Raw genomic sequence first — 138644 nt, 5'->3', positions numbered from 1 at the left:
AGAATTTTGAGCTTCAGCAGAATAGAGGGAGAAATGGGCAAGGAAATCCCATAAGGACCAAGAGAGTCCTAATGGAAGGGGAGGAATAATGAAAGCTGGATAAAGAGCCACATTGTAGCATCAAGGAGAAAAAAAAGTCCAAAAATTAGAGATAAGAGACTAGGGATGGTGACACTAGGAAGGACCAGAACTGGCAGCCAATAAATAGAATAAATGGATGTATCAGCCAAGACCTGGCTAATGTGGAAATGTGGAAGAGCCAAGCAAAGGGAGGAGAAAGGTAAGAGAAATTTGGGGGGAAAGGTGAGGCAAATTTAGGGAGAAGAGGCACAAAAGCCTGTGCATCCAATAATGGTGAGAAAGGGGGAAATCCCAAGTTTCTGATGACTGTGGGCATCATAACACAGAGTGACACAAAGGGATGAGGGGAATCAGGTGCTGGGCACAGGGAAAGCCACCAGGCTCTGGATTAACCAGGAACTCTGGGAATTGTTGATTGGATTACTTGGAATTACTGATGGAATTTGTCATCTCAGCACTCAACAGCTGCCAAAAAGCTCCTCAGTTGGGAGCTGGCAATAAAGGAGTGTTGAGGTGAGGGAAATCTCATCTGAGGAGAAGAGAGGAGGGAGATATCAGCACCAGGCTGACGTCTGTCCTGTCATTAGTGATTAAACATTAATAGCATCAGAGAATCAGTCATATCAGAGAACCCCAGCCTGCTCTGGGCTGGGAGGGAGCTTGAAGCCCATCCCTGTGTGGGCAGGGACATTTCCACTCCAACAGGTTGTTCCAAGCCCTGTCCAAGCTGATCTTGGCTCCCCACCCCCACTGGGATGAAGGCATCACCTACAGAGCACAAGTGGAGAAAGGGAATGAACTTTTTAATGAGTGGAATGGATTTAGGTATAAGATATAGAATGGATTTAGGTATAAGATATATAATGGATTTAGATAGAAGTGGATAATGGATTTAGAGACAAGAAGGGTGTGTGAGGTAACACAAGCCTGATGGTTTGGTGAAAATAAGGGAATCAACATGATCTCTCCTTATAATACAAGTTACCCAATTTTCATTTACCCAATCAGCTCATTTTTCAGGAGCTGAGGTGCTGCAGAATGGCAGAACCACAGAATGGTTTGGGTTGGAAGGGACCCCAAGGATCATTTGGTTCCAGCCCCTGGCAGGGACATCTCCATGATCAGCACCAGCAGTTTGTCCTGCTCCTGCACAGGACGGAACCTGCAGGGCTGGGTTCATGGTTACACTCCATGGTCCCAGAGGGCTTTTCCAGCCTCAGCAATTCCCTGATTCTGTGATTCCCACAGCCTGGTGAAATCCCTGCTGTGCTCTGAGCCACAGCTCCAGCCCCCAGAGACAGCTGCAGACACAGCCCTCAGTGCTTGGGTTCTGAGAGCAAAATTGGATCCCCACTCCTGAGTCATGAGTTCTTTTATTTTCCACCCTTCCCACATTATCCTGATCCAACCCAACCATTCTGTTTATTTTCATGTGTGCCCCCCACCCCTTCTTCCCCAGGGACACAACCTCTGTCCAGCCAACCCCAGAAATCACCAATCTCAGATGAATGCTTTGTGCCCTCCCTGATCCCCCTTTTTCCCTCTGCAGTGCTCCACTAAACAAACCTGGGGTGTCCCTGGGGGCAGAGCATTTGTGGGAAGGTCTCCTGCCCCCCTGAGCCTGGCAGTGTTCCAGCAGGATCTCGGTTCTCATCCTGTTCCCAAACAAAATCCACACCTCCTTCTCTGCAGGAGCTGCTCCAAGCTGCTCTGCTGGGGCTGAGGAGCTGCCACATCAGTTTTAAAGGAGAATAGGAAGTCCTTTCTTTATCTGGAGAAATAAGTGCAGGTTTAGAAGAAGCCCCTGCAGTGTTTGAGTCGGGAAATCCCAATTTCCTGACTCCAAGGCAGCAGGAAGAGCCTCAGGGAGGGACTCTCCCTTTGGAATTTGCTCTGGATGCATTTTGTCCTGAGGAAGTCAAAACAGTGGATGTAAGGAAGCCTCTTCTACACCCTCACAGTTTTCCTGTCAAATGAAGTAGGAATTTATGCACCTCATGATGATTTTCTAAAATCAATTCTGGATTTAGGCTCCAAACTGCAGGGCTGAGGATACAGATTTGGTGCACTCAGAGTCTCGGTGGAACTTGCTGAGGTGAGGGCTCCATATATAAAAATGGAGAAAATAAACAGTTACAAACAGGAGGGGAAATTGTGACATCTCTGATATGGACTCACATTACCATGACAGACCTGGGGGTGCTCAGGTGGAGAAAAAGAGGCTCAGGGGGCCCTTGTGGCTCTGCACAGCTCCTGACAGGAGGGGACAGCCCCAGGCTGGGCCAGGGCAGGGTCAGGTTGGATGTGGGGGTCCCAGCTGTGGGTTCCTCTGGGTCTGGACTGAAGGCACTGCAGACAGCAGTTCATGTTCACACTCAGGTGTTTATTATTTCTTATCAGTGAAACAGTCTCACTGCTGTGAGTTCTGCAGCTTTTCATTACAAGGCACAGAATGGCCAACAATCTCTTGGTACAAGGGCTTTTCAGACTAAACTATCCAATTAAGAGCTGACACCCAGATTATTTTCCCTTTTACCCCAATAACTGATCCCACAGAGCTGCAGTGCAGACTTTTCTGCCCAATGACAAAATGCCACCCAAACCCATGGAGAAGGAGGAAGAAGAAGCATGAAGAAGAAACCCAGGACAGCACCCTGTGCCCTCCACCTTGCTCCCATCCACAACACACTAAAAATCCCAAACCCTCAATTTCTCACCCAGTGATCCACCTGCACTGCTCTCTATAATCCATTTCACACTTTTGTGGATCCCAGTCTATCCTGAACTCTGGGAAACTTTCTCCATGGATGAGGGTCAGAGTCAGCGCTGCCCTGGGGGTCAGGGCACCCAGAGCAGACACAGAAATATTCCCAGAGCCCTGGGTTTCCACAGTGGGACATCAAGGGAATTTCTTCATGGACAGTGTGGTCAGGAAGAGGAAGGGGCTGCCCAGGGCAGTGGTGGGGTCCCCATCCCTGGAGGTGTCCAAGGAAGGACTGGCAGTGACACTCAGTGCTCTGGCTGGGTGACAAGACAGGGATCAGGCACAGGTGGGACTCAGTGATCCTGGAGGGCTTTGGCAACCCAAATAGTTCTGTGATTCTGGGACTACAAATTGGTTTTATGTGATATTTTTGGGGTACCCAGGACGAAGGAGGAATTGAGACTGACTCCATGTTCTTAGAAGGCTAATTTATTAATGATCTTATATTACATTAAAGAATACTATACTAAAACTATCCTAAAGAATAGAGAGAAGATACTTACAGAAGGCTTAACAAGATATGAATTAAAACTCATGACTCTCCAGAGTCCCAACACAGCTTGACCCTGATTGGTCATTAAGTAAAAACAATTCACAAGTTGGATAAACAATCTCCAAACCACATTCCAACACAGGAGAAGCAAATCAGATCATTATTGTTTTCATTCTTCTCTGAGGCTTCTCAGCTTCCCAGGAGCAAAATCATGGGTGGAGGGATTTTTCAGAAAATATGACAGTGACAGTTTTAAGTTGAGGACGTTGTTAAAAGATATCTTTTATTCAGGGAAGCTGCAGACATGAAATGCCTTATATGGGGAAAAAGCAAGGAGGCAAGAAGGGTCTCCTAAAACAAAATCCACCCCAAAACCCAGAAATAACAAACAAAACAAACAAATAAACAGAGAAAAAATCCAAATTATTCCAAGTTTTTTATTGCCTGTACAGCATATAAACTTGGCCAGGTAATTTCTCCACATCCTTGCCACTAATAAATAAAACAACAGGCAAAGCTTTCATTTCAGTGTGATTCTAGCACTGCACTTTAGAATTCCTTTCTCTCAAAGAGAGTTTAAAGAACCCTGATATCCAGCCAGTGAAGAAGTGTTCCTGTGCTCCTCCACACCCATTTCCCAAATCAACAACAATCAGGACAAGGAGCAGGCTGGTGTCTGCTGCCAGAGGCTTCCAGGAGTTCAGCTCCTGTTGCAGTTCTGCTACAAACTCAGAGGTGTCACCTGCAGGCAGAGGGAAGGGAAAGGGATCCAGCCCACTGGGAGTGAGGGCTGAGAAAGGGAATAACCCAGTGGTGCTGTGAGTAGGGGAGGCCAAATCACAGGCAGGTATTAATGATTAGACACCACTTATTGGACATTCAATATTAGCCATGAAAACTCTGCAGGGGATGCTGAGTTTCACCCAGTGTGTTCAAACCCAGGCAAAACAGTGGGAAATGGAACCCAGGGCATTTCCATTCCAGTGTCACCCAACTCCTGCAGCCCTGGAGCCTCTCAGAGGCATCCCAGCCTCCCTCTGGCAGATCTGCTCTGCTGGTGGCACCTGAATCCAGGTGCTGCAGGACTGCAGGAGCATCCCCAGGAGCTGCAGCTGCAGCTGGGCTGCAGTGGGAGATGGAGCCCAGGAATATTGATTGGTGAAAGCTCATGATCTTGCCACAGGAATGCACAGACTTCCCAGCTGGACTTGGGTGTGTTTCCCACCTTCTCAGAAGCAGCCAGCACAGGCAGCGTTGGCACAGATCTCACACAGGTCATCCTGAGCAGCCAGGCCTGTCCAGGAAAAAGGGGATTTTCAGTTGGGTGCCAGGAGGGCAGAGCCACCTGCCAAAGCATTTGGAGACTGCTTTGCATTCCTGCTTCATCATTTGAAAGGTCCTTGTAGGCAGAACTGCTCTAAGTAAAATCAGCTCGTGCTAAAATCTGACTGAAGGGATGAAAGCAAACCTGGATTCCTTGGGAAGCTGTGGGAACATGAGGAAACAAGAGGGCAACAGGATGGGGCAGCATTTTATCCTGAATTGTCCCTTGTACTGCATAGATAACTGCAACAGAATAACTTAAAAAAGAAAACACTGCAGCAGCAGCTCATGGCAGAGGGACTTTGGACAAGGAGGAATGGCTTGAGCTAGAGAAGGGTAAATTTAGATGAGATATTGGGAGGAAAATCCTCCCTGGGAGGGTGGGCAGGCCTGGCACAGGGTGCCCCTGGATCCCTGGCAGTGCCCAAGGCCAGGCTGGACAGGGCTGGGAGCAGCCTGGGATAGTGGGAGGTGTCCCTGCCATGGCAGGGGTGGGATGGGATGAGGTTTTGGACGAATTTTTCCCTGGTCACAGCACTGGGATGTGCCCAGGGAACAGCTCAGCTCAGGAATTTTCCTCAGGTGGCTCATGGAGCCCAACCTTTGCAGGAGCAAGGGCAGCACAAAGGCAGCACAAACCCCCCCAGCTGCCCTGGGAGGGACACAGAAGCATCCCCTGGCTTTGCCTCCTGCTGTTGGGATGTTTAAGGTTGAAAATCGTGGTAAAAACTAAAACCACAAAACATGAAGGACATACTCAGCCTCCTGAAAATCATGGGTGCATCTTCCCTCTTGCACACTGGCCTGAACTCCTCAGGGAGGTGTTTGTCCTGGCAGGGGGAATGGCTGGCCATGGGCACCATCATGCGAGGGTTGACGTGCCTGCTGCCATCCATGAGCTCCTTCAGCTTCTTCACGGACTCCAGGGGGAATTTCAAGTCTCCATCCTGTGAAAAAGAAGTGTCAGGAAGCCAGGCCTTTTGCAAATCCATTCCATTTCAACCAAGAGCTCTCCCAAAAAGTCCAGCAGAGGGAAGAGATGGTGTTGAAAGAAAGCCAAGATAAAACCTGAATGAAGGCAGTGGGCAGAGGGAAAATTCAGTCCTGGCTCACCCCCATGAGACAGACCCATAAAATCTGGGATAGGAAAATCCAGGCTGGGAATCTTCAGCCTAAAAAGAGAGAGCTGGGAAATATCACAGAATCCTGGAGTGGGTTGGAAGGGACCTTAAAGCTCTTCTCATTCCCCCCCTGCCATGGGCAGGGACACCTCTCACTAAACCTGGCTGCTCCCAGCTCCATCCAGCACCTCCAGGGATGTGTGACAGATCTATAAAATCCTGGCTGCAATGGGGAGAAATTGGGATTTATTTGGTTCCCTGTTTCTCCTAACACAGCAGTGGAAATGTCAAGGGTTGGCTGTGAGCTGCCAGGGTGAGACCTGACAAAAGCAGCTCCTCTTCCACACCCCACATTGCTGAGGGATTAAACCCTTCACCCCAAGGCATTGTGGAAAGTTTCCATTAATTTAGAACCACAGAACCTCTTTTCCTGGAAGGGACCCACAGGGATCAATGGCTCCAGCTCCTGGCCCTGCAATGCCCAACAATCCCCCCCTGGGCCCACTTAAAACTTGCTCAAACAATCTGTGAAAAACAAGTTTTTGGAAGCATAAATACAACACTTCTGACTCAAAGTTCACACCAGAAACTTAAGGAAGCTGGGACAGGACTGAGAAATTACTCTATGTTTTAATTGCTTCTCCCTGCTCATCAGTTTAGGGTCATTCCCTCAGTCTCAAGAGATTTCCCCTTTTTGAGCTCATAAATTTAAGCTGCAGGTGCTGCAGCTGTTTAACCAAGTGCACAAAGGCTGTACCCATCTGCAGATAATCAGAGTTCAGCCTAGAAAACAAATAAGCATTTTCAAACTGACTTAAATCTGCTGTTTTAACGTGGTTTCATGGCCAACAGGGAGTCAGTAAGGTGATGTGGGATGTTCCAACCCCATGGCAGGGTTTGGGATGAGATGAAATTTAATGTCCCTTCCAACCCAAACCATCCTGGGAGTCTGTAAAAGCTCCTCACCCAAAGAAATGAAATGCAGGGACTCTGATACAGCACAAGACCAAATATCAGAATTCCACATCCCTGTGAGTGCAGTGGGGAAGGGTGTGAGATGAGTGGGGAAGGGATTTGATTCTGGCTGGGGTTTTGGGGGTTTTTTACAGTGTCTCATTATTTTGGTGTTCCAGGTTTATAAAACCCAACCAGACAGACTTTGGATGTGGATTTACTACATCAAAATCTCTTCTCTTGCAATCAGTTTATGATCTCACTCAGGGTCATTTATCAGTTGACCTCAAGGATCTTGGAGATCTTTTCTAATCTTAATGATCTATAAAAGTTAATCAGGCACTGGCATCAGCAGCCCATGGGAGTGGTGGAGTCACCATCCCTGGAAGTGCTCCCAAAACATGTGGATGTGACACCAGGGGACAAGGTGGATCTCTCTGTGCTGGAGGAACAATTGGATTTAACAATCCTAAAGGGATTTTCCAACCTAAACAACTTTCTGATTCTGTGATCAGCCCATGAAAAATTCCCTTTTCCTGTGAAGGCAGCTGCAGATTCAGCTGTTGGTCACACGACTGAGGAGCAGCAAATCCCACAGAACTGAAAGAAGTTTGGATTTCCACAGGCACAGTTTCAGAGAAACCAGGAACTGGGGAGAAACCCTGACACCTGCAGGTCCTGGGGACAGAAAAGAACAAAGGAACAGCAAAACAGAGACAAAACCACCTCAAGTAAGAAAGATGTGTTAGAGAGGGGTAAATTTGATGTACTCTGGGACAAGGAAAGGGAATCTCAGGACCAATTTCAGGGAAGAAGAGTGCAAGGCAACTTTGTGCAGTGAAGAATCAAAGAATCAGTCAGACCTCAAGATGAAAGGAGTGCAGAGCACTCAGAGTTCACTGCAAGGACAGTGGGTAAAACACAGATTTAATGATTAATGAGAGGAGAACTCCAGCTCAAACTCCAGACATGCACTTCCTTCTCTCTTACATAACCCAGAAGCAGCCATTCTCATTTATAAATATTTTTTTATGGCCACAAGTGGAAAAGGGGGATGTTTTTCACTGGGTAGGAAAACACTCTGGAGACTGTAAATGTTGAAGAATGGTTTGAGAGAAACAATAGGTTAAACCTGCAACCTCTGGATTTCTTTGTCATCCAAAGGACACCCTCACCCCTTCCGCCTTGTATGGGGTGTCATGGTTTGACACTCCAAAAACTCCCAAAGAAACTCAAAAAACTTCCTTTTCAAACCAGGAGTTTGATACATGGAGCATCAGCCATGGGTGCTCTGGACTTGGAAGATTCCACAGAGGCTCCTTTAATCACTTCTCTGCCTGTTCATATTGAATTGGATCCAGCTCAGCTCTTCTTTGCCCTTTTGTTACAGGCTCCAGCCCATAAACTCACAGATCATTTCCACAGAGAACTTCCTGCCCAGAACCAGGTGGCACAAGACAATTCCTCCTGGGTTCACACCTTGTTGGCATCACTCTCTCAAGTCAGCACCTTCACTGCACGTGGCTTTAGGTCTAGGAGGAAATTCTGGGCGTGGAACACCTCAGTCCCTGGGGGATTCCAGAGCAGGGAAGGTGAATAAAACAGCAGCAGCATTTTGGTGATACCTGAAGGGTTTTACAGAAGGAAAACCCAGAGCATGGGGAGATACAGGTGGAAATCAAGGCAGAGCAAAAATTCAAAGCAAAAATTCAGATCCGTTAATTCAGCTCAAGATTCCTGCTGCAACCAGAAGTTTAAAAAAACATCATCACTTTGTTGAACTTGTAATAATGACAAATGAAAGAGAAAAAACTCACCTGAACATAGACTGCCTGGGAGATGTGCACCAGGACAAGGACTGCCAGGACTGCCCAGGAAAGAAAGCTTTTCATGGTGCCTGCAAAGCCAAGCCTCCCCTGGACTGCACAGATTTTATTTCCTCTGCTTTTGGCCCTTTTTGTGTCTCTCAGGCTTCCCCTCTTCTCCTGAGCTGTGACTGCCCAGCAGTCAGGGTTTATAAAGACTTCCTGCAGCATGGTGCTGGTAATCCATTAATCCAGATTTTCTATGGCCATGTCATAAAGCCTGAGGGGACTCTCAGTTATCTGCTCAGCTGGTCAGTCACACCCAGGCACATCCTGCCCTTTATGAGTCGCTCCCACTTTGAGGTGCTGGCCCTGACACAGGCAGGCAAAGCATTGCAAAGTGCAATAAATAAATAAACGGTGGGGGCTGAGCTCAGGAAACACCTGAAGCTGCCCAGAATTCTGGCCACTTTCTGCAGAACTGGGAGGAAAAAAAGAAGTGTGGAAGAAAATAGAAAAAAACTGTTCCAGTCAGTTTTCTGTCCTGGGAGTGCCAGGAATGAGGAGTGTAATCACAGGATCATGGAATTGTTAAAGTTGGAGAAGCCCTCCAAGATTGTGGATGTGACACCAGGGGACAAGGTGGATCTCTCTGTGCTGGAGGAACAGTTGGATTTAATAATCTTAAAGGGGTTTTCCAGCCTAAACTTTCTGATTCTGTGAAGCCCTCTAAGATTGTTGAGTCCAGCCACCAGTCCAGGCTGCTCACCATTAACCTTGTCCCCAAATGCCACATCCACCCCTTCTTTGAACATTTCCAGGGATGGTGACTTCACCACTGGCCTGGGCAGCCCCTTTCAGTGCCTGACCCCCCTTTCCACAGAGAGATTTTCCCAACATCCAACCTAAAGCTCCCCTGGCACAACTTGAGGCCATGTGGCATTCACATTTTCTGGAAAAATCCCTTTGCTTTGGATTTTTCTGCTGAGAAGCCTCAGAGAAAAAGGAAAACAATAAGTATCTGATTTGCTTCTCCTGTGTTTTGCTCATGTGGAATGTGTTTGGGGATTGTTCACCCACAGGTGATTGTTCCATTGGGTTCTGCTGTGAGTTGTTTTCACTCTTTGGCCAATTGGGGCCAAACTGTGTCAAGACTCTGAAAAGAGTCCCAAGTTTTCATTATTATCCTTTTAGCCTTCTGTAAGTATCCTTTCTGTATTCTTTAGTATAGTTTAGTATTCTTTAATATAATATAGCATCATAAAATAATAAATCAGCCTTCTGAGAACATGGAGTCAGATTCATCATTCCTTCCTTTGTCTGTGGGGCATTCCCAAACACATCAAGGCCATTTCCCTGCTCCTGTCCTTTGTGATCCCACTCCTGCCAGGGCTTTGGAGAGAGCTGAGCACACCAGGAGAACAAAGCTCCTGATCCCAGCAGAACAGGAGAGGGCAATAGGCACCCTCTGAGCACCTTCCTCAGGCTCAGCAGGGTTTTATGCCCCAGAGGCTCCAGTTCTTGCTGTAACCCAAATTATTGTTCAAGTTACAGTGGAAATCATCTTCCTGTTTTGTGTGAAATTCCAGAAGCCAAAGCAGCCAGATCAGGGGGCTTGGAGGGAGGGAATGGGACTTTTCTGATTCAGCAGGACCCAGAATCACTGTGGAATTGAAGCTGAGCTGACAGTGCAGAGTGTCAGCTGAAAGACTTTGCCTCTCTCCTCCCCACCTGCCTACATACACAAAACTTGAACTGGAATGATCTTTATTCCAACAAAGCAATGATCTTTATTCCAACAAAACAAAGATCTTTATTCCAACAAAACAAGCCTCTTTCCTTTCCTGCAATGATTTCTCTGCTTTCTGCTGCCCTGGCCCACAGCAGCTCAGACCTCTCTGCCTTAATCACTTTAATGTGGGTCAAGGGTGGAACAGCAAAGGGCAGAGCAAAAATCTCCTCTGAGAATTTTTCATTTCCCACATGCTTGGGAATTTTTACAACCATTTTCTTCTCCAAAACCTGGTTTACCCTCAAATTGTCAAGCCCTGAGTACAGCTGGGTGGAAACTAAACAACAGATTAAGGAGGCACTGAGAGAACCAGAGAATTGTGGAGATTGAAAATGGACAAGATTATCAAACCCAGCCCTGGAGAGAGCCCAGAGAGGCAAATTTGGAGAGCACTGAGCCAGCAGAGGCACCTGAGCTGTGGTCAGGGGTTGTGTGCCCAGTGAGGGAGGGGTCCCAGGGTCCTGCCCTGCTCAGGGACACAGGGCTGGAGCACACCCTGCCCTGCTGGCAGGAGACACCTCCAGAGGATGGGGCCACGCTGGGCAGGGGGTCCTGGGGAATCTCTCCAGGTCCTACAGGTGAGCTGGGGTGGGAGGGATGGGGATGGAGGGAGAGCAGGGATCCCTGGAGCCAGGGCAGGAATTTGGGGTCACTGCAAAGGGCCAGGGCAGGGCCCTGCTGGGAGATGGCAGCACAGCTGGAGCAGGGCTGGGAGAGGTAAAGAGAGGGGAAAGAGGATGGGAGAGCAAGGAAGAGTGAAGAGGGTAAGAGAGAGAGTAAAAGAGAGCAAAGTTCCCCTTACAATACCATAAATCTTCTGTGCTGAATATTCTAATTTTCACTAACCAATCTGGTACAATACACAAATCCTACAGCATTTACATACAGGCTGTAAGAATCATTACATTGCCATGCTGTGTTCCATTTTAAACCCCAAAAACTCCTCTTTGTGCCCCTTCTGCCCAGCCAGCAGGGTCTGCTCTGCCCCTTGGAGCTGCCTGCAAGCAGAGGGTGTTGTTCCATCCAAAGGGGATTGCCTTCAGCCAGCCACACCATTATTTTCCAGGTGTTCAGTAACTGAGGCATCTCAAATCTTGCTTTCATTTCTATCTCACTTACAGTTTCCATATTCTCAAAATCTTTTGCCAGGCAATCATGTTTATAAGGCTTTGCTGTGTCATCTTCCCCAACAAGTTGACACTGAAGTTAGCACAGCCCACGTTCAGGACCTTGTCTTTGGCCACCTTGGTGTTCCTGGGGGTCCCATGGGGCTGTTCTGGAACCTGCCCAGGTACCCCTGCCAGTGCTCAGGAACACACAATCACAGACTGATTATTGCAGGTGCTTTTATTGGAGAGCTCTGGGTGTCAGGGGTGCACAGAGCCACATCTGACCCACCACAGGTTTGGGATGAGCATGTTTTATATTCTATCATAATGTAACTTACATATTAATTTTTAAACTGACATTGTTCTATTGTATACATGGATTTCATCCAAGCATGGATTTCTCATGATCCCCCTCTAACCCCTAACATGGTTTCTCATGATTCTTTAAACAATAATTGTATCTAATCACATCTAACAGTTATATCATTTATCACATGATCTAGCAAACACAAGGCCTAACATACCTTTAACATTTCCCAGGGCCTACTAAGCCCAGCTTTCTTTCTAACTGCCTGAATTTTTCTATGATTTTAAAATCCTTTACCATCCCCCCTGCATTGCATCCTGTCTCCCAGGGGTACCACACCTGCACTGCTCAGCTCAGGGCATCTCCCAGTGCTCTGAGGATGCCCTGGACCCCACTGTGCTGTGACAGAGACACCACAAAGCCCTGCTCCCAGTGTGGATCCATCCCAAGGGATCCCCCTTTGTCTCTGAGCTCCATCAAGGCCCTTCCCCACCCCTGTGTGCTGCCATCCACCCAACTCCCAACGCCCCGAGCAATCCGCCCATGAAATCTGAATTATTCCAGCCTAGAGGGGAGGCTGTTGTGGCTTTGCTGGGCCCCTTTGCTCCCCAGTGTCACAGGGCAGAAATCTGAATTATTCCAGCCTAGAGGGGAGGCTGTTGTGGCTTTGCTGTGCCCCTTTGCTCCCCAGTGTCACAGGGCAGAAATCTGAATTATTCCAGCCTAGAGGGGAGGGTGTTGTGGTTGTGCTGTGCCCCTTTGCTCCCCAGTGTCACAGGGCAGGTCTGGCTGGGGTCACCACCCCACCCCACCCCACATCCAGCCCCACTCCTCCCCGGGCTCGTGGAGCTCCAGCTGCCCCACCAGGCTCGGGGGGAGCAGGGACTGTTCAGCTGGGGGCACAGGGAGGATGCTTGCCCCAGTCCCAGGCTCTTTCCCTGCTGTGCTGAGCCAGTTCCCACCCCGAGGTGAGGCCCCTCTGTCTCTGCACTGCAGTGTGTGCCCTGCAGGACCTGGGTGGTTCCCAGGGATGTTGGCTCCCCCCCAGTGAAGCTTTGTGTTATTTGTACATTTTAGCAAACAAAGGCCCCAATATTCACGGGCTGCAAGTTGCATTAATCTCCTCATCCCTGCTTGTCCCTGCCTGCAGCTCCAGGAGCCCAGTGATGGCACCAAGGGGACGGGCAGGAATGGATGCCCAGGGAATTCCAGCTGGACATGAGGCAGGATTTGCTGTGCAGAGATGGAGCAGAGGGTGGAGGGTCCCTCCCTGGGGATATTCCTGACCCATCCAGGCACAATCCTGTACCACGTGCTCTGGGGTGGCCCTGCTAGAGCAGATGAGCCCCTGGGGTCCCTTCCAACCTCGCCTGCCCTGGGGCTCTGTGCCTGGAGCTGTCCACGTGCCCCAGTCCCAGCTGGGTCACCAAACGCTGTTGTCCCAGCCAGGGGCTCCATCCCTGGTGTGGGGCAGCCATTCACACTCCAGGGAGATGGCTTTGGAGGTCTTTATTCCTTGTTCCACGGTGCCATGTGGCTGTCCCCATGTCACAGTGCTGGTCTGGTCTTCTCGTGGACCGTCAGCTTCTTCACCAGGGTCAGGTTGGATCCATCAGCTGTTGAGGATTCAGGAGGTGCAGGGAGGAGGACAGAGACCTTGTGCTCACCAGGTCTGCTCCTGCAGGTTCTGCAGACACCCCTGCCCTGCTAACCCAGCCCCACCTGCCCAAGACCTGGGAGAGGCCAGGCCAGAGAGCAGAGGAAAAACCCCCCTGTGTCCCCTGTGCCTCGTCCTGCCTGGGGCTGTCACTGGGGCTGTCACTGGGGCTGTCACCTGGGGCTGTCACCTGGGGCTGGCTGGCTCAGGGACAGCTCCAGGACCCCCCCCCCAGCTGGTGGCACAGGCAGTGCTGCCCAGGGGAGGGATGTGCTGCCCAGCAATGCCCACAGAGGGGATGCCCCCAGCCCTGCTCACCCAGGGAGTTGTCCTGGGACCATTTCCGCAGCTGGTTGATCTGCAGGGCCTTCAGGCACTGCTCCCTGGACACTTTGTAGGGCTTCAGGTTGAGCAGGACCTGCTTGGCTCGTGGGGTCCTGCAAGGCAGGGACAGTTCCCCTCTCAGTCCCTGCCTGGATCCTGCTGTGTCCCCTGGGCCCCTTCAGCAGGAGGGACACCGGGACCAGGGGGTGTCAGGGGGTGTCCAAGGGGCCAAACCCTGCCCAGGGCTCAGGGCTGCACTCCCTTGGCCCCACAGGGGTCCCTCCCAGGCTGACTGCCACACTCCCACCTTGGCTGTAGGGTTCTCCTGCGAGGGGATGGTGCCTTCTCCTCCTGTGTCCCCTCTGGGGACAAAGCAGCGGCCACTCCTGCCACAGCAGCCGCTCTCTCCTTCCTGAGCCTCTCAAGTCCTCCAGGAGAGAATGCAGCTGCCTTCTTCAGACCCCTCTGCTCTGCCAGGGCTGGGGGCTGTCCATGGAGCAAAGGGAAGGCAGCTCAGACATTTTGGCAGCAATAGGAGTCCCATCCTCCAGCCCACCACCCAAGGGACAGTTTGGACCCCTCCTCTCTCCCCCAGAGCTCTTGGCAGTGACCCTCTGCTTCCTGAAGGAGTCTGGCCACCACAGAGGTTCTGTTCAGAGAAAGATTCCTGGCAGCACAGCACAGAAGGGTGAAGTCCTTCCTAGGACTGAATGTGGGGCCCAAAAGACACCCCAGAATGGACAGATCCAAAGGGATCCTCCCAAGATCCAAAGGGATCCTCCCAGCAGCCTCCCTGCAGCAAGCCATCCATCCACATCACGTACCTGGGCACCTTTCCCCTGCGTGGTGGGAGCTGCCAGCCCAGCCCTGGGCTCTTCCATCTCCTTGGTGGCTCTGCCCTTCTTCACAGAGTTCTCAGCTGGAGGCAGCAAGCTGCAAACACCCACACAAGTGTTTTGTCTGAGAACAGAGAGAGCCTCTTCCCTGGTGTTTTTTCCAGGCTCTCCAAAGCACTGCTGCCCTCTTGCCATGCCTTGGGAAGGGCCAAGGCGTGGGGAATGTGTCCCTGGCTGCTCTCCATAAATACAGGCAGCATGGCCAAAGGTGACAGCTCCTCACACCTGTCCAGAGTGTGCAAACCCAGCACACAAGAATATTTCTGTGTCTGCTCTGGGGTGCCCTGACCCCCAGGGCAGCACTGACTCTGACCCTCATCCATGGAGAAAGTTTCCCAGACTTCAGGATAGACTGGAATCCACAAAAGTGTGAAATGGATTATAGAGAGCAGTGCAGGTGGATCACTGGGTGAGAAATTGAGAGTTTGGGGTTTTTAGGGTGTTGTGGATGGGAGCAAGGTGGAGGGCACAGGGGGCTGTCCTGGGTTTCTTCTTCATGCTTCTTCTTCCTCCTTCTCCATGGGTTTGGGTGGTATTTTGTCATTGGGCAGAAAAGTCTGCACTGCAGCTCTGTGGGATCAGTCATTGGGGTAAAAGGGAAAATAATCTGGGTGTCAGCTCTCAATTGGATAGTTTAGTCTGAAAAGCCCTTGTACCAAGAGACTGTTGGCCATTTCTGAGTTGCTTTTCAAGTGCGCTGAGCCTGGTGTGGACAGCGTGCAAAACTTGAGATAAGATAACAATAAACAAGAACCTGAAGACCCAAAGAATCCAGTGGGTCTCTCTTTCCATGACAGGGGAGTCCCCTGGGAGGGCCCAGCCTGGGTGCCAGGAGTCAGGGAATCATCAACAGGAGCATGGAGCTCCCCAGCTCTCCCAGGCTCTCACCTCCCTCTCTGCCCTCCTCCATCAGCCTTCTTCTTTTCTCTCCCCGTCTCTTTCACATCGTGCACCCGACCTGGAGGAAGGTGAGAACAAAGAAGGAGCTGGTTGGGAAGGTTCCCTGAAGGAGAAAGAGAGGAAGCTCCTCTCAACAGCATCTCCAGAATGCTTTGAGAGATCTCCCAGCCCTCCTGCCCCAGCCCAGTCCCCTTCCCTGTGAGCTGTGCAGCTCCATGCTCCTGTCCCACCGCCTCCTTGGGACCCCATTCAGGGGAGGAGGGACCTGCTGGGACAATTCCCTGGCCGGAGACAGGATTGCCTGTGGCATGGAGGGTGTCAGGGAACATACCCGGTGGTGTTTGGTGCTTGCTGCTGGTGCTGCTTGCTGTGACAGTGTCTGTCAGGAAAGCACTCACAGGATGGGGCTGAGCCTTCCCATCTGCCTGCACAAAGCTGCAAAGAGGGGGGACACCAGCTGGAATGAGGCAGCAGAGTCCATGGCAGCCATGGGAGGAAGCTGTTCCCAGGTTACCAGTTTCCCAAAGGAAATATTGTCACAGACATGTTTGATGAAAAATCCTTTCCTTAGGGATTTTCCTCCTGAGAAGCTGAGAGGCCTCAGGAACAAAATGCAAACAATGATTATCTGCTGCTGTGGGATGCAACAGGTGGAGCTGGGATTGGTCTCATGGGGTTGTTTCTAATTAATGGCCAAGCACAGTCCAGCTGTCCAGACTGTCTCAGTCACAAATGTTTGTTATTGATTCCTTTTCTATTCTCAGCCAGCCTTCTGATGAAATCCCTCCTTCTATTCTTTTACTATAGCTTTAATATAAAATATATAATAAAATAATGAATCAAGCCTTCTGAAACATGGAATCAAGATTCTTTTCTCTCCCCTCATCCTGGGACCCCTGTGAACACCATCACAAATCATAACACTGGAGCAGGGGCAGGAGAGTCTCCCTGCCCAGGGCTCCTCTCAGCTCTGGGATCCCACCTGGCAGAGAGGCTTTCCAGAGAAAACCAACCCGCAGTGACTGAGAGCATCCCAGGCTCTGGGGCTTGTTGGATCTCAGTCTCTCTCCAAGGAAAAGGAAGGAGCTGCTGGAGCTGTCTGCCCCAGGGCCCCCAGCTGTGCCTCCAGGGTCTTTCCCTCTCAGGGAAGGTAAATCAGGCCCTCTTCTCAGGGAATCCGCCTGAAGACGCTCCCCAAAGAAGCCAGAATGGCCATGGACCATTTCAATTCCACCTCTAAAATTAAATACACCCAAGGATTCCTCCTGCATGGGAGAAGCCAGGACCAAAAGGTGCTGCTGTTCATCCCCCCACCACGCACAGAAACCATTGCACTCACTGTGGCAGCACAAAGACACCTCCAGGAGGAATCTGGGAAACGTCCTTTTCCGGGTGGGCTACGGATAACAGCTTCAGATTTGGAGTCTGCAACGGGGACAGAGACATGGCAGGACCCACCTGCTGTTCACAAGGCACAAAAACCCCCTTCCACTCCCAGCCCCAGCTCTCTCTCCACCACCCTGTGCCCCTACACTGTCCCAAATCCACAAGCATCTCCACCAGCTCAGCATTTTGGGATAACAAGGCCACACCAGCAGCATCTCCATGGGAGCCAAACTCATGGCTAATTCCCAGGGAGAGGCGAGCAGGCTCAGCTCCCAGGAGCACGGAGAGCTGCCCAGGGGCAGGGCTGTGTCCCCAGGAGGGGGAGGGCACACCAGGCAGGTGCCAGACTCACCTGGAGCAGACCCTCTGCCAGGCACTGTGACCGAGCCACCTCTCGGAGCAAGCCCTGGCAGAAGCTCATGGCCACGTGCTTGCCCCGGCAGAGCAGCACCCCGATGTCCTTGAACACAAAGTCAAAGTTCTTCCCACTGGCCAGGGCCCACTCACAGATCTTCATGGTGGCCTGGACACAGGTGAGGATGGTGCCCTTGGGCTTCTGCAGGCGCAGGGCCACCTCGGCACAGACCAGCTCGTCAGCCTTGGAGAGCCCTGTGGGGAAAGCCCCAGCACAGAGTCACTCACTCAGCCCTTCTGGGGGGCCTTGAGAGCCCACCAGCCCCCTGCAGCAGGCACAGGGCTGCAGGAGCCCCGTGGAGGATGGAGGCTTAGAGAAAAGAAAATGCCAGATCACAGTAACCAAGCCAGGGTCTCTCCAGTCCTCCAGACCTGTGACCCCATAGGCCATCCCCTAACCCTTACAGCTGGTCAGTTCCTGAGCCCCTCTACCCCTATATCAGGGGCTGCTTTAGCCCATTCTGGCAGAAAAGCTGTCACTGGCACCCTTCACAGACCCCTCAATGAACCATTGCTGTGGAACCACGAGGCTGCCCTCTCTCTCTCTCTCTCTCTCTCTCTGCCAAGATACTGCCAAGCCAAAGCACCTTTAGCAAGCAAAGAGCTGAAACTGTAAGAGATCACTAAGAGATCACTGTAAGAGATCTAAGAGATCACTGAGAGCTGATATCACTGAGAGCTGATATCACTGAGAGCTGATATCACTGAGAGCTGACATCACTGAGAGCTGACATCACTGAGAGCTGATATCACTGAGAGCTGACATCACTGATCTTGCTCGGGTGGCTGATAGCAGCGTGGGTTTGCAGACACCCAGCCTCCAGAAGGTTGGAGCATCTGGTCCAAGCCTCCTCTCCCTGGGGCACACTCCTGCCTCTCCCTGGGGCACACTGACCCTGCAGGTACCCAGCTATCCAGCCAGAAGCAGCCCCCGTGGATTTTCAACCCCCCTCCCACCACAGGGACCCTTCAGCCAGCAGCAAATGTCTGCTCCTGTGCCAGGAGCTCCAGTCCCTGCACTGCCAGCTCAGCCACCACGCTCCAGCTCCACAGAACCTCTCAGGGGCTGCAGGAGCAGCAGGAATGGAATGTTGGTTCCTGCCTTCCCAAGGTGGAGGATCATCGAGGTGGTGGGGATCATCAGTCCCTTGGGTGCCAGGAGATCCTCAGAAGCACCTCCAGGAGCAGCCAGCACACCATGGGCACCCAGGGAGCCCTGGAGGGGCTGGAGGGGCCCATCCATGTCCCAAGGGAGCAGAGGAATGAAGGGCTCATCTTACCAGGCACAGGGCTTTGCCCATGGAGGAGATTCTTCCCCACCAGAAGGGGCTTGTTCAGCTCAAACTCCGGAGTGTCTGCCATGAAACCTTCCCCTTCTCCATGCCAGATGGGTTTTTTCATAATGTGGACAGTGCCCAGGCCCATCAGCCCAACTCTCTGGAAGCAAAAGCAAGCAGTCAGAGGGCAAAGGGTGGGTGAGCTGTGGCCTTTCCCTCCCTGCAGCTCCCAGGGCTGAGATGGAGCCCCCAGGAGAGCTTTGGGGGAGAGCCTTTCACTCCAAACTGCTCCCCACTCCCTCCTCCCCAGGACCTGCAAGAGAAACTCCCAGAGCCTGGGAAGGTCCATGGAGTGCAGGAAGGCCCAGGATGGCTGGAAAAGAGGGTGTCCCTCCTTTCCAGCCATCCTGGGGAAGACTCCAAAGAGGAAATCCAATGTTCTACTCAAGCACCGCTTGACCTCTCGCCCGCGCTCACAATGGGTCTCTGACTAAAATGCAGGGTCTGCCTGGGACACTTCTTCTGCCCCCCAGGCTGGTGAGGGCCAGACAGGATGGGGAAGGATCAGGAAACCCCCATGGTCTGGGGAAGCCAGCCCCACCTTCTTCAGCAGCAGGTCCTGGCGATAGCACTCAGACACACAGTCCCAAATTTTGATGATTTCTGTCGGAAGAAGAGAAGGAGCCGTGCTGAAGCTGTGAAGTTCATCATCCTGCCTTCACCTTCCCAGTGCCAGATCCCCTCCTGCAGAGGGACCCTCTCCCTGGGCAGAGCCACCAGCACACTGCCACCCCCCGGGGCAGGAGGATGCCAGGCTTTACCATCCTTGTGGAAGTACACCAGATCCGGAGACAGCGCAAGGAAGAAGCCAGAGAAAAGCTGTGTCGTGGCTGCAGCTCCTCCTGCCCGGCCTCTTTCTCTCTTCTTGTCCATCCCACCATGGCCCTAGGATGGGAGGCCTGGTGGGACAGTGGGGCACCCCAGCTGGGCTGCTCTCTGACTCTCAGGGCAGGGTTACGGTTCCACGGAGGCAGAATGTCCCATTGTGACCTCACATGTGCCATCAAGGGCTGCAGAGCCCCACACTGACACCCCCCTGGCTTCACCCCACGGGGGAAGGAGGCTGCACCCCTCATTTTGAGGGGCTGCCCCCACCCAGGCACTGCCCTTCCCGAGGAGTCTCCCACAGCCACTGCTGAGGGCTGGAAAATCGGATGGAAATTGATTTAGAATGATTTACACAGATCCTTTCACACTGATAGCTGCTGTGTGAGTTGGGGATTTGGCAGAAAACAGAATCACAGAATGATGAGGTTGGAAGAGACCTCCAAGATCATCGAGTCCAACCCATGCCCTGACACCTCAACCAGACTACAGCACCAAGTGCCATGGCCAGGCTTTTTTTAAACACTTCCAGAGATGGTGATTTCCCCCACCTCCCTGGGAAGAGCAGTCCAGTAATTAAACATCCTTTCAGTGAAAAATTTCTTCCTCATATCCAACCTGTACCTTCCCTGACATGGCTTGAAGTCTGTCTCCTCTGGTTCTGTCAGTTCCTGCCCAGTTCCTCTCCCCCACCTGTGTACAACCTCCCTTGAGGAATGGAATGAAAGGATCCTAGACGAACCACCCAAAGAGCTTTCCAAAGAAGCCTAGGAGAACTTCCCCAAAAAAACCTCAACCTCCCTTCAGGAAGGTGTGGAGAGCAATGAGGTCATCCTGAGGGATCAGAGGGGCTGGGAGCAGCAGGGCTGAATTCCTGCCAGGAGCCAGTTCCACTTGGCAGGTCTGGTGACATCCAGTGGGAACTGTCACAAACAGAGATTCCCCAGCAGTGCAGGTTATTGGAGCAGCAGGTTACAAACTCTCATTAAACTGAGAGGGATGAATGCACTGGACCCACAAAAGCTGCACAGGATGGATGTTCCCAGGAATTCTCTGATGCATCTGGAGGCACAAATCTTCACTTAGGGGTGTCCATGCTTTGGGGAGGAGGGGAAAATGAGGGATATCAGGAGTCACAAGGAGAGAGATTACAAAGGCTCTGGGTCTTGGCAAGGGCAGAACAGAACACAGCACCTGAGCAGCATTCCCTCTTCCACCTGGCAGACTCCAAGGGTAGGGATGATGTGGCCTCTGCCTGATAACCCATCACCCCCTCAGCAGGTGATCACACCCAGGCCCTCCCATCTCTCCAAATCCCATGGACATCCCTGATCTCAGGCTGTGAGCCTCATCCCTGCACAGAACTGCAGCACAGGAGATCTCCAAGGCTTTTTGTTTGCAGGGCCAGGAGATGACAGGCTTCAGCCACCAGCAACTTCCCATCCTGGCCAGAATCCAACTTATCCAAAACATTTGGAAACAGTTTTCAAAACTCCAGCAGCAATGGTGCTGTTCCACCCGGGCCCTGACTCAGGCAGGGAGTGTTCCAAGGCTGCCAGGAATGCCTGATTTGCCTTTGCTCCTCACTTTGGACAGGCAGCTGCTGCTCCTGCTGCACTCAGGAGCTCCTGGGATGGTCAGGACCTGACCATGATTTTATTCTGCTTCTCAGGAGCTCCTGCAGAGCAGGGGGAGGAGGATGCACCACAATAGGTTATTGCAGAAACAGCCACAGGGCTGGTGATGGATGCACAAAGAGTCCACGTCTCAGGACTCCAGCTGCTCACAGTGACCCCAAGATGTGTCACAAAGTCTCTTTTCCCAGCCCAGCAGTTGAAGAAGGAGTCAAAACTCCTCAGTTCTCATTCTCAAGGTTGTTTGTTGTTCCTTATCTATAAAATTCTTCCTCCAGTCCAGCTGAGGTCCGTTCAGCAGGACAGACAGAGGCACTCTGCCTGCCCCCAGGGTGGTGTTGTTATCTTTTTATACTAAAAACTACGTGTACAATATTTACAGTTACTTCCCAATACCCATCACCTGTGTTAGACAGTGAGCTTCTACATTAAACCAATCCAAGCAGAAAATGGAGGCCAAGAAGAAGAAGAAGGAGAAAGGCTGGACACACCCAGATTCCTCCATCTCACCTCCTGAACCCCCATTCTAAAAATCCCCAAAAATCTATTCTGCACCCCATGACAAGCTAATTATTATTCTGCATAGACTTTCATGGCTTGCAGATCCTCATATAAGGTTGGTAATTTTTTCCATGGGTCATAATCAAAGTCACAGGGATCCTGGGCTCTGTGCCAGGGTCTCTGAGCCCCCTGGCAGGGGTTCAACCATCCAGGACAGCCAGAGGGATGTCCTGAATTCCAGCATCCATGCAGTGCAGTCCTGGTGGGGTTCACCAAGAGCAGGGTGCACTGGGTGTGATGCATGGGGTAAGTGATCCCAGTCACCTGGATCCACTGTTACCAGCTCAGGGATCCAGTTACCCCACAGCAGATCCATCCCTATGCTGGGCATAAGGAAAACCAACCTGGAGCACAGCCCAGAGAGCCCCAAGGATGCCAGCACAGGCACAGCTTCACCTCCTGTGCCAAACCACTCACCCAGTGGTGGATTCACCCTGGGACATTCCCTCTGGGCAGGATGAAGGGCACAACAACATCAATCTGTCCCTCCAAGCTCCTCTCACCCCCTGGCAAGTACAAAACTGGGGCACATTTCATACCTTACTGCCACCACATTTCTCTGCACAGAGAAAAGCAAGGCACAGCTTCCCCAGGATATTCTGGGATTCACATTCTCTGAAGCTCAGAGAAAAGAATTCTTATCTCATTTACTGCTCCTGTGTTGTTCACAAGTGGAATGGATCATGGAAGATTGTTTACCTGAAGGGAATTGGTAATTGGATTCTGGTGGGAGTGTTTTGATTGATCAATTGGATCCAGGTGTGATGGTCAGGAGATGCTGGGCACTGGAGTGCAGTGGAGTGCTTGGCAGATTCACTTTAGATGTAATATATTATAGAATAATATAGTATAATAAAGTAATTAATTAGCCTTCTGATAAGATGGAGTTCTCCTCATGATTTCTCCCAGATGTTGGGCAAAAATATCACCAATACCTTATTAACCATGAGAGGAATGGTGGATTTGTCTTTCCAAACCAGCTGTGGGTCTGCTGGCAGATAAAAACAGCACTGGGAGATAAATAATGGGAAGGATTCCACTGATTGATGAATGGAAAGAGATATTTGCTTTTATAAATAAACTTTAGGTTTGCTGATAAATGAAATGAGACATTGAAAGAAACAACAGGGAAGAAAAACCCCTAAATTTCATAAGAATTAAAAATGAAAAGGGAGGGTTGTACATTAGAGGGAAATCTTTGGGATCAGGCATTCTGGGAAGTCTGAACCTCTCAAGTACCTCAGAAATGGGGAGAGAAGGGAAATGTGGCTGGGAAATTGGGATAAAAAGGAGGCTGCATCCTCCAAAAATCTGAGAGCCCCCAGGGGAATGCCCCATGGCCTCTCCATTTATTGGAATAAAGCCAAAGGACTCCTCTGTCTCCTTTTTGGACACAAATCTCTGGTGTTTGTGGGTGAATTTTCCCAACAATCACGACTGTGCCAAGTGCTGTGGGCAGGATCATGGTGAGCCCTGCTGCCCTCTGTGCTCCCAGGGTGCAGAACATTCCTTGGGGGCAGTTGTTGGGCCCTGCCCTGCCCCACATTCCTCACCAACACCAACCCCAGGGCTTCCCTCAGTTCTGTACCTGCTCCATGGCCCCTGGCACAGCTGGAGCTTTGCATTTCCTTCCCTGTTTTGTGCTTCCCACCTGAGTGCTGGGGTTGTTTTGACCCCTGGAGGGTTGTGGCTCATTTTGCAGTGTGGGCACAGAGCTGCTGTGATGTGAGGGAGAACTGATGGAGCTGTTCCAAGGCACCTCTGAGGTGGGATAACCCAGGCTCTTGGGTTAACACATCCCTTGGAAAGGATGAAAGGGCACTGAATGATTGCTGTGTACACACACACACACACACACACACACATACATATTTTTATATATATCACATTTATTTTAACACTTTGGTTGCAATGGAAGTCACCTAGGTAGCAATTTTGGTTATTTCCTTTAGAAATATACCAATATAAAAGTATAAAAATAACACTTTAGAAAATACAGGAGGAAAAGAAAGAAAAAAAAAAAAAAAGAAAGGGTCAGAGTGGAGAGTGGAGAGGTTCTGTGCACCCCAAAAGGCTCCTGGGGGGCTCTGGGGAGCCCAGGCAGGCACAGCCAGGGGCAGCACTGGGGTCTGGGCATGGCACAGAACAAACCAAGGGGTGGGGACACCCCAGAATGGACACCAGGGCTCGGGGTACCCTCTAAGAGGGAGCACCCTGAGGGGTCCAGAGCTCCCTGAAACACACAGGGAGAGCCCAGGGAGCACAGAAAGGCCCAGGGAGATGCCCAGCCAGGCTCTGTTCCCACCTGCTCTGCAGTTCTGAGCCTGCTGCTTCCCTCTTGGCATCCTCAGACTCTCTGCACTCCCTGTTTTGCATGGCCTGATCCCTCTCACTCAACATCCTCAGACACCATTTATTCCAAAGGCTTTTCCCTTCCCTTCCCTTGAAATTTCCTTTCCTTGAAATTTCCTTTCCTTTCCTTGAAATTTCCTTTCCCCTTTCCTTTCCTTTCCTTTCCTTTCCTTTCCTTTCCTTTCCTTTCCTTTCCTTTCCTTTCCTTTCCTTTCCTTTCCTTTCCTTTCCTTTCCTTTCCTTTCCTTTCCTTTCCTTTCCTTTCCTTTCCTTTTTCCTTTTTCCTTTTTCCTTTTTCCTTTTTCCTTTCCTTTTTCCTTTTTCCTTTCCTTTTTCCTTTCCTTTTTCCTTTTTCCTTTCCTTTTTCCTTTCCTTTTTCCTTTTTCCTTTCCTTTTTCCTTTTTCCTTTTTCCTTTCCTTTTTCCTTTTTCCTTTCCTTTTTCCTTTTTCCTTTCCTTTTTCCTTTCCTTTTTCCTTTCCTTTCCTCATATCCCTCCTTTCTTCTGCCCCTATTCCATTTCCCTTTGCCCTCCCATCTCCCTCTATCTCATTTCTGACCCCTCTGCCCATCACATCCTGCCCCTAGAGCTCCTCTTTTCCCCCATCTTCCTTCCCTACCCATTCCCATCCTCTCCCCAGTGCTCAGAGATCCTGCTCACCTCTGCACAGAGCACAGGGAATGCTGAGAGTGTGGAAAAAGGGCACTGACAGTGTGGGGGCATGGGGTAAAAGGGAACTTCTGTAAGTTTTATTTACAAAATTTATAGATTTGGGGATATTTATAGACAGGGGATTAGGGTTGAGGGAAGACTCCCTTCACCCCCACCCCTCTACCACTGTACAGAGTTTATTTACAAATTCCAGCCTGCAGTGGATCTGGGATCACACACACATTTACAGGTGGGCAAGTTAAAAAAAATAACAAACAAAAAGCTGTGGAATCCTTTAGTTGGAGCATATCCCAGCAATCATGGGCTCAGTCCATTTGGCAATTCCCTTTGCAGGCTCTGCTGTCCATGGCCCCAGGAGCCCAAATCCTGCAGTTCAGGTGAGGCTGCCCCAGCACTCCCAGCTCAGAAGCTCTGGGAGCCAAGGCTGTGGCTCTGCTCCTGCAGAGGGGAGGCAGAGGGAGCTGTGCTGTCCCCAGGAGAGGCCACGTTCAGGTACCCAATCTCTGAAGGCTGTGAGGGGGACAGGCAGAAGGAGGAATCCTGGCTCTCAGCCTCCCCCTCCGCCTTGGTGCTCTGTGGGGCCTTCAGGGCACCCAGGGGCTCCGGGAGATCTCGGGCTGGGAAGCTGGAAATAAATTTTCTGTCATTCTGTGGAGTCTGAGTGACCCTTCCCCAACCCCTCTGAGCAGCACAGAACGATGCTGATGCTCTTCTCTTGGAGCAAGGAAGGGGCACCCTCAGCCAGCCCAGAACCTGCTTGGACCATCCTGCACCCCCAGAGCTGCATCCCCAGAGCTGCAGGGCTCCCCTCACCTGGTTTGGCACGGATTGGAATGGAGGAACACATCCCAGAGTGATGTGGGACACAGCTCTGGCCACACTAGGACTCCAAGTCTCACCACCTCTTGTATAAAGACTCCTCCCAAGCCCCTGAGCAGCAAGATTCCTAAATCCCACAGTGTTGCCCAAAATATTCTGAAAATTGGACTTCTCCATCCCATCATCTGACAGGTTTCAATACCATTTTAATACTATTTTCCCTAAAATTGGGCTTCTCCATCCCATCAGCTGACTGGCTCCAATACCATTTTGAACACCATTTTAATACTGTTTTCCCTAAAATTTGACCAAAAACGAACAAAAAAGGCCTCTGGGAGGTGAAAGCACAAGGTGGAGCAGCCAAAATGCTGCAGAGGCTCCTCCCTGGCTCCCCTCCCTCCCTCCCTCCCTCCCTCCCTCCCTGCCCCCAGGGTACCTGGCTCGAGGAGCTGGCAGCCCCTTGCTCTGGGGGTGGCGTTCAGAGCCAGCAGAAAGCTTCAAGTCCTGCAAGGAGGAACAGAGACTTTGAAAGGAGAGGGTACAGGTCAGAGCCTGAATTCCAACCATTCCTGCTCTTCCAAGCTCTCCCCCAGCTTCACTGAGGGTCCTCTCCACCAAGTGCAGCCCCATGCAGGTGCTAATCAGGGGTCTGGTTGTCCTTTGGGTGTAAATTTATTCTAAAAAACCCAAACCAAGCCCCCCACCAAGGCCAGGTGAGCCCCAAACAGCCCTTTCCTCCTCAACAGCTCATTCCCAACCTACCTGGGTTCTCTCCTAATTAAAAGTCCCAAGAAACTCCTAAATCCCCCTGGTTGATTGGAAAACTCTTTGATTCCCTGGATTTTCTCCATTTCTCCTGCCAAACTTTCATTTGGCTCAGGAATTATTGCTCAGCTTGGCCTGGCAGGAGGAATATTCCCAATCTTCTCCTTTCCTAGAGCAGCTTTACAGCTGAGGCCTTTGAACAGCTCCAGATGTGCCAGGTGACATTCCTGTCCCTGTGGAGGGGGATCCCAGGGGCAGCAGCTCAGGATGAGCAGGGGCTGAGTGAATGGAGCCCTCAGCTGCTCACAGAGCCTCTCCTCACCACATCTGTATGGAGCCCTCACCACATCTGTATGGAGCCCTCAGCTCCTCACATCTGCATGGAGCCCTCAGCTACTCACAGAGCCTCTCCTCACCACATCTGTAAGGAGCCCCCAGCTCCTCACCACATCTGCATGGAGGCCTCAGCTCCTCACCACATCTGCATGGAGCCACCACATCTGTATGGAGCCCTCAGCTCCTCCCAGAGCCTCTCCTCACCACATGTGTATGGAGCCTTCAGCTCCTCACCACATCTGTATGGAGCCTTCAGCTCCTCACCACATCTGTATGGAGCCTTCAGCTGCTTACCACATCTGTATGGAACCCTCAGCTCCTCACCACATCTGTATGGAGTCCTCAGCTCCTCACCACATCTGTATGGAGTCCTCAGCTCCTCACCACATCTGTATGGAGTCCTCAGCTCCTCACCACATCTGTATGGAGTCCTCAGCTCCTCACTACAACTGCATGGAGCCTTCAGCTCCTCCCAAAACCTCCCCTCACCACATCTGTATGGAGCCCTCAGCTCCTCCCCACATCTGCATGGAGCCCCCAGCTCCTCCCAGAGCCTCTCCTCACCACATCTGCATGGAGCCCTCAGCTCCTCACCACATCTGTATGGAGCCCCCAGCTCCTCACCACATCTGTATGGAGCCCTCAAGCTCCTCACCACATCTGTATGGAGCCCTCAAGCTCCTCACCACATCTGTATGGAGCCCCCAGCTCCTCCCAGAGCCTCTCCTCACCACATCTGTCACCACCTACTGCACAGGAGCCCTTTCCATCTCACGGGGTGGATCCAGCTCTCCCCCAGCCCCTGAGGTGCTGTGATCCTGCTGCTCCCAGCCCTGCTGGGGTCTCACCTCCGTGCTGGGAGCGGGGCTGCTCCTGGCCAGGCGCTGGGAGGAGCCCACAAGGCTGGAGAGCTGCAGCTTGTCCTGCAGCCGGGCGTTCTCCTCCTCCAGGGTCTTCCCTCTGAGCATGGCACAAAGCACAAGTTATTTTCCTTCCAAGCCATGCTCCATTTTCAAAGGGGATTCTTCTATTCCAGCCTCAGAGCTGTTGCTCTCCACAGCCTCAATGGCCAGGTCTTGGATGGGAAAATCCCATCCTAATTACAGCCCTGATTACAGCCCTGATTACAGCACCCATGGCTGGGGCACATCCAGACTTTCCTCTGGAATTCTTAAGAGAAAGAGTCACAAAAGCAGGAAAAGGGAGAATGGACATCAGCAGGGCCTACCTGCTCTGCAGGGAGGGAATCCCAGACCTCAGGCTCCAAGGGGACTCCTCCTGGTCTGATATTTTTTGGAGGAGCCGTCGCCTCTCCTGGAGTAATTTTTCATTCTCAGCAGTGATCTGGGCAATCAGCACCTTGCCCTTAGGGTGGTGGAGAAGGAAAGAACAATCACCAGTTACTCTTGATTCTTCTCTGTCCTCTGCACACCCCAGGGCTTTCCAAGGCACCACCATCAAGGGTGCCAGCTCCTAAAAGCCTGGAGTTACCAGCCCTGCAAGTGCTCAAGAACCACGTGGATGTGGCCCCTGGCGACATGGTTTAGTGGATCATCTCTTGAAGATCCTCACCTTAAAGGTCTTCACCAACCTCAATGACTCTGCAATGCCCTGTTTGATGTAAAACACCCCAAAAAGAGCTCTGGGGTCACTTCCCAGCAGGAATTGCTGAGGCAAAGGAACATGGAGCCCAGCCAGTGTCAGACTGGGATTTGAGGATGTGGCTTCCCCCAAGGGCAATCCTGAGCCAGGAATTTCCTTTTGGCTTTTTGTTACTACAGGCTGGTGCCTCTGATCCCTTCCTGCAAGGAGGGACTTTGGAGAAAGGCCTGGAGTGCCAGGACAAGGGGGATGGCTTCCCACTGCCAGAGGGCAGGGTTAGATGGGACATTGGAAGGAAATCCTTCCCTGGGAGGGTGGGCAGGCCCTGGCACAGGCTGCCCCTGGATCCCTGGCAGTCCAAGGCCAGGTTGGACAGGGCTTGGAGCAGCCTGGGACAGTGGAAGGTGTCCCTGCCATGGCAGGGGTGGGATGAGATGAGCTTTAATGTCCCTTACAGCTCACACCATTCCCTGAATCCATGATCACTTTCACAGGATCACCAGGTTGGAAGAGACCCTAAAATCGAGTCCAGCCTAGCCCTAACACCTCAGCTAAACTCTGGCACCCAGTGCCACATCCAGGCTTTGTTAAACACACCCAGGGATGGGGACTCCACCACCTCCCTGGGCAGAACATTCCAGAACTTTATCACTCTTTCTGTAAAAACCTTTTCCCTGCTATCCAGCCTGTATTTTCCTGGAAGCAGCTTGAGGCTGTGTCCTCTGGTTCTGTCAGTGCTGCCTGGAGAAAGAGCCCAGCCCCAGCTGGCTACAAACACCTTTCAGGGAGCTGTACAGAGTGATGAGGTCACCTCTGAGTCTCCTTTTCTCCAGGCTGAACACCCCCAGCTCCCCCAGTGGTTCCTCACAGGGTTTGTGTTCCCAGCCCCTCTCCAGCCTCATTTCCTCCTCTGGATATGCTCAAGCATCTCAATGTCCTTCCTCAACTGAGGGGCCACAACTGGACCCAGCACTCGAGGTGCCCAGGGCAGAATGAGCTCCCTGCTCCTGCTGGCCACACCATTCCTGACCCAGGCCAGGAGCCACCAGGGAATACTTTTGGAAGCAGCGATGCCCCTGCAGCCTCCCCTTGCAGGAGAAGCCCTGGATGTGTCCTCTCACCTTTTCCACTTGGAGTTTTGACTCGCTGAGCTCATTTTCCAGCTGTTTGATCCTGCTGTCCCTCTGTTTCACCTCGTGGATGAAAGTCTCCTTGGCCCTGCGGATCTTGTCCTTGTGCCTGAGCTGCATCTCGTTGTATTTCCTGGGCAAACAGGGACAGCCATCAGGCTGGGAAAGGCACTTGGGCTGGGTCTCTGCTATAGGAACTCCCTCCAGCCAGGGCTAGTAAGTTCTGAGAAGTCTAAAACACACCCAAGGAGAGCAGGAGGGCTGGGAGAGCTGGGGGTGCTCACCTGGAGAGGAGAAGGCTCCAGGGAGAGCTGGGGGTGCTCACCTGGAGAGGAGAAGGCTCCAGGGAGAGCTCAGACACCCTTGCAGGGCCTGAAGGGACTCCAAGAGAGCTGCAGAGGGACTGGGGATGGAGGGACAGGACACAGGGAATGGCTCCCACTGCCAGAGGGCAGGGCTGGATGGGACACTGGAAGGAAATCCTTCCCTGGCAGGGTGGGCAGGCCCTGGCACAGGGTGCCCAGAGCAGCTGGGGCTGCCCCTGGATCCCTGGCAGTGCCCAGGGCCAGGCTGGATGGGGCTGGGAGCACCTGGGACAGTGGGAGGTGTCCCTGCCATGGCAGGGGGTGGAATGGGATGAGCTTTAAGGTGCCTTCCCAGTCAAACCTGTCTGGAATCCCCTGACAGCAGACATGGGGGGTGAGCTCACTGCACAGGGGCTAGTGGATTTAGTGCTAAAAACCTGAATATTGGACAGGAAAATCCACAGGACAGACAAATCCAATAGCAGGCCCAGGCAGGTTTTTGTGCATTACCTGACATAGAGATCCTTCTGATTCAGGAGTCTGACACCTTCCTCATACAGGGCTTTGTTCTCCTCCTTCAGCAGCACCAGCTGCTCTGAGAGCTTCTGATTCTCCTTCTGGCACTGCACATGCTGGGAAAGGGCAGGTTTTACCTTGGGGGTGTGTGGCCCCAGCTGGAGGGGCCCCTCTGCCTCCCCTCTGCCTGGGGTCCAAAGCTTCTCCCTCAGCAATCCCAGGGGTTCCCACCACAGCCAATATCCAGCCAGCCCCCCAGAGCAATAGTTGCTTTTTGGAGTTAAGTCTTATAAGTTCTTAGAGGTCTATAATTCACTCAAGATAGCTTAGTTACTTTTGGAGGCATAAAATTAGCAGGATGGCTTCTGTTGCAGTGTTGGAAACAAACAGGTTTAATAAAAGGCAAAATAACAGAGAAAAACCCAGCCAGGTGTAAGAAGTTTTTGCTCTTGGTAAAACACCTCAGAAAAGTGATTAGTTTCTTGGTTCCCTTCTTTTTCTAGTAAATTGCCCAGGCAAGACTTTTTAGCTCTTGTCCAATTAGCTATCTTTAAGTTTGAGATGAAGTCCTCAAGGTCTTATAAGGTGTCTTTTCCACCTAATCAAAGAAAGAAACCTCTTTCTTTTTTGAGGAGAGGAGATAATTTTGCCACTCCATTACCAAAGAGCACACTCCTCTACCCCAGAGCCCTCCCTTCCCCCCCTAACAAGCAGTGGGGTTTTATTGCAGAGAGAGGCAATGAACCCTCCCAGACAATGGACTCTGACAAATTTCCAAGCAAAACCTCCAAGTTCTGCAAGATAAATGGAAGGCAGAAACCACCAAGCCTTCCAGTGCCCTCAGAGCTGCATCCCAAGAAATCAGCTGGCAATGGGACACTGCAGTGAGATCTGCAAGGGCTCAGCCCCTGAGCACACGTCCCCAATTCCAGCAGCTCCCAGGTGCTACCATGACATTTCATGAAAAATCCCTTTGCCAGGATTTTTTTCTCCTGAGAAGTTGGGAAGCTCCAGCTTCTCCATGTTTTGCTCCTCTGGAATGTGATTTGTATATTTTTTTACCCAGCATGTGAATTGCTTTAATTTAATGGCCAATCACAGCCAGCTGTGTCAGACTCTGAGTCTGTCACGGGTTTTTATTATTCATTCTTGTTGAGCCTTCTGATGTCTCCTTTCTCTTTCTTTGGTATAGTTTTATCATATCATATATAGTATATTGCAATATAATGCAATATAATGCAATATAATATAATATAATGCAATATAATATAATATAATGCAATATAATGCAATATAATGCAATATAATGCAATATAATATAATATAATGCAATATAGTATAGTATATTATAGTATAGTATATTATAGTATAGTATAATATAGTATAGTATAGTATAATATAATATAGTATAGTATAATATAGTATAGTATAGTATAATATAGTATAGTATAGTATAGTATAATATAGTATAGTATAGTACAGTATAATATAGTATAGTAGAGTATAATATAATGCAATATAATATAATATAATGCAATATAATATAATATAATGCAATATAATATAATATAATATAATATAATATAATATAATATAATATAATATAATATAATATAATATAATATAATATAATATAATATAATATAATATAATATAATATAATATAATATAATATAATATAATGCAATATAATGCAATATAATGCAATATAATGCAATATAATGCAATATAATGCAATATAATGCAATATAATGCAATATAATGCAATATAATGCAATACCAGCCTTCTGAGAACTTGAAGTCAAATTCTCATCTCTCACCTTGACTTGGGGACCCAACATCACCCCAACTCCCAGGAGCAGATTCCAGCTCCTGGTGGTCCTGTTGCCCCTTGTATGATGAAGAACCCCCTCAGTGCCACTCACCTCACCAGCATCCAGCTTCTTCTCCTCCTCCAGGCCCTGCAGGGTCTTGGTCTGGAGCTCCACGTGCATCTTGGCCAGCGACGCCTCCGTCTCCCGGGAATGCCGGAGGTGCTGCCGCAGCTCCTCCACCTGCTGCTCCAGGAGCCTCCTGGAAACACCACGGGGGGACACTGAGAGCTGCAGGGCTGCTCCAGATTGCCAGGCAAGATGTGTTCTATCCCCATCTGGATGGCAGGTGTCTTTTGCCACGGGGGCAGTTTTCCTTACCTCTCTCTGAGTGATCACACCCACTCCTCCCTCTGGGCAGACACCTGCTGATAACAGGCTCTGGAATGTCCCTGCATGGCTGATAAGAGCTACAGCATCCCACTGGGAGCTGTGAGCCCAGAGGGAGGAGCCAAGCATTCCTACCTGGATATAATCTGAGATTCTGGAACACCAGCACAGCTTCTCCACTGGATTTCCCAGAGGAACAGCAGCTGCCTCTGCCCCTGGATCTTCAGAGGCAGACTGCACCTTCTCCAGGATCCCTGCTCCAGCAGAACCACCCCTGGCACTGCAGGAGGGCTGAGCCACAATTCCAATGGCCCTGCTGCAGCACCCTGACCCACAGGCTGTGTTCTGGCTCTGGCAGTGTTGGTTTGGTTCACTGCATTTATTTATCCTTGTTATTTTCTTCCCTATTTAAGAACTGTTATTCCTGCTCCCATAATTTTTGTTGCCTGAGAGCCCCTTAATTTAAAATCTATAGCAATTTGGAGGGTTGGGGAGGGTTTACATTCTCCATTCCAGGGGAGGCTCCTGCCTTCCTTAGCAGACACCTGTCTTTCCAAACCAAGACAGGGGGATGTGCCTCCTGCCCCCAAGGTGTCTGTCTGTCACCAAACACCCCCTTTGCTCTTCCTGCCCCAGCTGGCATGGAGAGGACAAAGGACACAGCACATCCCAGCTGTGTCAGGTCCCAGTGACACAGAAAGGGGGGTGATACACTGGGATCATTCCCAGCTGCACAGGGAAGGGGGCTCTGGGCATCACTGCACTGACAGGAGGGGCCATGGCCCTTCCAAGGCAGATGAAACCTCCAATAATCATTTAAACCTCAGGAAGGGGGAATCCCTGGAGAACCCCAGGGATAAGTCAGGTCCAAAGGGAAGACAGGAGGTCAAAGCAGTGGTTTGGGTCTCCCTGAACCCTCCCAGGGCAGACAGGAGCTGCTGGAGGGCTGGCACAGCCCCTGCACAGCACAGAGACCTTTTCAGCTGCTCCTCATGAAGTTCCTGCTGCACTCGAGCTTCCTTCTCCCGAGCTTCCTTCAGCTCCTCTTCCAGAAGCTTCTTGTCAGAAACACGGGCCTCTGCCAGCAGCAGCTGGTGCTGGGAATCCTTCAGCTTCTGCTGCAGTTTTGAGACCTTGGATTAAAATGGACACAGATTAAACTTTCTGAATGTACAGGCCAGTGTCTGGATCAGATCCCTCTGATTCCCCAGTGGCTGAGGCATGGGAAGGAAAGATTTCCTTGTTTTGACTCCAAGTCCATTAAAAGCAAAAGCTTTGCACTGGCTACCAGATTTTGGACCAAACACTATGTCATGAACTCCCAACAATCTTTTTCCAACCCAATCTGATCCTGCTCACATCAAAAGAGAATCCAGTGATTTCTGCAGGAGCATGGCAGAATCAGTGCTATGGAAAACACAAGGTTTGGAATTTTCCAGCCAGTAAACAGTAGGAAATCTTCTCAGCAAGAACAAGATCAAGGTTCCCTGTGCCTGTCAGCCCCACTATCAGTATTTCAGAGATATTGGGTTACCAGACATGGCTTCTATTGCCTTGATTATGCTCCCACTAATTACAGGCTTTTTTCCTACAATATTAAGCCGAGGGATCATGAAAAGGAATTTGGGGAAGCAAACCTGCCTGCTTTCTGCACTAGAGCTGCACAGAACTGTCAAACTTGCACTCACCTTCTTTTGTGCTTCTCCTGCTCTGGATTTCTCCTGGGCCAGCCTCTCCTGGAGGCTGCTCCTAAGCTTATCAGCCTGGGAGCACTTGGAGAGCTCCAGTTCCAGCTCCTTGACTTTCTGCTGGCTCCTGTCCCACTGTGCTGAGAGGGAGGAACATGTTTCTGTGGTCTCTGAGAGTTTGGCTCGGGCCTGCTTCAGCTCAGCTTTGACCTGAGATCCCAGAGAAGAAATCAGATTTATATTTCAGCATACATCAGCTGGAATGGCTTGGCTAGGGAAGGTGGAACAGGAATCCAGAAAGAGGAATCACAGAGGAAGTAAAGCATGTTTTATCTGGATGCAGTGAAATTTGTCAGAGAATCCCAGGGCACTTTTGGTAGGAAGGGCCCTTATGGATCACCTGGTTCCACCCCCCCATCATGGGCAGGGACACCTTCCACTATCCCACATTGCTCCAAGCCCCATCCAACCTGGCCAGGAACATTTCTGAGGATGAGGCAGCCACAGCTTCTCTGGGCACGCTGTGCCAGGGCCTCACCACTGTCACAGGAAGGATTTCCTGCCAACAGCCTGTGTAACACTGCCCTCTGGCAGTGGGAGCCATTTCCTGTGTCCTGTCCCTCCAGCCCTTGTCCCCAGTCCCTCTCCAGCTGCCCTGGAGCTCCTTCAGGCCCTGGCAGGGGCTCTGAGCTCTCCCCGGAGCCTTCTCCTCTCCAAGTGAGCACCCCCAGAGATGGGAGATGGGCTCCAGCCCTCGTGGCCATAATTCCCACAGAGCTGAGGCAGAGCACACTGGGGAGCCTGGCTCTGTCCCTACCTTGGTGCATTCCTGCTGGAGCAGCAGATTTTGCCTCTGGAGGTCAGCATTCTTCTCCCTCTCATACCTGAGCTCCCTCTCGGCGGAGCTGCACAGGTTCTGCACTCGCCGCAGGTCCTGGCGCAGCTGCTGCAGCTTCTCCTCCTGCTGCTGGAACCTCTCCTCAGACAGACCCTGCAGGAGCAGCACAAGGGACACAGAAATTAACTTCCAAGCAGGATAAAGGTGATTCAGGAAGGCAGAAGCCAGTAGGATTTCAGGGCATTTGGCAGGAAGATGTGCAAAGCCTGGCATTTCTCTGTCCCTGCAGGGCTTGTGGATGTGGCACTTGGGGACATGGTTTGTGGTGAGCATGCACTGCTGGGTTAATAGTTGGACTTGATGATCTCAGAGGCCTTTTCCAAGCTCAATGTTCAATGATTCTCTCCATCACCTCAGAGAAGCCAATACAGCTCCTGAGGCTGTGGGGGAAGAGGTGAGAACCAGGGTGAGGGAACAAATCCATCCAAGCAAAGCAAAGCCACCAGGTCACTTTGGATTCTTGTACCTGAGTCTCACTCAGGCATCCAAGCAGGAGTGACACAGCCAGCCCAGCTCCCAGAGGGATCAGGAGCAGGAGAAAGGTGAGTCCTGGCAGCAGGACAGGAACACAACAGGACCAAGCCAGGGCACTGGGAGGTGTCACCCACGGTCTGCGATGGCTCTTGGGAGGTAACTGATCTCCTGAGCTCCCTCACCTTCCCAGCACACACACCAAAGCCTGGGTTGGACCAAAGCCTTTCCCTCCAGCATCACTTTCAGCCATCCCTTGATCTGCATTCCTGCTCTGCATCTTCACCTTCTGCTCTTGGAAGCAGACAGAATTCACTGAAGACCAAATCTGCCTTCTCAGATAATCCCCAGGTAACTCCCCCAAGCTGGAAAAAGTCCTGATCCAGCACTGTGGGATCTGGCAGTGTCAGGCATCCTGGAGGTCCATGGGCTCCATTGGTTTTTGTGGTGTTTGTGGTGTTTCCCCCCTGTGGTGCCTCTATCAGGATCCCTCCCCACATCCCCTGCACTCCTTGTGTCCTGCTCTGCTCCTCCTGGGTGATTTGCTGCCTCTTAGATACAACTGGACTCCAATTCTCTCCTCATTCCCACCTGGCCATACATACAGACCACCCTGTCCTCTTTTCTCTCCCAAATCTTTGCACAGAAGCTGAGCTCCTCCTCAGTCTCCCCATCCTGAGTTCTTCCAGCATTTCCTCCCTGTTTGGCAGGGACACCTGCACCTCCCTTTCCCTTTCAGCTCACAAGGTGAGAAAGGTGAACAAAATTCCATTGAAATAACTTATTTCTGCTGTGTGTAATCAGTTCAGCTTATCCAAGTCCCCACCACATCCAAAAACACAACACCAGGAAATGAACACATCCCTAATTTCCAACCATCACTCACACCCCAGCGCTGACTTCCAGCCCGCTTTAATTACGTTTTGCCACTCAATTAATGACAAAAAGCAGGATGCAGATGGCAAAGCTGCCCATACCTGTTTAAGGCTCCCCTCTAAACTGCCTGCAGAGCTCTGCCATGGGAGAAACCTGCTCTCCCTCTGCTCCAAGCCTGGGGTCATCCTCCTCATGTCTCCACAGGGGCCCTGCTCCCAGGCACTCCGGATCTCACATCTGAGCTGGGCAATTTCTTCCAGCAGCAGCCGTTTCTCTTCACTGCTCTCCCTGAGCTGCTTTTCCAGCTCCTCCTTCTTCTTGTTGCTCTCTAGCAATTCAGAGCTTGAAGGAGAAATAGCAAAGGAGAGAGATAACTACACAAATCCAGGGAGAACACCCTTAAAAGGGAAAAACTTGGGAGATGAAAGTCCAGTGAAACACTCCAGCACTTGGGGAGGCTCCAGAGGGGGCTCAGTCCTGTGAGCAGCAGTTCTGGGCAAGGGTCAGTCTCCCTGGGACACTTCCCACAAAACCACGTGTGTCCAAAGGCTCAGCTCTCCCCTGGAAGAGGTTACAGGCTGGCTGAGGAATCCTCACAAAGGCACAGGAGCTGCTCTGGACTCAGAGTCACAGGGAAGCACTGCAACAGGGGCTCAGGTGTCCCAGTCCAGCTGCCTGACTGATCTTCACTCAAACTCCATTTTCTCCATCCAAGATCAAAGCTGTGGCTCCCCCACCCCTGGAAGTGTCCAAGGCCAGGTTGGATGGGGCTTGGAACAACCTGGGATAGTGGAAGCTGTCCCTGTCCATGGCAGAGGGTGGAATGGGATGAGCTTGAAGATCTCTTCCTCCCCAGAACAGTCTGGAATTCTGTGATTCCATGTCCTGGATGTTCCAGGTTGTCCAGGCTGGAATGACCATCCCTGGAAGTGTTTGAAACACCTGTGGATGTGGCACTTGGGGACATGTGTTGAGTGAACATGGCAGTGTTGGGAAAAAGTTGGACTCAATGACCTTGGAGGGTTTTTCCAGCCTGAATGATTCCATGATTCCTTGCTGCCTTCTCCTGGTTGTGCTTTATCCCAGTACCAGTAATGCAGGTCACTGTAACCATACTGCATTTAATCCCAGCTTTTATTTACTAAGGACAGATGAGCACCTGAGCCCAGATGCTCCAGCTCCAAATTTGTCCTGCTCCACTCAAAAGGGGGAGTGGGACCAACACCTGCTGACCCCTCCCCTCCAAAGACACCCAAATTCCAGGGACTACTCCTATCTCCAGTGGGACTAGGACTACCAGCTGCTGCCTGCAGTGATCCTGAGGAGCCCAAACCCACAACAGGAGATTTTTGAGACTCCTTTAGTCCACCTTCAAGGAAAGAATCCTCCTCCCTAAGGGCAACTCTCATTTAGGCTGCTCAGAATCTGGAAAAGCTGCAGAAAAAAGCTTTAATCCTGGCTGATCCTGACTAAGGAAAGCCACCAAAATCAGAGATGCTGACCCAAGGACAACATGAAGATGCCAAGCCCATTTTTGCCAGAAGCAGCCCCATGGGGAGTTGGAAAAGGCTCAAAACTTAATTCAGCAAAGACAAGGAGCAGAAAATACCCCAGGCTTTGTTAAGGTTTACCAGAGCACTTCTTGTTCTTCCCTCAGGTTTTTGATCTGTTCTTCCAAAAACACTACTTTAGCCATCTGCTCCTCATAGGTCTTTGCATCTGCACAGGGATCTTCCTGTTTCTGCTCCACTTTGGGACTCTGCTCTCTGTCTTGCAGGATTTCAGAGGCCTGTAAGGTCAGAAAACACCAGGACTTGGATTTCCTTTGCTCTGATGGAAATCTTTGGAGCCATACAAGGCAATCTGGGGACTCCAGCAAGACATGGCTTGTGATTCTGTGGCTAAATGATTGCACTTCTTCCTCCTCAAAGACATGTGTGAGTCCTTTCTCCTGCATGGAAAGCAGCTGTGTCTCAACTACCATCAATCTTTATTTGATTTCATCCTACTGTGGCACAACTGCAGCTCCCAGGGATTTACAGCATGTGCCAAAGCTCTTTACAAAAGCAGCAGCTCTTGGCAAAGCAGGAAGGGCACAAAGTGTGGGTTCAGGGGGCTGTCACAGAGGTGCTCCCACCTCCCTGGGGATGGCTTCTCCACTGCCAATGTCACCCTGAAACACCAGGTACCAGCACACCCTCAACATGAGACTTGAGGAGGAGATGCCAAGGAAATAAAAGGGGCAGAAATCAGGAATGCATCAGGACAGAAGAACTCACAGCTGAATCACAACTGGAGTCTGCCCAGAGTCAGATCTGCTGCTCACCTGGGATGGACCCAAATCCCTCAGACACAAACACCATTATCCTCACTAAACACCAACTTTGATTGCTAAAGCTTTTAAATGAACAGCTTTCAATCCCAGGTATTTCAACCCCAAGGCATCTTATCTACACCAGGACAAATTTGCTCATATTTGAGCCACACACCCCAGCAGCTCCTGCCTGCATCAGGTACCAAAGAGCTGGGAATTCTTTCCAGGTCTCACCTCTGGCTCTAGCACAGCACTGTCTTTGTGTAGCTTCTCATGGGATAACTCCACAAGATCCCTGCTGGCTGATGCTCTCTGCAGACTTGGGAAGGTGTTTATGTGGCCTGTGAGCTCTGAGTGGGAGTCAGGCAAACCCTGCAGAGGTAACAACAGAGTCAGTGGTTGGAACACACCCCAAGGGACAAGCTCAGGAAAACATTTCTCCTCCTAATTGTCCAAAAGTCTCTTAAAAACAAGGAGATATTTCCAGGTGACAGAACCCAATGATTTCATGCAAATCTTGTTTCCAGCACCATTGGGAAATGATTCACTGCAGAGCAGCTGCTCCATCCAAGGGGAATGAGCCCATGTGGGAGGCCAGGAATTCACCAAATCCATGCAAAGGTCTCTGTGCTAAAGGCTGCTCCAGTCTAACACAGGGCTCTGGATTCCATCTCCTCCTGATCCCTCTGATGAGAAAACAATCCCTCCTTCAGGGAGACCACTGGATGAATTCCAGCCAGACCTTCAGGGATGGATGATTTGGATTCAAAGATCCCTGGATCATGAGCAGGCTGAACTGCTGGGAGGCAAAGGCTCCAAAAGGACTCTTCCCATTTTGCCCACCATTCCCCAGACCAGACAATTCCTTTCCATGTTGTACTGATGGACTGACCCAGCCTCTTCCTCCCAGCTGGGCTGTTTTCATCCCAAGCTTTGATCCCGAGTTTCAGGGTGGATTTCTGGCCTCTAGATGCCACTGTTCCTCCAGCAGTGCCTGAGTATGTGCAGCTCTGCCAACAGCTCAGGACTTCCATGGCTTTGCACTTGGATTCAAGGAAGTGACAGGACTCACAAACTGATCTAAGGCCTCTCAGAGTGATAAAAAATGGGATTTGTCATGGCTGTGCCCCCATTGCCAGCCTCCCATTGCCAGCTCCCTTTGTCCAGGCCACAGATCTCTCAAGCTCCTGAATTTTTACCCTAATTTTCAGTGCTTGTCCTGGCAGCCCTTGGACAATTCTGCTGGCACCACTCACTGTCTCTCCTCTGTGGCCCAGCTGGAATACAAGAGTTCCAGCAACATTCCCAGCAGGGAAACCTCCAGGAGTTGATTTAGCACCTAAATTGGTTCAAGCCAAGTGTGCCAAGGCCCTTGGGGAAATCCCAGCAGTGCTGGGATCCCAGCAGGATGTTCATTTTTCAATTAAATCAATGCCTGAGTCTAAAAACTCCCACTCTGCCCTCTGAGAGGCTACAAAGTTGGAATTACTGATTTGGTATTAGAGTCACTGAAAGGAAATTCTGGAGTTAGAGATGATGCCATGAGAGCAGCTGGATTGAAAACCCTCCACCAAAGATTTGAAGGTGGCTGGGCAGGAGAAATGCACCAAGAGATGCCAGGCAATGAGCCTGGGGAGCAGCTGGGGATGTTTCATGGGGCATCCAAAGGCAGCTGGCTCCTGCAGGGAGTCCCACCACAGGGGCTGGACATACCTGGCTGCCCAGAACCTTCTCAGCCTTCAAATCTTCCCTCAGCAGCTCCAGCTCAGATGCCAGTTGCTTTCTCCTTTCTCTCCTCTCTCCCAGCTGACTTCCCAACTTGTTTATTGTTTCCTGACAGCTTTCCAACATCTGGAACAAGAAAAGTTCTGAGTCACTCCCACAATATTGTTGAAGCAGATTGCAGGATATGTGTCTTCTAGGAAACAAGGAGAGGAGAAGAACAGTCCTCAAATGTTTCCAGTGGAATTCCTACACCTCTTACCCAGGGCTCACAGAGCCTCCACTGACCCAAAACACCTTGGGGAGCTCCTCTCCCATCTCTGTCTGGCTGACACACCAGGCAGATCCAAATTTTGGGCTGGCAAGGAACAAATGGACAGGAAAGTTAACCCAGAACGTGATGGGAATCAGGTTTAAATGCACCTGCACATCCCCTGGTTTCACTAAACCCTAAACAAGAAAACTTGACACTCATGGGGGGACAGCAAACTCCTCAGCTGGCAGAGCTGAAGGCAAGGGAGGGGAGAGTTTTCATGGAGATCACATTGGCTGCTTTCCTCCAGTGATCCCATGAGGAGCTACAGATCCTCAGGAGAGGGTGGCAAAGAGCATCCCCAGGAAAGAGACACTTCAGATGCTCATTTAAGATGGTGATTTAACACATTTCTGAACAGAACAGTTCATTTCCCAAGGAAAAGCTCTCACCTCCTGCATCTCCTGAGCTCCAGATGTCACCTGCTCGTTCCCATTCGTTTCACTTTTGTTCTTCTGCACCTCAAACAACTCTGTTTCCAAACTGGTGATCTGAACATGGACAAATCTCAAGTTAAAACCAATCCAGGACTCACAACTAAATGCAGAACTACTCCTGAAGTGCTCCTTGTGCTGCTGTTATGATAAGGCCCATGCTGGAAGCAAGGAGCAGGAGGGGATGTGCATGGCCAGCTCCAGCTCATCCCTCATCCTGCTGCTTCCAAGGAGGAAGGAGCCATCTGGTCTCAAGCCAGAAAAAGATGGAATTCTGCTCCACAAAAGGAGTGGAACGACCCAGGCATGTGGGTTCCACACATTGTGGTGCTCCCCCAGCATGGAGGAGCCCAAGACAGCCCAGTTTAGGTGCTGGGTCATCCTTGTTCCCTGTGCTCAGAGCGCTGATCTCACCCAAGCAGATGTTCAGACTCACCCTGCTCCCTTCACTGCTCACAGGAAATTTTCAGTCCCTCCTGAAGGGCTCCTATTGGGATTTTGGGAGAGCAAAGCACTGCTCTCTGTAACCACTGACTTTTGCTCCTCCTGGCACCTCTGGGCAGGTGGGAGTTTGGGCAAGGTCTCACTCTGCACCTGGATCACCCCCCAAGCTCTTGGGGGGAAGTTTTTGCTCCTGAAGTTATAAAGGGCTCAAAGGAGCTCTGAGCAGCCCAGAGAAGGATCAGCCCAGAGGAGCAGCTCAGCTTCTCGTCCCCACTAGGGATCCCACAGACCCCTTTCCAAAATCCAAGTCTTGGCTCTGGCAGCCTCCCTCCCCTTAGGCTTGGAATCCAGTCTGGGCTTATTTCTGAACCCCTGGCTGGACTGTCTAACTGCCTGAGCCTGGCTCTCCTGAAACGAGCTGGGACACTAGAGGGAGGTGAAATCCAGCTCCACAGAACCCCAGACTGGTGCTGGAGATCCCAGAATCCCAGGATGGGTTGGGTTGGAAGGGATCTTAAAGCTCATCCTGTTCCATGGGTAGGGACACCTTCCTCTGTCCCAGGTTGCTCCAAGTTCAACCTGGCCCTGGGGAGGTTGTCCAGAGAATCTGTGGCTGCCTCACCCTCACAGACAAGAAATTCTTCCTCATTTGTAATCCCAAAGCCAAAGAAGTACCAAATCCCTGCCAATCCCATTCCCACAGCAGCTCCTCAAAGCCCCTGAGCTTTGCTCTCCCTGATGAGTTCCTGGCTCTGCTGGAGCTCCCAGAAGGGAATGGTCTCCAACACACAGGAAAGCTGCTGCAACACTGCTTTTTAAATCAAAGATATGAGCTCACCAATGTGTGAAGAGGTATTAAAAGTGGGGTAAAACACCCAGACCTCTCACAGAAGAACTAAAGGACAACAAGCCCCTCTCCTTCTGCATGACTGGACGATAATTTGAGGTTCAGCAAGACTTTGGAGCTCCAAAAGGGATCTCAAATGCAAAACACACCTCCCCTCCTCACCCCCAGGCAGCCTTTGGTCAGAAGTTGATATCCAGCAATGCATTTCTTTAGTCTCCATCCAAGCCATTAACTTTTAAGTACTTAATTTGTGCTCCCAAATCCCGTGCCAGCAGCAGAACAATCCTCACTGTGTCTCCCACTGTCCTGATCCTGAGTCACAGTCTGACCAGCCAAGGCTTCTGCAGCTGTGCCAGGACCAAAAACCCTCCCAAGTCCTTCCCAGCCAGGGCAGGACTGGAAAACACCCAGCAGCTCTGCCTTGCCCAGGCTCCAGCCCCCTCCCTCCTCATCTCCAGGGCTCTTTGAGCCCCCTGGGAATGCAGGACACAGCAAGCTCCAGCCTAGCAGATGGATCTACCCAGGGGTTAAAACCTCCCTCCTCATCCATCCCTCCTCTGCTCCCTGGCCCTGCATCCCTCAAAATGGATCTCTGCTGTGGGGGTCCCAGCTGTGGGTTCCTCTGGTCTGGACTGAAGGCACTGCAGACAGCAGTTCATGTTCACACTCAGGCGTTTATTATTTCTTATCAGTCAAACAGTCTCACTGCTGCGAGTTCTGCAGCTTTTCATTACAAGGCACAGAATGGCCAACAGTCTCTTGGTACAAGGGCTTTTCAGACTGAACTATCCAATTAAGAGCTGACACCCAGATTATTTTCCCTTTTAACCCAATAACTGATCCCACAGAGCTGCAGTGCAGACTTTTCTGCCCAATGACAAAATGCCACCCAAACCCATGGAGAAGGAGGAAGAAGAAGCATGAAGAGGAAACCCAGGACAGCGCCCTGTGCCCTCCACCTTGCTCCCATCCACAACACCCTAAAAATCCCAAACCCTCAATTTCTCACCCAGTGATCCACCTGCACTGCTCTCTATAATCTATTTCACACTTTTGTGGATTCCAGTCTATCCTGAAGTGTGGGAAACTTTCTCCATGGATGAGGGTCAGAGTCAGTGCTGCCCTGGGGGCCAGGGCCCCCCCAGAACAGGCACAGAAATATTCCTGTGCCCTGGGCTTCCACACTTTTCCAGCTGCAGCAGCTGCCAAGCCTCTGCAGATAAAATGCCTCCCATCTCCTTGGCTCCCAAGCACGGCATTCCCAGGGATCTGTGTGACAACCCACAGAGCAAAGCAGGGATTTTCCAAACTGCAAACACATCGTGTTTGATTTGTGGAGGGCTGGTCCAACCAAGGGGGAAGAGTTTTGTGTGAGGTGCACAAGTCCAGGTTAACCCAAAGCACTGCCATGGGGACAGACAGACAGACAGACAGACAGACAGACCCTTTTCCATCCCAGAGCTGGCCCATGGCTCCTCCAAGACAGGAGACAAACATGGTGCCACTGGCACCCTCACTGAGGTATTTGAACTCGCCTTTGGCCAGTTTTTAGAGGCTTTTCCAGAAGCTACTGACTGGGAATCCACATCTCTTCCTCTAACAGTCCAGCCTGGAGCTGTGTATCCATGTGGGATAGCTGGCACATCTCCAACACAATGTTTTAACCCAACACCAGGGTCAGGACACATCATTCCACACTGAAAACTGGAGTGGGGGCTAAAACCTCACCTCAGAAATCCTCTAGGGACACTCTGGACTGGTGCAGCTGCCAGTCAGGAAAGATGGATCAACCCAGGTCTACTGCAGAGAGAATTTCCAGCACAGACAGAAGGCAAGACCCTCAGCAAGGGAGAGCTCCTGGCCAGGCAGCAGAGCCTCAGCCCATGGCAAGGACCTGCTCAGCCAGCCTTTGTGGGGAGGATCCCACCAACCCACCTGGCCAGACCAAGGCCTGATTTCCTCTGCTCTCTCTGGCTGTGAGCTCTCCAGCTGCTCCCTCTGTGAGGGATCAGGTGTCCTGGCAGTGATGCTCCACACAGAATTCTCCCTGGGGAAGCAGTGTAGTGCCAGGGCTCCTCACATTTGAGCAGGAACAGCTGCAGGTAACCCTGGGGTGAGGGTACCCAAAATGAAGTAGGAGCCAGGTTAGGGAGATGCTGCTGAGGTCACATCTTGATCAAGATTGAGCAGAGCTTCTCAGGATGGATCTCAGAGCTCTCCCAAGAGAGGTGACCAGCACCACCACGAGATGGGAAGAGTTCAGCTGTGTGCTCAGAGGGATGCTCCCAGGCACTGTGGATCCTGGCCCTTCACACCCAGCACCATCTGACACATCTCCAAGATCCTGTCCCTGGGGAAAAGCCACAGTGCAACCTTCTGCCACCAGGACACTTAACTGCTGATATTTCCTGGGATCAAGAAGCATCAGTGTCCCAGACAGTGGGGTCAGATGGGATTTGGGCAGGAACTGTTCCCTGGGAGGGTGGGCAGGCCCTGGCACAGGGTGCCCAGAGCAGCCCTGGCTGCCCCTGGATCCCTGGAGTGTCCAAGGCCAGGCTGGACAGGGCTGGGAGCAGCCTGGGATAGAGCAAGGTGTCCCTGCCATGGCAGGGCTTTAAGGTCCCTTCCCAATCAAACCAGGCTGGGATTCTGTGAGGGGGAACAGGAGATGGAAAACACAGCACTGCCAGAGTGGGAATCTGCACTTCCAACCCAGGGTAATTCACTCCCTGCTGGTACATTTTCCTCCCCCCTCTCTCCCAAACTAGCAGATTTTTCTTGTCAAACCAAACACAGCAGAGTGCAGGCCAGCTCCAACATCATTCTATTTTTCCAATCAAGAGAGAAAATCAGATGGAATGAAAGAAACCCAAACCTTGTCTCTCCTATTCCTTACTCACTTTCTGCTGCAGTCCCTCCACCTTGCTCTCCAGCTGCTGCTTCTCCTGCTTGCTTTGGATCTGTGTCTCTCCCAGGATTGATTCCAGCTTCTTGTTGTGCTCAACCAAACCCTCTTGTTCCTGCTCCAGTTTTTGCAGCTTGTGAAGGAGCTGGGAATTCCTGCCCTCAATGCTCTCCGTGGCTTCCCGGCACCTGCACACCAAAACCCAGCATCACCAGGGCTGCAACTGCATCCCACCTGCTCCAGGGAGGAAAAGCCAAGGCTTTCCTCACCCTCTCCTGCTGATTTCCAGTCTCCCACCCAGCATGTCCTTATTTAGATGGGAATTAGGGGTGATGGTGAAGGTCTGGGGTGAAACAGGTCAGGCACGAGGCTGCCAACAGCAGAGAGGCCACAGCAAATTCAGCTGCTTGAGGTGGAGAACAGGCTTGGGAATCTGAAGGGAAAAGGGTCAGAGGGCTTTTTGAAGAGGATCAGCTCCCCTTTCCTCCCTGAACCTGCCAGCTGAGGTGCAGCACCTCCTGAGCAGGTACTGGGAGAACAAAGCATTGAATTCCCTTAGAAATCCCTGTTTCCATATTTCTGGTTGAAAGGCAGGTGTTCTGCTGCACTCCTGGAGAGCAACCAAATCCAAAGAAAACTTCCCAGCACTAAAACAGGTTTAAAAACAAGGTTTTTAAACAACAGGATTTTTAAACAACAAGGTTTTTTGTTTGGGTTTTTTTTTTTGTCTGTGGAGAGCCACAAAAGCTCAACTCTCTTCTTTTAGGAAAGCAACAAACTGGAGGAAGTATCAGCATTTAACTGGAAGTGACTCCTCAGGACTGCATCTCCTCCAAATTTTCCCATTTGGGAGCAGAAGAACAAAGTCCTAAAGAGTATTTAAAACAATTCAATAATCATTTATCCTGCAAGAAAGAGCACAGAGACACAGCACCAGGAACCAGAGGAAGTACAAGGGGTGAAGGATTTCTACACCTCTCACCTTTTGTGGAGAGTTTCAACACCCTGATCTCCATGTTCCTGATATGGGGCAGCTCTGCTGGCACCAGGGTCTCCCTCAGCTCCTACTTCTTCCTGTGTGCCCTGTGCCTGAGAGAAAATCAACATTAGCACAGAGCTAGGATTGAGATCCCAGAATCCCAGGATGGATTGGGTTGGAGAGACCTAAAAGCCCATCCTGCTCCATGAGCAGGGACACCTTCCTCTATCCCAGGCTGCTCCAAGCCATGCCTTGGACACTTCCAGGGATCCAGGGGCAGCCACAGCTGCTCTGGGCACCCTGTGCCAGGGCCTGCCCACCCTCAGAGCCAGGAATTCCCAGTTCCCAATCTCCCATCCAGCCCAGCCATTCCCTGTGTCCTGTTCCTCCATCCCTCATCCCCAGTCCCTCTCCAGCTCTCCTGGAGCCCCTTCAGGCTCTGCCAGGGACTCTGAGCTCTCCCTGCAGCCTTTTCCAGGTGAAACCCCCAGCTTGGCCCCAGAGCAGAGGGGCTCCATCCCTCAGAGCCCCTCCCTGGCCTCCTCACCCAGCTCCAGGAGCTCCACACCTTTCCCGTGCGAGCACAGAGCAACTCCAAGGCCAAGAAATCAAACACCTGAGCCACACCAGCTCCATCCCTCGGCCCTGGGAGCCCCCAGAACAGTTCTCACAGACAGCTAGGGTCTGGGGTGCAGAGGGGCCCCCATGTTTTTCTGGAATGACAAAGAGGGGACACCTGCAGTGAGGCTGCTCCAGGTCCCGCTGGCGGCTCCGGCCTCTCGCCGCGCTGGTACTCGCAGATCTCCTCCTTGAGCTGCTCCACCTGCAACACAAAACAGCTGCTCTGAGCTCTGCTGAACATTCCTCTCTCACATTTGGTGTTCATGAGTTACTGTTCCCTGTCCTGAGGGACTGGCTGAGATGCTGTGGGTGCTCCAGCTGCTGAGTGGCCACAGATAAGGAGCAGCGAAAGTGGGGATGCTGCTGCTCCAACCCATTCAAGGATGATTTTCCTGGATTTATTTCACTTCCTCACCTGTCAGATTCCAACTGTTATTTCTGAGGACACTTTTCAGTGTCTTCCATCCAGGGGATCAATGGAATTCCATTACCAGCATTCCATTCCATTACTCTTCACCCCACAGTCACAGCTCATCCCAGACCAACTGCCCAGCCTGCTCCTCCTCTACCCTTCATAACCCACAGGCAAGAAAATACCTTTCAGGACCCCAAGCTGCTGTAGTTGGCAATAAAGAATATTTTCTACTTCTGTAAATTAAAAATTGGGAGGTTCCCAACTTCTGTGCCAGCAGTTAAACCCCAATCCTAAGGAATAAAGGGAATTTCCTATCAGCTTAACATGTGGCTGGAACTGATCTCAATCTGGCTACATTTTTACCTCTTCAGTGATCAAAATATATTACATGGATCTGTATGGGTTTTGTCTATATAGACCTATATATATATATCTTTTTAATATTTTATTTCTACTTTTTAATAAGCATACACTTATAAAACATACACTACATACACTTATATATCCAGAATGACTGAAAGGAGCAATGTCCTACAACAAGGAAAACATCATTTGGAATAAAAAAATAAGTAAACAGAGGGATTTGAACTAAGTTATGGTTTTTTGCAGTTCCAGAAAGATACTGTGCTGTATATACAAGGCTTCAGGTGACAGACATTGAAAAACCAGCAACTTCTTTAAATGCAAGGAACAAAACTAAAAAAAAAAAACCTGTGCTATAAAAAATACTCTAAAATTCTGAACACCTCAAATGGGAACAAACTCCATTCAAGATATTATCTGATAAATGTTATTTGAAAAGTATCTTCTCAGAGATACTTGTATTAATTTAGCAATACTCATTTGACATGAGAGAAGTGCAAGACAGCCAAGAGCTCCCAGGGCTGGGATGGCAGAGGCAGGCTCTCAAAGGCTGATATAAGGAAATCAGGAGATAAGAACAGCAGTAGATTTTGTGCCCAATTATATATTTTAATAGGAGGCAGCCTCTTCTATCCCTTCCCTGTTGGCAACCTCATTAAGGAATTATCTGGTTGATAGTTCCTTAATTGCTCCTTAATTCTAGGTGGCATTTAGAGAATCCTGGCTGTATAACACCAAGTATTTAACTACTAGCAATGTAAAAAGTCATCCCATTAAGAGAACCCACAGAAAATAAGCAAATCAATCAATGTGGCTGAGTTAAAAACCAAAGGGGCTGAGAGGAATCAAAAATGAGCATAAACTTCAAATGGATTTCTAACCAGCTGGTGGGGGGTTTAGGCTAAGCTTAGGTAAACCGAACTCTTTAATCCAGTCCAGGGAAAGGCACACGTGTTCCTAATTCTATTTACACACTTGAGTGGGGTAAACACTGATCAGCAGGGAGCTGATCCCTCTCCATGGGCACAGGAAAATATGTCCCAAAGCCTTCAAGCCACCACTCAGTTGGAGTCCCTCAGACTCCTCCTGCACTAAAGGAAGTTCCCAGAGCTGCATTCTGCCTAATTCCCGAATTTCACTGCTCCATGAACCCTGCCACAGCCCAACTGCAGCTCTGGACAGACTGGGCATAGACAGCGAGGGGAAAGGGCAGGGCAGCCTTGGGAGCAGGGATGACTTTGAGGAGCCAGCCCAGGATTGCTGGCTTGGCTTGGTGGATCCTCACCAGCTCCAGGAACGCTTTCCTCTCCAGGTCGAGCGTCTGGACGCGTGCGCGCAGTGCCAGGATCTCCTTGTCCAGCCGGCTGTTGTGCTCCATGGCCCTCTGGAGCTCAGCCCTGTCTGGAGACAGCAGCACCAGGAATGAGCTGGGCCTGCCAGGCCCTGCCTGCCCCACGCTCCAAGAATGGATTCCAGGCTGATCCCACACGTGGCAAAGGTGGGAGGCAGCATGGACATGTCCCACATCCACTGGGAACACATCCCACATCCACTGGGAATAAATGGGAACACATCCCACATCCACATGGGAGCACAACCCACATCCCCTGGAAACACATCCCATATCCACTGGGAACACAACCCACATCCACTGGGAATACATGCCATATCCACTGGGAATACATGCCATATCCACTGGGAATACATGCCATATCCACTGGGAATACATGGGAACACATCTTACATCCACATGGGAACACATCCCACATCCACTGGGAATAAATGGGAACACATCCCACATCCACATGGGAGCACAACCCACATCCCCTGGAAACACATCCCATATCCACTGGGAATACATGAGAACACATTTTACATCCACATGGGAACACAACCCACATCCACTGGGAACACATCCCATATCCACTGGGAACACATCCTATACCCCCTGGAAGCACATCCCATATCCACTGGGAATACATGGGAACACATCTGACATCCACATGGGAACACATCCCATATCCACTGGGAATACATGGGAGTACAGCCTACATCTACTGGGAATACATCCTGCATCCACTGGGAATACATGGGAATACATCTTACATCCACATGGGAACACATCCTATATCTCCTGGAAGCACATCCCACATCCACTGGGAATACATGGGAATACATTTTGCATCCACACGGGAACACATCCCACATCCACTGGGAATACATGGGAATACATTTTACATCCACTGGGAATACATCCCACACCCACTGGGAATATGTAGCCACATTTCTCTTCACAGAGAAAAGCAAGGCACAATTCTTCCCAAGAATATTTCTGGGTTTCACATTCTCTGAACCTCAGAGAAAGGAAACACAGTTCTCATCATTTGCTGTGCCTGTGTTTGTGCCACAGTAGAATGCAATATGGAGATTGTTTACCCACAGTGATGGTGTTTTGTTTCCTTGGCCTGTCAGGGCCAGGTGTGTGTGTGTGTGTCAGGACTGTGGGCTGACAGTCACGAGATTCAGAGCAGTGTGTGCAGAGTTGAGTGCTTGGCAGATTCAGTTTAGATGTAATGTAACATAGTGTAATATACTATAGAATAATAGAGTGTAATAAAGTAATTAATTAGCCTTCTGATACCAATGGAGTCCTCCTCATCATTCCTCCCTGCCACGGGGGTCGTCCTGTTTCAGTAAGAATACATCCTGCATCCACTGGGAGCAGATCTGCATGGAACACATCCCACATCCACGTGGGAACAGCACATCCATCCCACATCCATGCCCTCTCCCTCCCACAGCAAAGGCTGATGTCCCTGGAGATCCAGGTTCAACAGCAGTCCCTCCATCATTATTCCAAGGATTCAGTTTCACTCTGGATCACAGAGGTAAACCTCATTTAAATCACTCACCTCACCTAATATGGGTTTCACTTTCTCTTTAGAAAATCTCAACATTTTCACCATAAAATCCATCATTGCCACGAGCAGGAACACAATCCCAGCCAATGTATCCCTGTTGTCTTGCACATTAAAATTTAATGGAATGGCTACAACAATTTTTCTATGGATCAATGGATCAATGAATAAATTAATCCCAACACCAATTAATGCATATTCCAAATAGTTTCAGGGCAGAAATAGGAAGAGGTGTTTGCATTAGGAACACGTGTTGAGGACACACTGGTATCCCCCTGCCTTGGGGAGACAATTTTCCTTAGAGAAAAGGCAAGAAATATTATTCCCTTTTCAGCTTAACACTGGGCACAGGAAATTTAAGTTTAAATTTGACTTCAATTCAGGCCAAAAAAAAAAATCTACTTTTTTGGTTCCACCTTGGAAAAAGCAACAAAAACAAGGATTTTCAGTTGTGTCATTTAAAATAAAAAGCAAAGAACATCTCCACAGAATGACAGAATGGGTTGTGTCGGAAGAGGACCTTGAAGATTATCTCATTCCAACCCCCATATTCCACCAGAATGGAAATTTTACTCAAAAACCTGTTGACCACTACACAATTTATTATAAAATCATAATAAAATGATGATTAAAAGATTGATGAAAGGACAATAAAATTCCAGCTCTTTTCCTCTTGCAAAAATCCTGACCACCCCCTATTTTCCCATTCCTCCTCCTGTTTTTCCCCCTCAGGATCAGCCTTTAGGGCTGATTCCACAAGGACAACAGGGTTTGGATGTGGCAGCCAAGCTCTGCTTTGGAAAAATCCCACAACATTCCTTATGCACTTTGTTAAATCCCATTTAAAGCCTTTCCTCACCAAAATCCCACTAACTGGGCTCAAACTGGTCAGGAATTCTTCCCTCCAGCACACACACAAGTTACCACTGAACCAAAAAATGCTGTTTAAGGGGGGTTTACTAAAGATGAGAGACCCCAGTCCAGGTTTTTAGTAGCAAATCAATTAATTCCCAGAGGAGTATGCTCAGAGCTCAGGAGGAGAAGCCATGCAGAGACACAGAACCAGGGAAGCCACTGGGACCTTGTCACCCCCATTCTGCACACACAGAGACAAACCCAGAGACAAAACAAGCATTAAACCCTTACTCACATTTTGTGGAGCCTTGTGTTCATCCAGCACCTCATCAAGCACAGATTTCCCTGCAGTGCAGCACACAATCCCTGGGAGCCCCAGGCTGGAGCCTGCCCTGCTCCAGAGTCAGCACTGGAGCTGCCACATCACTGATCCCATCCCTGGGGAATGGGATCGATCCCCAGCCAGCAGGAGTGGCCACCAGAGCAGCACTTACCTGCTCCACTCTGCTCTTTGCTTTGTGCATCCAGCCCTTCTGCCACCCTCTGGATCTCTTCCTGGGACACCACCAGCCTCTGTGGGGCCTCCTCCAGATCTCCCACATCTCCTGCAGGCAGTGCTTGCTCCCCCTCCAGCTCTCCCCTGCAGAACTGAAGCACAAGGGTTAATGTGCCAAAGGAAATGAGGAACCCTGTGCTGAAGTGACCAAGACAGAGATGGTTCTCACCCCCTCCACACTGGTCCCATTGGAAAATGTGTATTTCCTCATCTCCAGTGCCAGTTCTGGGACAAACCAAAGGCAGGAGATGCCCACCAGACAGCCCTGCCCTGACATGTGAGGTGTTCCCTTCATGAAGGGATTATTCCCCACCCAGGCTGGGCACAGTGTGAGGATGGGGCTGTGACACTGCTTGGGCTCTGGGCTTTTTACTCTAAACCCAGTAAAAACCCTCCCAGTCTGCTTAAGGACAGACCTGAAATGAGGGAGAGCATTTCTATATGGACTTCAGAAGGCATTTCCATATGGATTTCAGAAGGCATTTCCATATGGACTTCAGAAGGCATTTCCATATGGACTTCAGAAGGCATTTCCATATGGATTTCTCAGAGCTGAGCACACAGACAGGCAGGTTTGTATCCTGCCTTTCTGCTTTCCCGGGGATGCAATAAAACAATCAATTCTGCTTGAGCAGTCTGGTTAAAAGCTGAATTCATCCCTGTACCAGACAGGAACGTGTCCAGCCCTTGATTCCAAGAGTGGAACAGGCCAGCTGGGAACAAGCAAGGCCACACATTCCAGTAAACAGAGTAAGAGGAGCAATTAACACCTTAACCTGTAACACTAATGGATCTGCAAAACAAGTGGGATGCTCCCGGGAACAATGGAGTGTTTAATCAACAGTTTCTGCTCCAAAGGCACAGACAGGAATGACATCACTGGGGAGAGTAATCAGTCCTGTCAGGGAGACAGTTTTCCGGGAAAACTCCAATGTGTCCCTCACCTGATTAAACAGAAAGGAACAAGAGAAGGGGCCCTGACCTCTATTTGAGGTCTTGCTCCCTCCTCACAGCTTGGGACCTCAGCTCCTGGAATCCCAGAGCATTCCTGGACTCCAGTTCCACAGAGACACGGCCATAAGTCATGAGTAGGTGGAAGGTGATGGCCTTGCAACCATAGAATCAGAATATCCTGAGCTGGAAGGGACCCACAGGGGCCATCCAGTCCAGCCCCTGGCCCTGCACAGACACCCCAACAATCCCAGCCTGTCCAAACCCTCTGGAGCTCTGGCAGCTCCGGGGCTGGGACCATTCCCTGGGGAGCCTGGGCAGTGCCAGCACCCTCTGGGGAAGAGCCTTTCCTGATCTCCAACCCAAACCCCCCCTGGCCCAGCTCCAGCTGCTCCCTCAGATCCTCACAAAGAGCAGAGATCAGAGCTGCAGCCCCCAGTGAGATCTGTCCTCAGCCTACTCTGCTCCAGCTGAACCCAAAGTCATTCTTACCCAGTGAAGATCCTTACACCAAACACATCACAAACTCCCCAACACAGGATGAGAAATAACCCATTTCACTGACCCTGTGCAGATGTGGGAGTAAATCAAGTGCAAAGGGTGAGAATTAAGAAAGGCACTGACTTAGAATCCTGGAATCCCAGACTGGTTTTGGGCTGGAAGTGATCTTAAAGCTCATCCCATTCTACACCCTACCATGGGCAGGGACACCTTCCTCTATCCCAAGCTGCTTCAAGCCCAGCCTGACCTCAAACACTTCCAGAGAAGGGGCAGCCACAGCTTCTCTGGGCAACCTGTGCCCTCACAGCCAGGAATTCCTTCTCAATATCCAATCTAGACATATTCTGCCAGTTTGAAAGCATTCCCCCTCATCCTGGCATCCCAGACTCTCACAAATACTCTCACCCCATCCTTCTTGTAATTCTTCCAAGTATTTCAGACCCAAGACCCCACAGCGACCTCAGAGAAAGGATAAACCGTTTTCATTCCAGAAATATCCCAAAAATATTCCTTTCCCACAGCTGGCAGGCAGCCAGAGCCAGGGAGCAGGAGGTACCTGGAGCCCATCAGTGCTGCTGTGGGATCCCAGCTGCTGGGCTGCCACTTCCAGCCTCGCCAGCAGCGCCGCCCGCTCCACCAGCAGATACGCCACCTGCTCACTGGCAGCAGTGCAGGAGATCTGGGACAAACCTTCCTGCTCCAGCATCTCCTCCACCTCCTTCAGCTGGCTTTCTGCAAGGCAAGGCAAGACAAGGCTTGTGTAAGTCTCTGTCCAAAGTTTCCCTCATCTGCCTCACGATTGTCATGAAAGGGACAGAGATTGGGGAGCACTGAAGAAAAGGACCCTGTCTGAAATTCTGCTCCTGTTGAAATTAGTCACTTGCCAAGGACCCCAAGGCCTGAGCACATTGCTGAGCTCTTGTTCACAGGTGTGTTTGCTGTATGCTACACTGAGCCCAGTGAAAGGAAAAGAGGGGCACACTGCCCTTTTTGCAACAATGGCCCTGGGATTTCCCCACCTCTGGGCTTGGCTGGACTTCTCCTGAGGTAGTTTGGGTGGTCCCCACAGAAGATCCAAAATAAAAAAAAACCCTGCCCTCGGAAAAATTACAAGATTAATTACAAGAAAAAATATCCCTATTCAGTAAGTTCTCCTAGAAAGGATTTTTAAAGTTGGAAAACACCTCTGAGATCAAGTCCAAAGTTAAAACACTTTCTGAGCTGTCCAACAGAAATTAACACAAACAGTAACATTCTCAAATCCATTCAAATCACTCTTTTCCTGCTCAGGGATCTAGAGTTGGAGAGCAGAGGCTCAGCAGAGCAAATATTCCTCAGACACAGGACATGGAGAGCCCTGGCCAAGCCTGTCCCTCACTCTCATGTGTGGATGCCACGGGACAGAGAGAGAAACCACGAGTGTTTCTCACAGCAGCTTGTGAGAATTTTCAGGCAGCTGTAAGGATGTGATAACTTGTTAAGTATAAACAATCTGCAGGTGGTGTTTTCCTACTTTGTCTGTCTGTTCTTCTCAAGTGTGTGAGGAAGGTGTTTTTGTTAATGAGCCAATCAAACAGAATGTATCATACCACTCTATAAAAATTGTGTGGTTCTCTTCAATAAAACCTTCTTTACTCCTTCTGCCCTTCTGCAGTCCTGCCTCTCACCTGTTCCTGTGTCATAAAAACTGTGTGGTTCTCTTGAATAAAACCTTCTTTGCTCTTTCTACAATCCTGCCCCTCACCTGTTCCTGTGTCACTATAAAAACTGTGTGGTTTTCTTGAATGAAACCTTCTTTACCCTTTTTACAATCCTGCCCCTCGCCTGTTCCTGTGTCACTATAAAAACTGTGTGGTTCTCTTGAATAAAACTTTCTTTGCTCCTTCTACTATCCTGCCTCCCATCTGTCCCTGTGTCACTATAAAAACTGTGTGGTTCTCTTGAATAAAACCTTCTTTACTCTTTCTGCAATGCTGCCCCTCACCTGCTCCTGTGTCATTATAAAAACTGTGTGGTTCTCTTGAATAAAACCTTCTTTACTCCTTCTGCAATCCTGCCTCTTGCCTGTTCCTGTATCACTACAAAAACTGTGTGGTTCTCTCAAATAAAGCCTTCTTTGCTCTTTCTGCAGTCCTGCCTGTTCCTGTGCCATTCCCAGCACCAGTGGCACTCATGCAGTGATTTAGCACTGGCCCAGCACAAGCACATCCCGAGGCTCCGATCGATCCCATGTTTCCACTCCGTGCTCGCAGCCAGCTCCATCCAGCCCTGGATGGAAAACACCCTGAGGTTCCCCCGGCTCTTCCCCAGGGAGACAGAGCACAGCCTGCTCAATGCAGGGTCAAACAGGGCTCCCCTGCTGCAGCAGAGCAAACCAGGCAGTTTGCAGGATCCCAAGTGCTCCCTGTGCCTCGGGAAGTGCCCGTGGATCTAAACTGAACCCCTGTAGGAGCAATGGGGGCAGGATGGTGGGCATGGATGGAGAGCAGAGATCTCTGGAGCCAGGGCTTGGAACCTGCAGCTTATTGCAAAGGGCCTGGGTGCAGGGCCCTGCTTGGAGCTGCCAGCCACAGCTCAGAGCAGGCCCAAAAAAGAGAGAGAGAGAGGTAAAGAGAGTGGGAAAGAGAGAGAAGGCAAGAGCCTGGTAAAAAGGATGAGAGAGAGAGAAGAATAAAAGCAAGAGGGTAAGAGAGTGAAGTTCCCATTCCAATACCATAAATCTTCTTCTGTGCTGAATATTCTAATTTTCACTAACCAATCTGGTACAATACAAAATCCTACAGCATTTACATACAGCCTATAAGAATCATTACATTACCATCCTGTGTTACATTTTAAACCCCAAAAACTCCTCTCTGGGCCCCTTCTGCCAAGCTAGTGGGGTCTGCTCTGACCCTTGGAGCTGCCTGCAAGCAGAGGGTGTTGTTCCATCCAAAGGGGATTGCCTTCAGCCAGCCACACCATTGTTTTCCAGTTGTTCAGTAACTGAGGCATCTCAAATCTTGCTTTCATTTCCATCTCACTTATAGTTTCCATATTCTCAAAATCTTTTGCCAGGCAATCATATTTCTAAGGCTTTCCTGTGTCATCTTCCCCAACAAACCCCAAGCTGCTTGGAAGCTTTCTCCCATGGTTTTGTTAAAATGAACAGAAGCTGCTCTGGTTTATGCCCAGGATGGGACCCCCTGTGCCCTGAACCACCTTCACCTGCCAGTGCCTGTTACAGTAATTTTTGGGAACTAGATCTAATAAGCTTTTGGAACTAGATCTAATAAGATTTTGGAGGCCTCTAACACACCCAAGATAGCCTAGCTACCTTTGGAGGCATAAAAATCAACAAGATGGCTTCTGCTGCAGTGCTGGAAACAAAAAGCTTTAATAAAAGGCAAAATAACAAACCGAGGAAAACTGAGCTAAGTGCGAGACATACTTGCTCTCAGTAAAACACCTTAGAAAAGCAGTTAGTTTTTTTGTTCACTTCTTTTTCTAGTTAATTGCTTAAACAAAACTTTTTAACTTCTGTCCAATTAGCTATGCTTAAGTTTAAAGTGAAGTCCCCTAAGCCTATGAAGTAGTATTTTTCACCTAATTGAAAAAGAAAAAAACTTCTAAGCTTCTTTCCTTTTTAAGGAGACAAAAACTAGTTTTGTCACTCAGTCAACAAAAGACACACTCCTGTAAGTGCCCCCCTTGTCCCCAGCCTGCAATGCAGGATGAAGTGGCATCATTTTAGATCCCAGAAATATTGCAGAGGCTGGAGAGGAAAAAGGATTTGTGAGGATGAGGGGGGTCTGCCCACACAGCACAGGTTGCCTATGAGTAAACCCCACTGACCCCTTACAAACCCTTTCCCTCCCCCATCCAGTGTTTGGGAAAAGCCAACCCCTGCCCCAGGCACTGTCACACAACAGCTCCCCTGGCACCTCCCACCTCTGTCCATGCTTGTTTGGAAGCAAATTTTATATTAATATTTGTATTTTCCTACCCCAGGAACACTCAGAAACAGCAGCCACCTCACCCCACCACAGCCCTACATCCTCCAGCCCTGCTGGCTGTGTTTAACCAGCCCAGCTGTTACAACAAACAAGCTCAGACCGTGACTGTGCCTTCTTTTTATTCCACTTTTTAAATAAATCCAGGCAGCTCCCCCAGCACTGAGTTTCACTGCCACTCCAGTTGTTTTTCAGGAAGGCTTTTGGGAGCACCATCGATCTGCCCTCCAACAACACCGGGTGCGTTCAGCGAGAGCATCAGAAACAGATCAGGAACTGCCTGGAGGGAAGGAAAAATGTCACTCTGGGCAGAGGTATCAGATGAGGTGACAGCTCAGCCCAGCTCAGCTCGATGGCCCAGCATCAACCAGCCTTGGCTGCTCCCTGTGAGCCCAGGATGGGCAGGAGGCAAATGTGCAAGCAGAGATTTACTTTTTATCTTCAGAAACTGCTCAGGTCAGTCAGCAGCACCAACTGTCCTCAGGGGCTAAAGGAGGGCTGGAGAGAAGGGCCTGGAGTGCCAGGACAAAGGGGAATGGCTTCCCACTGCCATAGAGTAGGGTTAAATGGGATGTGGGAAGAATTAATTGGCTTAGAGGGTAGTGATGCCCTGGCACAAGGTGCCCAGAGCAGCTGTGGCTGCCCCTGGATCTCTGGAAGTGTCAAGTCCAGGTTGGATGGGGCTTGGAGCAGCCTGGGACAGTGGGAGGTGTCCCTGTCCGTGGTAGGGTGTGGAATGGGATGAGCTGAAGATCCCTTCCAACCCAACCCATTCCATAATTCCATGATTTTATGAAGCAGCTTTTAGCTCAAGTTGCTCTAAGTGATCCCAGACCATGCAGAGTTTCTGATTTGCTTGCCTGCTCTTGGAAGAGGGAGTGTGCTCATACCTGAGAGCCCACACAGGGGCCTCTGGGCTCCCTTCCCCAGCTCTCAGCTCAGGTGTATCAGCACAGATCCTGCCCTTCCCCCTGCATCATTCACAGCTCAGGCTCCTCCTTTGTATCACCACCTCGAACCAGCCCCTGGCCCCAGCTGCCCCTTCCCATCCTCCTTTCAGTGCTTCCAAAAGCTACCAACCACCATCCTGTCCTCTTGCCTTGCCCACATTTTTAACAAGCCCTGCAGACCACGGGCTGTCTTTCCACAAGCCCCTTCTCCAGCCCAAGCCACTGGATCACCCCATGCCTGCTGAGACACATGGGTGTCCTGCAAAAATAACAGGGGGAGCAAGAGCTGGGGCACAAACCCTGTGGGGAGCAGCTGAGGGAGCTGGGAAGGGGCTCAGCCTGGGGAAAAGGAGGCTCAGGGGGACCTTGTGGCTCTGCACAACTCCTGACAGGAGGGGACAGCCCCAGGGTGGGCTCTGCTCCCAGGGAACAGGGATGGGACAAGAAGAAATGGCCTCAATATGTGCCAGGGGAGATTCAGGCTGGACATTCACTGGAAGGCTGGTCAGGCACTGGCACAGCTGCCCAGAGAAGCAGCAGAGTTATCATTCCTGGCATTGTTCAAGAAATGTGTGTGTTGGGAAGGATGAAAGTTTGACAAGAAAGTCTCACAGATGTGTATCCATAGCAGAAAGATTTCTGAATGTAGAATCTGAAGAAGGAATAGAGACAGAAGCAAGTTTTGATACAGAAGAAAAGAATTCCTGAGGCAGTCTTAGTGGATAACTAAGGAAGCAAAAGATATGTTAATTATAAGAAGTTTTTATTAATTAGAACAAAAGATAAACTTACCTCAAACAAGATGTTTTTACCAAGCAGAAGGACAGCACAGGCAAACAAGTCAGCAAATGTGGCAAGTAGAAAAAAGGTCTCAGAATTTTCTACTGCAAGAAAACTGAAAAACAACTTCTAGCTTAAACTGCAATGTACTGACTTTGAGTGACTGGAGAACAGTACCATGAATATGGTAATGATAGTAGTTATGATGGGCTCTAGGTAAAAGTTAAGGCATAGATTGGTTCTACTGTATTGAGATGCTCAGCAAAAAAAAAATATATAATGCATTGTAACCAAAACCAAAGGGTCTCCAGGCCTGCCTGCAGCTGGAGCTGACAGCTGTGGGCACAGCTCTGTCACCCACCCCCCTGGGCTGCTACAACATCTTAGATAAAATAAACTGCATTTTAAAAAACCACCTAGAATTCCACATCTCTCATTTAAGCTCTCACACGTGTGGATGTGGCCCTAGGGCTGGACCTGGCACTGGATTTGATGACCCTAAAGGGCTTTTCCAACCTAAACATTCCTATGGTTCCAAGAACTCTGATGAAAAGCAGAGGCCTGGGGGACAGACACAGGGATGCAGCACAGAACTCTGCAGCAGGGACACATGAGAGGGCTGGAGCAGCCCAACAGAGACCTCTGGGATTGTGCAGCATCTCCAGCACAAGAACATCCAGCCACTCCACGCTAGAGATGGCCAGTTTTTTTTTTTTTTTATGAAGAGGCTGACCTAGAACCATGGAACCACAGAGTATCCTGAGCTGAAAGAGACCCACAAGGGCCATCCAGTCCAGCCCCTGGCCCTGCACAGACACCCCAACAATCCCAGCCTGCCAAAACCCTCTGGAGCTCTGGCAGCCTCGGGGCTGGGACCATTCCCTGGGGAGCCTGGGCAGTGCCCAGCACCCTCTGGGGAAGAGCCTTTTCCTGACACCCAACCTAACCCTCCCCTGGCATGCTTCCCTCATGTCCTTTCCCTGGTCCCAGAGAGCAGAAATAAAATCCTCCTCCAGAGGAGCTGCAGCCTGGGATGAGCTCTGCCCTCAGCTCAGCCTCCTCTGCTCCAGCTGAACAAACCTGGATAAAAGCACCAGTCACTCAATCAAGTGCTCTACAAGGACCCCAAACCATCTCAGTGCGGGCACCTCTCCCTGCAGGTGACAGCCCTGAGGGAGCAGAGCTTCCAGATTCCTAAATTATCCACACACATCTCAGGATAGCAGCCAATGCCAGCAGTGAGTCAACAACAAATCCTGAACCTCTGAGTGATATCCCAAAAAAATCCCTCCAGAAACATTCTACAGCACCAAAGCCACTCAGCCCCCTCAGGGACAGCAAGCAGCAATCCCTCCTGGATACACCCAGATCCATGGACAAGGATCTCAGCTCCCATTCCAGGGGTACTCCCTGCTCAAGAGCCTCAGGAACCCCTAAAGTGTTGCTTTGATTTTTTTTTAGATTTGCTAAGCCTTCTGATGTTAACATTTTTGTAGCGAACTTTCTCACACACTTTCTGTAAATAACTCATTGTTTTGCATTATTTTATGGAAGAAGATAAATTTGATAAACTGTTAGTCTAGTGTCATTGGAGAGTGGCACTGTCACTCTCCAATCCACTGTCACTTTTGGAAATCTATAAATGTTGGAGTCAGAAAATAAACTTCCCTTTTGCTTCACCTTGAGAGCAGCGGTGTGTGCTTGTGTTCTTTCGTGTCCTGCAGTGACACCAAGGAACGGAGGAAGCCCAGAGGAGCAGAGCCAGCAGGAGGAATTGCCAGGTTCCAGCTCTGGGGACATTCTGTCTCTCTCCTGACACCTCGTGGAAAGGGAGAGAAGCAGGAACGGAGTTTTCTGCCACAGTCAGGCTCCCAAGGGCTCATTATTCATTTCAACCTTTGTAAGCAGCCTTTTCACCACAAAGCACGGCCTTAAGTGCCCACAGACATCACATTTTTAGGTAAATCCATCTTTGGAAAGTCACACCACCACATGTGCTCCCTGAAAACCCAACTGATGCTCAAACTTTCCCCCATATTCCTGTAGTTGCTGTTCCAAAGCCTGAATCACAAAGAAACTCTTTAAGTTCTGCCATCACCTCAAATTTTATCTTAGGACCAGGACAATACAGCTCACAAGAGTTAATGGTGGCATGAGCTATGAGCACCACTGAAAGTGCAACAGAAGACTGAAGAAAATCAAGAATTAAACCCAGCAACAGTGACCCTAGAGTTTGAAAATAAATTATTTGAAGTTAAATAAGTGAAATAAATTGTTTGAACAAAATTACTGAAGCTCTGAGGGGCCCTGAGCAACTTGGTCTAATGGAAGGTATCCCTGCCCATGGCTGGGGGTGAAATTGGATGAGCTTCAAGGTCTCTTCCAACCAAAACCATCCTGGAATTCCATGACAATGAACACCCAAGTTTTGAATCATCAGAACAAACAACTCCTGTCCCCCCCCATTGGGGTTTGTGTAAACCAAAGCCAAGAGCAAATTCACTGACTTGGGGGTAGCAACAGATAATTTAGAGCTGGAAACCAAAGAGCACCATCAATTCTGGTCTTCAAACAGCCTCTGGACAACAGAGCTACATGGAGAACCTGCCAAACTCCCTGGATAAAGGCAGTAAAAGCAGACAAGAACCTCTAAATCAATTACAAATCTGTCTCAACAGCTCATTAACACTTTAAGAAACTTCTCAAGCAACCACTGAGAACTCCCTGAGAACTCCCCAAAAACCTCTGCTGAGCTCTCCAAGAAGCTTTCCAGAGGCAGTGCATTCCCAGGGAAGGGATTACCCTGCTGCAGCTGGAGCTGGGCCAGCTCCAACCTGAGCTGCTCGTTCTCCTTCTCACACTCAGAGGCAATGGCATCCCTCTCTTCTGTCAGGGCACGGACGTGGCCCACGTAGCTTTCCACCTGGAACAAAGAAAACCCTGCTGTTCCCCTGGCTGCTGCTGCTTCCAGTGAGCCAGCAGCACAGAATGTTCTCCACTGTGGAATTCACATCCTCTGGAAAAATCTCTTCACCCAGGATTTTTCTCCTGGGGTGAAAAATGTGTATTTTATGATTGGGTTTTCACAAATACTAAAATGAATGTTATATGTGTTATGTTAGAAAGTTATGCTGTGTTAATTTTCTTAAGTAGTGTGTTAAATATAGTTTAGGTTATAAAAAAATGTTAAAATAGGAACTATGCTATGTAGGATACTTTTTTTCCTAAAGAAAGGACTCGCAGTGAGACAGCAGCCACAGAACACCTCAAGCTTTCAGAGAAAGAGAATTTATTGCTCCATTATCAGGAGAAATGAACTTCTTCCTGCCTTGCTCAGCCCTGCAGACGCTGTCAGGATTCAGAGGAAGAAGCTGACACTGCCCAGACAGAATCCTGTGTGTGAATGGAATTGATGCATCATGGATGAGGTGTATGAATGTGCAACAGGCTGTTGTTTTAAGGGTTAATCCTCTGTTAATGTGGGTCCTTTTTTGGGCTTATTTTGCCCAGAAAGAGGTACCCAGACTGTCCCTAACTCTTTGTTTCTATTGTCTTGTATTGTCCTAATCCAAATTGTCCAAATTTTTATTACTCTAATTATATTATTATTTTTATAACCATTATATTACTATTAAACAATTAAAATTTTAAAAACAAGTGATTGGACTTTTTTACACCAGGGAAGCTGAGAAGCCTCAGAGAAAAGGAAAACAATTCTGATCTCATTTCCTTCTCCTGTGTTGTGCTCATGTGGAATGTGTTTGGGGATTGTTCACCCACAGGTGATTGTTCCATTGCATTCTGTGTGAGTTGTTTTCACTCTTTGGCCAATCAGTGCCAAGCTCTGTTGGACTCTGGAAAGAGTCACAAGTTTTCATTATTATCTTTTTTAGCATTGTGCAAGTATCCTTTCTGTATCCATTAGTTAGTTAGTTTAGTATCCTTTAATATAATACAGTATCATAAAGTAATAAATCAGCCTTCTGAGAACATGGAGTCAGATTCATCATTCCTCTCTGCCACTGGGGTCCCTGCAAATACAACACCCCACCCCATCGTGTTTACAAGATAACCTCAAATATTTGCAGGACAATATGTCTTATGCCTTTGGAACACCTGGGAATGGTAAAACCTTGACTGGGAGGTCGGGAGGTCATGCAGCTATGGGGGTGCTGGGATGTGGGGAGCTCTGAGGGAGCTGCTGGGCTCACCAGGTGCTTTTTGATGCCCAATATGAGAAATGGGAATATAAATACTGAATTCCCAAGGGCAGCAGCGTGGTAATGACACACCTGAACCTGCTGCTGCACAGAGGGGGATCAGGGGATACAGGCCTGGGTGGGTTAACCCCGGGGGTATTCCAGAAGCACTGAGGTTGGAAAAGGCTCCCAAGTGTCCAACCTGTCACAAAACTCTGCCCTGTCACCAGACCAGAGCACTGAGTGCCACATCCAGTCGGTCTTTGGACACCTCCAGGGATGGGGACAGCCTGGTCAGCCCCTACCAATGCCCGACAACTTTTTCAGTGAAGAAATTCCTGCTCATGTCCACCCTGAGCCTGCCCTGGCCCAGCCTGGGGCCGTTCCCTCTGCTCCTGTCCCTGTTCCCTGGAGCACAGCCCGGCCCCCCCGGCTGTCCCCTCCTGTCAGGAGCTGTGCAGAGCCACAAGGGCCCCCTGAGCCTCCTTTTCTCCAGGCTGAGCCCCTGCCCAGCTCCCTCAGCCCCTCCTGGCGCTCCAGCCCTTTCCTGCCCAGCTCCGCTCCCTCCCCAGCACGGGCCGCGGCCGGCCCCGCTCTCCGGCCCTTACGTCTCTCATGTCCTGGGCCCGCCGCCGCTCCAGCTCGCCCAGCCGGGTCTCCGCTCGCCGCAGAAGCCGCCAGGCCAGACCCAGCTGCTCCTCGGCCGGGGCGGCGGGGTCGGCGCCCTCGGCGCGCAGCCAGCGCCGGATGGTGTCCGCCGGCACCGGGGGCTCCGCCTGCGGGGCGGCCAGGGGAGCCGTGAGACACGGGGGGCCGCGGGTACCCCGATCCCCGCGGGCCACCCTGGGGGTACCACCGGCCCGACCCCCCGAAACCCCGCCGGGCCGGCACCGCCACCACCCCGATCCCCCCCGGGCGGTGCCGGGGGTGCAGCCGGCCCCGCCGCCCCCGGGCCGCTCCCGGACACCCACCGGGGCCGCGGCGGCCGCGTCCATGCGGCGGGACGGGCCCGCGGCGCCATGGCAACAGGCCACGCCCCCAGCAATGTCCTGAATGGAGCTAAGAGGCCACGCCCACTGCGCGTCATGTGTGTGGGGCCACGCCCCAGGCACGCCCCCTCCCCGCTCAGTGGCGCCCCCTGGCGGCCGGGAGCGGGCACAGCCCCCGGGTCGCTCCAGGGCCGCCGAAACTCCTCCTGGATTTCCTCTGAACACCCCGGGAATGGGCTGGAGCTGAGGGGGGAAGAGGAGAAGTACATGGAACCCAGCCTAGAGAAGGGAAGGGGAAGGGGGAAGGACCAGGAGAAAGAAGAGAAATCTTTAGGGAGACCTCAGAGACAATGCCAGTTCCTACAAGGGACTCCAAGAGAGCTGGAGATGGACTTGGCCACCCCATCCCTGGAAGTGTTCCTGGACAGGTTGGACACGGCTGGAACAACCTCGGCCAGTGGAAGGTGGAATGAGATGAGCTTTAAAGCCCCTTGAAACCCAAAGATGACTCCATGAGATGGAGGAACTGAAGAGCTAAGTAGGTCCACCCTGCAGAAGGAACTCACTGGCTGAAGACACCTCACAAGGGGATGGTGGCGAAAGGAGAAGACCAGGACATCGCAGAGTGCAGGGAGGACCTTCCCCTGAGCCCTCTGAGATCCTCAGAAAGCAATGGACAGATCCTGGACTTGCAGGAGCCACTTCCAACTTAGGTACCACAACCAGCATTCCCAGAGTGCTGGTGCCCAAACACTGCCAGGGTGGGAGCACTGCGGGGCTTGGTTTAAGCTCCCACAGGAACAGGAGCATCCCTGATGTGGGATGGGGATGGCTGTGCTCAGTTTGAGCCTGGGGCACCTCCCCAAGCAGCAATTCACACAGAGGGGCAGACACAATGCTGGGAGAACACAGTATGTTCTCGAGTCCAACGAAACCCCAAGGTTCCCACTGGCTCAGTGTGCTCCTCAAAAAGCTCACATTATCCATCACCTTCCCAACCACCTCTGAGGAATTCCAGGACACTGAAGAGTGTTGGTGGCATTTCTCCCAACCCTTGTCCCAACACTCCTGCAAGGGCATGTTCAACTTACACAAGTTTTTACAGTCTCACCCCTGCTGGGCCAGCCATGCTGTCTACAGAGGCTCCAAACCAACACAAGAGAAATCCCAGACTCGATATTCCCAATTCCCTACTGGGACATGAAGACAGGCAATTCTTGGGGCTTATTCACCTTCTTTTTCAGTCCTGACCACAGGTAAGTTGTGTGCTCCTTCTCCTGACTCAGTTTCCAGCTGGATCTCTCCCCTCCTGACCAACCTGGACTTCTCCCATCACTGATGGCATCCACTGATCCCATCCTTGTGCTCTTTCCTTGCTCTTCTGGCTTTATTCTCCTTGTTTCCTCAGCACCTCTCACTTTCAGAGGATTAGTGTTATTACAAAATCACTGCTGCCTCCTGAACACTCCATGGTTTTACCCAGAGCACAGGGTCACGTTTAGAAATATTTCCAGCATTCCCATGTGCTGCTGTCCTTTCCAGGATCCCAGTGAATTTATGTGGAGGACAGAGGACAAATTTTATTTGTCTCTGCCCCTGAGCAAACACACAGTGGACAGCAGGAGAGCTGCTGTTAAGTTTCTTGCAGGCATGAGGAACACACACTTTGAAATTGGTAACTTGAAGTTGGTAACTTGAGCCTTGGTTGGTTCAAAGGTTTAGATAAAACCAGGAACAATCCAGTTCTAAATCCACACAGCCAAGAGGAAGCTTCCCCTTCCAGGGGCAATCCCTGCCAGCCCTTCTGCTGTCAGAGAATCATGGAATCACTAAGCCTGGAAAAGCCCTCCAAGATCACTGAGTCCAACCATTCCCCCAGCAGTGCCATGTTTACCCCAAACCCTGTGCCCAGGCACACCCACACTTGTTTTGAACACTTCCAGAGATGGGGACTCCACCACCGTCCTGCACAGCCTGTGCCAACACCTGAACACCTTTCCATCAACAATCTTCCCAATATCCAACCTTGACCCTCCCCTGGCACAGCCTGAGGCTGTTTCCTCCTCCTCTCTCTTGCCCCCTGAGAGCAAACCCCAATCCTCCCCGGCTGTCCCCTCCTGTCAGGAGCTGTGCAGAGCCACAAGGGCCCCCCTGAGCCTCCTCTTCTACAGGCTGAGCCCCTTCCCAGCTCCCTCAGCTGCTCCAGCCCCTTCCTTTCCCAGCTCCATTCCCTTCCCAGGACACCACCCCCCCCTCAGTGCCCACTCCCCCTCTCCAACCTTGGCCTCAAGCCTGGATCCATCCTCTGTGGTCTGTGCCAAATCAGGCCTTGCCTTTGTTTACAGAGCTCTGCAGTGACACTTGAGCCTTGTTTGGTGAGAGTTGCCCAAGCACTGCCTTGGAAAACTTTCTGGTGTAAATGGAATGTGAAGCAAAGCAACCTTCAAATTCCTGGGATGGAAGGAAAACCTTTGAAACAGATGCTTTAGGGACAGTGCTGCAGCACCTGAAATGCAGAACATGGGATCTCTGCCAGGATCTCTCCTGGCACAAGAGCTGCTCCCCCAAAGCTGCTGTCACCTCCTTTTCCTTTTTGCTGCCCTGGTTTCACCATCCACTTTCAACAACAGAGATTCCCCACTCCAGTCACAAAACCAGCACATCTTTCCTGAAAAGCCCCATTCCTTCCTCCAGCCATTCTAAAACAAAATCCAAAGAGGGAGATTCAAGAAATTCTTTATACACAGAGACTTCACCATTTCTCATTCTCCCAGCTCTCCCAGCCCACAGGACAGAAACAAGCTTCTTTCCTCCTTGGAATGGTTTCACTTCCATGTATTTCTCTTTTACAAAGCCACAAGAGCTGTGGCCCAGCTGTATGAAAGTGACAGAGTGTTGGACGGCCCTCCTTGTGCTCCGTGGGGATTGCTTTATTCACCTGCACAGGCTCCAGCCCCACTCCCTCTGCAGCACCATTCCCTCCTTTCCTCCCAGATTTTCCTCCTCAGCCTTTCCTCTCTATAAAGGCCGTGTGCTGGCTCTGCAGGTAACTCACAATCTTCTCCTCTATTTCCATGCCTTGTGCTATCTCCTCGTCAGACAGGGATAAGGGAGTCTGTGAGTCCCTGGTGACAATGATGACAGAGGTTCTGCGGGACTCCAGGACGTTGGCCACCACCACCTGGTGCCGGTATTTCTCCAGAGCCTGCCGAGATTTATCCAGCAGGATCTGGGCATCTGTCTCCAGTTTGAAGGAAATCACAAAGGCCTCAGGGGCCCAGTCTCTGACCAGGGGTGACAGCATTTTTGGCACCATCTTCAGTGTGATCTGCAGTGGGGAAAGATAAAAAGAAAAAAAAAAATCAGTAAAAATATTGCAGGGAGTTTTAATGAGAGATGGGATGGGAAAGAAGGAAATTCCAGCTTTGTTTCATATTCCATTTGCACCAGGAAGGTTTTCAAGGCAGCTCTCACCAAACAAGGTTCAAATGACACTAAATTTAAATTAAATGATCCATGTGGTGCTCACAGTCAGGGAGTTCTGAGGCCAGGCCACAGGAACCCTGCATTCCCAGAGATAACCACACTGGGGGAATGTAAACATGAGGAGAGAAGATTTAAAAAAGCATTGTAACTGCACAAATCTGAGTTTTCACCTCTCCAGAATTCAGGTAGTTTATCCTATCTTCACCTCATGACAGTGCTAAAGCATGGAGAAAAACAGTAGGAGACTGTTCTCCAGCTTCCCAACCCCTGGATCCATCACTGGGAATCAGGCCAGGTCTCATCTTTCCAATGCTAACGTTAAAGAATGAAGCCCAGCAACTTCTTAAAAAGTAATTAATGAAATAAATTTGGTGTTTGTTATATAAAGAATTCCAGAGATACCTGCTCCCATTGCTGGGAGGGACCTCAGCACTGCAGTGCTGTCCTGTCATTCATACAAGCAAGATGGATCCCAGTCATGGAATGGTTTGGGGTTGGGAGGGACCTTAAATCCCATCCCATCCCACCCCCTGCCATGGCAGGGACACCTTCTTCTGTCCCAGGCTGCTCCAAACCCCATCCAACCTGGCCTTGGGCACTGCCAGGGATCCAGGGGCAGCCACAGCTGCTCTGGGCACTCTGTGCCAGGGCCTGCCCACCCTCACAGGGAAGGATTCCTTCCCAATATCCCATCTAAACCCATTCTGTCAGTTTGAACCATTCCCCCCTAGTCCTAGCAGTCCAGGCCCTTGGCCAAAGCCTCCCTCCAGACAAAAGGCAGCAACTCAAGCACTCCAGGAGCTATTCCTGGAGCACTTCAGCTCCCTGAGACCCACCCTCTCCTCATCTCCATGGAAGCACCGGCAGCTTTAAAGGACAAAGCCAGAAAGGCAGGAGGCACCTCAGGGGGCCCTCTCCATGTGCCTCACCACCACTGCAGACGTGCTGAAGCACTGACCTCCCTGCAGATAACCCATCGGACCCCTCACCCCTTCATCCCAGCCTAAAAATAAACCTGGATCAAAGGAGAGCAGGGCTGATCCCGCCCTGCCCTCTTATCCAGGCCCCTCAGTGCAAGATAAAACAACACAACTTGAGGATTTCCAGAGGGTTCTGTCCCCGTGGGATCTCACCCTCTCACAACACAGCTTCCCCAGGTTTTATCTACAGCCAGCTCTCAGGAGAAGGACTCTGGAAGCAAGGAGGGGATGGCTGAGGGGGGTGGCACAGGGGGCCATGCCCAGGGGGGCCTCACCTGCAGGGGCCCCTCCGAGGACTGGATCTTGTGCTCTGGCATCTCGGAGAGCGGGATGTAGAAATCCGACACGGCGGCTGCCAGGTAGAACATGGCACTGGAGCCTGTGGGAACACGGCTGCTGTCCCCTGCTGCCACGGGCTGGCCCTGCCACCCCAGAGCCAGCTGAGCTGCCACCACTCACACCCAACAGGGGAGACCATGGGGGGATCCCCCAGCACATCCCGAGCGGGGCAGCACTGACAGGCTCTGTCCTGTCCCCTCCTCCCAAGCCCCAACAGCCTCCAGGGACAGCCCAGACCCTCATGGCAGGGTGCAGGAGCCCTCCAAGCAAGGGGGCCTCCTTGTCCCCTCACAACAGAGCCCCACAGGTCACGGGATCACCTCATACCTGGGCCCACCGTGAGGGAGTTCTGTCATCTACCCCATGCCGGGGACCCCTCCACCTTCCTCCCATCACATCCCATCGTTCCTGCTCCATCTGTCCCCTCATGCTGGAGACCCCTACGAGAGCCTCGTCCTTCCTCACCTCGAACCTTGGCACAGGACCACCCCATTCATTCCCTCACACTGAGACCCTCAGGAGAGCCCCATCCCTTCTCACCCCAAACCTTGGCACAGGATCACCCTGTCCCCTCACACTGGGGACACCCCTGGGGGCTCCATCCTCTCCCGCCGTGTGCCCCACGAGCCGGTGCCTGCCCCGTCCCTCACACTGAAGATCCCCACGAGAGCCTCATCCTTCCTCATGCCAACCCTTGGCCCAGGACCACCCTGTCCCCTCACACTGAGACCCTCACTCATCCCTTCTCACCCCGAACCTTGGCACAGGATCACCCTGTCCCCTCACACTGAGGGCACCCCTGGGGGCTCCATCCTCTCTCACCCCGAGCTTTGGCACAGGACCACCCTTTCCCCCACACCCCGGGGGCTCCATCCTCCCCCGCCGTGTGCCCCACGAGCCGGTGCCCGCCCCGTCCCTCACCCGCTGTTCCCTCCACTTCCCCCCGTCCCCTCCCGGCCGTACCGAGCGGCGCCAGGGCTCGGGCGGCGGCGCGCAGCAGCGCCAGGTACTCCACGAGCCCGGTGAACTCGATGGCGAGCAGCGCTCCCGCCTCGGTGGCGCGCTGGTACTCGCGGAGCGCGGGCAGCAGCGCGGGCAGCGCGGCGGGGTCGGCGGTCACGCCGGGCGGCGGCCCCGGGGTGAGGCGGAGCGCGTCGAGCAGCGCGGGCCCGTGCGGCGGCAGGGCGCGGGCCCAGGGGAAGGCGGAGCGGGCGCGGTGCAGGAAGCACACGCCGTAGCCCGCCCGCACCAGCCGCTCGGCCGAGGCCGCCCCGCGCCGGCCGCTGCTGAAGTTCTCCAGGAAGCGCACGGCGCGCGCCTCCAGCGGCACCTGCGTCCCGCCCGACGTCACCAGCGCCACGCGCCGCCCGCGCGCCGCCTGCGCCTCCGCCCAAGCCCGCACCCGGCCCTCGGTCGCCGCCGCGTTCGCGTCGTTGTCGTCGTCATCGTCCTTCTCCTTGTCCTTCTCCTCCTCCTTCGCCGCCGCTGCCGCCGCCATGACCGGGACCGGCCCGCACGGCCCGCCGGAAATCACGTGTGTCACCGCCCCGCACCGGAAGTGTTGTCTCGGCAACAGAACGCCTGATAGCGCAGACAGGAAGTGACGTCTCCAGTCTCACCGGAAGTGTCGCCACGGCAACCGGGGACGCGTCGAGGGTTCAGGGCCGGGCATGGCGGGGCCGCCGCGCTGCGAGCTGTGCGGGGCCCGAACGGCGCCACGGCGCTGCCCCGGCTGCCGCCTCACCTACTACTGGTGAGAGAGCCCCGGGGGAGGCCCGGGGGACAGGGATTAGCCCCGGGGTGGGGCTGAGGCACAGGCAGAAAGTTTGGGATGAGGATTCAGGATGAGCCCAGGAAGGAGGAGGCAGGAACAGACTCGGGGCAGGACGAGAGGCACAAAAGGCTCAGGACACGAGGCCTAGGGTGAGGCACAGGGCATGGGAAGAAGGGCCAGGGTGAGGCACTGGAAGCAGGAACCAGCCACAGGATGAGGCTTAGGAGACGTGGAGACGGCCCAGGATGAAACGCAGGATGCAGGAAGAGGCCCAGAACAAGGACAGAGACACAGGGACAAAGCCTGGGGTGTGGTCTGGGACACAAGCAAGAGGCGGGGATTATCCCTGGGATGAGGCTCAGTACACACAGACACAGGGATGAGACCTGGGACAAAGCCCAGCAGGCAGGGATGGGCTCAGGAGGCAGGGAGCAGAGCCAGGATGGAGCCTGGAGAGAGTCCAGGCTTGGAGCTCAGGCAGCAGGGCAGCAGGAGCTGGAGCTGGAGCAGGCACACTCACCTGGAGTGCTCCTGCTGCCTCCAAGCAGCTCCTGCACCAGGCAGGGAGCAGAGCTCAGGGAGCTCTGTAGAGTCACACAAACATCCCTCACACACCCTCAGAGCAGTCACAGACTTCCAGAACATTCCCCGTTCCCCGAGTGACCTGGGGTGGGTTGGTTTGCGGTTTTTTGTTTTTTCCAGTGTTGGATTTGTTCAAACTCAGCTGTATCAGGAGTTCAGGGAGTGATGTAAATAAGGATTTTAGCACAGAGAGCTGTGGGGATGGGGCAGGAGGGTGCTGTGAAATGCAGACATTTGGGAATATCATTGTTGGGTACCCTGTAGGCAGCCCAGGGGCTCTGGGTAATTGTTGTGGACAAATCCTGAAAGGCAGCAGGGAATCATCTTCCCTTACATGAAATCCCAGCAAATGCCAGGATCTTTCTCCCCTCCTTTTGCCAGTGGTGTCTCCCACCAGAAAACTGACTGGGCCAGCATCCACAGCCATATCTGCCACCTGCTCCTCCCAGTGCTTCGGCCCCAAACCTGCTTCCATTCCGAAAAGGACAGAGAACATGGCAAGGAGCAGCTGCTGAGGAAGCAGGTGGGTGCAGGAGGGACAAGCACAACTCCAAAGGGCTTCCAGGGAAGGAAGCCCAGCTCCTCTCCCTGCCCTGGCTATCCATGGTGGGACACACCAGGGGCAGACTGGGCTCACCTGGAATTTTCAGCCACCCTGGAGTCTCCAAAGCAGCCTTGGCTGTCACTGCCCAATTCCTATAAAACAGAAAGGAGTTTCTTGCCTAAAACCAAGCAAGGCTTTTGCCTTCACAGGATCCACCTCTTTAGAATTCCTCCCTCTGGATGCTCCCAAGGAAGAGGATGGCACCTCCTTGCTTGATTTGGTACTTGGTTGCAGAGGTTTGGGGGTTGTTTTTTTAAACAAAACCTCAAAAGTAAGGGGAGTGGGAGCATCCTCTCTGTCATTCCCTGTGGCATTCACATTCTCTGGAAAAATCCCTTCGCCCAGGATTTTTCCCCTGGGAAGCTGAGAAGCCTCAGAGAAAAGGAAAACAAAAATTCTTATTTCATTTGCTTCTCCTCTCTTTTGCTCATGTGTGGAATGTGTTTGGAGATTGTTCACCCACAGGTGATTGTTCCATTGCATTCTGCTGTGAGTTGTTTTCACTCTTTGGCCAGTCAGGGCCAAGCTGTGTCAGGGCTCTGGAAAGAGTCACAAGTTTTCATTATTATCTTTTTAGCCTTCTGTAAGTATCCTTTTTGTATTCTTTAGTATAACATAGTATCATAAAATAATAAACTAGCCTTCTGAGAACATGGAGTCAGATTCATCATTCCTCCCTGCACAAGGGTTCCTGCAAATACAGTAATTCCTGAGCCTCCAGCCTTTTCCACAGTGTTTACTTCATGTCCTGAGCTTCCTGGGGCAGCAGCAATCCTGGATTTCCCACCTTGCCAGAAGGTTGGTCCATCACCCAGGCTAGTCTGGGATCCAGCTGAGATTTGCTTCTTCCAGGCTGTTTGATGGGAGGCTATCCCCTTTCCCAGAGCAGAGGGGCAAAGAAGCCAAGTCCCCTCCCTTTGTTTTCCTAGCCAGCTTGGAGCACCCTTTCCCACTAAGTGCAGGCCTCAGGGACATGCAGATGTGCAATTCCTTTCCAGCCCCAGTGGTTTGCAGCTCCTTCTGTTTCTGTTTATGGAGTGCAGGAACTGCTGTTGCTAAAATAACCCACCCAGGTGCTTCTGCTCCTGAAAAATCCTCCATGTGGAAATGAATTTTCCCTCTAAAAGAACTCCCAGACACAGAATAGGGCAGCACACAGTGGGTTTGGAACAATCCAGTGGTGCCACTGAGGAGAACATCCCTAATCTTTTGAATTTTACATGAATTATTATTTCTAAGGTGTTTCTGGCCCAGCTTATTGCTGTCACTTTTCCTGGGAGCTTCCAGAAGGATGAAGTCCAAAGGCAAAAGTCCTGCTTGGTGAGAACTTGTGACAGGCTTCAGGTGGCAGATTCCTTTTGGTTTTACAGGAACTGGGCAATGACATCACAGGCTGGTTTGGAAACTCCTGTCTGGCTGAAAATTCCAGGAGAGACTGTTGAGCAAAGTCCACAGAAGGTGTGTCAGGCCAGTGTGTCCCAAAGGGAAAATGCAAAACTTCCTTAACTCCAGGTTCTGTTTAAGTTGTTCTTTATAAAACCTGCAAGGAAGGTTAAAATGGGTGTCATGGGGGTGTGGCAGGATTCTGCATCCAGAAGTGCTTGAAGCTGTTCCAAGAAACTCCCCTACTATTGAACACTGATGTTGACACTGATTACATCACGGACTTTATTGCAACTAAAATTATCCCCATACATTCCAGCAGGACACGTGGCTTCCAGCTGAGGGAAGTGCTCCTTCATTAGCTGGAAGTTAATCTGCTGGTTTAATTAGCTGAAGAGAAAGACAGCAGGAAGGCTGGTGGAGAGAAAGTCACTCTTGATTGGGGTTCACACTGGGTTAGCAAACAGCAGTGTGGAGCTGGGAATGGCTCCGTGGGCAAGGCAGGGAGAGAAGACTGGGGTTTTTCTGAAGTGGAGATTTTTATAAGCTCCTAAACAACCCTTAACATCATCTGTTCTTTGACCTTTGTCTCCAGCCTATTTAAATAAAATAGGTTTTGAGAATGGTCTGTGCTGGGACACTTTGCTTTCCTTGTCTCCAAAGAAAGGAGGGAGACAGTGGCAATCCCTCAGTTACCAGCTGGCTTTCCCAGCAAGAGGGAAAAGTTCCTTTGTGTCCAGCAGGATTTGGAGCAGCCAAGTTGGGCCTGAGCTGGCTCAGAGGTGTTGGGAGAGGGGGAGGTTATTTAGTGCATCACATTCCTATCCCAGATCCAAAAAAGTACTTAAAAAGTACCCTGTGAGGGTGGTGATGCCCTGGCACAGGGTGCCCAGAGCAGCTGGATCCCTGGAAGTGTCTGAGGCCAGGCTGGACAGGGCTTGGAGCAGCCTGGGACAGTGGAAGGTGTCCCTGCCTAGAGCAGGGGGCAGAATGAGATGAGCCTTAGGCTTCCTTCAACCCAAACCAGTCTGGGATTCTGTTCAAAAACGTCCTCTGGAGTCAAAGGAAAAGCTCTGCAGACTCATGATGACTAGAGAAAAAAACCTGCCCAAAGCCTGCCTAGGGTTTGCTGCTTTTTGAACATTTCTGCTGAACTTCACCCACTCCTGCCCTGTGTTTGTTTAGCAAACACAGAGCTCCAGCCTCAGTCAGGACACAGGGAAAGCTGGGCACATCCAAATGCCCTGTGGTTCAAGGAGCAGGGAGCTGGGAGCCAGGAGCTTTTATGAGTTTCATTCCTTGTCTGTGCTCCAAAGCTTTGTTGATAGAAATCTGCTTCTGTCAACATAGCCAGGGGGGTGCCTGCAGACAGCACCTCCAAACCAACAGAACTCCAAGTTTCTGTTTGGAGAAGAGCCTCACCTGCCTGCGTGATGTCAGCTCCCCACAGCTCCTGGGCATGGGAAAAGATCCAGCCCAGCCAGCCCCAGCACTGCTCTGCTCTGCTGCAGGTTCAGCTCCAGCTCACTGGAGCCTTCCCTCTCCCTGAAATCCTCATTTCTTCAGACACACCATAGATTTTGGTGCCTAAGAGTGAATAAAGGATGTGGCACTGAGCCCTGAGTGTGTTCCCAACCCCTTTCTCCCACCTGGAGCAGGGCTGGGGTCCTCAGCCCCCTCAAACCCCAAAAACTGTGTGGGGGCATCTTCAGAGAAACCTCAAATTGCAACACACATGGAGAGAGCCCAAAGTGGCAGGGCCAGGGGCGAGGGGGAAACCAGGGCAGGGCCAAAGGGAACCATCCCCCCAGGGCTCTGCAGGGCCAAAGGGAACCTTGCTCCAAGGCTTGGAACTGTGGGTGGAAATATTCACTGCTCCAGGGCTCCTCTTGCCTCCTGCTCTTCCTTCTCCTCCTGGAAGCTGTGCCAGAGTCCAACCCCCAGCTTTGTCCTCGCTGCAGATGTTTCAGGCCATGGGAAGCAGCGATGATAGCATTGACAAGGAGTAAAAAAAGAATGATCCCAATCTCCAGCACCTCCCAGATGCCAATCTGGGCCATGCCCACGCACTGGGGCCTGCGCTGGTTGCACCAGACTGGCACAGACAGAAAAAGCAGCCTGAGAAATACCAGCTTTTCCTGCTGCTGCCCCAAGCATGTGCTGGTTTTCTCCTGGGCACAGTTTGTGTTTCACAGAATCCCAAGCTGGTTTGGCATAGAAGAGACCTTAAAGTCCATTTCATTCCACCCTTTGCCAAGGGCAGGGACACCTTCCACTATCCCAGGTTGCTCCAAGCCCTGTGCAACTTGACCTTGGACACTTCCAGGGATGCCACAGCTTCTCTGGAGAGCCTGCCTTTCCCCCCTCCATGTTCTGGTAGCTCAGGAATGGGCGCTGTGTTTTCTGGCTCTTGGCTCTCCTCACTGGAGCAGGGGCTGTTGCTCTGGGCTGTGTTCTTTGGTGATCTCATTGATCCCAAAAGGTGTCTCTTTACCTCAGCCAGGATCTCCAGGAAACACTCCCAGGCTGCCCTGGAGCTCCCTGTCCTGGAGTTGCTCCTTCACCCATGGCACAGCTCTGCCTCGCTCCAAGCAGTTCCAGCTCAGCAGAATGCCCAAGCCTGGCCTCCAGGAGCTCTGAGATTGGTGCCTCTGCCCAGCTCAGCCCCAGCTGGAGGCAGAGGGTGATAGAGGGGTGAACTGGTGTTTCCTCAGTGTCTCACTGAGAAAACCAGGGTAGAACCAGCAGTTCTGTGCTCTCCAGCAGCACCACTGATCCCCAGGCAGCTTTCCTGCTGCACCACTGCTAGGAAAAGCTGATGGAGAAGTGTCAGTAGCTGGCTGGATGGGGCCCTGAGCAACCTGGTCCAGTGGAATGTGTCCCTTCCCATGACAGGGGGTGGAAAAGATGAGCTTTAAGGCCCTTCCCAACCCAAACCTTTCTGGAATTCTGTCATCCTACAAGGATCCTGGCACTTTTTCCTTGGCATCCCTGTAAGGGCACAGTATGCACAGCTCCTGGCAGGGAGCAGGAATTGGGATGGAGATCTGTTTGTGGAGCTGGGGATTGCTTCAGCTGCTGCTAACGTTGGAGAGGCCAAATGGTGTGGATGGTAGGAGCAGCAAAAGGCACGGAGCAGCTATATATGGATAAGTACAGGATAACTTTTGGATTCTGACAAACCCAAACACTGCAAGAGCTGCTGCACCACTAACCCCAGCTGGGGATGGACTTGCTGAGTGTAATACCTTCTGATTCTGACCAGTTTTCAGACTCTGCACACCAAATCCCAGTCCAGGAGCAGCCAGGAGAGGGTGGGATGAAGCTGCAGTTCCCTGTGAGGAGCTCTCCCTCGCTCCCTGGCCGTGTCTCCAGCAGCTGGAGCTGTGCCATGCTGGCACCACGGGGCTTGGCTGGCTCTGAGTCACACCAGAGCCCCTGGCTCTAATCTCCTTTCTGGTCTTGTGATGATCATTTTCTGTGCTTCACAGCTTTTACTGCTGCAGCCTTATGAGACCTTGTCAGGAGGCGTAAAGGATTCTTCATCCAGGAGGACACCACATGACCTGTGAGGATGTCCAAAGCTGCTCCTGCTCAGAGCAGGAATGGAGCCAGACTCTAATACGTTCTAATATGACAGCTTTAATGTCTGCCTATTAATTACAGCCACAAACTACATTACAATTGCTGCTTTATAGTTTGAAAACCTGATTTTAAAAAGAGCCTGTGCATCTGTAACCATCTGTGTGGTGGTGTTCACAGGGGTCCCAGGATGAGGGAAGAGATGAGAATCTTGACTCTGTGTTTCAGAAGGCTGGTTTATTATTTTATGATATATACTATATTAAAAGAAAATGCTATATTAGAACTCTACTAAAAGAATAGAAGAAAGGATTTCATCAGAAAGGAAAAGAAAGGAATGATAAAATCTTGTGTCTGCTCACAGCCTCGACACAGGTGGCTGTCATTGGTCATCGAGTAAAAACAATTTCACATGCTGGGTAAACAGTTCTCCAAATCACATTCCAAAGCAGCAAAATATGGAGAAGCTGAAGCTTCTCAGCTTCTCAAGAGAGAAGATCCTGGCAAAAGGATTTTTCATAAAATATGTCTGTGACACACCCGGTCTAGTGAAAAGCGTCCCACGGCAGGGGATGCGATGACACAGGCTTTAGGTCTCCCCAGCCCGAACCACGGCGGGGTTCTGTGATTTCTTTCTGGCTGTTGTTTCTCACCGCGTCCCCGCCGTGTTTCCCTGCAGGAGTCGCTGATTTCCGTGGCGCTGTGCACGGCCCAGGGGTTCCTGTGGGCCGGGAAGCCGCTGGAGGCCATCCCCGCCGCCCTGCAGGCCCTGCGCTTCAGCTCCCGCCTCTTCGGCCCGGCCGCCCTGCAGCTCCTGCCCATCTATCTACTCCTGGCCGAGGCCACCACGGGTGAGCATTGTCAGCACGGCGATGCTGGCCAGGGCAAGGCCTCCCGGCTCGGGTTTCGGGTTTCCTTTCGCCCTTTATCAGGGAAGGAGCAGCTGCGGGCCCTGCCGCGCTGCAGAGGCGTGAGGCGTCCCACACGCACACCCCCCTCACGCCCCTTTGCTGCGGGGAAAAGAATCCCTCAGCGCTCAGGAGATCAATGGAATCAAATGAAATGTTTTCTCCACCAATTCCCACAGGAGAAGCTGGATGAAAGTTTATTCTTTACCTCCATGGCCTCTCTAAAACATTAAATTCCACAGGGTGCTTAGCCGTGCTGTTATCTCAGCAAACATTTCAGAGGCCGTCGCACCCAAAGAACTCCTGGTTCATTCACAAATCTTGCTGTGCCTGAGCAGAGCTTTTCCTCATTGTTTGCTTTGGAAAACGTGGCAAATAAGGGCATGGGAGCCGCTGTGACTGTAAATCACTGCCATTCCAGGAGCTCACACAATGCTCTGCTGGCACAGCCGGGCTGCCTCGCAGGGAGAAAAATCCTGTGAGTAATCCCAGTGTGATAAGGTGAGAGACATCAGCGCCTGCCTGCAGTGAACCTGCTTGGGCCACGTGTATCAGAGAGGCTGTGTGCAGTGTGTCCTCTGCGGTGGAGCCAGCCTGGGAGAGCTCACCTGGGGGAGAGTCAGCTCCAGGGAGAGCTCAGAGCCCTTTCCAGTGCCTAAAGGGGCTCCAGGAGAGCTGGAGAGGGAGCTGGGACAAGGATCTGGAGTGCCAGGACAAGGGGGAATGGTTTCCCACTCACTGCCAGAGGGCAGGGTCAGGTGGGATATAACAAATCCTTCCCTGTGAGGTGGGCAGGACCTGGCACAGGTGCCCAGAGAAGCTGTGGCTGCCCCTGGATCCCTGTAAGTGTCCAAGGCTCGGTTGGATGGGGCTTGGAGCAACCTGGGATAGTGGAATGTGTCCCTGCTCATGGCAGGGGGTGGAACTAGATGAGCTTGAAGGTCCCCTTCAATCCAAATCAATCTGGAATTCTGTGGTTTCTGGCTCCTTTTGGAGCTCTCTACACATTCACCTGTCTGTAAATGAGCCTTTAGACACCTGGGTGACTCAGAAAAACTTGGGAAAGAAGTGGGGAATCCCCAAAATGCATCTCCATGTCAAGCTGCCCCAGGACAGCCAGTAGTATTCTCTGATTTTTCAGATTTAAAAATGCTCCTTTATCTTCCTTATTTCCCTGGTTATCCCCCCATGTCATTCCAGGTGCTGGCCGTCTCCGACAGGCAGCCAAGTATCTCTCCCAAGCCCAGTGGATTGTCCTCCAAAGCCCAGACTGCAGTGATGCCCTTCAGTCCAAGTTACACCGTGGCCTGGGGCTTTTCTCTATTGCTGAAGGAAACCTGGACCAGGCTTTGTATCACCTGGCCAATGATGTAAGTCCCTTAGAGCACAGGAACAAGGAACGCTTCCATTTTAATTCCTTCTCTCCTCCCAGATCAATATGGAAATGCCAACAGGCAGATTTGGGATCTTGAGAGGGTTCACATCACAGACACCCAAACTGGATAGATCTGAGACACCTGTGGATCCATGTGTGAGCTAAAGATGTGCTTTGCTTTGCCAGTTATCCCAATTGCTGTGAAGTGACAGAGAACCATGGAATCACCAAGGCTGGAAATGCCCTCCATGATCATCAAGTCCAACTGTTCCCCCAGCCCTCCCAGCTCCACCACTAACCCATATCTTGTTTTTTGAACACCTCCAGGGATGGTGATTCCACCACTGCCCTGTGCAGCCTGTTCCAATACTTGAACACCCTTCCCATGAAGGATTTTTCCCAATGTCCAACCTAAATCTCCCCTGGCCCAGCCTGAGGCCGTTCCCTCTCCTCCTGTCCCTGTTCCCTGGGAGCAGAGCCTGACTCCCACCCCGGCTGTCCCCTCCTGTCAGGAGTTGTGCAGAGCCACAAGGGACCCCCCTGAGCCTCCTTTTCTCCAGGCTGAGCCTCCCTCAGACACTCCTCATATGTTCCTCACATTCCTTGTCTTTATGGCTTCTCCCTATAAATCTCTCCATCAGCTTCATCTCAGTGCAGAGATGCCCAGACATTCCTGCCCCAAGCTGATGGAGTTGCCTTTAGTCCACTGATAATTTAAATTTTGGCTGTTATTTCCCTCAATACTTTCCCAGCTCTGTCACCCATTATTTAACTAATGCCTTATTTCCCTGTTTCAGTATCTGGTTCAATGATGTTTTCTCCAATTCTACCTCTTCAGCCATGAAAACTCTTTGGAATTGGTCATTGCCACCTGTGTTCCTGTGGATGCTTTGCCTGTCATTTGATCCTCCAAAGCCAGATGAACTTCTCCACCTCCTATTTCTGTCCCATGTAGACTAAATTTATCCAGTGATCCAGTGCTGAGTGATGAATTCCCACTCCTGTGGAATTTGATAGTGGCTTTGTGTGGGTGTAAATGATGACATAAAGGGAGAAGAGTTAGGCCCTTTCTATTATAACACACAACCATGTCTCTGCTTGGTCTAGAAGCCCTTTGGGCATTTGAGAATCCCACAAAGGAATCTCCCAAAACTCTTTGGAGACTTCCAAAATCCTCCCCCCTCCTTTTCTCCTTTTTTTTTTTTTTTTTTTTTAATTCCCTAAATGTGGTGCCTGCAAGGGCATCAGGTAAGAAGTTTTTAGCTCTTAGCAAGTTCAGGACCTGCCTGGACCTTGGCTGCGTGTCTGGGATCTGCTGAGAGTCACACAGCAGCTCAGAATAGCTGGAATGCTGCACTGCCTTCCCACTGCTCCTCTGGGGAAGAGCAGGATTGCCTGGGGGCTGGGAAAGCGGCAGGAAGGGCTCTGGGAGAGGTGGGACAGATGGACAGGGGACACAGGGACAGGGGGACAGGTGGGAAACCTGCCCTGCACTTTAGAGAATGAACCACGAGGTGCCTCTGCCCCAGCCAGGGGTGATTTGGGGTGTTGCATTCCCATGGATCAAGCCCAAAATACAGATTTTTACTAGGTTCCTATGGATAAACTATGTGAACTGGGTATATTCCTATGGATTCTATGGATAACCCCCAAAATACAATTCTTTAGTACCTCATTCCCATGGATAACCACAAAATAAAGAGGTTTTATACCTTATTCCTTTACATAACCCCCAAAATACAGTTTAATACCTCATTCCTATGGATAACCCCCAGGATACAACTTGTTAGTGCCTCATTCCTATGGTTAATCCCCAAAATACAACTTGTTAATACCTCATTCCTATGGATAACCCCCAAGTAGAGATTGTAGCACATCATTCCTTTACATAATCCCCCAAAAAAACAGTTTTTAAGTACCACATTTTCCAATCAGGCATAATTTACACATAAAAAATGCCCAGCATTTGCAATATTAATTCACAATGAAAAACTTCCCAGGTTTGACATGAACATGAACCTCTTGGGGCTTATTTTTTATTTAATATTGATTTCAGGTTTACCTGGCAACTACTGAGTTTGGACTAAATTCTGTTGAGGTCTCTGGAGGGTACTTCCACATGGCCAATATTTTCTTCCACCAGAATAAAATGGATGCAGCAAACTCACTCTATACTGAGGTTGGTAGAACCAAAAATCATCCTCTGAGTTTTTCTCAGCTTTTTTTGATGCTCTTTCCAAAGTTTTTTCCACTTCCTTACAATGGGATGATGACCATATCAAGTGTCAGTGCTGCCTTTTAGGATCAGTCCCAGAAACCCTTTTCATACATAAATAATTATCTGAGTTAAAACCATGAGATATTATTCCTGTAATCAGTTCAAAAATCTTAATTATTATTCTTAATTATTCCTGTAATCAGTTCAAAATTCTTCAGTTTGAGCAGCCAAACCTTGTTAAAAAACAGCTTTGCTACCAAATTTCCTGTGCCAGGGGCTAGAGTCCCACCTGTACAGAGGGTCTCTGTGGAGTTCCTAAATCTAGGGAAGAGTGGGATACAAACAAGCCACCTAAAATTTACACTGGGAATCAGTAAAAAGTCACACTGATAAAAGATTTTCAGAATGGATTGATCAAGCAAGGAAAGTAATCATTATCTAATTGATTTAATGACTAAAAAAAAAGAACTTTTATTTATTTAAGTCAATTTTTTTGGAAATAAGCTGCAGGGAGCTGCAAATTCCTGTCCCAAACTTCAACTCAACTAGCTTTTGGTGAAGATTTTGGTTAGATTTGTTGAAGTTGGGTGAAAATCAGCTGGAGAAGGGAGGGATCCCAGCTGGGGCTGTGTGGGAGAGGAGCGCCGCGATCCCTTTGGGAACATCCAGCCCAGCTCAGTGACCCGCAGGGGACGGGCCGTGCAGGGACATTGTTTGGAGAACAAGTGAATACCAGGGATTCACAGGAGTGAAATAATTCCCATGCTTCCTGCCAGGTGAGCAGCCTGTGGCATGCCTGCCTGCTGAGCTCCCTTGACAGGCACCAGCGAGCGCTCCAGGCGCGGGCAGAGGCGTCGCCGTTCTCCGAGGAGGAAGAAGACATCGAGGACGGGATGAGTAAGAGCTGCTCTTGCTCCAAAACCTTTGGGAAGTTGGGGGTTAGAGAGTCCCTACAGATCACGTTGGCATGGTGTTCCTAGAGGCTGGATTTAATGGCAATGCCAATTCTTCAGCAATGAGGGTGTTCCATGGAAATCCAGCTTTGCCCTTGCTGGTTGCGCTCTCCATTTCACAGCTCCCTTGGCACTGACTGGACCAAAGCAAAATTTGATTCATGGACTCATGGAATCATTTGGATTAGAGAGAACCTTTAAAATCATCAAGTCCAGCCATTCCTCCAGCACTGTCCTGTTCACCACTAACCCACATCCCAAATGCCACATCCACATGCTTCCTGAACACTTCCAGGCATGGGGACTTCACCATCTCCCTAGGCAGCCTGTTCCAATGCTTTACATGCCTTTCCATGAAAAAAATTTCTTCCTAATATTGCAAGTAAACCTCCCCTGGTGCAATTTGATACTTGAACATTCTCATTTCTCTGCAGCTCCTTGGTCTCCCTTTAATAATAGATGTGACATCTCAGCTCACTTAGGTGGGGGCACAGCTCCCTCCTGGAGCAGCAGGACATCATGGAATAGTCTGTACAGATAATTGGATGTATTAATCACGAGAGCACTCTTGGGAGAAAGGCTGGGGAGTCTCTCACTGGCACATAAAGGTGCAGAAAGCATCAGTGTGCCCCTGGTACTACCTCAGGCTTCCCTGAAACCAAACCACACTCTGGGGCTTGGCTCCTTTCTACCATCTGTGCTAATAAGGACATTGTCAGGAAAGGGAATAAAAATTTCTCTCCCTGAAATGTTCAAGGTCAGGTTGGACAGGGTTTGGAGCAACCCGGTCTAGTGGAAGGTGTCCCTGCCCACGGCCAGGGATTGGAATGAGATGGTCTTTAAGACCCCTTCCAAACCAAAGCAGTCTGGGATTCTGTGGTTTAAGAGAAACATTTCTGAAAATCCCATTTCCTGGCACTGCCTCCATCAGGAGTTCCCAGAGTAGGAAGAATGCTAAAGCAGAGCTACAGGAGACCATCTTTGGTGTGACTGGAGTAGAAAAACAGTTCTTTCCCTGCAGCTGTTGTGACTCCACATCCTGCCTGAAGGCTGATCAACACAAGCACTGACTGGATGAAAGGAGTCCTGTTCATGGGCATGGAATTTGCATGAAGCTGGGATCACAGACACCCAGGCTGGTTTGGATGGGAAGGACCTTGAAGTTCACCTCATCCCACCCCCTGCCATGGGCAGGGACACCTTCCCCTATCCCAGGTTTCTCCAAACCCTCTCCAGCCTGGCCTTGGACACTTCCAGGGATGGGGCAGCCACAGCTGCTCTGTGCACCCTGTGCCAGGGCTTCCCCACCCTCTAGACACTTTGCTGTCTAGAAGAGCCCCTTGGGCAGTTGTGACTCTATTCCCTTGCCCCAAGTGCACCCATCAGGACCCTTTCTGTCTCCGTGCAGCCCAGGCGCAGCGCGAGAGGGGAGCGCGGATGCTGAGCGCGGTGCTGGAGCTGCGGGAGCAGGGACCCCTGCAGCACCCTGGGGAAACAGCTCGAATCCTGCACTCCCTGGCCATGATCCACTACCTGGGCCTGGATTTAGCCAAGGTAGGTTGTGTCTGAAAGGGTTCAGAACTGGCCAGCTGCTCTGGGGATCATGCTGTCTCCTGGTCCTCCTGTTCCCCAGCACATGTCCTGAGCACACAGCTCAGGTGACCAAGAGTGCCTCATAGTGCTCAAACCAAGGGCTTAGGTGGGATATTGGGAGGAAATTCGTCCCTGTGAAGGTGGGCAGGCCCTGGCACAGGGTGCCCAGAGAAGCTGTGGCTGCCCCTGGATCCCTGGAAGTGTCCAAAGCCAGGTTGGATGGGGCTGGGAGCAGCCTGGTCTTGTAGAAGATGTCCCTGCCATGGGAGCTGAGATCAGCTTTAAAGTCCCTTGCTAGCCAAATTATTCCATGATTCTGTGACCTCTGCTCTGTAAAGGCTGACAGTCTGGGGGGATGTGTTTTGGTCTCTGCCAGGCCAGTGGATCCTGCAGTTATCCACATTTTCTGGGTTCCTCCTTTATCTGGACTATTTTGGCAGTGTAGCTCCTTTAGACCTGAGCTCAAGGGTTACACAGAACAAGATCTGGGGCTCACAGACTTATCCTTGGACCAGACTCCCCTGAGTTCAAGGTTCAGTCTATTGGGGTCTGTAATTCCAGTTTGGAATCTGCATTCCAGTGTCTTTATGGCTTAAAAATTCAGGTGACTAGTAATTTCTGTGCTTTACCAAGAATTGATTTTGAGGACATGCTGAGCAGATGCCATCTGGAAATCAGGCCCTTGTGTTTGGGATCAGAGCTCAAAACCCTGAGTTTCTTCAGCCTGAGTTTTGAGGAGTGAAAATACAGGTGTTGAAAAATACTGTATTGAAGTATTGAAGGTCTCTTCATTGTATCATAGAAAGCCACAACTTGGGAGTGTTTGGGAGACACAAGCAAATTTGAATTTGTTTGAAAAAGAAAAACGACAAAGCTTTATAATTGTGAGAGTATCTAACTCCTGGAAGAGCTACCAAGGGAAATTATTTTGTTCCTTATCAAGAGAAATGAAGGATTTAGTTTAGAGTCAGTACAGCTGGTTTTTTTCCTTGACATGGCTTTGGGATTGTTCAGAGGAGCTGTGTTAGACAGGAGGTGATGTCCAGCACAGGGGGCTGGGGTCAGTAATCTTCTGTCTGCACCACTGGATCCTAAATATGGGATCTGCTGGCAGCTTTAGGCTCTCCTGTAAAGCAGCTTGTACAGGTCACCTCGGAAAGAGAGCCTGGATCTGCTCCAGGCTGAGCCTCAGCAGGTATTTATCCCATGAGAAAATCCAGATTCCTGACCATTCCTGGGCGTTTCTTCTGTCCCATTCCAGGCCCAGGAGGTGGGGATGAAAGCCTTCGACCTGGCCAAGCAGCTGCCCCAGCAAGACTCTCTAGAAACCATTGGTCACCTGCTGGAGCTGATTAATGCCCAGTCTTCCCACACCACATGAAAACTGGCTCTGCCAGGCCCAGTTTGTTTGGCCAGATTCTCTCTTATCCAGGTTCCTGGACGCCATGAGCGTCACAAGCCTTTGGTCCTTCCTGTTGCTGCCTCTTCCCAGCTGCCTCTGTGGCTGTCCCAAACTGTTTGGAAAATAAACATTTTGGTCTGAGTTACTCTTCATGTGCTGCTCCACTTCTGTAACCTCTCAGAGAGTAACAGCACCAGGGTGAGAAACAAAAGCATCACGAACACACTGAATAAATCATTTATTGGCCAGGTTGGGAATGAGCAAACAGCCTCTCACAGCCTCATGGTGGTTGTCCAGGAGCCAAGACGAGCTCAGGTGTGTTTCTTACTGGCTTCCTGGCTTTGCTTGCCAGTTTGGTGAGGGAGATCCCATGGAGGGATAGGAGAGGGACTCAGGGAAGGGCTAGGGTGGTGGACACCTGCTCCTGGGAGCCTGGTTGGACTTGACAAGGTGTTGCAGCTCCCTGCAGAGCCCCTCCATCTCCAAACCAATTCCTAGAAAACTCCAGCCTGGTTTGGAAAACCAGCCTGGTTTAGAGCTCATCCCACTTCACCCCCTCCATGGGCAGGGACACTTTCCACTAAGGCAAGTGCTCAGAATTTTCTCTTTCTGCAGAGCTTCTCATAGCTCTGGGCACTGAGAGACTCATTTGTTCCACTTCCAGGGGTAGAAGTTCCATGGGAAGAGCTTCCATCCAGGAGGGACCACGGGAGGCATGACCACTCTAAGCAGTCTTGAGGGAAGGAATGAAAAGGCTCCAAGCTAAAGGAGATGCAGTTCCCTCCTGGCAGAGAGCTGGCATCCCCTTGGATCTGCCACCAGCCTCGGGAGGAGCTGCCACCCCGAGGCCCATTCCCAGCTGACTCCTGCCCCAGGGGACAGAGTGACCCAGGGACACCAGGGCAGGGCCAGAAGGCTCCAGAGGCCGTGGGGAGTGTGGGAAGCACGGGGCAGCCACAGTGGTCGTGATCCCTCACGGCTGGGAAAGGGGAGAAGGGAATCTCGGGCTGAGCCCTGAGCTCCCATTAAGGCTCATTTACTGCAGGAGGATTTATGAGGGTGTTTAATTGCCTTGCCGAGTTGGGCTGGAGTCAAGTGAGCTTTGTAAACGCTTCATCAAGCTGGGGCCTGAGCAATTAGCAGGGATTGCTGCTGCTGGGGAAGGGAAAACCGCAGGTTCAGCCACGTTCCATTCCAGGGGGTGGGATAAGGCTGCTCAGGGTGCACAGCACAGGCCTGGGGAAGGGCCAGGAGACCTCCCAACACTCCTGTGGGAGATGCTGGTGGTGTCTCCACCCCATCAGGTGGGGAACAAGCACCTCCATGGGGTGGGAGGTGCTGGAAGGGCCTGGAATGATCACTGCCATGGGGTGGGGGATGCTGGGGAGCTGCGCCTGCTGGCACAGTGCCCCAGGGCACAAGGATTTGGGTCACCAGGGATTTGGAGCTTGGTCATGGCTGTAATCCTTCCAGTGCTCCCAGGCTGAGCCTGCAGGGCCGTGTGGCTCCTCTGAATGTTCAACAAAACAAACCCAGCCTGGAAATGAAGGTTGTGCAGGGCCGAGCATCTCCTGGAGCTGGGAAGGAAACAGCAGAGTGAGGAGAGGAGCCCTGGGCACAGAAAGAACATTCTGGGGAGCTCTTAAAGACACTACAAGAGCAATTCCTGCAACAGCCGTGCCCTGCAGGGCAAAAAGCTGCTTCAATAAATAGAAAAAAAGCCTGAAGTGACCAAGATCAGCATTTCTTTGCCTGAAAGTGTTCAGGCTTGCAGTTCTTGGCACCTTCTCAGCTGGAGAGGAAAAAACCAAATCCACAGAGCAGCAGCAACCTCCTCCCTCCCTTCCCTTGCTCAGGTGCTCATGGCATGACCAAGGCTCTGTTCTGGGCAAGGGGAGCAGGTTTGGGATCCATGGGGCAGGACAGCTCCAGCCAGGTCCCCCCACCCCGTGATCCCAGCCCAGGCTGCTCCAGGCAATTAAAATCTGGTTGTGCACCCAGAGCAGGTATTTTGCAACCAGGTGAGTCGTTCCCGTGGTGGAAAAGCTTTGCAGGGACACGCACTCCCAGACACCCCCCCCAGCCCTGCCAGGGCAGGGAAAGTTTGGCTCCGAGAAATAAAGGCACAGGACACCAGGGCTGGGTGGCTGCTCACATTCTCCTTTATTGTTCACACCACACACCTTCCCCTTGGCACTTCACTGCAAGGATTTGCTTAAAAAACCACACACACACCCCCACAGCTTGGTGAGGCTGTGCCACGACCAGCTGAGAACAGGCATTTTAAAGAGATTTATTTTATTCCCCCCCCCCTTATTTTCTTTCACGTGTGGTCAAGTGTCATCACTTCCAAACCAAACAAATACATTTTAAAAAAGATACTATTAAAAAAAAAAAACAAAACAAAAAAACAAAAAAAAAAAACCTGAAAAACAACACAAACAAAAACAAACAACCCTCCCTGGGGCTTTGGGAATGTGCCAGGAGCTCCCACACCAGCTGCACTCAGGGAAATGTTTTCTTTTTGTGTGTTTTCAGTTTTGTTTGAAAAAGGACAGTATTTGTCATGTGTATTTTTTTTAATATACTACAGCCTGAAATTCAGTGCAATAGATACAACTACAGTGCAGAACTATACAAAAGTCATCCTAACCATGTACAAGCTTTTTTTTTTTCCTTAGTTGCTATAGAAACTATAACCTTTTTCTGTACCTTTTGTATGCATTATACAGTGTGAATATACTCCAAGAATATTTACAGTACTTGGCTTGTCAAATCAGAAACGCTATAACTTAATGTCTACTATTAACAACCATTGAACAAAAATATATATAATATAAATATCTTCCAGTCTATACACAGAGCAGGAAACAGCTGTATCCATGCGTTGCTGGATTTTGGTGAGTCCTGGGATGGGGGTGGTGATGGAGGGGGATGTTGTCGTGTGCGGCTGCCGCTGGCGCTTCACTGTCGGGCAAATATTGCCAAGATTAATCCCAAAATTCAACAAGAACACATCCCCCCTCTCCCATTTTCCCCTCCCAGCTGGAATTCAGGCGAAAGGAGAGGAGCCTGTGACAATGGATTGACCTTTCCAACCGATCCATCCGGACGGCTCCGTCCTCCGCGCTGCCCCGGGCGGGAGGTCCCCGTCCACGAACCCACCGCAGGGCTTGAAATCAAGGAGACTTTAAAAAAATTACTCATTTCCTTGGTAGGTTTTTTTTTAAAAAAATATTAGATTTAATCAATTTATGTGATTTTTTTTTTTTCCTCTATGATTAGAATGTTAAAAAATAAGTTTCCAGCTTTTTAAAAACTTCCTCTACGTGATTTTCCGTTAAATAACTATCGCGTCGTCAATAAAAAACAGGGAATGGCCCTCCTGTGGTGGGGGCTGCGTGGCTGGGTTTTAAAACACCTATTGGCTTTGAAATCTTGGACGCGAAACCAACTAAAAATATTAAATAAAATTCGTTCCTAGCAGAAAAAATAAAATAAAATAATAAAATAAAATAAAATAGCTCAGTCTGTCCCCAGTAAACCACCGAGGGAGGCTGGAGAGGGGGCATCAGAGCCAGATCCACCCCCCTACTCCACTCCCTCCTGTCTGGGGTCTGTACAAAGTGTTTTAAAAAGTCCCCCCGGGTTGGGGGGGCGGTGGCGCCGGGGGTCCAGGTTACACCTGCGAGTCAGCGCCCAGGCTGTGGAACTCGTCCGGGGTCTTGTCGCTCTGGCCGCCCCCGCTCTGCCGGAAGCCCGAGGCAATCTCGTCAAAGGTCCGGCCTTTGGTCTCCGGCACCTTGAAGTAGGTGAAGATGAAGAAGAGCACGAGCAGCACCGTGAAGATGATGAAGACGTAGGAGCCACAGAGTTGCTGGGATTGAAGGGAAAGGGGGAAGTGAGCGCATGGATGGAGGTCATAGAATCATGGAGTTGTTGAGGTTGGAAAAGCCCACCAAGATTGAGTCCAACCACCAACCCAGCACTGCCAGGTCCACCCCTAACCCATGTCCCCAAGTGCCACATCCAGGTGTTTTTGAGCACTTCCAGGGATGGTGATTTCACCACCTCCCTGACTGCCCTTTCCATGAAGAAATTTTCTCAATATCCAATCTAAACCTCCCCTGGCACAGCTTGGGGCTAGGTCCTCTCATCCTGTCCCTGTTCCCTGGGAGCAAAGCCTGACCCCCCTGCCCCAGCAGCCTCCTCCTGTCAGAGTTGTGCAGAGCCAGAAGGTCCCCCCTGAGCCTCCTCTTCTCCAGGCTGAGCCACCCCAGCAGCTCCTGGTGGCTCCAGACCTTCCCCAGCTCCATTCCTATCTCTGGACACAGAGTGATGGGCCATGGTTGAAGGACCAGCTGGTACCACCCTGCCCACACCTTGCCATGGCCATCCAAAACCCAGGTCCTCCTTTCAAGGAGGATCTAGAGTTCCATAAGAAACACCAAGTCAAGCTCCTGCTCCAGCCCCAAGTCCTTCTTCCCAAGGGATCTTAACCCAGCCTAGGTTTTAGGGCTGAAGATTGTGGCCCTGAAATTCACCACTGGATCCAGAAGCAGGATTTGGCACCAAGATTTGATATCAGGACACCACACCAAAATCCAGCACCAGGAACCAGCAGCCAGACCTGGGATTTGGATTTGGCAGGGGGATCCTGCACTGGAGTCTGGCACAGGGATCCAGCATCAGGATCCAGCTGGACACTCTTTCCATCCCTGATCCAGAACTGGCATCTGGATCCACCCTGAACCAACACAGTCTGACAGGCTGGGACTGAGACTCCCCAGGACTGCTGGGATCCTCTGGGACCCCCAGCTCCCTGTCCCCAGTCCCATGCCCCACTCCCCCTGCACTCCAGCCATCATTCCCCAGTGCCCAGGATCATTCCCCTGCCCTCCAGCCCTCATTCCCCAGTGCCCAGGATCATCCTCCAGCCCTCATTCCCCAGTGCTCCAGGATCATTCCCCTGCCCTGCAGCCCTCATTACCGCAATGTACTGGAAGCCCATTCCCACGATGAAGTTGGAGGTCCAGTTGGAGAGCCCGGCCACGGCGAAAGCAGCAGGACGGGGGCCTTGGCTGAACAGCTCCGCCACGATGAACCATGGGATGGGGCCTGGGCCAATCTCAAAGAAGGCCACAAACCCAAAGATGGCCACAATGCTGAGGTAGGACATCCAGGGCATTTGGTCCTAGGCCAAGGGAGAGGGAGAAGGTTGGTGCCATGAAGGGGACATGGCACCTGGACACCTCAGCTGGTGCTGGCACAGGAGCCATGAAGCTGAAGCAGAATTCTAGGAGCTCAGGAGAGATGTGACAATGGGGACTGAAGGCTCAGCCATCACTTCCAGGAGGAATAAGTCCCTCCTCCCCAGTCCCCCCTCCTCCTCCTCCCGGCCTCCCCAGCACTCACCAGCAGCGTGAGGGCGATGGTCATGAGAATGGCACATCCAGCCATCCCTGCCAGCCCAATGAGGTGCAGGGTCCTGCGGCCGGCTCGCTCCACCACAAAGAGCTGTGGGATGGACAAGATCCATCAGCACCTCCCCAGCCTGCAGGAAAGGCCCCTCCTCCCACCTTCCCTGGACCCTGGGGGGGACAAAACTCACCGAGACCACTGTGAAGGCTGTGTTCACCACGCCAGAGCCAATGGTGGCATAGACAGGCTGCTCCACCCCTGACTTCTCAAAGATGCTGGTGGAGTAGTAGAAGACCTACAGAGGGCAGGGAGGTGCCACAAGTCAGATCCTGGAGCTCTGGTGAAGCAAGCTGACCCCTGGCATTCAGACCCCACCCAGCCTCACCGCGTTGATCCCTGAGAGCTGCTGGGAGAGCTGCAGGACGATGGCGATGAGGATGGGCTGGCGGTACATGGGCGAGCGGAACAGCTCCATGATGGTCACCTTCTTCTCCCTCATCATCTGCCGGCTCTCCTCCTTCATCTCCTGCAGGTCACTGCTCACGTCTGTCGTGCCTCGCAGCTTCTTGAGCACTGAGAGGGAGAGGTGGGCTCAGGAGATGTCGAGGACCCTGCAGAGTGCCAGGATGGGCCCTGCAGAGGGGTCACTCACCACTCTTGGCTTTGTTCTCCTCGTTGCGGTTGATGAGCAGGAACCGGGGGCTCTCAGGGGCGAAGGGCAGGATGATGCACTGCAGCAGGGCAGGAACGAAGATGAAGCCCAGCAGCAGCGGCCAGAGAGAGTCGTTTCCCATGATCAAGTCCAAACCAAACACCTGAGGAGGAGTAGAAGGATTGAGTCACCCATCCCAGCTGGAAAAGTCCTGGTTGGACACAACTCTGCAACTCATGGTGGGCTCCAAGCTGGAGCAGCCATTGGAGGGACTGCTGTGCTGCTTCCAGGTGGCCAAGAGATGTTAATATCCTGATGCTACCCATCCCAAACCTTCAGATTCCACAGCATCCCTGCTCCTGCTGAGCTCCAGCTTCACCCCTCCCACCCCAGCTCCACCTGAAAGGTTTTCAGATCCACAGCACCCCATCCTCGCAGTCCCTGAGGAGTGTCAGGATCAAAAAGAGGGAGAACCCCCCCAAAACATTCTGCAGTGCTCACCTGTGCAATGAGGATGCCCAGGACGATGCCAAGCTGGTGGAAGGTGCCCAGGGCCCCCCGCAGGGCAGTAGGGGACACCTCGCCCACGTACATGGGCACGAAACCCGTGGTGAGGCCAGAGTAGAGGCCAATGATGAAGCGGCCGAGGATGAGCATCTCAAAGGAGAAAGCCATCTTGGAGAAGCCCATGAGGACAGCTGACACGAAGGCAAGGATGTTGGACATCAGCATGGAATTGCGTCTGGAGAGGGATGGAGGAGAGAGGTGAGGAACACCAGGAGAACCCCAAGGTCAGCCCTTGGAAGGCCAGGGTGAGGCAGCAGAGCCTCCCCCCTGCAGGATCCACCAGGCTCAGAGCTCACCTTCCGAAGCGATTGACAAAGAGCCCCACGGAGAAGGAGCCGATCATGCCCCCGACAGAGAAGATGGCAACGGAGAGGGACCAGAGCGTGGTGAGGGTGGCGGGGCTGATGGGCTCCTTGTATCGGTACAGCCACGTGAGGTTGTAGAAATCCTCAATCACCTGGAAAACAAGGAGGGAAACCAAACCACGCGTCAAGGCCGCCCCCGCCTCAGCCGCGCCACCGGAGGGACGAGTCTCTCACAAGACAGTGCGTCACCAGAGCCGCTGGCCAAGGGAGGGAACTGCTGGGATCCGTGGGGGAAATGCAGCCCAACGGGTTCTGGGCTCGCCCTGCCCGGAGAGCCATGGCGGGAGGGACGCCAAACTCGCCGGGCAGGCACGGGGAGGTCACGCTGCTCCCCAGGGCAGGGCAGAGCCGGAGATGCGCCGGCCCTGCGGAGCGAGGGCAGGAGCACAGGGCAGCTCCCATCCCCTTGGATGCTCCTGGAGTTGGATTTCCAGGTTTTCCCCCCCAAGAATTCCATAACACACGATCTCTGCCGTGGTTCTGCAGGACCGTGATGCCAACACCCGACACAGGCCTTGGTTTGAAACACCAAGAACAGCCTGGTTTGTGAATTTAAGTGGCTTTATATAAATTTTGCATCTTTTTATGAACAAAGCATGTACACTTATATACAAAATATATACATTTTGTATACTTCTGATGTATTTTTAAAGCTAGCCCATCACTGGTAGCTTCAGCAAGCTCCTGTCCCTGCCTATGGCTGGGAAAATGGCCTAAATGACCCTCTAAAGGTTCCTCCCCATCCAAATCCTTCATAATGCCATGATTTAAGGGTCACCCATCCCCAAACCACCACAGCAAAGGGCTCCATAACACCCCACCAAGCCCAGGTGAAAGGAGCAGAAATTCCAGAGATTCCCTGCTTTGCTGGGCTTCAGGTGGCTCCAAGATTTTGCTTCTCTGAATGGCTTCACTCCCAATTCACCATATTTTACACTATTGTGTAAAATATTACTCCACCTTCCACTTTTCCCATCAATCCAAGCCCAAACAGGAGCCCTGGTAGAGACAGCACAAGAAATATACACTGGGCTAGGTACAAGTCCCAATTATATCATTTCTTTGCCAAGTTGTTCCTCTTCCAAAGCAGAGAAATTGTCAGAATTTCCATTTAAGTGATTTTGTTCCCTCCTGTTTCACCCCGGGGTTTGGATACTTATCCCCTTTTTAACAGAATTCCCAAAATAATTGATTGGGTTATTGGAGAGTAATTGGGCTGGCTCAGGCTCTCAGTAGGCCCAGGGGGTATCTGAAAATAACAGCCCGTCCTGCCCCTTCCTCCTGGAAAAAAGGGAAGATGCTTTGAAGAACCCAATGGTTTTTTAGGAGAGGAAGAGGCGAAAAAAGGGTGAAGGAAAATAAATTTGTTTTCCCCAAAACTGGGGCTTTCCCCCCCTTTTCAGCTGAGTGTTGTGATGCATCCCCACCCTGCAGCTCCATGAATCCCAACACCAGAGCATCCCAAACCTGTGCCCTGATGCATCTCAGTGCATCCTCATCCCAAGCCTTCACTCCAGTTTATCCCACTGCATCCCCATCCTGTGCCTCAGTGCATCCCGAGGCATTCCTGTCCCAATCCTGCCCTCCCTGTATCCCCATCCTGCATCCCAACTATGCCCCAGTTTATCCCAGTGCACCCCCATTCTAAGTCCTGCACAGTAACGTGTCCCTAGCCCAGTTCCACACTTTTTGTCCCCATCCTTAAGGCTGGGATGACCCCCTGTGTCCAGCACATCCTGCTGCCCAGGAAAACCCCCATCCCACCTCCCCTGGTGCTCCCACAGGGAGCATCCCAAATCCATCCCCTCAACACTGGTGGCTTGTCCTGTGCCATGTGGCTCCTCCTGGCCTCAGCCCAAGGGATTCATAGTAACAGTTGCCTCTTGGAGGCAGATCTCATAAGCTCTTGGACATCTATAACACACCCAAGATAGCTCAGCTACCTTTGGAGACATAAAATCAGCAGGATGCCTTCTGTTGCAGTGTTGGAAACAAAAAGGTTTTATAAAAGGCAAAATAGCAAACTCTTTGCTGAGAAAAACCAATCCAGGTGCAAGAAGTTCTTGCTCCTGGTAAAACACCTCACAAAAACAATTAGTTTCTCTCTTCTCTTCTTTTTCTAGTAAATTGCCCAGGTGGGACTTTTTGGCTCCTGTCCAACTGGCCATCCTTAAGTTTGAGGTGAAGTCCCTCAAGCCTATGAGATGCCTTTTTCACCTAATCAAGGAGAGAAGCTTCTGGGCTTCTTTCCTTTTTAAGGAGACAAAGGATAGTTTTGTCACTCAGAAGGCACATTCCTACAATTCATCCCCAAAATCATGAGGAAAACTGTGGCAACACCAGTCATGAGTGTCTGGATTTGCTGGGGGCTGCAGGCAGAGGGGCTGAGACCCTCGGGAAGCTCAGAGCTGATCCCTGAGCACCCATGGCAGCCAGAGCAGCTGGGAGAGCATGGAGAGCCCCTCCAGGCCAGGGAACACAGCTCCTCCTGGGACGTGGCTCTGACCAGCGTGGTGAGCACAGCATCCCCTCCTCCCACGGTGCCAGAGCTGGGGAAAGTGAGGGCAGATGCTGGGCAGCAGCTCCTCAGTGCCATCCCAGGCATTTCCCAGCTCCAAGGCTGCTCCATGGCCCATCTCCCAGGCACTGTGTGCTCAGGGCCATCCCCAGCCTCACAGCAGTGCACGTGAAGCAAGGAGGCTTTGGGATAATTCAGGAGGCCTTCAGCAGCACCCTGCAGCTTCTGGGGGGGAGCTGCAGCCTTCAGCCCCAGGAATTGAACCTGGGATTCAGTTCTGTGTAAGGCAACACCTTGAACAAATGCCTGGCTTTTTTCCTCTTCCCACACTGATGGGGCCTGGGGAGTTTTCCCACAGGGTCTTCTATCCCACAAGGAGTTTTCCCAATGCTTGTGGTGACGTTCCAGAAGCACTCACTGGGATGAGATTAAACTCTGGCAGCTGGATCCTGCCCCAGTGGGTTGCATTCTTGGGGTGATGAAAGTCAGGGGCAGCTTTGCTCCCACCAGAGCTCAAGCTGCCCCTCCACACCTTATCCCAGCACAAGAGCTGTGCCCAGGGAACGTTGCAAGCACCACATTGGAATCCTGAGCTTATTTTCCAAGCGTTTAACACCTCAAACAGCCACCAAATCTGGGAGAAGTCATGTTTTCCATGGACCACCAGTATCTACCAGCAGCAGGAAGGTCCTGGCTGTACATGAGAGGAACCAACACTTTGTGCACTCCATCCTGCTCACAGCACTTCCCAGCCAACTCTCTCCTCCCAAAACCTTGTGCTGGGATGCAAAACCCCGAGCTCTGGTCAGAGCAGCCACTCAGGATGACTCAAACCTTAATTACCTCCCAGACCTTCACTAAGAGCCGAGGTGAAAAGTTCCACCAGCCCCACCCAGAGAGCATCCTGCAGGCACTGCTGGGATTTTTTCCCAACAAAAAACGCCAAGCAAGGAGGAGGAAACAAATTCTCCAGGGAAGGCTGGAGCTAAATAACTCCCTCTCAAATCCCATTAGAGCCCTAAGCTGCCTAGTGGGATGTACTATTTTAGCCAGGCTGGCAGCAGAGGCTGGTTTGTTTTCAGACACGGGCTGGGGGGGCTGGAATTTCCCTGTGGAGGGTTCTGGGAGCACTCACCTTCTGCGGGGCGTTGATGACGCCGGTGTTGTATCCGAACTGGAGGGAGCCCAGCACTGCTCCTCCCACAGCCAGCATCAGGCGAGCCGTCATCTGCCAGAAAACAGGGAAAAAAGGGTTAAATCTGGGATCCCCACAGCCCTGTCTCCTCAGCACAGCAATACCAGGGCACTGCACGGGACAAAAACAGGGAAAAGGGTTAAATCTGGCATCCCCACAGCCCTGTTTCACCCAGCAGAGCGATACCAGGGCACTGCACAGGACAAAAAGAGGGAAAAGGGTTAAAAATGGGATCCCTGCAGCCCTGTTTCCCCCAGCAGAGTGATACCAGAGCACTGCACAGGACAAAAACAGGGAAAAGGGCTAAATCTGGGATCCCCACAACCCTGTCTCCCCTAGCACAGCAATACCAGGGCACTGCACAGGACAAAAACAGGGAAAAAAGGTTAAATCTGGGGTCCTCACAGCCCTGTCTCCCCCAGCACAGCAATACCAGGGCAGTGCACAGGACAAAAACAGGGAAAAGGGTTAAATCCGGGATCCCTGCAGCCCTGTTTACCCCAGCAGAGTGATACCAGGGCACTGCACCGGACGCTGCAAAGGCAGTGAGTACAAATATTCAGAATCAAAGACAAAACTCACTGTTTTTGGTGCAAGGGAGGAAAAATAATTACAAAAATGTCATTTTGGAGGGGTTAAAAAACTCCATGGTTTGGGGGATTCCAGGAATTTCAGCCCTGGAGGTGTTCTGGGGGCTCCAAGGAGGCTCTAGGTGCCCATGGGGCCAGCAGGATGCTCCAGGAAGCTGCGCTAAGGACAGCTTCCCATGGCAGTCTAATTAAGAGTCACTGAGCAAAACCCGGGTTAGCTGGCAAGGCCTTCCTTCCCCAGCCTCCTCTTCCTCCCGCCTGAGCCAGAGCAACAATCACAGCCTTGTTTGGGAGCGGGGTCAGGGCAGGCCAGCGCTTGGGCCACCTTCGTTACCAGCCCAATTATCCCAGGCAGGAGATTTTCCCGGCACTAGAACCAGGATCCGACATTCCCACTTAATCAGCTTTGGGACGAGCCACGTGAAATTTATAAACCCCTTAATTTGAGGGGGGTGGGGGGGTGGGGTTCTCCCTAAGTACCAACATGTCACCCCAAGGATGCTCCCAGGGTATCTTGGATTAATATTCCCAAGGGATCTATGCCTCAGATCCCATCCAAATGAGGGGAGGTGACTCCAACTCCCTCCCCAAAAAGGATATTTTTTATATTTAAGAACCATTCACCTCTTTCTTTTTATAAATAATGGATTTAATGCTGCTCCCTGACCCTGCCACTCTGGCCACCGCCTCCCTCCCTCCCTCCCTCCGCGTGAAAGTTCCCAGGGGAAAAGCAGAGGGAATGAAGCCAGGCCCGTTAATGAAGCTCATTAATTAGGCTTGGCCCCAACACAACTAATCAGGGAGGTTTTGGCACTTGGATTTGGTTGGCGCTTCGGAGTAAATCCACCCCGAGGAGCAAACACCTCCTCCGTGTTTGGGAGGGCACCACCAGGCTGGGAAGTTGGTGGTGTCCCCCCCCCAAAAAAAAAAGCACAGAAAAAGCCCCAAAAACGCCACAATTCCAGCTGTGACCTCATCCATCCCCCGAAAACCTCGGATGGGAATGTTCAAAGCACCTGTTGCTTGGGGAAACCTTAAAAAAAGGGGGATTTGAGTGGGTTTGGGGGGGATTGGGAGGTTTGGGGTGATTTCTTTTTGTTTTTGGTGGATCACTCTGGTGTGTTTGGGTGCTGATTTTGATTTCTCCTGGCTAAAGGGCACCCTGGAGCTGGCAGGCGCTCCCCTAGGTAGGGCAAGCACAGGTGAGTCATGGCTCCAGGGATGGGGATGCAGCAGTCAGATGAACTTTGCTCCAGGAAGGTGAGAGGCAACAACAGCTTGATGCACCCACACCAGCCACTACCCAAAAAAAAAAAAAAAAAATTTTAAATTTTAAAAATTAAATTTATTTTTCAATTTTAACATTTAGAAAAGAGGAACTTTTCATGGTTACCAAAAAATAAAAATAGATTAAATTCCAGAAAAAATCCAACTTGTATTTCCATTAAATTCCAGCAGTCTGGAGATAGAAAACGGAAAAGCCGGCAGGAAAGATTTGCTTTTTGGAGGCTCGTCCCGAGTCCCGAGTCGGGTCAGGGTGAGTCAGCTCCCGCTGCTCCCTCCCCAGCCCAAACACGCTGCCCCGATCCCGGAGCCTTTCAGCTTGAACTTCGCCATTAAAGGCAAGTTTGGGGCGGGGGGGGAGGGGGGGGAAATAATTAAATAAAGGGAAAAGTCGATTTTTAAGGGCAGCTTTGCCCAGGCAGCTCCTGCCAAATCCCACGTGGGGCTGTGGGGAGATTTTTTTTTTTTAACTCCTTGCAGGAAAAAGCATCTTTATCAGGAATTTTGGGACAATTTCCTTTTTATTTCCATTAAATATACTTATTTAAGCCTGGCTAGACCCCAAACTCCTGGTTTTATCCTTAAGAATTCCTCTATGTCATAAGGAAAGACAGGTTTTTAATAAATTTCTAGTACTTGTTTTCTTTTTAGCTGCTTCCTGCTTCCTCTCCAGCTCCAACACGGAAGCCAGGACACTCTGAGGAGGATCTGGGGGGCCAACAGGGCCCCCCCAAACCTGCTGCCTTTGGCTTTACAGCTCTATATTTAACCTTTTTTTTTTATCCTCCAGCCTGGAAGGACTTTGGGATACAGCCCACCTCACGGATCAAAGGAATGAATAAACCCTTTAAAAGCAAAATAATAATATCAAAATATTAATATAAAGATATTGAAAGAGTGGCCCAGCAGGGAATTCCAACTTTTTTCACTCCAGCATGGAGGATTTTGGGATGCTGCTGCCTCATAAAAAACAAGGAATCCATAATTCCTTCTAAATACCAAAAAAAATGTCCTGGAAGGGAATTTCAACTTCTTTTACTCCAGTGCAGGAAGACTTGGGCAATTTTGGGATGCTGATTATTTCGTGGATCAAGTCAATTAATAATTTCTCTAAAAGCAAATTAGCAAGAACATGAAAAAAACAAAGGTCCCAGAAGGACATCCCACTTGGTTTTTGGTTTTTTTTTTTACTCCAGCGTGGAGGATTTTGGGATGCTGTGGAGCAAGAAAAATTAGTAATTCCTTAAAAATCCAAATAACACTTAAAAAGGGAGTGCCAAGAGGGAATTTTGGGCAAAGCCACATGACAAATACACCATTAAAATGATCCAGGAGGATTTAAGGAGCAGCCACTGTTTCCAAATGGATGCAGAGGGGACGACTCAGAGGTGCAGCCCCTTGCACACTCACTTGCACACGGACAGCACGGCTGCAGCTGCCTCCCAACCCGGGAAAAATCCACTCCGAACCCACGGGAGAGGATCTAAACCCAGAACATTCGGGGGTCACGGTGGGATCTGGGCTGGGGGACAGAACCGGGGGGATGGGAAGGAGCAGCGCAATTTGGTTTTTTTTTTTATTTATTTTGCTTCCCTACTTAAAGGTCATCCAGGGACGGCGACACAATCGCAGCGAGTTTTGCAACCGCGACCAGCACGGGAGACGTTTTTGCATGGAATGAGCTGGAAAAAACAGACGGAATGTGCGACGTCCTCCCCCACACAGACACACATCCCGGTTAATAATATTAATAAAATTAATTATTAAATTTAAAGGGGGTTCTGGAAGGGAGTTTGTCTCCCACCTCCTAACCGCCAGCTGTTTCCATGAAAAATACCTTTTCTTTTTTCCATGCAAAACACACTCTGGATGGAAGTGTCACCCATCAGCGCTCGGCAAATCATCCTTGAGATTAATTACCTTTCCAAAAAATTAATCATTTCTAACCCAAATCCATCCTAGGCGGGGGGGTTGCGGAGCTGGGAAAGCAGCGGGAACGCGGCTCCGGCTGCATTCGGGAAGCCGGGAGTTAAATGCGTCGGATTTCTTGGGTATGAGACGAAATTTGCGTTTAATTCCAGCCCCCATCACCGCGCTGCCGGCCGGCACGTTCCCGGCTGCCACCCCCAATCCCCCCAGCCAGCCTGAAAACAAGCACGGGAACCGCAAAAATTGGGATATATATATAGAGAGAGAGATATAGATCCTTAAATTAAAGAAAATTGGGGATTTCATGGTCAAAAGGGGGAGGAGGAGGGGGGAGAGGGAGTTGTTTTGAAGGGGGGAAAAATACCAAGAGGGATCGCTCCCGTCTCATCTTTAATTAGGATAAAATCGCGATTTTGGGGTTAATGACACTTCGTGCCGCCACGCAGCCAATTTCCCAACGCATCCCCCCCTTCCCAAAAAAACCCCAAAAGTAGCTGGATTAATTCCAGCTATTCCCGGTCGAGAGCATTGGTGAGGACGGAAGCACTCTGGTGGTTGGAATGAAGCAAACGGGGGCTGATGTCAGTGACCTGTTAGAATTAACCACCGGGATCGTTCTGTGCTTTTACCCCTCCAAATTAAATCTAAATTAATTAATTTGGGATGGGGAGGGTGTCGGTGGATCCCGGCGGCTGCCGAGCGGCCGGGAGAGCTCCGAGCATTTAATAACTCGCAGGCTGGGATAAATTACCAGGAACTGGGTCAGACGCTGCGGGCGGGATGTGCCCGGCCGAGCCCCGGCCCCGCGGGGATCCGGGGGGTCCCGGCGGGGTCACCCCAGCCCCGCAGCCCCCACGAGCCTCGCTGGGCTCTGGGGCCGCCCTCCCCTGCGAAACGGGATCAAAAGGGACAGGATCGGCTCGGTCCGCGCGTTTCCGCCCTCCGGGGCAGCGCGGAGCCCGGAGCGGCGGCCGGGCGCGCTGCGAGGCGCGGAGGCGGCACCGGCCGGGGCTGAGGGGACAGCGCGGAGCAAACGGCGATCGCGGCGGCCGCGCGCGTGCGGGGGCGGCGCGGGGTTGCGTAAGGCAGGGCCGGGGTAGCGGGCTCACCTTGCTGCTGGTGTCCATGGCGGGGCCGGGGCCGTGCGGGCGGGCGGCTGGCGGGGCCGGGGCGCTGAGGCGCGGGGCGCGCGGTGCGCTGAGGAGCGGGGCGGAGGCGCGGCCGCCGCCCGGGCATTGGAGGCGCTTTAAGCGCGGGCGGGGGCGGCGCGAGGCCGCGGCGCCCCATTGGGCGGCGTGAGGGAGGGGGCGGGGCCACAGCGGAGGCGGTGCGAGGCAGCGGCGCCCATTGGGCGGCGTGAGGCGGGGGGCGGGGCCAGGGCGGGGGGCGGGGCTGAGGGGCCGCGAATGGGGGGCGTGGGAGGGGGCGCGCGGGGGGCGGCGGCGCGTGCGGGGCTGCACGTGGGCGGCGGGGGAGGGGACGGGAGCGAGGGTCCGGGAGAGACGGAGGGTGTCCGTCTGTCCTTCTGTGTGAGAGAGACAGTGTGTCCGTCTGTCCGTCTGTGTGACTATGTGCCTGTGTGAGAGAGACGGAGGGTGTCCGTCTGTCCGTCTGTCCGTCTGAGAGAGACAGTGTGTCCGTCTGTCCGTCTGTGTGACTGTGTGTCTGTGAGAGAGACGGAGGGTGTCCGTCTGTCCGTCTGAGAGAGACAGTGTGTCCGTCTGTCCGTCTGAGTGTGTGTGAGAGACAGAGTGTGTCCGTCTGTCCGTCTGAGAGAGACAGTGTGTCCGTCTGTCCGTCTGTGTGTCTGTGAGAGACAGAGTGTGTCCGTCTGTGTTTGTGTTAGAGAGACGGAGGGTGTCCGTCTGACCGTCTGAGAGAGACCGTGTGTCCGTCTGTCCGTCTGTGTGTGTGTGAGAGACAGTGTGTCCGTGTGTCCGAGAGAGACAGAGTGTGTCCGTCTGTCCGTCTGTGAGAGACAGTGTGTCCGTCTGTGTGTCTGTGAGCCTGTGAGAGAGACAGAGTGTGTGTCCGTCTGTCCGTCTGTGTGTGTCTGTGAGCCTGTGAGAGAGACAGTGTGTCTGTCTGTCCGTCTGAGAGAGACAGAGTGTGTCCGTCTGTCTGTGTGTCTGTGTGAGAGAGACAGTGTGTCTGTCTGTGTGTCTGTGAGAGAGATGGAGTGTGTCCGTCTGTCCGTCTGAGAGAGAGTCGGAGTGTGTCCGTCTCTCCGTCTGTGTGTCTGTGTGAGAGAGACGGAGTGTGTCCATCTGTCCGTCTGTGTGTCTGAGAGAGACAGAGTGTGTTCGTCTGTGAGACAGAGTGTGTCTGTCTGTCCGTGTGTCTGTGAGAGAGACAGTCTGTCCGTCTGTGTGTCTGTATGTCTGAGAGAGACAGTGTGTCCGTCTGTCCATCTGTGTGTCCGTGAGAGAGACAGAGTGTGTCCGTCTGTCCGTGTGTCCGTCCGTGTGTCCATAAGAGACAGTGTGTCCGTCTGTCCGTCTCTGTGTGTGTGTGTGTGTGTGTGTGAGTGACAGAGTGTCCGTCTGTCCGTGTGTGTCTGTGTGTCCATGTGTCTGTGTGTGCCTGTGGGAGTGACAGAGTGTCTGTGTGTCTGTGAGTGTCCGTGTGTCTGTGTAAGTGTCCGTGTGTCCGTGTGAGACAGTGTCCATGTGTCTGTGTATGTGTGAGCACGTGTGTGTCTGTGTGAGTGTGTCTGTCCGTATGTCTGTCTGTATCTCTGTACGTGCTGCAAGGGTTTGCACACCTGCTGGGTGTGCCATGGGGTGCACACCTGCATGTACCACCCAAAACTCCCATTTCCCCCCCAAATTTGTATTATAAATCCTTTAAAATCACTAAAATCCTAAAAAGTGAATGGAAAATGTGATTTCCCTCCTTGTTACTGTAAAAAAAAAAAAAAAGTGTTGTGAAAAAGTTGGGAAAAGTGATTAAAAAACTGAAAAAAAGTCCCCAAAATGAAAAAATACACAAAAAAGTACGCAAAAATTGAAGAAAATGGGGGAAAAATTAAAAGTTTTTTAAAAACAAAAAAATAAAGCGCAGAAATGTACAAAAAAATTTGAAAAGCCTGGGAGGGAAAAAGCAAAGAAAAGGCACCAAAAGAGCAAATCCCAAAAGCACCAGAAAGCCAAAACCAGAAATCGCACTAAAAGAACCAGAAAAACCAACATAAATATTAACTTTTTTCCTAAAGCTGTTGGATTTTGCCCCAAATTTGGCCATTGCCGGCAGTCCCTCACCTGTGAATTCCCCCAAACATCCGTGGGGTCCCCCCCAGCCCCTTTTGCCCCTTTTTTTGCCCACCCCGAGGGATCCGGGGGGGTTTTGCCGACTCGGCGGGACCCCTCCCCTCCCGGCGCCGCGGGAATGCTGATGGAGGGAAACGGGATAATCCCGGCGGGGCCGAGGGGCTGGAGGGGATTTAGGGGGATTTGCTCCCGGGAAAAGGGTTAAAATAACACCGGGGGAGGGCGGGGGGGCGGCCGGAGGCCACCGGGGTGGGCTGAGCCCTCCCGAGGGTCCGGGTTCCGCAGGGATGGGGCAGGGGGGCACCTGTGCCCAGGTGGGATCAGCCTCGCCAGGGGCTGGTGGGAACCCACGGGATGGGCTGAGCCATTCCAAGGGTCCGGGGTTCACTGGGGATCACACAGAACCCCAGAATCACAGAAACACAGAATCACAGAAACACAGAACCCCAGAATCACAGAAACACAGAATCACAGAATCACAGAATCACAGAATCACAGAATCACAGAATCACAGAATCCCAGAAGCACAGAATCACAGAATCCCAGAATCACAGAATTCCAGAATTCCAGAATCTCAGAATCACAGAATTCCAGAATCTCAGAATCACAGAATCCCAGAACCCCAGAATCACAGAATCCCAGAACCCCAGAACCCCAGAATCCCAGAATCCCAGAATCCCAGAATCACAGAATCCCAGAATCACAGAATCCCAGAATCCCAGAATCCCAGAATCACAGAATCCCAGAATCCCAGAATCACAGAATGATGAGGTTCAATGAGACCTCCAAGATCATCGAACCTGTGCCCTTGACACCTCAACAGCTCAGCACCAAGTGCCATGTCCCGGCTTTTCTTAAACACTTCCAGAGATGGTGATTCCACCACCTTCCTGGGAAGAGCATTCCAGTACTTTATTATTCTTTCAGTGAAAAATTTCTTCCTAATATCCAACCTGCCACAAAGGTGGGCTCAGGGGGTGCACCTGTGTCCAGGACAGGTGTCCAGGTGGGATCAGCCTCGCCAGGGGCTGGTGGAAACCCACGGGATGGGCTGAGCCATTCCAAGGGTCCGGGTTTCACTGGGGATCACACAGAACCCCAGAATCACAGAATCCCAGAACCCCAGAATCACAGAAACACAGAATCCCAGAATCCCAGAATCTCAGAATCACAGAATCACAGAATCACAGAATCCCAGAACCCCAGAACCCCAGAATCACAGAATCCCAGAATCTCAGAATCACAGAATCACAGAATCACAGAATCCCAGAACCCCAGAACCCCAGAATCCCAGAATCCCAGAATCACAGAATCACAGAATCCCAGAATCACAGAATCACAGAATGATGAGGTTCAATGAGACCTCCAAGATCATCGAACCTGTGCCCTTGACACCTCAACAGCTCAGCACCAAGTGCCATGGCCAGGCTTTTTTTAAACACTTCCAGAGATGGTGATTCCACCACCTCCCTGGGAAGAGCATTCCAGGACTTTATTATTCTTTCAGTGAAAAATTTCTTCCTAATATCCAACCTGTCCCTTCCCTGCCACAAGGGTGGGCTCAGGGGGTGCACCTGTGTCCAGGACGGGTGTCCAGGTGGGATCAGCCTCTCCTTGGGCTGGAGACCCACAGGGATGGGCTCAGGGGGTCTCTACCTGTGTCCAGGTGGGATCAGCCTCTCCTTGGGCTACAGTTCTGCTGGAGACACACAGGGATGGGCTCAAGGTGTCCACGTGTGCCCAGGACAGGTGACAGGGGTGGGATCAGCTGCTCCATGGGCTGGAGACCCACAGGGTCTCTTCTCTCCTCCAGCCTCCTCTGGTGGAGACCCACGGGATGAGCTCAGGGGGTCTGTACCTGTGTCCAGGTGGGATCAGCCTCTCCTTGGGCTGGAGACCCCCAGGGATGGGCTCAGGGGGCTCCACCTGTGCCCAGGTGGGATCAGCTGCTCCATGGGCTGCAGTTCTGCTGGAGACCCACAGGGATGGGCTCAGGAGGTCTCTACCTCTGTCCAGGACAGGTGACAAGGGTGGGATCAGCTGCTCCATGGGCTGGAGACCCACAGGGTCTCTTCTCTCCTCCAGCTTCTTCTGGAGACCCACAGAGATGGGTTCAGGGGGTCTCCACCTGTGCCCAGGTGGGATCAGCCTCTCCATGGGCTGCAGTTCTGGTGGAAACCCACAGGGATGGGCTCAGCCATTCCAAGGGTCTCCAGGTTCCTCTGGGGATTGAGGCCACAGGGATGAGCTCAGGGGGTCTCTACCTGTGCCCAGGTGGGATCAGCCTCTCCATGGGCTGGAGACCCACAGGGATGGACTCAGGGGGCTCCACCTGTGCCCAGATGGGATCAGCTGCTCCATGGGCTGCAGTTCTGCTGGAAACCCATGGGGATGGGCTCAGGGTCTCTACCTGTGCCCAGGTGGGATCAGCCTCTCCTTGGGCTGCAGTTCTGCTGGAGACCCACAGGATGGGCTCAGCCATCCCAAGGGATCACAGAGGGTGGGCTCAGCCTTTCCAAGGGATCACAGAGGGTGGGCTCAGCCTTTCCAAGGGATCACAGAGGGTGGGCTCAGCCTTTCCAAGGGATCACAGAGGGTGGGCTCAGCCATTCCGTGGATCCAGGCTGTGTGGAGAGCAGCAGCAAAGGGCTGGGCTCAGCCCTCCATCCTCGCCCCCTCCCCCAGCAGAGATTTGGGCTCTGACCCCCCCAGCAGAGCCCCACAGCCACCCCAGGGCTGTGCCCATGAACCCCCACTCCCAGCAGAGCAGGAAATCCGGGCTCCCCATCCCTCCCCATCCCTCCCCATCCCTCCTCACACCCAGCACTCCTGACCAGCTCTTATCTCCAGCCTCTCCCAGTGCCAGCCTGGGAGCATCAGGGACACGCAATCCTGGTGACACACACATCTGGGGGGTGTCTGGACACCACTCCCGCTTCCTCAGGTGGAGTTCAGGCTGGAATCACCTTTCCAGGGATTTTTATTGGGAAATAAAGCTGGCCTCGCAGCTGGGGGGATCATGGGAGAGGATTTGGCTTTGCTGGGACTTGGTGGTGTGAAGCTAAAGTTCTGGGTTATCCCTCAAAACACAGGGAAACTAAAGAATTTTGTCCCCTAACACTGAACATCCTTAGGATGGAGTTAATCCACTCCAGGGAGGAATTTATTTCAATATTCCCAGTGTCCTCCAACATGTTTGAGACTCGAGAAGCTTTAAAATATTCCCTTGAGCCTAAAAGTTGGGGTTTATATTTTTAAAGTCCAGCTAAAAATCCCCAAAAATGAGGATTTCCAGACCTCCACCATCCCAATTCCTCCAAAACCCCAAAAAATTACAGAAAAAAAATATGCAGGAGTGAGTAATTCTGGTCCAACAGCCCCAGTCCCCAACAGCTGGACCAGCTGCCAACATCTGCCCGGTGATCCCACCAGGAATTCCATGGATTGGGAGTTTTTCCTGGCATGAAGCTCTTTGGAGGGGAGGGTTGTGTCACCTGGAAAGGCTGGGCCCAGGTGATCACACTAAGGATAAAGTCCATCAGGAAATAGGATTTGTCATAAAATTGGGTTGGGTAACACGGACACAGCTCCCACAGGGATTTCAGCCTCTCTCAGAACACCCTGGCTTGGCTTTTCCTTGGCACTTTCAGCTGCTCCCATCGGATTTTTGGCTTCTTATCTGGGGGATGCTCCTGGAGCCCCCTCCTCCAGCTCTAGGGAAGCCACAGAGCTCCTGAATATCCTTAAATATTTGGATTTAACAGCTGGAGCTCCTTGGATTCCACTTTTTATCCTTAAACCTGGATTAGTTAAACCCCAGGATTAGTAAAACCGGGATTAAAGTGTATTAAACCCTCCAGTGCTTGGGTTAGAGTGGAATGGAGAAAAGTTCCGTGCCTGAAAAAGCAGCAACACCGATCCAAATAAAACCAATTATTATAATTTAATGTATCCCAATCAATAAATAAAAAGTTTTCCAGCCCCAGCAGCGACTTCCTTGTCCTAAACTGACCCGGTTTTGTTGGCTTTTCACTCAATAAACACAATAAAGATGGGAAAACAAAGGGAATTTCTCATTTATCCACAAAAAGGGGAAAGTCACCCCGCAGTTCTGGCCCTTCCAAAGGCGGGTTTTCCATTTCATCCCTGATTTTGCATTTTTAGGGCACCACAACATGGATGAAAAACATGGGGAGAAAAGAGGTCAGAGCTAAAAATAACCTCGTGAGTCACGGCCAGCACCAGGAATGTTGTGCCAGAGCCCAAACCCATGAGAGGAGAAGAGGGAAAAATCCATTTTCCCTTCAGCATCACACGTCCATGCATGAGGATTCTCCTCCAAGAAGAAAGAAAAAGGGGGATATATGGTTATTTTTATACACACATATATTTAATTCCATTTTTCTCATTCCATAAAACTGCCTTGGATTTCCCAAAGAAGCCCTAAAACAGCCAAAACAGCAGAAAAAAAGGGAATTTCCCCCCCTTTTCCATGGTATTATGATGAATTAATTCTGATTTGCCCACGATTTTCCCCTTGGGGAGCTATTTCTGAAGTCAAAGGCTCTTAATGACAATAATTAATAATTAATGTTAATAAGAAAATAATGGCCACTCCCGTGGCTTCGTTTACAGGGATATTCCCTTTTTTTTTTTTTAATTTAATTTTGGATTAATTATATGATTTTATTTCATCTCATTGCCGTGATGTACAGGAAGCCATGGGGGAAATTTTTGGGGAGAGTTGTTGGGGTTTTGGGATCCAGGATTTTCTCCACCTGGGGAGGAAAAATAGATGGATTACCAAAAAAAAAAAAGGCTGGAATAGGGAGAAAATTGGTGGAATAGGGAGAAAAAAGGTGGAAAAGTGAGGGGGGAAAGGCGGGACAGGGACAAAAAAAAAAGGTGGAATAGGGAGAAGAGGTGGAACACAAACTTTAAAAAAGGTGGAATGGAGAAAATAAGTGGAAAAGGGAAAGAATGGGTGGAACAGGGTGGAAGGGTGGAATCGAGAGAAAAATGGGGGATTACAGACAAAAAAAGGGTGGAAGAGAGAGCAAAGAAAAGGGTGGGACTGAGAAAAAACGTTGGATCAGAGAGAATGAAGGTGGAATTAGGAGGAAAAAAAAGGTGTAATTGGGAGATAATGGGTGTAAATAGGTGAAAATAGGTCGGAAGAGAAAGAAAAAAGGTGGAACAGGCAGATTTTGATCCTCCCAAAATCCCATATTCCCTGCCAGGTTTAGAAAAACCCCATAATTCGGATTTTTTACTCAAAACAGCCAAATTTGCCAAAGGTGAGGCATTCAGACAATCCAGTGTTTGCTCCCAGAGTCAGGAATTTCTCTACAGGCGGATTTTGCTCTTCCCATCCCATATTCTCCACCAGCTTTGGAAAAACCCCTAAATCCTGATTTTTCACCCAAAACAGCCCAATTTGCCAAACGTGAGGCGTTCTGACAACCCAGTGAAAAACACCCCATAAATAAATCCCGATTTATTTTTTTTTCACTCAAAAGAGCCCAATTTGCCAAACGTGGGGCGTTCTGAGAGCCCTGGAGCTGCCGGGAGCGAGGGATCATCGGTGAGGAGCCTGGAAAAGGGCTGGGGGCGGATTTTGGGATGAATTTTAGGGGATTCGGGGTCAGAGGGTCCATAAATGTTGGGTTAAAGGGTGGGAAGGTGGCGGGGCTGTGAGCCTGAGGTGTTCCCCGCATCCCACCGCGGGTGGAGCAGCAGATGCTCCATTTTCCTTTCGGGATGCTCCGCTTTCAATGAATTCATTTAATCACGATTTTCCCCTTGCACATTTCTCCCCCCAGCGTGTGGGCGCGGGTGGCTCCGCCATCCCAAGCTGGAAAACATCAGGAAGGGAAAGAAAAGCCCTAAAATCCGAATTTTTTCCATTCAAAGCCCTCCGGGGCTCCAGAGCAGAGCGAGATGGGGACGAGGATGGGGATGGGGATGGGGATGGGTCGGAGCAGGCTCCACGGGCAATTCCCGCCCCGCAGGAAGGAGGATTAATCCCCATTACCTAATTAACTGCCTGAATAATAATGAGTCAGGTATTTGTGTGTCATCAGCCCTCGGCTGCAGGGACATGTCGGAGGCAGAGAAGGCGGCTCAGCAAATCCAGGAGCTGGAAATTCCGATTTTCCCGGGTAGGGATCAGCCCCACCGGGGGCTCCGACCTCCCTGGACGATGCAGCTCAACTTTTTGGGATCGTTTTCCTTTCAGGATGGTGCGGTTTTATTTGGGGGATGTCGTATTTCCAGGAAAATGAAATTCAAGTTTTTTAGGATGGTCGTTCTCCCGGGATAACACAATTTGATTTTTAGGGGATATGACCCATCCAGGATGAGTAGATTTGAATTTTGCGGGGGGTCCCATCCTCCCAGAATGATCCAGCTCGGGTTTTTTGAGGAATATCGCCCTCCCGATGTGCTGTAATTTAAATTTGTGAGGGCAATGTGAATTTTTTGGGGAGTGTCACTCTCCCATCATCAGGCAATTCGAATTCTGAGTGGGTCATAACCCACCCAGGACAGCACAATTTGATCATTTGGAGGGATAACACCCAGCCAGGCTTGTGGAATTTGATTTTGGGGGGGTCATTATCCTCCCAGGATAACGCAATTCCACTTGGGGGAGGGCATAGCCCATCCAGGAATAATGGAATTCGAATTTTGGGGGATTTTCATCATCCCAGGTCCATGCAAATTGATTTGGGGGTGGGGGAGGCGGGGACGGGCAGCATTAACTCCCAGGGGGATGAACTTCAATTTTTGCAGGGATAGAGCCCAGCCAGGACGATCCAGTGGGATTTCAGGGGATTATCACCCTCCCACAAAGGTGAAAACTGATTTTTGGGAGGTCTGGTGGATTTCCAGATTCACTTTTGTGGGGATCATGTCCCTCCCAGGACGATGCAATTGGATATTTTGGGGAGCATCACCCTCCCAGGACAGCACAATTCAGTTCGGTGGGGAGGGGGTGGGGGCGTTTAGCAGCATTCCAGGATGATGCAATCGGATTTTTGGGGAATAGCACCCAGCCAGGACAACGCAACTCGATTTTTGTGAGGTTCTCCCAACACCCCTCCACCTTCCACAGCCTCACCCGCCCTCTCCATAACCCCATTCCCCAAACTCACGATTCAGCAACTCCCAAAAAGCCCAGGAGGCAAATGACAAACTCCTCTCCAAGTGGGAGAAGAAGAAAAGCCACACCGACAGCTGGCTTCCAAAAAATCTCCAAACCTCCCCAAAAAATATTTTTAATTATAAATTAAAAAAAGAAAAATCTCCAAACCTCGCCAAAAATATTTTTTATTATAAATAATCTGCAATGAAAGGTTAGATCAACATCATCACCATCATTATTATTATTATTAATAATTATTAATTATTTTTATTACTGCTGGTTGCTGTCACTGTTGTTGGTGTCAGCATCAACAACAGCACAGCTCTTGCAACCCTTTCCTGGTGGATTTGGGGATATTCTCCCTATTTTTGGGGGTGATGCAAAGCCTTCAGAGGGAAAACATTCCCAAAAGCTCGGCCCTGGGTGGATTTTCTGGCGGTGCTGGGTCACCATCCCCCTGCTTCTCCCAATTAAAAGAATTAAGGGAAGGAAATTGGAAATGCAGCTCCTGCTGCCCCTGGTCGGGAGCAATTAAATCCCGTGGGTTAATGAGCAGGATTTAATGAGGAGAAGGGAAAGGCTCCACTCATTAGGTGGAAGTGGAGACAACAGAGTGGGGGGCTCAGACCCCCCAGAAATGGGGGTGATGGGGAGGGTCTGGCTGAGGAAAAGGGGGGATCAGGGCTCTTTGCCATGAAATTCCCATTTTTGGGGTTTTTCCAAGAGGTTTTTTGTGCCATGTCCCGGCGTTCTGCAGGTTTAAGGGTTGAAAACCCAAATTTGAGGCTCAGAGGGGTCTGGAATTCACCGATGGCCAAACTGGCTCTGGTATCTCTGCAGGTGGATTTTCCCTCCCCATTCCCAGGGATGTAAATGGGATGGGGGCAGGTAAAAGCCCTGAGGATGTGCCAAAGGGTGGCCAGCTCCATCCCAAATATCCCCTGCTGGAATCTGAAATGCAAAGAACTTCTCAGAACTTTAAACCCATAAACAAACATTTAGAATTAAACACAAGATTTAATCTGAAACCTTAGAAAATACTTCCAAACTTAAGAGCTAAAAGGGGACACGTAGGTTTATACTTTAAAGCAGAGACATGTTAAACTAAATAAAAGAAAGTTTAAAGTTTTAGAGTTTAAAATATAGAAAAAATAAAGTTGGCACAAAAGTAAACAAAGAGATTAAGTAAGTTTATGTCATAACACAATTAACTAAGAAAACTTACCCTAGAAAATAAATCCACTAAATGAAATATTTAAAGATTAAGTTAAAAATGTAAATATCCTTATTAACAGTGTTTTGTTCATCAATAACTCCTTAAAAAGTCTTGCAACCTTCTAAGCCAGACTGTAACAATGTAAACCAAACTCACCCTTCCTTACCTCAGCAAAAAATGAGAAAATAAACCACATCATCAAAAACAACTGAACAGTCCCACCTCTAACTCATTCCAAACCCCTTCAGAAATCCCCACAATCCCCCTGCTCCTGATCCCACATCCTCCCACCCACCACCCACCTGGGGGAGCCTCTCCTGCCCTGCTCCCAGGCTTCCCTTCCCACGCAATCCCATGGAATTCCATGCAATCTCATGGAATCCAATGCAATCCCATGGAATCCCATGCAATCCCAGTGGAGTCCAATGCAATCCCATGGAATCCCATGCAATCCCAGTGGAGTCCAATGCAATCCCATGGAATTCCATGCAATCCCAGTGCAGTCCAATGCAATCCCATGGAATCTCATGCAATCCCATGAAATCCCATGCAATCCCATGCAGTCCTATGGATTCACCTGATGAAACGCTGTGCAATCCCATCAATAATCCCATTCAGTCACCCCAAGCAATCCCATGCAATCCCATACAATCACCCCAAGGAATCCCATTGAATAACCTGCAGCCATCCCATGCAATTCCCACGCCATCCACGCAATCCCATGCAGGATGATGAAATTGCACCCAGCCATCCCGTGCGATCCCGCGCTGCTCCTGTGCAATTCCCACTCATTCCCAAAATCCAGCCCCCACGGGCAGCAGCTCTGCAGCATCCTGGGATGGAGCTGGGGCAAAGCCCCCACCACTTTTCAGCTGCTTTTTAGCATCGAATTCCTTGCATAAGGAGGAGATAGGAAAATGCTGGAAAAGTGCTTCCCAGCACGTCCCGGCACGCTGGGGAACCCGCCCGGCTGCAAGAGCCCCAGTGGGATGCCCAGAACATCCCATAAAGTCTGAAACATCCCCCATCAGCGTTCCCTGGGGGCCTCAAGCCACAGTTTTGGGAGCATTTTGAGCAGTGACAGCAGGATGGAGCCGAATTTTGGGAATGTCAAAGCGAGGTCACCCCGGATCTTGTCGGGGCTCGCCCATTCCCACGCAGCCACTTTGATCCCTTCCGCCCTTCCCAGTCTCTGAAATTCCTGTGGTTTCTGAATTTCACTCTGTGTTCCCCAACCTGGGATTTGAGATGGATTTTCCCCCTCTTTTCCACATTTCCTGGCACATTGAGGAGGATCAGCATTTTAGGGCTTCACCCCCCTTTCCCACGGACCTCCCAAAAACGTGGGTCAGCCAAAAAAAACTCTCCCTTCCCACATCCAAGGTCAAATCCTGGCAACACCCTCCCACAACTGCTGCAGCCCAGAGCTGCTGGGACCTGCCCTGCTTGGCCACCAGAGCCCCAAAATTTGTGGGGTGGGGTCAGGTCAGGGCTTGTTGCCGCGTGTTGCAGGAGTCGAGGCTGGTTCGGGCTGGATCCAAGGGGAGGCTGAGTCCAGGGAAGATCATGGCATGGGTATGGAATATCAGGACATGGATATGGAATATCAGAACATGGATCTGGAATATCATGACATGGGTATGGAATATCATGACATGGGTATGGAATATCATGGCATGGATATGGAATATCATGGCATGGATATGGAATATCATGACATTTCCCAGTGGGAATGGGGAAGGGGGCCATGGGGGATAAAGGGAATTGCAGGGTGAAGGACACACACAGGGTGAAGGACACACATGGGATGAAGGACACCCGTGGGGTGAAGGACATCCATGGGGTGAAGGACACACATGGGGTGAAGGACACACATGGGATGAAGGACACACATGGGATGAAGGATGTCTCTGGGGTGGAGAACATCCATGGGGGGATGAAGGACATCCATGGGGTGAAGGACACCCATGGGGTGAAGGATATCTGTGGGATCAAGGTCATCTGTGGGATCAAGGACATCTGGGAGTGAAGGATATCCATGGTGTCATGGACATCCATGTGGTGAGCAACACCTGTGGAGTGAAGGAAGTTCAGGGAGTGGAGAAGATCTGCAGGGTGAAGGACCCCCATGGGGTGAAGGACATGTGTGGGGAATGAAGGACATTCCATGGAGCAGTGACAGGTGTTCTGTGGGGTGACAATGGCCAGGTGTCCTGGAGCAGGGTCCCACCCAGGGGTCCTGCCCTGGGGACACCCGGGGACAGGTCACTGTGGGGTGGGGCTGGATTTTGGGCGAGGATTTTGGGTGAGGCCCGGGTCCAGCAGTGCTTCCAGGCTGTGGGAGCAGCAGGAGCAGCTCGGTCTTCATTGATGACCTGGAGGAGGGGACTGAGTCCAAACTTGCAGGTGACACCAAGCTGGGTGCAGGTGTGGATCTGCTGGAGGATTGAGGCTCTGCAGAGGGACTTGGACAGGCTGGATCCAAGGGATGAATCCATTGATGTGAGGTTGAACAAGTCCAAGTGCCGGGTCCTGCACTTTGGCCACAACAACCCCTGCAGAGCTACAGGCTGGGGACAGAGTGGCTGGACAGTGGCCAGGCAAAGGGACCTGGGGGCACTGGTGGCCAGCAGGCAGCAGGAGCAGCAGCAGCAGCAGCAGCAGCCAGAGCAGTTCCTTCCTCATTCCAAGCCCTTGCCCAAGGGCGGGGTGGGCGTGTGCCGGCCTGACACGGGCGATGGGCACTGTCTTGCCCGGGAGCTGCCTCCTCCCTGCCTCCTCATCCCCTCTTTGCCCATTTTTTGGGATGCTCCAGAGCTGGATGATAGAAAAAAAAAAAAAAAATCCCCCAGTACTGGGGAGCAGCATCATGTCCAAGACCTTTTCCCAGGGTCACGCTCCCGGGCACAACCAGGCTGAGGCATCCCCCACCCTCCCCACATCCCACCTGCTCTCTCAGGAGCCAGACTTAGGGAATCTGCTCCCAAAAATCCTCTCAAATGTTGCTGCCAGCCCCCGAGCCGTGGGTGGCAATGCTGGGAGCTCATCCAGCTCCGGGCCCTTCCTTTGATGGACGCATTTTGGAGTTCCCTTTCTGAAGGCAGCCAGAGGAGGGAGGGAATGCTGGGGGTGCGCCGGGAGCTGAGCACGGGCTGGCACTGCACGGCCTGGCTGCCCACAGCCCCTGTCACACTCCCTGCTCACACTCACCCCTCTGCACACTCACCTCAGCCTGCTCTGCTCCCCTGGCACACTCACTGCCCCTCCACACCTCTCCCCTTGCACACTCACTGCCCCTCCACACCTCTCCCCTTGCACACTCACTGCCCCTCCACACCTCTCCCCTGGCACACTCACTGCCCCTCCACACCTCTCCCCTTGCACACTCACTGCCCCTCCACACCTCTCCCCTGGCACACTCACTGCCCCTCCACACCTCTCCCCTTGCACACTCACTGCCACCCCACACTTCTCCCCTTGCACACTCGTCCCCCTGCTCCCCTGCCCGCCCTCCCTCCCTTTGCACGCTCATTCTCCCCTCCCACGCTTGTTCCCTTTGGAAGTTTGCTCCCCTGGAGTGTTCCCTTTGCACACTTGTCCCTTTGCACACTTGTCCCTTTGCACACTTGTCCCTTTGCACACATGTTTGTTCCATTGTGCCCTTGCACGCTCGCTCTCCCTCGGTGCTCACTCTCCTCGCACACTCGCTCCCCTCCCACTCTGCCTCCCTTTGCTTGTGCACTCCCCTTGCACACTCAGGCCTTCTAGGATTGTTCCCCTTGCACACTCAGGCCTTCTAGGCTTGTTCCCCTTGCACACTCACTCCCCTCCACACGTGCTCCTTGTACACACTCACTCCCCTGTCTCGTTTCTTTCCTTCACACGTGTTCTCCCCTTGCACACTCCCCATCCCCTTGTACACTCCCTCCCTTCCATATTTCTCCCTCCTTTCCATATTCCCCCCTCCCTTGCACACCCCCATTCCCTTCTGCATTCCCCACTCCCTTGCACACTCCCTGCCTTGCACACCTGCCCTTCACAAGGAGCCACGAGGCCAAACACACCCAGGGGAAGATTTGTTCCCTTTGCCCCCAAAATTCCCAACCCTCGCTCCCCCAAAGGCAGAATCGGGGGTGCCCCCTGACCCCAGGGCCCAGAGCTGGGTTTGGAATCCCTGATTTGGGGTCCCTCTGACAAACCCCAGATTTGAGTCCTTTTGGGGTTCCTCTGACAAATCCCACATGTGGGGTCCCTCTGCCAAAACCCAGATTTGGAGTCCCTCTGATAAACCCCAGATTTGGGTACCTCTGACAAATCCCCGATTTAGGATCCCTCTGAAAAATCCTCAATTTAGGGTCCCTCTGACAAACCCCAGATTTGGGGTCCCTTTGGGGGTCCCTCTGGCAACTCCCCAATTTAGGATCACTCTGACCAATCCCAGGTTTAGGGTCCCTCTGATAAACCCCAGATTTGGGGTCCCTTTGGGGTCCCTCTGGCAAATCTCCAATTTAGGATCCTTCTGAGCAATCCCTGATTTATGATCCCTCTGACAAACCCCAGATTTTGGGTCCCTCTGATAAACCCCAGATTTTGGGGTCTTTCTGACAAATCTCTGATTCGGGATCCCTCTGCCAAACCCCAGATTTGGGGTCCCTTTGGGGGTCCCTCTGGCAAATCCCCAATTTAGGATCTCTCTGAGAAATCCCCGATTTAGGATCCCTCTGACCAATCCCAGCTTTAGGGTCCCTCTGATAAACCCCAGATTTGAGGTCCCTCTGGTAAATCCCCAATTTAGGATCCTTCTGACCAATCCTTGATTTAGGATCCCTCTGACAAATCCCCAGATTTGGGGTCCCTTTTGGGGTCCCTCTGACAAATCCCCGATTTACGATCCCTCTGACAAATCCCAGCTTTAGGATCCCTCCGAAAAATCCTCAATTTAGGATCCTTCTGCCAAATCCCCGATTTAGGATCCCCCTGCCCAGCCCCACATTTGGGGTCCCCCTGCCAGCACTGAGCCCCTTTCCCACGCTGCCCCCCAGGGTTATTTTCGCTGCCCCCCGCCGCGGGAGCTTTTCTCTCTCTTCCCTTCCCCTGCCCAAGGTTTCCTCCCGGCTTCCTGGCCCGCCTGTTTATTCCCAAATCCCAGATTTCTTTGTTTGCCCTGCAGTAATTTTCCATCGAGGCTCCAAACCTTTGAATTCCCACATTGCCCACCTGAGAAATTCCCCTCCTGGTGAATAAAACCATCATTTTTTTGGGGTTTGTCAGCACAAAACTTCATTTATTTTCCCCTCCAAGTCCTAAAAATTCATTTCCCTGGGAGGGAAGAATAAATTTGGAAGAAAAAACAAAAATATGGAGGTATAATACATGCATTTCTGCGTGGAAGATCTTGTTCCATCAATCAAATTTTCCAAAAAATTTGGGAGAAATTATCATTTTGCACCATCAAAAATTGATTACATCAAAATTTAGGGTAGCAGGAAACAGTGGGAGAGTTTTAATGTAAAATATAAGTAAAATATTGATTATAGATGAATGTATAGGAGGATTTGGGTAGGTTTGGCATTAAGAAGCTTCAAAATTGGATGTAAATATATTTATTTTGGGTTAATTGGGATCTTTTTCACAAGAAAGCCACAATAAAACATAAAACACAATAAAAACAGAGGGTTTGGGTTCTTTTTTTGTAATAAAAAGCTGAAAAAACATAAATATATATTTAAAAATACAAATAAGGTGGGTTGAGGTCATTTTTCCACTGGGGCATTGCAAAATTAGATAAAAAATATATTTCGAGGGTACTTGTGAATTAGAAAGCCATGAAAGTCTATAAAGAAAATATAGAAGAGGGATATGAGGGTCCTTTTTGCATTAGAAATTGTAAAATTAAATACAAATATGGAGAGGGTTTGTGCTGGGACTTGCAGCAGAAGGCCAAAAAATTATAAATAAATTTAAATATAGGGAGGGTTTGGGGTCTTTTTTGTATTAGGAAGACACAAAAATTATTTAAAAACAATGATATATGAGGGGCCTTTTCCACAAGAAAGTTATATCCATGTTTAATATATTAGATAAAAATAGCATTAATGTGTCATATAAATAAAATATTAATCTAATAATACTATAAATATTATATATAGCAGAATATAAATATAAATTCACTGGGATATGTTGTACAATGAATATATGGCAGTGTAACAGAGTGTGATAAAATAGAAATAAAATATAGGATAATAAAAATAATTAATATATAATAAATTAATAATAAGATATGATACAGAGGAATGGAATGGAATGGAATGGAATAGAATAGAATAGAATAGAATAGAACAGAATTATTATCAATATTTTCAATATTAATATAATATTGTCTAAAGATGACTAAAACAAATATAATTAATAACTTATACTCCATAAATACACCCAAATCTCCATATTTTAATCTTTCAAATCCCATGGAAAAACCTCTTCATCCTTTGGTCTCTTTTCCCAAGGAAAAGTGGAGCAAAAGCTCCCAGCTGGGAGAAGGGTGAGCCCACGACCCCGACAGCAGCAGCTCCCACTGGAGGAGGTGATTTTTGATTTTTGGGGTGGATTTTCCATCATTTTTTCAAAATTTCCCTCCTTTAAATCCCACCAATGGTGGGGTGTGCAAACCCAGGGCACAGGAATATTTCTGTGTCTGCTCTGGGGTGCCCTGACCCCCAGGGCAGCACTGACTCTGACCCTCATCCATGGAGAAAGTTTCCCAGACTTCAGGATAGACTGGAATCCACAAAAGTGTGAAATAGATCATAGAGAGCAGTGCAGGTGGATCACTGGGTGAGAAATTGAGGGTTTGGGGTTTTTAGGGTGTTGTGGATGGGAGCAAGGTGGAGGGCACAGGGGGCTGTCCTGGGTTTCTTCTTCAGCTTCTTTTTCCTCCTTCTCCATGGGTTTGGGTGGCATTTTGTCATTGGGCAGAAAAGTCTGCACTGCAGCTCTGTGGGATCAGTTATTGGGTTAAAAGGGAAAATAATCTGGGTGTCAGCTCTTAATTGATAAAAAATAAAATGATAAAATTGTCAGCTCTTAATTAATAAAAGCCCTTGTACCAAGAGATTGTTGGCCATTCTGTGCCTTCTAATGAAAATCTGCCAAACTCAGGGTTGTGAGACTGTTTCACTGATAAATAATAAACACCTGAGTGTGAACATGAACTGCTGTCTGCAGTGCCTTCAGTGCAGACCCAGAGAAACCAATAATTCCCCAGTCTGACTTATTCTCCCAGTTTAGGTTTTTTGGGGATTTTTAGGATGCTGTGGATGGGAGCAAGGTGGAGGGCACAGGGTGCTGTCCTCAGTTTCTTCTCCATGGGCTTGGGTGGCATTTTGTCATTGGGCAGAAAAGTCTGCACTGCAGCTCTGTGGGATCAGTTATTGGGGTAAAAGGGAAAATAATCTGGGTGTCAGCTCTTAATTGGATAGTTCAGTCTGAAAAGCCCTTGTACCAAGAGATTGTTGGCCATTCTGTGCCTTGTAATGAAAAGCTGCAGAACTCACAGCAGTGAGACTGTTTGACTGATAAGAAATAATAAACACCTGAGTGTGAACATGAACTGCTGTCTGCAGTGCCTTCAGTCCAGACCCAGAGGAACCCACAGCTGGGGGAATGTGACATTTTAGGGTTGATTTTCAAGTTTGATCCATGGGCTGCCCAGCCTGGGACCTCACAAACTCCCGACACTCAGGGAACCGGCCCTGAGCCCTCAAATCCCACTGGAACTGAGATGGTTTTGGGAAAAATTTCCCCAGGTTTTCCACAGTTTCCTCTTTAAATAGCACAGAGGAGGAAACTGAGTTTTAAGGTGAAGTTTGTCCAGTTTTTTTTCCAAAATTTCCCCCTCAGATCCCACTGAGGAGGGCAGTTGTGACCTTTTGGATTTCCCGTCCTTTTTTTCAAAACTTCCCTCAGATCCCACAAAGAAGGGAAATTTTGACTTTTGGGGGCAGATTTTTAAACTTTCACCCAAATTTCCCTCTTAAGCTTTCACCCAAATTTCCCTCCTTAAGGGAGGAATTGTGATTTCTGGGGGAGCATTTTCCAGCACCTGGGAGAAGGTTTTTTGGGATGTGCCTCCAGCATCCCACCAGCTGTGGGTACCACAAATGATGTGGGCAGGGATACAGGAACCTCAGCATCTTCTCAAATCCCCAAATCTGCCTTTTTTTTTAGGGAAAAGCCTTTTTGACCAGGTTGAATCCAGGATGGAATTTTTTCCCAGGTATTTTTGGGCTCTGATTCCCCTCCCAGGGCCGTGCTCGGTGCCTGCGTTGTTTTCCTCTTCCCGGAACAGCTGGAGAACAAACTCCAAAAAAAAAAAAAAATCATCATAAAATAAAAAGTAATCAAACCAAACCCGCCTGGGGCCATTCCCGGGGCAGGAAAATTCCAGAAAGCTGCGGGGAGGGGTGAAAAAAAATGTTTATTTAATTTAGGAAACGCAAAAAAAACCCCTCCCGGTGCTATTGAGGGCGGGATGTGGGGGGAACAAAGGGCCGGGAACCCCCGCGGGGAGGAGGAAGAGGAGGAGGAGGAGGAGAAGGAGGAAAAGAGGAGGAAGAAGAGGAGGAAGAAGAGCAGGAGGAGGTGTGAGAGCTCCTGATCCAGCTCCAGCTCCAAGCCCTTCCCTCCCCGGAATTCCCTCGCAGGCAAAGGGAAACAATAAATGGAATTAATGGAATTCTTGCCCTGGGTTCCGTTTTACATCCTTGGAGTTTAATGTGCTCGGAGTTGGGGATTGTTTCATTTCAGTTTTTATTTCAGTTTTATTTATTTTCTATATTTTTATTTAAATATAAAAATTTTCCGTATTTTTATTGAAATATATTTCTATATTTTTAAAGATTATGTTAGTTTATTGTTTTGGGGTTTTTTAGCTTTATGTTTTTTTCAATATCAGTCTCTTGTTTTGAATAATTTTTAATATTATTTTAATTTTTGTTTTCTTGATATTAGTTTATCATTCATTCTATCTTTTTTCTGTATTTTTCCTCATTTATAGCTTTTCTATTTGCTTTTCTATTCGTTTTTATATTCCTTTATTTTGTATAATGCATTTTGACTTTCTTTAAATTCATATTTTATATTCTTTTATATTTCTATTCTTTATCTTTACATTTTATTCCTGTATCTTCTCATTTTTATATTTTTCTCATTTTTATTTTCTTTTTAATTTCCATTCTTTTACCTTTTTATCCATTTTGCTACCTAATTTGTCCATTTTTATTTGTAACTAATTTATTACCCCTTTACTTTGCATTATTTTGGAGTTTTTTTATTTTATACTTCTTTTTTTATTATTTATATTCTTTTTCTTTATCCTTTAGTTTCTTTTTTTGCATTCACATGATTTCATCCTTCTTTTCCTGGCTTTATTTTCCCATTATTTGTCTTTTCTACTCTTTACCTCCTTATTTCCATTTTTACCCTCCTGCATTTTCTTTGGTTTTTTCCCATTATTTTCATTTCCCTTCATTACCTCTCACACTCTTTGACTTCCACATCATTTTCCTTCTCTAGTCCTTCATTTTCAGATTAGTTATTACCTTTCCCCCTTTATTCTGCAACAAAAACACCAAATTTTGCCTTTTCCCAAACAGGACATCCACATTTAAAGGGGCATTTTCCATCTGCCACTTCCAGAGTTTAATAAAATACGGGGTGGAAAAAATCCAGTTAAAAACCCGTTTAAACCAGTAGAAGAAACACTTCCCACATAATTAAAATTATCAAATTTTGTTGTTGATGTTGCTATTATTTATTTATTTATTTATTTATTTATTTATTTATTTATTTATTTATTTATTTATCTATTTCTTAGTCCTGCAGAGATGAAATTCTGTGGGGACCCTCCAAGGTGGGACAGGTACCTGGGGGACCCCACACTGGAAAAAAAAATAGATTTATTGTGGGGACACAGTGCTGTAAAAATTGTTTTTTTGGGGAAAGTCAGGCTGGAAAAGTGAATTTTTGGGAGACTCCAGTGGTGCTGAATGAACAAATCTTGTGGGGGGCCCTGAGAGGGACAATGGGGTCCCCTGGGGAGGGGGAATTGGTGGCTTGGGGCACCCCACGCTGCTCACAGGAGCCTTTTGGGGCACCCCAAAGTCTCCAGATGAGGTTGGTTTGATATTTCAGAGCTGCCAACCGGGCACTTTGGGCAGCCCCACCCTGCCAAACACTTTGGGGTTTGTGGGGGACCCCAGCAGGGCAGAGTTGGGTCCCTGGGGAGGTGCAGGAATGGGGAAAATGCTGCCAAAATTTCACCTTTTTGGGGGGGATCCCAGTGCCACAACAAAGGCTCTTTTTGGGGGGATTGCTGGGGGACTCAGTGCTGCAAAAATGGATTTTCAGGGGAGGTGCCAGTGCTGCAAAATCAGATCTTGTTGGGGACCCCGTGCTGGAAAAATGGGAACTTTTGGGGAGCTCCAGGAGGGCCAAAAAGGGGAACCCCAAATTGCAAACCTGATCTTCTTGGCAGGGATCCCCCACTGTGCCAGGGGCTTTTCTGGGCTGCCAGGAGTGCAAAATTGGTGATTTGGGGAACCCAATCCTCCAGGGGACCCCCAGTGGGGGATTCTGAGCTGTAAAAATGTGGGGGGGATCCCAATGCCACAGAAAAGTGTCATTTTGGGGATCCTAAGGGTGAGAACTGGGATTCTTGGGGGACTCTGTGCTGCAAAAATGGATGGAGGAAAACACCCCCCAAATCTGCCAGTCTGGGAAATCAGTGAAATGCTGCAAATCAGTGAAAGGCTGCAAAAATGTCACCTTTTTTGGAGGATCCCAATGCCACAAAAGAGGATTTTTTGGGGGACCCCATGAGAGAAAACTGGGACTCTGTGCTGCAAAAATGGATGGAGGAAAACACCCCCCAAATTTGTGTGTCTGGGAAATCAGTGAAATGCTGCAAAAATTTCCCCTTTTTTGGAGGATCCCAACGCCACAAAAAAGGATTTTTTGGGGGATCCTTTGAGAGAAAACTGGGACTCTGTGCTGCAAAAATGGATGGAGGAAAAGGCCCCCCAGATTGACGTTTTGGGGTCCGGGGGTGCCGGATCCTGGGTGGAATTCCCACCCTGCCACACGTGGGAATCGCCCTGGGAGCCCCCAAATGGACATTGCCCTTCCCAAAGCTGAGTTCTGGGAAATGATGGAGCTGGCAAAGCCCCCCTGGGGCTCAGGGCTGAGATTTCCCTGGATAATCCTGTGATTCCTGTAATTCCTGTAATTCCTGTAATTCCTTCAGCCCCAGCTCCAATCACAGCCAAAAAAAAAAAGCAGCAAAAATCCCTGTTTGGAGCAGAAAAGGTTCTGTCAGGGCTGGTTCTGCCCCAAAATCTGCATGATGATCCCCAAAACTGAAATTTGGATGTTCCCCCTCCAGAGTTAAACCTGTGAAATTGCAGTGGGGGGGTTTGGAGGGCAGGACCCCCCAATTAATTCATATTTCTCTGTGGGGTCCTACAGGAAAATAAATGTTGAAGTGTTGGGATCCCCCCCCAAAATTTTTGCAGCTCAGAATGCCCCACTGAAGGAATTACAGGAATTACAGGAATTACAGGATTATCCAGGGAAATCTCAGCCCTGAGCCCCAGGGGGGCTTTGCCAGCTCCATCATTTCCCAGAACTCAGCTTTGGGAAGGGCAATGTCCATTTGGGGGCTCCCAGGGCGATTCCCACGTGTGGCAGGGTGGGAATTCCACCCAGGATCCGGCACCCCCGGACCCCAAAAGGTCAATCTGGGGGGAGTTTTCCTCCATCCATTTCTGCAGCACAGAGTCACAGTTTTCTCTCACAGGGTCCCCCAAAAAATCCTTTTTTGTGGCATTGGGATCCTCCAAAAAAGAGGAAATTTTTGCAGCCTTTCCCTGATTTGCAGCATTTTCCTGATTTGCAGCATTTCCCTGATTTCCCAGACTCACAAATTTGGGGAGTGTTTTCCTCCATCCATTTTTGCAGCACAGAGTCCCCCAACAATCCCAGTTCTCACCCTTAGGATCCCCAAAATGACACTTTTTTGTGGCATTGGGATCCCCCCCCACATTTTTACAGCTCAGAATCCCCCACTGGGGGTCCCCTGGAGGATTGGGTTCCCCAAATCACCAATTTTGCACTCCTGGCAGCCCAGAAAAGCCCCTGGCACAGTGGGGGATCCCTGCCAAGAAGATCAGATTTGCAATTTGGGGTTCCCCTTTTTGGCCCTCCTGGAGCTCCCCAAAAGTTCCCATTTTTCCAGCACGGGGTCCCCAACAAGATCTGATTTTGCAGCATTGGCACCTCCCCTGAAAATCCATTTTTGCAGCACAGAGTCCCCCAGCAATCCCCCCAAAAAGAGCCTTTGTTGTGGCACTGGGATCCCCCCAAAAAGGTGAAATTTTGGCAGCATTTTCCCCATTCCTGCATCTCCCCAGGGACCCAACTCTGCCCTGCTGGGGTCCCCCCCAAACCCCAAAGTGTTTGGCAGGGTGGGGCTGCCCAAAGTGCCCGGTTGGCAGCTCTGAAATATCAAACCAACCTCATCTGGAGACTTTGGGGTGCCCCAAAAGACCCCTCTGAGCAGCGTGGGGTGCCCCAAGCCACCAATTCCCCCTCCCCAGGGGACCCCATTGTCCCTCTCTGGGATTTGTTCATTCAGCACCACTGGAGTCTCCCAAAAATTCACTTTCCCAGCCCCACTTTCCCCAATAAACCAATTTTTACAGCACTGTGTCCCCACAATAAATTTTGTGGAACCTTGGGAACGTTTTTGGAAACCAGGATCCCCCTGGTGAGAACTCTGAGCCCCGTCCTGGGAATCTGGGGGGTCTTTCCTTGAATCTGGGGGGGCTTTTTGCAGACCTGGGACCCCTTTTGGAGAATCTGGGATCATTTTTGGGAGCCTTTGGAACTTTTTTTAAATTTTTTGGCACTTTTAATGAAACAAGGCTCCTTTTTAAAAAACCTGGGGCTGTTTTAGGGACTCTGGAATCCCTTTTAAGGATCCTGGGTGTCTTTTTCCCCCATTTTTGGACCATGGCCCTTTTCTCCCATTTGGGGAGGAGGGCTGGGAATCAGGACTCGTTTTGTTCAACCCCAGAGTTACTTTTGTTAAACCTGGGACCCCTTTTTGGCAACCTTGGGCCCCTTTTAGGGAACCTGGGGTGTCTCTTTGCAGCCCTAGAACCCGACTGTCCCAACCAAAACCCCTTTTTCCAACAACAGTGCCCCATTTTGTGATCTTGGAGCAGCTTTTCTTAAACCTCTGGTGGTTTTTTTGTCAATCAGGGCTCCTTTTCTGCAACTTGGGGGGTTTTCCTTAAACCTGGGACCTCATTTTCCTCATTTTTCAAATCTTTTTTACACCCCTGCTGTCCATTTCTGCAAACCAGGGGCCCCTTTTTGCAAACCTTGGACCCATTTTTGGGAACCTGGGGATGGTTCCTAAATCTGAGGGGTGTTTTTGGAAACCAGGGCTCCTCTTCTTAAACCTGGGGGGATTTTTCTTCCACCTGAGATCTTTTTTTGCACACCTGGGACCTCGTTTTTGGAAGCTGAGGTGCCTTTTCTCAAATCTGGGGTGATTTTTTACAAGTCTGGGATGTTTTGCAAACCTGAGAGCTCCTCTGGCAGATTTATCACCCCACTCTGCAAACCTGGGGTGACTTTTCCCCAAACATCGAGCACCCAAACATGAGGCAGGATCATGAGAGAGATGGGATTTGGGGGAATCTTAACAGATAAAATAGAGATAAATTTATGTTTAATGTTTTGTTTAAACCCAAAAGGCTGCGACTTCTCATTATTTCTCTCTAGAAGCTCCAATTTACCTTGGAAAATTAAAATTTGGATGGATTTTAAACATTCACTCCCCATTCCCGGACACACTTTCTGATTTCCAGGCAGGAACAAACACTGATTTCCCCTCAAGCCCCTTAAAACCAAGCCTAAAAGCTGCAGGAGGCTGATTGAGGGCAGAGTTAGGGATTGAGATTCCCATAAACCTGGCTGTGGGATTTGGGGGCACGTGCCCCAGCAGGAAATATTTTCAGGCATCTATAGTTTAATTTCAGTGTTTAATTAATAATGGGGCTATTCTTTGTGAGGAGCTGCTGGGGGATTATGCTGGAGGCAGCTGAGCTTGAGGCTGGGCTCTCCTTTTCCAAGTCAGCTCCTTTGCTGGGAAAAGGGGTTGCAAATTTATATATTTGTGTTTTATAAAAATATATGTGTGACACTCCCTCTCTCTGTGTATCTATATTAAAACATTACTATATTAATATAGTATATTAATATATACTATATTAATATTACATTATGTATTATATATTTCTATAATTTTAGTCACATATAAATTGATTTTTATTCATATAAAAATAAATATATAGTAAGACCCCCCCTGTTCCAAGTCCTTTGCTGGGAAAAGGGGTTGCAAATTTATATATTTGTATTTTATAGAAATATATGTGTAACACTCCCTCTCTCTGTATAACTATATTAAAATATTACTATGTTAATACATACTATATTAATATACACTATGTTAATATTACATTATGTATTATATTTCTATAATTTTAGTCATATAAAAATTGATTTTTAGTCATATAAAAATTAATACATAGTAAGAATCTCCTTTCCCAAGTCAGCTCCTTTGCTGGGAAAAGGGGTTGCAAATTTATATATTTGTATTTTATAGAAATATATGTGTGACACTCCCTCTCTCTGTATATCTATATTAAAATATTACTATATTGATACATACTACATTAATATATACTGTAGTTATATTATATTATGTATTATATATTTATATAATTTTAGTAATATAATTTTTTTATTCATATAAAAATTAATATATAGTAAGACTCTCCTTTCCGAGGTCAGCTCCTTTGCTGGGAAAAGGGGTTGCAAATTTATATATTTGTGTTTTATAGAAGTATATGTGTGACACTCCCTCTCTCTGTATATCTATATTAAAATATTACTATGTTAATACATACTATATTAATATACACTATGTTAATATTACATTATGTATTATATTTCTATAATTTTAGTCATATAAAAATCGATTTTTATACTATATTAATATACACTATGTTAATATTACATTATGTATTATATTTCTATGATTTTAGTCATATAAAAATTGATTTTTATTCATATAAAAATTAATATATAGTAAGACTCTCCTCTTCCAAGTCAGCTCCTTTGCTGCATATAATATAGTATATATTAATAAACATTATATTAATATTACATTATTAATTATATATTTATATAAATTTAGTCATATAAAATTGATTTTTATTCATATAAAATTGATTTTTATTCATATAAAAATTAATATATAAAAAGAAAAAAATCATTATATATAAAAAGAAAAAATTTTTGCACAGATAGATTATATGCATCACTTGCAGTCCTTGGAGGATTTAAACCTCCCCTCCTCAGGAGTACCAAATCATGGTGCTGCCCTGACCCTCACCGTGCCAGGGGATGGGAGTGGGGCTTTATTTACATTAAATTTCTCCTGCTGGTGCAAAGGGCTGGAAAATGCAACGCGACAGCTCCGCCCTGGCCTCTTTCCGACCTGTTGAGCCGAAATAATTCCCCGGGTTTTTGTCTGAGGTTACCCCAGTGCTGAAAGGCAGAGAAGGGAAGGAGGCTGGAGGAGGGGGGATCCGGGGATCTCCAGGGCTTGTGTGTGGGAATGGTGCTTTGGGATTGAGGCAAATTTGGATTTTCCTAGAATGGAACCCAGCCTGGTTTGGGTTGGGAGGGAACAAAGCCCACCTCGTTCCACCCCTGGCACAGGCAGGGACAGCCTCCCCTGTGCCAGGCTGCTCCAGCCAGGCCTGGGCACCCCAGGAATGGGACACTTCTGTCCAGCTGGGGACACCCTCCTCTTCCTCAGCACATCCCAGCCCGGCACCCCCACACCCCCAGCACCTGTTTGTGACGGGGATCACAGGGGTCCCAGGAGGAGGGGAGAGAGGAGAATGCTGGCTTCATGTTCAGAAGGCTTGATTTATTATTTTATGATATATATTATATTAAAACTATAGTAAAAGAATAGAAGGAAGGATTCCATCAGAAGGCTGGCTGAGAATAGAAAAGGAATGAGTGACAAAGGTTCAGAATGACTGAGACAGCTGGACTGTGCTTGGCCATTAATCAGAAACAACCACATGAGCCCAATCCCAGCTCCACCTGTTGCATCCCACAGCAGCACAAAATCATTGTTCACATTTTGTTCCTGAGGCCTCTCAGCTTCTCAGGAGGAAAACCCTAAGGAAAGGATTTTTCATCAAACATGTCAGTGACACACGTGGCCTTGGGGATCTTGGTGACCCTGCACTGGTCCTGCTCCTGTTCCACCTGGCCTGGGAGGGTCCCTGCTGGCCACGCTGTCCCGAGAAGGTGACACCAACCCAAGGTCTTGGCTGGCCACCCTGCTCACATCTCACTGCTCAGGGAGTTCTGGCACCTTCCATGTTCATGGGGCTGTGGCTTCTCCTGCTCAGAGGAGGCAGCCTGGTGGTTACCCAGCTTCTCCCCTCTCATCCCTCTCCCCATGGTCCATCCAACCCTACACTACTCACCTCTTCCACTGGAGAGAGCATTAACTCCAGGATGACTCAAAAGGAAGCAAAAACACTCTTTCAAAGGGTGGGAAAAGGAAGAAGCCAAGGGGTGGATAAATAATCACAGGCCAGGAAAGAAAAGAGGGAGGATGTGACCCCATGGGATCCATGGTGGGAATAGGATCTCACCTGGGAACACATGGCCAACCTGGGCAGCTCCTGGTGCCAGCTGGGGGGAAGGTCTGGGGAGGGCAGGGGATGAAGATCCTGCAAGAGAAGCAGGGAGGCTGGGCTGGAGAACCAGAGCTGGGAAAAGGAGGAGCTGGAGCAAATGCTGAGGACGAGGCCAAGCTGGAGATGTCCATTCCTTTGGAATTCTGCACATCCCTGGCTCTTTCCTGCACCTGATGTGAGGAGGGTGGGGAGGCTTTGTGGCCCAGGTGGGTTTGATATCAGCCAGAGAGAAAAGCTGGAGGAGAAACTCCAGCAGGACCAGGTCAGCTGTGGGCAAAGCAAAGGAGAAGAGTTGGTGCCAGAGGAGCCAAGGCAGCTCTTGGTCCCCAAATCCACTGACAAAGCCACAAGGAGGGGTTGAGCTGCTGCTCAAACTTTGGTGCTGTTTGTTTGTTTGTTTGTTTGACTGTGTGCCAGTGACCTCAAAGTGTCTCAAAACCATCTGGCTGGAGCTGCTCTGTCCCAGCTTCATGAAGAACACCAGAGCATCATCCATGAACCTCTCAGAGGGGACACCCTAAACTTTGTGTTTATTTGGGGCCAGGTGCATGTGGGTAAAGTAAGAGGAGGTGACATCACACATTTCTGCCCCAAAATCGCCAGATGTGCCCCAAAAGCAATGTAGAATCAGACTGGAGGCAGCTCTGGGATTTGTGCACCCATTCCAAGACTCAGATTTGGTCAAAAGGGACCAATTTCCAGGCAATTTTGTCCTCAGGGTGCCAACACCAACCTGAACAGCCCCAGAGACCCCAAACCCTTGTGACTGCCAGAATCCAGACCCACTCCCTGCCACTCCAGCTGATTCCCTGCTTGTTTTTCCTTGTCAGCATTCCCAAGATCCAAGCACATCCCATCCAGGGGTGGTGGGGCCACCCAAGAAGAGAAATTCCCAGTACTGGGCAACTCTATCACGTTTGTAACATCTCCATCAGAGCCAGTCTTGGTGTGCAAAGATCCAAATCACAGATGGGGGAATGTGGGGATGGGGCTCTCCAGCAGATTCCAGGAGCAGGATGGCCAAGCAAATCCCTGGGGTGCTTCCAGTGGTCCCAATTCATTGCTAATCAGCAGCAGCACTTCATCCCTACTCAAGGAAATCGAATTTTTGCAAGTTTTGGTGGTTTACTGAGGAAAACACCTCCCTGGGAGATTCCCAGGAGCTTGTTAAGGACGTGGGAAGCATCTCCAGCAGCACCAAAGCACCATCACAGGTCCCAAGCCGTGGTGAGGAGGGTGGAGAAGACACCAGATCACTGCTGGCTGTTGGTGTGGAGGGACAAACCCCCTGGCTCCACAGGAAAATCCCACAGATTCATTTGCTTCCCAAAGAAAGGCTGATCCACCAAGGATTTGGGGGGTTGGCAGCTCTATATCCTCATCACTACACGAGCACAAGGAGGATTTTGCTGTCAGAGCTGGGGTTTCCCTGCACCTTCTCCTCCTTGGGTGGATTTGGAGGACGTCCCAGATGAGTTCCCCAGGATTTAGCAGTACCAACACCTTTCCTCCTCCTAGGAGAGCTCCAAATCCCAGGAGCAGGTTCTCCAGGAGGTTTCTCCAAGGGCACAAACCCACGCCAGAGGTTCCCACACGCCCACGGGGGACTGGGCTGGTTGTGGGGTTGGGTGAATCATCAGCGTGGGTGAAAATCCTCTGACCCGACTCCTCTTCCCTTGTTTAGGATCACAGGGATGAAACCAAGAGGTTGGGATGGGCTGGAAGCTTCTCAGAGCAGTTGTGCAATTTTTTCCAAAGCCATCCCAAAGCCATCCCTCCTCTGGGTTTTTATCTCAGTGTCTTGCTCCAAGATTTGGGATTGAAAAGAGGCAGATTTCCAGTAAAAGGCATTTTTACATCCCTGATCCATTGCCATTTGGGCCTTGGTAGATGTAATTTTTTCAGGGGTTGATACTGAATATCTTCCCCAGTGCAAAATGGGAACCAAAAACACCCTCAGGTCCCACTGTAAATAACAAAAAACTCCAAAGGAAAGTGAAATTCCAGCTGGAGGGCAGCCCCAGTAAGAGAAAGGAACACCAGAAATAACAGAATATTTGCAGCTCCCCAACTCAAATCCACGTAAACTTGTTGAATTGGTGTGGGATTGCTTATCCAACAAGGTGCAGGGCGGGTTTGTGTTGACATTTTCATGGAATGAACATTGGGAATGAGATGATCTGGGCAGGTGTAGGGGCTGGTTTCCTCTTTCTGTGTCACAAATCTGTGACAGAGCCTGAAGGAAGCATCAAATTCACCCAAAACGGTAAATATGCAAATAATTCTCTCAATTTATGGGCATATTCATTTACTACTTTAATTTCTGTCCCACCCCAGTGCCGAGCCTGTTGTAAACCCATTGTAAGGCTGTCACAAGCCTGTCACAGACCTGTTGCAAACCACTTGCTAACCCAAGCCCACTGTAAATCCACCACAAGCCCATTGTAAATCCCTTGCAAGCCTACTCATTGTAACCTCGTTGCAAGGCTGTTGCAAGCTTGTTGTAAACCTACTAAAAGCCCCTTGCAAGCCTGTTGCAAGCCCATTGCAGGCCTTGAATGGTATTTGCAGGCAAATGGAGAGGAAAATGATGTGTCAGACTCCATCTTAATTGATGGCTAATTAATTACTTTATTATAGCATATTGCATTACATCTAAACTGAATCTGCCAAGCACTCAACTCTGCACAGAACTGCTCTGAATATCGTGACAGTCCTGACACACACACCTGAGCCTGACAGGCCAAGGAAACAAAACACCATCACTGTGGGTAAAAAATCTCCATATTGCATTCTGCTGTGGCACAAACACAGGCACAGGAATTGATACAGGAATATTCTTGGGAAGAATCGTGCCCTGCTTTTCTCTCTGAAGAGAAATGTGGGGCTCCACCCTTGCGAGCCCGCTCCCAGCCCACCTCCAGCTCGTGGTAAGCTCGCTGCGATCCCAGCAGCAAGGGAAGGAGGAAGGCTGGGATCAAAGGCACCCTGCTGCTCCCAGCCTCTCCGGGCTCATTTCCCAGCCTGGACTCCCCTCCCTGCTGGTTCCAGTTACTGGAGGCTCCGGGGCTTCCGTCACGGCTCCGTCCCACGTCAGCAGCCAGAGCCCCCCGCATCCCCCCGGGGATTTTCCACCCTCCCGGGGCTTTGATCCCCCACCAGGGCAGCTGCTGCTCCTTAAACCATGGAGAGCCCGGGGTGGGACAGAGGGATAAACCCTTCTCCTTAAACCATGGAGGGTGAAGCCCAGGGTGGGACAGGGGGATAAACCCTTCTCCTTCTCCTTAAATCATGGAGAGGGAATTCTAGGGTGGGACTGGGGGATAAACCCTTCTCCTTCTCCTTAAATCATGGAGAGGGAATTCTAGGGTGGGACAGGGGGATAAACCCTTCTCCTTCTCCTTAAATCATGGAGAGGGAAGCCCGGGGTGGGAAGGGGGATAAACCCTTCTCATTTTCCTTAAATCATGGAGAGGGAAGCCCGGGGTGGGAAGGGGGATAAACCCTTCTCCTTCTCCTTAAATCATGGAGGGTGAAGCCCAGGGTGGGACAGGGGATGAATAAACACTTCCCTTCTCCTTAAACCATGGAGAAGGAAACCCAGGGTGGGAAGGGGATGAGTAAACCCTTTCCTGGGATGGGCTGAGTCCAGAGGCAGCCTTGGGAGAGCAGGAGCAGCAGAGCCAGGGGGCTCCCAGGACGAGGGACAAACATCAGGAGCAGGGTTTGGATTCCTGGGATGGGCCCATGTGGAGAGAAGGCATTGCAAACCCATTGCAAACCCATTGCAAACCCATTGCAAACCCATTGCAAACCCCTTGCAAACCCATTGCAAACCCATTGCAAACCCCTTGCAAACCCGTTGCAAACCCATTGCAAACTCATTGCAAACCCATTGCAAACCCCTTGCAAACCCCTTGCAAACCCGTTGCAAGCTTATTTTAAACCCCTTGCAAGACCATTGCAAGCTCATTGCAAGGCTATTGCAAGCCCATTGTAAACCCCTTGCAAATTCCTTTTAAGTCCATTGTGAACCTGCTGCAACTCTTGCAAAACCCTGAAGGTCCATTGCAAGGTTGGGAACCTTGAAAGTCCCTTTCAAACCTCTTGTAAAGCCACTGTAAATTCATTGCAAACTCATTGCAAACCCATTGCAAGCCCATTGCAAACCCATTGCAAACCCATTGCAAACCCCTTGCTACCCATTGCAAATCCTGTTGTAAGCTCCCTTTAAGTCCATCGTGGATCCATTGCAAGGTTGGGAACCTTGAAAGTCCCTTTCAAACCTCTTGTAAAGCCACTGTAAATTCATTGCAAACCCATTGCAAACCCATTGCAAACCCACTGCAAATCCATTGCAAACCCATTTCAGTCCCATTGCAACCCCCTCGTGTAAATCCATTGCAAACCTGTTGCAAGCCTGTTGCAGGTGCATTGCAAGCTCACAGTAAGCCAAGTTCTCATCTCTCTTTTTTCTCATCTCCCACTTGCAGGAAGTCCCCCAAGCCCCCACTCCCCAATCTGGATGTTCCATTAAATTTTCTTTCATTATTTTTTTTTTCCCTGCTGGAAGAACAAGGGATGGAGGAAGATGTTGAGAAGGATGAAAGTTTGACAAGGAAGTCTCACAGATATGTGTATTTGGCAGAAAGATTTTTGAATGTAGAATCTGAAGAAGGAATAGAGATGGAAGCAAGTTTTGACATAGAAGAAAAGAATTGCTGAGCCAGTCTCACTGGATAACCAAGGAGGCAAAGGGTGTGTTAGTTAGAAGGGGTTTTTATGGCTTAGAGCAAAGGATAAACCCACCTCAAACAAGAAGATGTTTTTACCCAGCAGGAAGATAGCACAGGCAAACAAGTCAGCAAATGCTGCAAGGAGAAAAAAGGTCTCAGAATTTTCCACTGCAAGAAAACTGAGAAACAACTTCTGGCTTAAACTGTAATGTACTGACTTTTATATGGAGGGGCTTGACAGCTGGCTTGCGAGCAAAGCTGAGTTAATAGAAGAAATAACTATTGATTTTTAAGTGTACTTATAGCAAAGAAGAAGATAAGGCTGGTAGCATATCTATGTACACTTGCCTCAAGTTTCCATTAAGCCACAAAAGCTAAAATTACTAAAATCATTGCAAATAGATACTTATGTCATGTTGAGTTACTTAACAATGCACATGAAAGAAGTTACATGAAAATGTACATGAAAACAGAATAAAAAACGTTTTTCTTCTTAGGCCCTGATCACGTGTGTATGTCACGTCCAGCCTGACATTAACACTTTTAGTGATTGGAGAAGAGTACCAAGAATATGGTAATTATAGTGGTTATGATAGGCTATAGATCAAAGTTAAGGTATAGATTGGTTCTACTGTATTAAGACAGCACAGGCAAACAAGTCAGCAAATGTGGCAAGTAGAAAAAAGGTCTCAGAATTTTCCACTGCAAGAAAACCAAAAAACAACTTCTGGTTTAAACTGTAATGTACTGGCTTTTAGTGACTGGAGAACAGCACCATGAATATGGTGATTATAGCAGTTATGATGGGCTATAGGTAAAAGTTAAGGCATAGATTGGTTCTGCTGTATGAAGATGCTCAGCAAAGAAAAGTCTATAATGCATTGTAACCAAAACCAAAGGGTCTCCAGGCCTGCCTGCAGCTGGAGCTGACAGCTGTGGGCACAGCTCTGTCACCCACCCCCCTGGGCTGCTGTAACATCCCAGACAAAATAAACCGCATTTTGGAGAGCCCCAGGGTCCCGCATCCCTCTCCCAGCAGCGGCTCCCATCGCCGCCGCCCCCCGCATCACCCCGCAGCTCCCGCCCCGCCGGCTCAGCCGCCGCCGCCGCCGGTGCCGCCGGGCCCCGGGCTTCGTTAGGGCTCATTAACGAAGATCCCGTCTCGCTTTTCCAGGCTGTCAGCGCCCATTACCGTCCGGGACCCCTCGGCCCGTCCCGCGGGCTGGGAACGGGACGGCAGCGGCAGCATCAAAAGCCGCGGGTGTCCCGCTCCAGCGGGGCAGAATAATTTAATAGAGAAGCTGATAATTTATTTTTACAAGGGTTTTTTTCTTGCTCTTACGAGGTTTTTTTTTTTAATTTTCTTTGCAATTACCAGTCTCGATTCAGCCTGTAAATCTCTCTGCCAGCCCTGTCCGCTCCCATTCCACCACCAGGAAAACTGGGGTGGTTTTTTTTTTTTTTTTTAATTAAGCCCCAAAGTTTTTGGCAAATTCCACTTTTCTCTTTCCAGGGAAATGAAGATTTACTGGAAAGGCCGGGCTGGGCAGGAGGGAGGTGGCAGGACGCCGGTGTGTTACCACTGCTCTCTGCTGGACCCGCTGCATTTCCCGCAGCCGGAGCCAGACACTTCCCGGCGGGAGCAGGGGAGGAGGAGGAGGAGAGGAAGAAAAAAAAAAACATGGTGCTGAGATAACACCCTCCCGAGCATCCCCAGCCAGGGAAAAGCAGGTGGTGGGGAGATCCGTGTCCCTGGGGACAGCAGTGCAGTGTCCGGAGATGTCACCCTCTCCTCGGCTTTGCCACCCTCTGCACACAATTGCCAGCCTTTCCCCAACCCTGCTGCCCTCTCCCTGCCCTTGGCACTCCTTCCTCCTCCCCACCATTCCCATCCTCTCCCCGCCATTCCCGCCTTCTCCTCAGTGCTGACACCCTCTCCTTGGCATTGCCACCTTCTCTTCAACATTCCCACCCCCTCTGCAGTGCTGCCATCCTCTCCCCAGCATCATCACCCTCTCCCCAGCTTCATCACCCTCTCCTCGGCATTCCCATCCTCTTTCTGGCATTCACACCCTCTCCTCAGCATTCCCATCCTCTCCCTGGCATTCCCACCCTCTCCTCAGCTTTCCCACCCTCTTTCTGGCATTGCCACCCTCTCTCTGGCATTCCCATCCTCTCCCTGGCATTGCCACCCTCTCCTCAGCCTTCCCACCCTCTCCCTGGCATTCCCATCCTCTCCCCAGCATCATCACCCTCTCCTCAGCATTCCCATCCTCTCTCTGGCATTCCCACCCTCTCCCTGGCATTCCCATCCTCTCCTCAGCATTCCCATCCCCTCCCTGGCATTCCCACCCCCTCCCCTGCATTCCCACCCTCTCCCTGGAGAAGGTTTATTTGCACTCAGGAAACCCAAAGGACAGGACTGGGTGCACTGGGAGCAGCTCCACAGGGTGAGAGAGTCCAGCTCAGCTGGAGCTGGGATTTCTCTGGGAGTTTGGGTCCAAGTGAAAATCCCTCAAATGCAAATCCCCTCAAATGCAAATCCCTCATGTCTGTGAACTCTGGGGCCTCTCTGAGGCCTCACTGGGGCCCCAAGGGCTGCTCTGCAGTGCAGCATCCAGGGAGCAACAGCACCTGCAAGGATATTAAATACACTGATATTTAATGCCCCAGCCCTAAATATCCCAGAGCTAAACACCCTCATGTTTAATGCCCCAGCCCTAAACACCCCAATATTAAATGCCCCAACAGCAAAAAAAAAAAAAAAAACCAAGCTAAACACCCTGAGATTTAATGGCCCAGCCCTAAATGCCCAGTGCAGTGCCTCAGGTTTTAATACCCTAACACTACATACCCCAAAGTGAAACATCCCCAGGTTTAATGCCCCAAAACAAAATACCCCAGAGCTAAACACCCCAATGGTTTCACTCCCAGCATTAAATACCCCAGAGTTAAACACCCCCATGTTTAGTAACCCAAAGCTAAGCGTCAGATTTAATACCCCAGAGCTAAATTCCCCAATGTTCAATGCCCCAACCTTAAATACCCCAGAGCCAAAGACCCTGATATTTAATACCCCAACAATAAATACCCCAGAGCCAAACAGCCTCATGTTTCATGCCCCAGCCCTAAATACTCTAAGCTGAACACCCTGATATTTAACTTCCCAGAGCTGAACACTGAAGGTTTAATATCTCAGAGCTAAGCTCCCCATGTGTAATGCTCCAATCCTAAATAACCCACACCTGAACATGCCCACGTTTAATGCCCCAGTACCAAGTGTCCCAGAGCTAAATTCATTAATGTTTTAAGCATTGATCTAAATGCCCCACTGCCCAATGCCCCAACAATAAATGCCCCAAAGTTACTTGTCCCAATGTTTAGCACCCCAATGCTTACTGCCCTGATGTTAAACACCCCAGAGCTAAATTCCCCTTATGCATCCATCTAAATGCCCCAATGCTAAATGAGCTGGCGCTAATTACACCAACTCTTAATGGCTCGGTGCTAAATGCTCCAATATTTCATGTCTTGATGTTTAATGTAACCGAGATAAACACCCTCGTGTTTAATGTCCCAGAGCCAAGTGCCCCAGTGCAACATTCACCAGCATTTTAAACGCTGAGGGTAAACACCCCAGGATTAAACACACCAGTGTTAATGGCCGATGCTTTCATGCTGCAACACCGAGTGCCTGGGGCTAAATTCCCCCATTTTAATGACCCAGAGCTCAATGTCCTATTGCTAATGCCCCAATCCTAAAAGCCCCGTGGCTGAATGCTCCAATACTTAATATTCCAGTGCTAAAAGCCCCGACACCAAGTGCCCCAGAGCTAAACTGATGATTTCTGTGTTGATCAAAATGCCCCAGTGCTCAATATCCCAACCCTAAATGCCCCAGAGCTGATTGTCCCCATGTTTAATGCCCCAGTGCCAAATGCACCGAGTCCATTCCCTAAATGCCTCAAAGTTTTATGGACTGATGCTGAACATCCCAACCCTAAACACCCCAGAGCTAAACACACCAATGTTTAACACCCCAACCCTAAATACCCAGAGCTATACATCCTGATATTTGATGCCTCAACCCTATATACCCCAGAGTTAAATACCCCATTGTTCACTGCCCGATGTTCCCCGGGGCTTTCTGCACAGATGCTGAATGCCCCAGTGTGAGAATGTCCCGGAGCTGAATATCCCGCCGGGAAACACCAATTGCGAACTGGGAAACACCAACTGCGAACTGGGACACACCAATTCCGACTGAGAAACACCAATTCCGAACTGGGAAACGCCAATTCCGAACTGGGAAACACCAATTCCGAACTGGGACACACCAATTCCGAACTGGGACACACCAATTCCGAACTGGGACACATCAATTCCGAACTCTTTAGCCAAACGCCCCCACCCTAAATGTTGCAGGCACCAAATCCCCCAGACACTGAAGGCATCCAGAGCTCAGTGCCGCGGTGTTTAATGCCCCAGGGCTCAGTGCCCTGCTGGGAAATGTCCCGATCCTTAGTGCCCTGTTCCTGAATGTCCCGATGGCAAACTCGCCAGGCACTAAATTCCCCGAAAATTAAATACCCCAATGCTAAACACCTCGGAGGTGAATGTCCCAGAGCTCAGTGTCCCGATGCCAAATTCCCAAGGCACTAAATTCCCCAAACACTAAATACCCCGATACTAAATTCCCCAGAAACTCAATGCCCTCGGGACTCAAAGCACCGATGTTTAATGCACCAACATCAAATACCCCGGAGCCAAATGCCCCGATGCCAAATTCCCAAGGCACTGCATTCTCCAGGCACTAAATTCCCCGGAGCTAAATGCCCTGGTGTTTAATGCACCGACACTAAATACCCTGGAGCCAAAAACCTCGGTGCCAGATTCTCCAGGCACTAAATTCCCCGAAAATTAAATACCCCGATGCTAAACACCCGGAGCTAAATGTCCCAGAGCCAAATGCCTCGATGCCAAATTCCCAAGGCACTAAATTCCCCAAAATTTAAATACCCCAAAGCTAAACACCCTGGAGCTAAATGTCCCAGAGCCAAATGCCCTGATGCCAAATTCCCAAGGCACTAAATTCTCCAGGCACTAAATTCCCCCAAAATTAAATATCCCAGTGCTAAACACCCCAGAGCTAATTGTCCCAGAGCCAAATGCCCCGATGGCAAATTCCCAAGGCACTAAATTCTCCAGGCACTAAATTCCCCGGAGCTAAATGCCCTGATGTTTAATGCACCGACACTAAATACCCTGGAGCCAAAAACCTCGGTGCCAGATTCTCCAGGCACTAAATTCCCTGAAGGCTAAATGCCCCGACATGAAATTCCCCGAAGTTAAACGTGAGCTAAAT

General features: G+C 50.4%; 5 protein-coding genes across 6 annotated transcripts; 1 reads left to right on the top strand and 4 right to left on the bottom strand.

Moving 5' to 3' along the window:
- Positions 1-4567: 4567 nt before the first annotated feature.
- LOC311162079 (guanylin-like) lies at positions 4568-8628 on the bottom strand (the record flags this gene model as incomplete). The annotated part of the gene is made up of 3 exons (XM_084220213.1): positions 4568-4632; positions 5419-5608; positions 8554-8628. The coding sequence occupies 3 exons, from the start codon at positions 8626-8628 to the stop codon at positions 4568-4570; spliced, it is 330 nt and encodes a 109-aa protein (XP_084076339.1).
- A 16198-nt stretch (positions 8629-24826) lies between these two features.
- Positions 24827-64384, bottom strand: CCDC30 (coiled-coil domain containing 30). The gene is made up of 24 exons (XM_084220296.1): positions 64344-64384; positions 63981-64148; positions 61976-62096; positions 54008-54183; positions 51938-52091; positions 48956-49071; positions 47008-47094; positions 46275-46381; positions 45288-45480; positions 41055-41153; positions 40341-40478; positions 38862-38999; positions 37945-38102; positions 36415-36655; positions 34886-35059; positions 34069-34278; positions 33356-33513; positions 32105-32252; positions 30174-30295; positions 29350-29491; positions 27855-27991; positions 27475-27586; positions 25962-26029; positions 24827-25331 (listed from the first exon to the last, which is right to left on the bottom strand). Exons 1-24 carry the CDS (start codon positions 64365-64367, stop codon positions 25109-25111), a joined length of 3414 nt encoding a protein of 1137 aa, XP_084076422.1. The 5' UTR covers positions 64368-64384; the 3' UTR covers positions 24827-25108.
- Positions 64385-67117: 2733 nt separating this feature from the next.
- On the bottom strand, positions 67118-70682 carry PPCS (phosphopantothenoylcysteine synthetase). Its single transcript, XM_084220354.1, has 3 exons — positions 70130-70682; positions 69103-69206; positions 67118-67689 (listed from the first exon to the last, which is right to left on the bottom strand). Exons 1-3 carry the CDS (start codon positions 70662-70664, stop codon positions 67366-67368), a joined length of 963 nt encoding a protein of 320 aa, XP_084076480.1. The 5' UTR covers positions 70665-70682; the 3' UTR covers positions 67118-67365.
- Positions 70683-70836: 154 nt separating this feature from the next.
- Positions 70837-85560, top strand: ZMYND12 (zinc finger MYND-type containing 12; the record flags this gene model as incomplete). The annotated part of the gene is made up of 8 exons (XM_084220212.1): positions 70837-70919; positions 71904-72045; positions 77771-77942; positions 79200-79369; positions 81431-81553; positions 82369-82489; positions 83954-84099; positions 85400-85560. The coding sequence occupies 8 exons, from the start codon at positions 70837-70839 to the stop codon at positions 85517-85519; spliced, it is 1077 nt and encodes a 358-aa protein (XP_084076338.1). The 3' UTR covers positions 85520-85560.
- A 2632-nt stretch (positions 85561-88192) lies between these two features.
- Positions 88193-101295, bottom strand: SLC2A1 (solute carrier family 2 member 1). Of its 2 annotated transcripts, XM_084220301.1 has the most exons (11): positions 101171-101295; positions 96199-96291; positions 92477-92637; positions 92115-92355; positions 91614-91776; positions 91347-91534; positions 91152-91256; positions 90956-91057; positions 90531-90734; positions 89226-89417; positions 88193-88507 (listed from the first exon to the last, which is right to left on the bottom strand). In XM_084220301.1, exons 1-11 carry the CDS (start codon positions 101186-101188, stop codon positions 88505-88507), a joined length of 1470 nt encoding a protein of 489 aa, XP_084076427.1. In that variant the 5' UTR covers positions 101189-101295; the 3' UTR covers positions 88193-88504. The 2 variants fall into 2 exon arrangements, with proteins under 2 accessions (XP_084076427.1, XP_084076426.1); XM_084220300.1 differs by having other exon boundaries at positions 88193-89417.
- Between the last annotated feature and the right edge of the window lie 37349 nt (positions 101296-138644).

Source organism: Fringilla coelebs (assembly GCF_963513975.1).
Source record: "Fringilla coelebs genome assembly, chromosome: 22".
Lineage (NCBI taxonomy): Eukaryota > Metazoa > Chordata > Aves > Passeriformes > Fringillidae > Fringilla > Fringilla coelebs.
The sequence above is the reverse complement of the archived record's forward strand: the minus strand, read 5'-3'. Positions and strand labels throughout refer to the sequence as shown.

Bases quoted from the DNA above. Each gene is read 5' to 3' on its own strand.
- CCDC30 (XM_084220296.1), bottom strand. From the start codon at position 64,367: ATGGACGCGGCCGCCGCGGCCCCG. The intron at 54,184-61,975 runs GTAATCCCTTCC...CTTGCCTTGCAG, and splicing joins CCAGCTCCAGCTGCAGCAGG to AAAGCCAGCTGAAGGAGGTG. The intron at 38,103-38,861 runs GTGAGACCTGGA...CTGACCTTACAG, and splicing joins GTGCTGTGCTAGAGCCAGAG to GCCTCTGAAATCCTGCAAGA.
- SLC2A1 (XM_084220300.1), bottom strand. The intron at 90,735-90,955 runs GTGAGTGCTGGG...CCCTTGGCCTAG, and splicing joins CCATCGCCCTCACGCTGCTG to GACCAAATGCCCTGGATGTC. The intron at 89,418-90,530 runs GTAATGAGGGCT...CTTCAATCCCAG, and splicing joins TGGGCTTCCAGTACATTGCG to CAACTCTGTGGCTCCTACGT.
- PPCS (XM_084220354.1), bottom strand. From the start codon at position 70,664: ATGGCGGCGGCAGCGGCGGCGAAGGAGGAGGAGAAGGACAAGGAGAAG. The intron at 69,207-70,129 runs GTACGGCCGGGA...GTGTTCCCACAG, and splicing joins CCGAGCCCTGGCGCCGCTCG to GCTCCAGTGCCATGTTCTAC. The intron at 67,690-69,102 runs GTGAGGCCCCCC...TCCCCACTGCAG, and splicing joins CCTCGGAGGGGCCCCTGCAG to ATCACACTGAAGATGGTGCC.